The sequence below is a fragment of the Nesoenas mayeri genome, assembly GCF_963082525.1.
Source record: "Nesoenas mayeri genome assembly, chromosome: 29".
Classification (NCBI taxonomy): Eukaryota; Metazoa; Chordata; class Aves; order Columbiformes; family Columbidae; genus Nesoenas; species Nesoenas mayeri.
In genome coordinates, this window is record NC_137561.1 from 2,540,901 (window position 1) to 2,685,079 (window position 144,179).

The window sequence follows — 144,179 nt, forward strand, 5'->3', positions numbered from 1 at the left end:
GACAGTGCCCAGGGGGTGTTGTTACACATGCTGTCCAATGGTGTTTGTGACACACACCCTGTCCAGGGGAGTTTGTGACACAAGCGGTTTCCAGGGTTGTTTGTGACACACACACTGTCCAGTGGGGTCTGTGACACACAGGCTGTCCACTGGGGTTTGTGACACACACGCTGTCCAGGGGGGTTTGTGACACACAAGTTGTCCAATGGGTTTCGTGACACACATAGTTTCCAGGGGGGGTTGTGACAGACACTGTCCAATAGGGTTTGTGACACACACGCTGTCCAATGGGGTTTTGACACACACCGTCTCCAGGGGCCTTTGTACACAAACGTTTTCCAGGGGAGTTTGTGACACAAGCGGTTTCCAGGGGTGTTTGTGACACACACACTGTCCAGTGGGGTTTGTGACACACACGTTTTCCAATGGTGTTTGTGACACACACGCTCTCCATAGGGTTTGTGACACACACCCTGTCCAGGGGCGTTTGTGACAGAAACAGTGTCCAGGAGTGTTTGTGACACACACCCTGTCCAGGGGCGTTTGTGACAGAAACAGTGTCCAGGGGTGTTTGTGACACACACCCTGTCCAGGGGCGTTTGTGACAGAAACGGTGTCCAGTGGTGTTTGTGACACACACGCTGTCCAATGGCGTTTCTGACACACGCTGTCGAATGGGGTTTGTGACACACGCGCTGTCCAACAGGGTTTGTGACACAGACCCTGTCCAGGGGTGTTTCTGACACACATGCTATCCAATGCGGTTTGTGACACACTCACTGTTTAGGGTGGTTTGTAACACACACAGTGACCAGGGGGTGTTGTTACTCACTTTGTCCAATGGGGTTTGTGACACACGCTGTCCAATGGGGTGTGTGACACACACGCTGTCCAATGGGATTTGTGACACACACGCTGTCCAGGGGTGTTTATGAAAAACACGCTCTACAATGGGGTTTGTGACACACACCCTGTCCAGGGGCGTTTGTGACACAAAGGGTTTCCAGGGGTGTTTGTGACACGCACACTGTCCAATACAGTATGTGACACACACGATGTCCAATGGGGTCTGTGACACACACACTGTCCAGGGGAGTTTGTGACACAAGCGGTTTCCAGGGGTGTTTGTGACACAAACAATGTCCAATGGGATTTGTGACATACAATCTGTCCATTGGGGTTTGTGATACACACGCTGTCCAGGGAGGTTTGTGACACACAAGCTGTCCAATGGGGTTTGTGACGCACATAGTTTCCAGGGGGGGTTGTGACAGACACTATCCAATGGGGTTTGTGACACACACGCTGTCCAATGGGGTTTTGACACACACGTTTTCCAATGGGGTTTGTGACACACATGGTTTCCAGGGGGGGTTGTGACAGACACAGTCCAATGGGGTTTGTGACACACACCCTGTTAAGGGGCGTTTGTGACACAAACGGTGTCCAGGGGGGTTTGTGACACACACCCTGTGCAGGGACGTTTGTGACACAAATGGTGTACAGGGATGTTTGTGACACACACGCTGTCCAATGGCGTTTCTGACACACGATGTCAAATGGGGTTTTTGACACACACCTTGTCCAGGGGCGTTTTTGACACAAACGTTTTCCAGGGTTGTTTGTGACACACACACTGTCCAATACAGTCTGTGACACAAGCAGTTTCCAGGGATCTTTGTAACTCAAACAATGTCCAATGGGGTCTGTGACACACAGGCTGTCCAATGGGGTTTGTGACACACATAGTTTCCAGGGGAGGTTGTGACAGACACTGTCCAATGGGGTTTGTGACACTCACACTGTCCAACGGGGTTTGTGACACACACAATGTCCAATGGGGTTTGTGACACACACACTGTTTAGGGGGGTTTGTGACACACACAGTGTCCAGGACGTGTTGTTACACACACTGTCCAGGGTGTTTTTGACACACACTCTGTACAGGGGAGTTTGTGACACAAGCGGTTTCCAGGGTTGTTTCTGACACACACACTGTCAAAAGGGCTCTTTGACACACATGCTGTCCAATGGGGTTTGTGACACACATAGTTTCCAGGGGGGTTGTGGCAGACACTGCCCAATGGGGTTTGTGACACTCGCACTCTCCAACGGGGTTTGTGACACACACACTGTCCAATGAGGTTTGAGACACACACACTGTCCAATGGGGTTTTGACACACGCCATGTCCAGGGGAGTTTGTGACAGAAACGGTGTCCAGTGGTGTTTGTGATACACACGCTGTCCAGGGGTGTTTGTGACACACACGCTATCCAATACAGTATGTGACACACATGCTCTCCAATGGGGTCTGTGACACACACACTGTCCAGGGGAGTTTGTGACACTAGCGGTTTCCAGGGGCCTTTGTGACACAAACAATGTCCAGGGGTGTTTGTGACACAGACCCTGTCCAAAGGGGTTTGTGACACACACACTGTTTAGGGGGGTTTGTGACACAGACAGTGCCCAGGGGGTGTTGTTACACATGCTGTCCAATGGTGTTTGTGACACACCCTGTCCAGGGGAGTTTGTGACACAAGCGGTTTCCAGGGTTGTTTGTGACACACACACTGTCCAATGGGGTTTGTGACACACACACTGTCCAATGGGGTTTGTGACGCTCGCACTGTCCAACGGGGTTTGTGACGCACACCCTGTCCAATGGAGTTTGTGACACACACGCTGTTGAATGGGGATAGTGACACACACGCTGTCCAATGGGGTTTGTGACAAACACGCTCTCTAGGGGTGTTTGTGACACACACACTGTCCAGGCGAGCTTGTGACACAAGCGGTTTCCAGAGGTGTTTGTGACACACACACTGTCCAGTGGGGTCTGTGAACCAAGGCTGTCCAATGGGGTTTGTGACACACACTCTGTCCAGGGGGGTTTGTGACACACACGCTGTCCAATGGGGTTTGTGACACACATAGTTTCCAGGGAAGGTTTTGACAGACACTGTCAAATGGGGTTTGTGACACAGACACTGTCCAATGGGGTTTGTGACACACACGCTCTCCAATGAGGTTTGTAACATACACGATGTCCATAGGGTTTGTGACAAACACCCTGTCCAGAGGTGTTTGTGACACAAACGGTGTCCACAGGGGTTTGTGACACACACCGTGCCCAAAGGGTTTTGTGACATACACGCTGTCTAATGGGGGTTCTGTCACACGCTGTCGAATGGGGTTTGTTACACACGCGCTGTCCAACAGAGTTTGTGACACAGACCCTGTCCAGGGGTTTTTGTGACACACATGCTGTCCAATGGGGTTTGTGACACACACAGTGTTTAGTTTGGTTTGTGACACACACAGTGTCCAGGGGGTGTTGTTAAACACTCTGTCCAATGGGGTTTCTTACACACAACTCTCCAGGGGCGTTTGTGACAGAAACGGTATCCAGGGGTGTTTGTGACACACACAGTGTCCAATGCGGTCTGACACACACACGGTGTACAATGAGGTTTCTGACACAGACAGTTTCCAGGGGGGGTTATGACAAACGCTGTCCAATGAGGTTTGTGACACACACTCTGTCCAATGGAGTCTGTGAAACACACCCTGTCCAGTGACGTTTCTGACACACAGTGTCCAATGGAGTTTGTGAAACACACTGTTTAATGGGGATTGTGACACAAACACTGTTTCTGGAGGTTTGTGACACACACACTGTCCAATGGGGATTCTGAGACAGAGAGTTTAGAGGTGGGGTTGTGACACACGCTGTCCAATGGACTTTGTGACACACACACTGTCCAATGGGTTTTCTTACAGACACACTGTCCAATAAGGTTTGTGACACACACAGTGTTCAATGGGGTTTGTGACACACACCCTGTCCAGTGGTGTTTGTAAAACACACCCTGTCCAATGGGGTTTGTGACACCCTCGCTGTTAAATGGCGTTTTTGACACACACGCTTTCGAATGGGGTTTGTGACACACACGCTGTCCAGGAGGGTTTGTGACATACACGCTCTCCAATGAGGTTTGTGAAACACACATTGTTCAATGGGGTTTGTGACACACACCCTGTCCAATGGGGTCTGTGACACACACGTTGTTCAATGGGGTTCGTGACACACACGTTGTCCAATGGGGTGTATGTCACAGACGCTGTCCAAGGTAGTTTGTAACACACACACTGTCCAATGAGGTCTCCGAAACACACGCTGTCCAATGGGCTTTGTGACACACACCGTATTCAATGGGGACTGTGACAGACACACTGTCCAATGGGGTTTTTGACACACACGCTGTCCAGGGGTGTTTGTGACACACACACTGTCCAATGGGGTTTGTGACACACACACTGTCCAGGGGTGGTTGTGACACACACGCTGTCCAATGGGGATTTTGACACACGCGCTGTCAAATGGGGTTTGTGACATACACCCTCTCCAGGGGCGTTTGCGAGATAAATGTTTTCCAGGGGTGTTTTTCACACACACATTATCCAATGTGGTCTGTGACACACAGGCTGTCCGACAGGGGTTTTGACACACACGCTCTCCAACGGGGTTAGTTATACACACAATGTCCAATGGGGTTTGTGACACACACCCTGTCCAGGGCCGTTTGTGACACAAACCTTGTCCAGGGTTGTTTCTGAAACACGTGCTGTCCAATGGGGTTAGTGACTCATACGCTGTCCAATGGGGTGTTTGACACACACCCTGTCCAGGGGCGTTTGTGACACAAATGTTTTGCAGGGGTATTTGTGACACACACGCTGTCAAATGGGCGTTTTGACACACACACTGTCCAATAGGGATTGTGACACATACCCTGTCCAGGGGTGTTTGTGACACACACGCTGTCAAATGGGGTTTGTAACACACACCCTGTCCAGGACTGTTTGTGACACAAACAGTTTACAGGCGTGTTTGTGACTCACATACTGTCCAATGGAGTCTGTGACACACACGCTATCCAATGAGGTTTGTGACACACGCGCTGTCCAACAGGGTTTGTGAGACACAAAATGTCCAATGGGGTTTGTAACACACACAGCATTAAAATAGGGATTGTGACAGACAGACTGTCTAATGGGGTCTGTGACAGACACGTAGTCCAAAGGGGTTTGTGACACATACTCCGTTCAATGGGGTTTGTGACACACACAATGTCCAGGGTTCTTTGTGACACACACGCTGTCTAATGGGGTTTGTGACAGACACAGTTTCTAGGTGGGGTTGTGACACACGCTGTCCAATTGGTTTTCTGACACAAATGCTGTCCAATGGACTTTGTTACACACACATTCCAATGGAGTTTGTGACACACAGGCTGTCCAATGGGGTTTGTGACACACTCCCTCTCCAGGGGCGTTTGTGACAGAAACGGTGTCCAGGGGTGTTTGTTACATGCACACTGTCGAACGGGTTTGTGACACACACGCTGTCCAATGTAGTTTGTGACAAACATCCTGTCCAGTGGCATTTCTGACACACGTTGTCCAATGGTTTTTGTGACACACACTCTATCCAATGGAGTTTGTGACAAACACGCTGTCCAATGGGGATCTTGAAACACACATTTTTTAGGGAGGTTTGTGACACACACTTTGTCCAGGGGTGTTTGTGACACACCCAGTTTCCAGGGGGGGTTGTGACACACTCTGTCCAGTGTGGCTGTTGACACACACGCTGTCCAACAGGGTTTTTGACACACAAACTGTCCAATGGGGTTTGTGACACACACAGTATTCAATGGAGATTGTGAAATACAGAGTGTCCAATGGGGTTTGTGACACACACCCTGTCCAGGGGCTTTTGTGACACAAACGGAGTCCAGGGGGGGTTGTGAAAGACACACTGTCCAATGGTATTTGTGAAACACACGGTGTCCAATGGAGTTTGTGACACACACGCGGTCCAATGGGGTTTTGACACACACACTATCCAGGGATGTTTGTGACACAGACCCTGTCCAATGGGGTTTGTGACACACACACTGTCGAATGGGTTTTTTGACATACACACTGACCAATAGGGTTTCTTACACACACACTGTCCAATGGGCTTTAAGACACACACACTGCTTAGGGGAGTTTGTGACATACACACTATCCAGGGGGTCATGTTACACACTCTGTCCAATGCCGTTTTTGACACACACCCTGTCCAGGTGTGTTTGTGACACAAACGGTTTCCAGGGGTGTTTGTGACACACACATTGTTCAATGGGTTCTGTGACATACACGCTGTCCAATGGGTTTTGTGACACACACGATGTCCAATGGGTTTGTGACACAAGTGCTATCAAATGGGATTTGTGACAGACATCCTATTCAGGTGCGTTTGTGGCATAAACGGTTTCCAGGGGTGTTTGTGCCACACACACACTCCAGGGGTGTTTGTGACACAAACGGTGTCTAATGTTGTTTCAGACGCACGCACTGTCCAACTGGTTTTGAGATACACACGCTGTCTAATGGGGTTTTTGACACACTCACTGTCCAATGGGGTTTCTGAGACACAGGCTGTCCAATGGGGTTTGTGACACACACCCTGTCCGGGGTCGTTACCGACACAAACAGTGTCCAGGAGTGTTTGTGGCACACATGGTGTCCAATGGAGTTTCTGACATACACCCTGTCCAATGGGGTTCATAAACACAGACGCTGTTCAAGAGGGTATGTTACAAAACACCCTTTCCAAATCGTTCGTGACACAAACGGTTTCCAGGGGTGTTTGTGACACACACTCTGTCCAATGGAGTTTGAGAGACACACACTGTTTATTGAGGTTTGTGACACACACGCTGTCCAAGGGCAGTTTGTGAGACAGACAGTTTCCAGGGGGGGTTGTGACACACGCTGTCCAATGCAGTTTGTGAACCACACACACTGTCTAATGGCTTTTCTTATACACACGCTGTCCAATGTGGCTTTTGACACACGCACTGTCCAATGGGGTTCGTGACACAGACACTGACCAATGGGGTTTGTGACACACACCCTGTCCAGGGGTGTTTGTGACAGACATGCTGTCCAATGGGGTTTGTGACACACACGCTATCAAATGGGGTTTGTGACACACACCCCTTCCGGGGCGTTTGAGGCACAAATGGTTTCCAGGGGTGTTTGTGACACAAACACACTCCAGGGATGTTTGTGATACAAACGGTGACCAATGTTGTTTCTGACACACTCATGGGCTACAGGGTTTGTGACACACACCCTGTCCAGGGGCATTTGTGACACACACGCTGTCAAGTGGGGTTTTTGACACACACAGTTTTCAACACGGTTTGTGACACACACCCTGTCCAGGGCTGTTTGTGACACACACGCTGTTTAATGGGATTTGTGACATACACGCTTTCAAATGGGGTTTGTGACACACACCCTGTCCAGGGGCGTTTGTGAATCAAAGGGTTTTCAGTGGTGTATGTGACACACATACTGTCCAGGGGTGTTTGTGATACAGACGCTGTCCAATGCGGTTTGCAAAACACACAATGTCCAATGGGGTTTGTGACACACAGGCTATCCAATCGGGTTTGTGACAGACAACCTGTCCAGGGGCGTTTTTGACACAAGCGTTGTCCAGGGGGGTTTTTAACACACACACTGTCCAATGGGGTTTGTGACACATACGCTGTTTAATGGGGTTTCTGACAAACACTCTGCCTAATGGAGTTTGCGACACACACGCTGTACAATGGGGTTTGTGACACACGCGCTGTCCAACAGGGTTTGTGACACACACACTGTACAATGGGGTTTGTGAAACATACAGTATTCAATGGGGATTGTGACAGACACAATGTCCAATGGGGTTTGTGACACACACGCTGTCCAGGGCCGTTTGTGATACACACGGTGTACAATCGGGTTTGTGACACAGGTACTCTCCAACGGGGTTTGTGACACACAGACTGTCCAATGGGGTCTCTGTCACACAAGCTGTCCAATGGGGTTTGAGACACACACCCTGTCCAGGGGTATTGGGGAAACACATGGTATCCAATGAGGTTATTGACACACACGATGTTCAATGGAGTTTGTGATACACACCCTGTCCAGGGGTGTTTGTGAAACACACGCTGTCCAACAGGGTTTGTGACACACAGGCTGTCCAATGGGGTTTGTGAAACACACCCTGTCCAGGGACGTTTGTGACACAAACGCTGTCCAGGGGGCTTTGTGACACACACACTGCCCAATGGGGTTTGTGACACACACACTGTCCAATGGGTTTTATTACACACACGCTGTCCAATGAGCTTTGTGACACACACAGTGTTCAATGGGGTTTGTGACACACACGCTGACCAATAGGTTTTGTGACGCACAGGCTGTCCAATGGGGTTTGTGACACACACGCTCTCCAATAGGTTTTGTGACGCACAGGCTGTCCAATGGGGTTTGTGACACACACGCTGTACAATGGGGTTTGCGACGCACACAGTGTACAATAGGGTTTGTGACACACACCCTTTCCAGGGGTGTTTGTGACACACACGCTGTCCAGGGTTGTTTGTGACAGACACCCTGTCCAATGGGGTTTGTGACACACACGCTGTCAAATGGGGTTTGTGAACACACACCCACTCCAGGGGCGTTTGTGACAAAAACAGTTTCCAGTGGTGTTTGTAACACACAGTGTCCAATGGTATACAAGCTGTCCGATCGGGTTTGTGACACACACCATGTCCAGGGGCATTTGTGACACAAATATTCCAATGAGGATTGTGAAACACACACTGTTTAGGGAGGTTTGTGACACATACGCTGTCCAATGCGTTTTCTTACACAAACGCTGTCCAATGAGGTTTGTGACACACACAGTGTTCAATGGGGTTTGTGACTCACACCCTGTCCAATGGGGTTTGTGATACACACGAGTCCAATAGGGTTTGTGACACACACCCTGTCCAGGGGTGTTTGTGACACACACCCTGTTTAGGAGTATTTGTGGCACACACGCTATCAAATGCGGTTTGTGACACACACCCTTTTCTGGGACGTTTGTGGCACAAACGGTTTCCAGGAGCGTTTGTGACACACACACTGTCCAGGGCTTGTTGTTACACACACTGTACAATGGGGTTTGTCACACACACCCTGTCCAGGGGCGTTTGTGCCACAAACAGTGTCCAGGGGTGTTTGTGACACACACACTGTCCAATGGGGTCTGTGACACACACGCTGTACAATGTTTATTGTGACACACACGCTGCCCAGGGGTGTTTGTGACACACACGCTGTCCAGGGGTGTTTGTGACGCAGAAATTTTCACGGAGGGTTGTGACACATGCTGTCCAATGGCGTTTCTGACATACACCCTCTCCAATGCGTTTTCTTACACACATCCTAGCCAATGAGGTTTTTGACACACATGCTGCCAAATGGGGTTCGTGACACAAACCCTGTCTAGGGGTGTTTGTGACACTCACGCTGCCCAATGGGATTTGTGGCACACAACCTGTCCAGGGGCCTTTGTGAAGAACACTGTCCAATGAGGATTGTGACACACACACTGTTTAGGGAGATTTGTGACACACACGCTCTCCAATGGGCTTTGTGACACACATTGTGTCAAATGGGGTTTGTGACACACACCCTGTCCAGGGTCGTTTGTGACACAGAGAGTTTCCAGTGGTGTTTGTGACACACAGACTGTCCAATGGGGTCTCTGTCACACAAGCTGTCCAATGGGGTTTGTGACACACAAGCTGTCCAACGGGGTTTATGACACACACAGTGTCCAGGGACGTTTATGACTCAGACTGTGTCCAGGGAGATTTGTGAAACACACACTTTCCAAAGGGGTTTGTGACACACACGCTGTCCAGGGGTGTTTGTGACACACACGCTGCCCAATGGGATTTGTGACACACAACCTGTCCAGGGGCGTTTGTGAAGAACACTGTCCAATGAGGATTGTGACACACACACTGTTTAGGAAGGTTTGTGACACACACGCTCTCCAATGGGGTTTGTGACACACATGCTGTCAAATGGGGTTTGTGAGACACACCCTGTCCAGGGGTGTTTGTGATCCACAGGCTGTCCAATGGGTTTTTTTACACACACGCTATCAAATGGGGTTTGTGACACAGACCTTATCCGGGGACGTTTGTAACACAAACGGTTTCCAGGGGTGTTTTAACAAAGACACTGTCCAGGGGTGTTTGTGATCCACACTCTGTCCAACGGGGTTTTTGACACACGTTGTCCAATGGGGTTTGTGACACACATGCTGTCAAATGGGGTTTGTGAGACACACCCTGTCCAGGGGTGTTTGTGATCCACAGGCTGTCCAATGGGTTTTTTTACACACACGCTATCAAATGGGGTTTGTGACACAGACCTTATCCGGGGACGTTTGTAACACAAACGGTTTCCAGGGGTGTTTTAACAAAGACACTGTCCAGGGGTGTTTGTGATCCACACTCTGTCCAACGGGGTTTTTGACACACACATTGTCCAATGGGGTTTGTGACACACATGCTATCAAATGGGGTTTTTCACACACAAGCTGTCCAGGGACGTTTGTGTCACAAACGGTTTCCAGGGGTGTTTGTGACACACACCCCGTCCAGGGGTTTTTGTGACACACACGCTCTCCAATGAGGTTTGTAAAACAAACCACATGTAATCCAAAGAGGTCTGTGACACACACAGTGTTCAATGGGGTTTATGACAGAAACCCTGTCCAGAGGTGTTTGTGACATACATGATGTCCAATGGGGTTTGTGACACACGCGTTGTCCAATGGGGTTTGTGACAAAACCCTGTCCAGGGGCGTTTATTACACAAATGGTTTCCAGGGGTGTTTGTGACAAACACACTCTCCAATGGGCTCTGTGACACACACGCTGTCCAATGGGGTTTGTGACACACACCGTATTCAATGGGGACTGTGACATAAAGTCTGTCCAATGGGGTCTGTGACAGACACGCTGTCAAATAGGGTTTGTGACACACAGCCTGTCGAGGGGAGGTTGTGACAAAAATGGCTTCCAGGGGTGTTTGTGGTTACACACACTATCTATTGGGGTCTGTGACACACACCTGTCCAAGGGCATTTGTGGCACAATCGGTATCCAGGGGTGTTTGTGACAGACACGCTGTCAAATGGAGTTCCTGACACACGCTCTGTCAAATGGGGTTTGTGACACACACCCTGTCCAGGGGCGTTTGTGAATCAAAGGGTTTTCAGTGGTGTATGTGACACACATACTGTCCAGGGGTGTTTGTGATACAGACGCTGTCCAATGCGGTTTGCAAAACACACAATGTCCAATGGGGTTTGTGACACACAGGCTATCCAATCGGGTTTGTGACAGACAACCTGTCCAGGGGCGTTTTTGACACAAGCGTTGTCCAGGGGGGTTTTTAACACACACACTGTCCAATGGGGTTTGTGACACATACGCTGTTTAATGGGGTTTCTGACAAACACTCTGCCTAATGGAGTTTGCGACACACACGCTGTACAATGGGGTTTGTGACACACGCGCTGTCCAACAGGGTTTGTGACACACACACTGTACAATGGGGTTTGTGAAACATACAGTATTCAATGGGGATTGTGACAGACACAATGTCCAATGGGGTTTGTGACACACACGCTGTCCAGGGCCGTTTGTGATACACACGGTGTACAATCGGGTTTGTGACACAGGTACTCTCCAACGGGGTTTGTGACACACAGACTGTCCAATGGGGTCTCTGTCACACAAGCTGTCCAATGGGGTTTGAGACACACACCCTGTCCAGGGGTATTGGGGAAACACATGGTATCCAATGAGGTTATTGACACACACGATGTTCAATGGAGTTTGTGATACACACCCTGTCCAGGGGTGTTTGTGAAACACACGCTGTCCAACAGGGTTTGTGACACACAGGCTGTCCAATGGGGTTTGTGAAACACACCCTGTCCAGGGACGTTTGTGACACAAACGCTGTCCAGGGGGCTTTGTGACACACACACTGCCCAATGGGGTTTGTGACACACACACTGTCCAATGGGTTTTATTACACACACGCTGTCCAATGAGCTTTGTGACACACACAGTGTTCAATGGGGTTTGTGACACACACGCTGACCAATAGGTTTTGTGACGCACAGGCTGTCCAATGGGGTTTGTGACACACACGCTCTCCAATAGGTTTTGTGACGCACAGGCTGTCCAATGGGGTTTGTGACACACACGCTGTACAATGGGGTTTGCGACGCACACAGTGTACAATAGGGTTTGTGACACACACCCTTTCCAGGGGTGTTTGTGACACACACGCTGTCCAGGGTTGTTTGTGACAGACACCCTGTCCAATGGGGTTTGTGACACACACGCTGTCAAATGGGGTTTGTGAACACACACCCACTCCAGGGGCGTTTGTGACAAAAACAGTTTCCAGTGGTGTTTGTAACACACAGTGTCCAATGGTATACAAGCTGTCCGATCGGGTTTGTGACACACACCATGTCCAGGGGCATTTGTGACACAAATATTCCAATGAGGATTGTGAAACACACACTGTTTAGGGAGGTTTGTGACACATACACTGTCCAATGCGTTTTCTTACACAAACGCTGTCCAATGAGGTTTGTGACACACACAGTGTTCAATGGGGTTTGTGACTCACACCCTGTCCAATGGGGTTTGTGATACACACGAGTCCAATAGGGTTTGTGACACACACCCTGTCCAGGGGTGTTTGTGACACACACCCTGTTTAGGAGTATTTGTGGCACACACGCTATCAAATGCGGTTTGTGACACACACCCTTTTCTGGGACGTTTGTGGCACAAACGGTTTCCAGGAGCGTTTGTGACACACACACTGTCCAGGGCTTGTTGTTACACACACTGTACAATGGGGTTTGTCACACACACCCTGTCCAGGGGCGTTTGTGCCACAAACAGTGTCCAGGGGTGTTTGTGACACACACACTGTCCAATGGGGTCTGTGACACACACGCTGTACAATGTTTATTGTGACACACACGCTGCCCAGGGGTGTTTGTGACACACACGCTGTCCAGGGGTGTTTGTGACGCAGAAATTTTCACGGAGGGTTGTGACACATGCTGTCCAATGGCGTTTCTGACATACACCCTCTCCAATGCGTTTTCTTACACACATCCTAGCCAATGAGGTTTTTGACACACATGCTGCCAAATGGGGTTCGTGACACAAACCCTGTCTAGGGGTGTTTGTGACACTCACGCTGCCCAATGGGATTTGTGGCACACAACCTGTCCAGGGGCCTTTGTGAAGAACACTGTCCAATGAGGATTGTGACACACACACTGTTTAGGGAGATTTGTGACACACACGCTCTCCAATGGGCTTTGTGACACACATTGTGTCAAATGGGGTTTGTGACACACACCCTGTCCAGGGTCGTTTGTGACACAGAGAGTTTCCAGTGGTGTTTGTGACACACAGACTGTCCAATGGGGTCTCTGTCACACAAGCTGTCCAATGGGGTTTGTGACACACAAGCTGTCCAACGGGGTTTATGACACACACAGTGTCCAGGGACGTTTATGACTCAGACTGTGTCCAGGGAGATTTGTGAAACACACACTTTCCAAAGGGGTTTGTGACACACACGCTGTCCAGGGGTGTTTGTGACACACACGCTGCCCAATGGGATTTGTGACACACAACCTGTCCAGGGGCGTTTGTGAAGAACACTGTCCAATGAGGATTGTGACACACACACTGTTTAGGAAGGTTTGTGACACACACGCTCTCCAATGGGGTTTGTGACACACATGCTGTCAAATGGGGTTTGTGAGACACACCCTGTCCAGGGGTGTTTGTGATCCACAGGCTGTCCAATGGGTTTTTTTACACACACGCTATCAAATGGGGTTTGTGACACAGACCTTATCCGGGGACGTTTGTAACACAAACGGTTTCCAGGGGTGTTTTAACAAAGACACTGTCCAGGGGTGTTTGTGATCCACACTCTGTCCAACGGGGTTTTTGACACACGTTGTCCAATGGGGTTTGTGACACACATGCTGTCAAATGGGGTTTGTGAGACACACCCTGTCCAGGGGTGTTTGTGATCCACAGGCTGTCCAATGGGTTTTTTTACACACACGCTATCAAATGGGGTTTGTGACACAGACCTTATCCGGGGACGTTTGTAACACAAACGGTTTCCAGGGGTGTTTTAACAAAGACACTGTCCAGGGGTGTTTGTGATCCACACTCTGTCCAACGGGGTTTTTGACACACACATTGTCCAATGGGGTTTGTGACACACATGCTATCAAATGGGGTTTTTCACACACAAGCTGTCCAGGGACGTTTGTGTCACAAACGGTTTCCAGGGGTGTTTGTGACACACACCCCGTCCAGGGGTTTTTGTGACACACACGCTCTCCAATGAGGTTTGTAAAACAAACCACATGTAATCCAAAGAGGTCTGTGACACACACAGTGTTCAATGGGGTTTATGACAGAAACCCTGTCCAGAGGTGTTTGTGACATACATGATGTCCAATGGGGTTTGTGACACACGCGTTGTCCAATGGGGTTTGTGACAAAACCCTGTCCAGGGGCGTTTATTACACAAATGGTTTCCAGGGGTGTTTGTGACAAACACACTCTCCAATGGGCTCTGTGACACACACGCTGTCCAATGGGGTTTGTGACACACACCGTATTCAATGGGGACTGTGACATAAAGTCTGTCCAATGGGGTCTGTGACAGACACGCTGTCAAATAGGGTTTGTGACACACAGCCTGTCGAGGGGAGGTTGTGACAAAAATGGCTTCCAGGGGTGTTTGTGGTTACACACACTATCTATTGGGGTCTGTGACACACACCTGTCCAAGGGCATTTGTGGCACAATCGGTATCCAGGGGTGTTTGTGACAGACACGCTGTCAAATGGAGTTCCTGACACACGCTCTGTCAAATGGGGTTTGTGACACACACCCTGTCCAGGGGCGTTTGTGAATCAAAGGGTTTTCAGTGGTGTATGTGACACACATACTGTCCAGGGGTGTTTGTGATACAGACGCTGTCCAATGCGGTTTGCAAAACACACAATGTCCAATGGGGTTTGTGACACACAGGCTATCCAATCGGGTTTGTGACAGACAACCTGTCCAGGGGCGTTTTTGACACAAGCGTTGTCCAGGGGGGTTTTTAACACACACACTGTCCAATGGGGTTTGTGACACATACGCTGTTTAATGGGGTTTCTGACAAACACTCTGCCTAATGGAGTTTGCGACACACACGCTGTACAATGGGGTTTGTGACACACGCGCTGTCCAACAGGGTTTGTGACACACACACTGTACAATGGGGTTTGTGAAACATACAGTATTCAATGGGGATTGTGACAGACACAATGTCCAATGGGGTTTGTGACACACACGCTGTCCAGGGCCGTTTGTGATACACACGGTGTACAATCGGGTTTGTGACACAGGTACTCTCCAACGGGGTTTGTGACACACAGACTGTCCAATGGGGTCTCTGTCACACAAGCTGTCCAATGGGGTTTGAGACACACACCCTGTCCAGGGGTATTGGGGAAACACATGGTATCCAATGAGGTTATTGACACACACGATGTTCAATGGAGTTTGTGATACACACCCTGTCCAGGGGTGTTTGTGAAACACACGCTGTCCAACAGGGTTTGTGACACACAGGCTGTCCAATGGGGTTTGTGAAACACACCCTGTCCAGGGACGTTTGTGACACAAACGCTGTCCAGGGGGCTTTGTGACACACACACTGCCCAATGGGGTTTGTGACACACACACTGTCCAATGGGTTTTATTACACACACGCTGTCCAATGAGCTTTGTGACACACACAGTGTTCAATGGGGTTTGTGACACACACGCTGACCAATAGGTTTTGTGACGCACAGGCTGTCCAATGGGGTTTGTGACACACACGCTCTCCAATAGGTTTTGTGACGCACAGGCTGTCCAATGGGGTTTGTGACACACACGCTGTACAATGGGGTTTGCGACGCACACAGTGTACAATAGGGTTTGTGACACACACCCTTTCCAGGGGTGTTTGTGACACACACGCTGTCCAGGGTTGTTTGTGACAGACACCCTGTCCAATGGGGTTTGTGACACACACGCTGTCAAATGGGGTTTGTGAACACACACCCACTCCAGGGGCGTTTGTGACAAAAACAGTTTCCAGTGGTGTTTGTAACACACAGTGTCCAATGGTATACAAGCTGTCCGATCGGGTTTGTGACACACACCATGTCCAGGGGCATTTGTGACACAAATATTCCAATGAGGATTGTGAAACACACACTGTTTAGGGAGGTTTGTGACACATACGCTGTCCAATGCGTTTTCTTACACAAACGCTGTCCAATGAGGTTTGTGACACACACAGTGTTCAATGGAGTTTGTGACTCACACCCTGTCCAATGGGGTTTGTGATACACACGAGTCCAATAGGGTTTGTGACACACACCCTGTCCAGGGGTGTTTGTGACACACACCCTGTTTAGGAGTATTTGTGGCACACACGCTATCAAATGCGGTTTGTGACACACACCCTTTTCTGGGACGTTTGTGGCACAAACGGTTTCTAGGAGCGTTTGTGACACACACACTGTCCAGGGCTTGTTGTTACACACACTGTACAATGGGGTTTGTCACACACACCCTGTCCAGGGGCGTTTGTGCCACAAACAGTGTCCAGGGGTGTTTGTGACACACACACTGTCCAATGGGGTCTGTGACACACACGCTGTACAATGTTTATTGTGACACACACGCTGCCCAGGGGTGTTTGTGACACACACGCTGTCCAGGGGTGTTTGTGACGCAGAAATTTTCACGGAGGGTTGTGACACATGCTGTCCAATGGCGTTTCTGACATACACCCTCTCCAATGCGTTTTCTTACACACATCCTAGCCAATGAGGTTTTTGACACACATGCTGCCAAATGGGGTTCGTGACACAAACCCTGTCTAGGGGTGTTTGTGACACTCACGCTGCCCAATGGGATTTGTGGCACACAACCTGTCCAGGGGCCTTTGTGAAGAACACTGTCCAATGAGGATTGTGACACACACACTGTTTAGGGAGATTTGTGACACACACGCTCTCCAATGGGCTTTGTGACACACATTGTGTCAAATGGGGTTTGTGACACACACCCTGTCCAGGGTCGTTTGTGACACAGAGAGTTTCCAGTGGTGTTTGTGACACACAGACTGTCCAATGGGGTCTCTGTCACACAAGCTGTCCAATGGGGTTTGTGACACACAAGCTGTCCAACGGGGTTTATGACACACACAGTGTCCAGGGACGTTTATGACTCAGACTGTGTCCAGGGAGATTTGTGAAACACACACTTTCCAAAGGGGTTTGTGACACACACGCTGTCCAGGGGTGTTTGTGACACACACGCTGCCCAATGGGATTTGTGACACACAACCTGTCCAGGGGCGTTTGTGAAGAACACTGTCCAATGAGGATTGTGACACACACACTGTTTAGGAAGGTTTGTGACACACACGCTCTCCAATGGGGTTTGTGACACACATGCTGTCAAATGGGGTTTGTGAGACACACCCTGTCCAGGGGTGTTTGTGATCCACAGGCTGTCCAATGGGTTTTTTTACACACACGCTATCAAATGGGGTTTGTGACACAGACCTTATCCGGGGACGTTTGTAACACAAACGGTTTCCAGGGGTGTTTTAACAAAGACACTGTCCAGGGGTGTTTGTGATCCACACTCTGTCCAACGGGGTTTTTGACACACACGTTGTCCAATGGGGTTTGTGACACACATGCTATCAAATGGGGTTTTTCACACACAAGCTGTCCAGGGACGTTTGTGTCACAAACGGTTTCCAGGGGTGTTTGTGACACACACCCCGTCCAGAGGTTTTTGTGACACACACGCTCTCCAATGAGGTTTGTAAAACAAACCACATGTAATCCAAAGAGGTCTGTGACACACACAGTGTTCAATGGGGTTTATGACAGAAACCCTGTCCAGAGGTGTTTGTGACATACATGATGTCCAATGGGGTTTGTGACACACGCGTTGTCCAATGGGGTTTGTGACAAAACCCTGTCCAGGGGCTTTTATTACACAAATGGTTTCCAGGGGTGTTTGTGACAAACACACTCTCCAATGGGCTCTGTGACACACACGCTGTCCAATGGGGTTTGTGACACACACCGTATTCAATGGGGACTGTGACATAAAGTCTGTCCAATGGGGTCTGTGACAGACACGCTGTCAAATAGGGTTTGTGACACACAGCCTGTCGAGGGGAGGTTGTGACAAAAATGGCTTCCAGGGGTGTTTGTGGTTACACACACTATCTATTGGGGTCTGTGACACACACCTGTCCAAGGGCATTTGTGGCACAATCGGTATCCAGGGGTGTTTGTGACAGACACGCTGTCAAATGGAGTTCCTGACACACGCTCTGTCAAATGGGGTTTCTGACATACACCCTGTCCAGGGGTGTTGGTGACACAAACGGTTTCCAGGGGTGAATGTGACACACACACTCTCGAATAAAGCCTGTGACACACACGCTGTCCAATGGAGTTTGTGACACACACGCTGTCCAGTGGGGTTTGTAATACACGAGCTGTCCAATGGGGTTTCTGACACACACCCTGTCCAGGAGCGTTTGTGACAAAAACAGTGTCCAGGGGGGTTTGTGACACACACGCTGTCCAAAGTGGTTTGTGACACACACGCTGTCAAGGGGTGTTTGTGACACACAACCAGTCCACGAGTGTTTGTGACACACACACTGTCCAATGGGGTTTCTGACAGACACACTGTCCAATGGGGTTTGTGACACACACTCTGTTCATGGGCGTTTGTGACACAAACGGTTTCCAGGGGTGTTTGTGACACATACACCGTCCAATGGGGTCTGTGAAACACACTCTCCAATGGGGTTTGTGAGAAATACACTGTGCAATGGGCTTTTTGACACACACGCTGTCCAACGGGGTTTGTGACACACAAAGTATTCAATGGATATTGTGACAGACACATTGTTCATTGGGGTTTGTGACACACACCTTGTCCAGGGGTGTTTGTGAATACACATGGTGTCCAAAGGGTTTTGTGACAAACACACTGCCCAATGAGGTCTGTGACACACATGTTGTCCAAGGGGGTTTGTGAAACACACGCTGTCCAACAGGGTTTGTGACACACACGCTGTCCAATGGGTTTTGTGACACACACGCTGTCGAATGGGGTATGTGACACACACGCAGTCCAATGAGGTTTTTGACACACACCCTGTCCAGGGGTGTTTGTGACACACACGCTGTCCAATGGGGTTTGTGACACACGCCCTCCAATGGGATTTGTGACATACAACCTGTCCAGGCGTGTTGTGACAGACATGCTGTCCAATGGGATTTATGACACACACGCTGTCCAATGGGATTAGTGACACACACCCTGTCCAGGGCCGTTTGTGACACAAATGGTCTCCAGTCGTGTTTGTGACACACACACTGTCCAATGGGGTCTGTGACACACACTCTGTCCAGTGACGTTTCTGACACACATTGTCCAATGGGGTTTGTGACACACACTGTTTAATAGGAATTGTGACACACTCACTGTTTATGGAGGTTTGTGACACACACCCTGTCCAATGGGGTTTGTGAAACACACACTGTCGAATTGGGTTTGTGACACACACGTTGTCCAATAGGGTTTGTGAGACAGACCCTGTCAAGTGGTGTTTGTGACACACTCGCTGCCGAGGGGTGTTTTTCACACACACGCTCTCCAATGGGGCTTGTGACACACACCATGTCCAGGGGTGTTTGTGACACACACACTATACGATACAGTCTGTGACACACACGCTGTCCAATAGGGGTTGTGACACAAACACTGTCCAGGGGAGTTTGTGACACACACGTTTTCCAATGGGGTTTGTGACATTCTCACTGTCCAACTGGGTTTGTGATACACACACTGTCCAATGGGGTTTGTGACAGACACTCTGTTTAGGGGGGTTTGTGACGCACACCCTGTCCAGGGGAGTTTGTGACACAAGCGGTTTCCAGGGGTGTTTGTGACACACACATTGTCCAATGGGATTTGTGACACACACCCTGTCAAGGTCATGTTTGTGACATTTACACTGTCTAATGGGGTTTGTGAGACTCGCACTGTCCAACGAGATTTGTGACACACACACTGTCCAATGGGCTTTGTGACACACACACTGTTTAGGGGGGTTTGTGATACAAACAGTGTCCAGAGGTCGTTGTTAGAGACTCTGTCTAATGGGGTTTGTGACACACACCCTCTCCAGGGCCGTTTGTGACAGAAGCGTTTTCCATGGGAGTTCGTGACACACACACTGTCCAATGGGGTCTGTGACACACAGGCTGTCCAATGGGATTTGTGACACAAACGATGTCCAGGGGGGTTTGTGACACACACGCTGTCCAATGGGGTTTCTGACACACATAGTTTCCAGGGGGGATTGTGACAGACACTGTCCAATGGGGTTTGTGACATACACACTGTCCAATGGGGTTGTTGACCAACACGTGTTTCAATGGGGTTTATGACACTCGCACTGTCTCACGAGGTTTGTGCCACACACACTGTCCAATGAGGTTTGTTACACACACGCTGTCCAATGGGGTTTGTGACACACACCCTGTTCAAGGGCGTTTGTGACACAAACGGTGCGCAGGGGGGTTTGTGACACACACCCTGTCCAAAGGGGTTTGTGACACACACGCTGTCCAGGGGTGTTTGTGACACACACGCTGTCCAATGGCGTTTCTGACACACGCTGTCGAATGCGGTTTGTGACACACGCGCTGTCCATCAGAGTTTGTGACACAAACCCTGTCCAGGCGTGTTTGTGACACACACTCTGTCCAGGGGCGTTTGTGACACAAGCAGTTTCCAGGTGGGTTTGAGACACACACACTGTCAAATGGGATTTGTTACACACACACTGTCCAATGGGTTTTCTTACACTCACGCTGTCCAATGAGGTTTGTGAGACACACACTGTTCAATGCGGTTTGTGACACACATCCTGTCCAATGGAGTTTTTGACACAAACGCTGTCCAATGGGATTTCTGACACACTCGTTGTCCAATGGGGTTTGTTACTTACGAGCTGTCGAACGGGGTTTGTGACACACACAGTGTCCAATGGAGCCTGTGACACACACGCTGTCCAATGGGGTTGTGCAAGACACACTCTCCGAATAAGGTTTGTGACACACATCCTCTCCAGGGGTGCTTGTGACACAAACGGTGTCCAGGGGGGTTTGTGACACACACACTGTCCAATGGTGTTTGAGACATACAAACTGTCCATTGGGCTTTGTGACACATACACTGTTTAGCGGGGTTTATGACACACACAGTGTCCAGGGGGTGTTGTTACTCACTCTGTCCAATGGGGTTTATGACACACAACCTGTCCAGGGGCACTTGTGACACAAACGGATTCCAGGGGTGTTTGTGACATACACACTGTCCAATGGGGTCTGACACACACAAGCTGTACAATGGGGTCTGTGACACACACGCTCTCCAGGAGCGTTTGTGCCACACACACTGTCCAGTGGGGATTGTGACACACACGCTGTTCAATGGGGTTTGTGACAAACGCGCTGTCAAACAGTGTTTGTAACACACACGCTGTCCAACTGAGTTTGTGATACACACCATGTCCAGTGGCGTTTCTGACACACGCTGTGCAATGGGGTTTGTGACACACACGCTGTCCAATGGGGTTTGTGACACACACTCTGTCCAATGTCGTTTGTGACACACATGCTGTCCAATGGGGTTTGTGACACACACACTGTCCAATGGGGTTTGTGACAAATACACTGTCCAATGAGGTTTGTAAGACACACACTGTTCAATGTGGTTTGTGACACACACCCTTTCCAATGGGGTTTGTGACACACATATTTTCCAGGGGGAGGATGTGACAGAAACTGTCCCACGAGGTTTGTCACACACACACTGTCCAATGGGGCTTGTGACACACACGATCTACAATGGGTTTTGTGACACACATGCTATCCAATGGGGTTTGTGACACACACGCTGTCAAATGGGGTTTGTGACACACACCCTGTCCAGGGGCCTTTGTGACACAGACGGTTTCCAGGGGTGTTTGTGACACACACACTGCCCAATACAGTCTGTGACACACACGCTGTCCAATGGGGTTTGTGACACACACACTGTCCAGGGGAGTTTGTAACACAAGCGGTTTCCTGGGGTTTTTTTGAAACAAAGAATGTCCAATGGGGTCTGTGAAACACAGGTTGTCCAACGGGGTTTGTGACACACATAGTTTCCAGGTGGGGTTTAGAACAGACACCCTCCAATGGGGTTTGTGTCACACACGTTTCCCAATGGGGTTTGTGGCTCTTTCACTGTCCAACGGGGTTTGTGACACACACACTGTCCAATGGGGCTTGTGACACACACTCTCTACAATGGGGTCTGTGACACAAACAATGTCCAGGGGGGTTTGTGACACATACCCTGTCCAAATGGTTTTGTGACACACACGCTGTCCAATGGCGTTTCTGACACACGCTGTCGAATGGGGTTTATGACACACGTGCTGTCAAACAGGGTTTGTGACACAGACCCTGTGCAGGAGTTTCTGTGACGTACACCCTGTCCAGGTGTGTTTGTGACACACACCCTGTCCAGGGGCGTTTGTGAACACAAACGGTTTCCAGGGGTGTCTGTGACACACACAATGTCCAACGCGGTCTGACACACACACGCTGTACAATGGCGTTTGTGACACACGCTCTCCAATGGGGTTTGTGACACACACACTGTCCAATGGGGTTTTGACACACACCATGTCCAGGGGCCTTTGTGACACAAACGGTGTCCTGGGTGGTTTCTGACACACAACCTCTCCAAAGGGGTTTTTGACACACACGCTGTCCAATGGAGTTTGTGACACACACGCTGTCAAATGGGGTTTGTGACACACACCCTGTCCAGGGGTCTTTGTGACACAGACGGTTTCCAGGGGTGTTTATGACACACACACTGTCCAACACAGTCTGTGACACACACGCTGTCCAATGGGGTTTGTGACCCACACACTGTCCAGGGGAGTTTGTAACACAAGCGGTTTCCTGGGGTTTTTGTGACACAAACAATGTCCAATCGGGTCTTTGAAACACAGGCTGTCCAATGGGGTTTATGACACACAACCTGTCCAGGGGCACTTGTGACACAAACGGTTTCCAGGGGTGTTTGTGACACACACACTGTCCAATGGGGTCTGACACACACAAGCTGTACAATGGGGTCTGTGACACACACGCTGTCCAGGAGCGTTTGTGCCACACACACTGTCCAGTGGGGATTGTGACACACACGCTGTTCAATGGGGTTTGTGACAAACGCGCTGTCCAATGAGGTTTGTAAGACACACACTGTTCAATGTGGTTTGTGACACACACCCTGTCCAATGGGGTTTGTGACACACATATTTTCCAGGGGGAGGGTGTGACAGAAACTGTCCCACGAGGTTTGTGACACACACACTGTCCAATGGGGCTTGTGACACACACGCTCTACAATGGGTTTTGTGACACACATGCTATCCAATGGGGTTTGTGACACACACGCTCTACAATGGGGTCTGTGACACAAACGATGTCCAGGGGTGTTTGTTACACACACGCTGTCCAATGGGGTTTGTGACACACACACTGTCCAACGGGGTTTGTGCACACACACTGTCCAGGGGTGGTTGTTAAAAACACACAGTCCAATGGGGTTTGTGACACACAAGCTGTCCAATGGGGTTTTTGACACACACGCTGTCAAATGGGGTTTGTGACACACACCCTGTCCAGGGGCCTTTGTTACACAGACGGTTTCCAGGGGTGTTTGTGACACACACACTGCCCAATACAGTCTGTGACACACACGCTGTCCAATGGGGTTTGTGACACACACACTGTCCAGGGGAGTTTGTAACACAAGCGGTTTCCTGGGGTTTTTGTGAAACAAAGAATGTCCAATGGGGTCTGTGAAACACAGGCTGTCCAATGGGGTTTGTGACACACATAGTTTCCAGGTGGGGTTTAGAACAGACACCCTCCAATGGGGTTTGTGCCACACACGTTTCCCAATGAGGTTTGTGACACTTTCACTGTCCAACGGGGTTTGTGACACACACACTGTCCAATGGGGCTTGTGACACACACGCTCTACAATGGGGTCTGTGACACAAACGATGTCCAGGGGGGTTTGTGACCCATACGCTGTCCAAATGGTTATGTGACACACACGCTTTCCAGGGGTTTTTGTGACACACACGCTGTCCAATAGGGTTTTGACACACACCATGTCCAGGGGCCTTTGTGACACAAACGGTGTCCTGGGTGGTTTCTGACACACAACATCTCCAAAGGGGTTTTTGACACACACGCTGTCCAATGGAGTTTGTGACACACACGCTGTCCAGGGGTGTTTGTTAAAAACACACTGTCCAATGGGGTTTTTACACACACCATGTCCAGGGGCCTTTGTGACACAAACGGTGTCCTGGGTGGTTTCTGACACACAACCTCTCCAAAGGGGTTTGTGACACACACACTGTCCAACGGGGTTTGTGCACACACGCTGTTCAGGGGTGTTTGTTAAAAACACACAGTCCAATGGGGTTTGGGACACACGCTGTCGAATGGGGTTTGTGACACACAAGCTGTCCAATGGGGTTTGTGACACATACGCTGTCAAATGGGGTTTGTGACACACACCCTGTCCAGGGGTCTTTGTGACACAGACGGTTTCCAGGGGTGTTTGTGACACACACACTGCCCAACACAGTCTGTGACACACACGCTGTCCAATGGGGTTTGTGACCCACACGCTGTCCAGGGGAGTCTGTAACACAAGCGGTTTCCTGGGGTTTTTGTGACACAAACAATGTCCAATCGGTTCTGTGAAATACAGGCTGTCCAATGGGGTTTATGACACACACCCTGTCCAGGGGCACTTGTGACACAAACGGTTTCCAGGGGTGTTTGTGACACACACACTGTCCAATGGGGTCTGACACACACAAGCTGTACAATGGGGTCTGTGACACACACGCTCTCCAGGAGCGTTTGTGCCACACACAATGTTTAGGGGGAATTGTGACACACACGCTGTTCAATGGGGTTTGTGACAAACGCGCTGTCAAACAGTGTTTGTAACACACACGCTGTCCAACTGAGTTTGTGATACACGCCATGTCCAGTGGCGTTTCTGACACACGCTGTGCAATGGGGTTTGTGACACACACGCTGTCCAATGGGGTTTGTGACACACACTCTGTCCAATGTCGTTTGTGACACACATGCTGTCCAATGGGGTTTGTGACACACACGCTGTCCAATGGGGTTTGTGACATGCTGTCGAATGGCGTTCCTGACACACGCTGTCGAATGCGGATTGTGACACACGCGCTGTCCAACAGGGTTTGTGACACAAATCCTGTCCAGACGTGTTTGTGACACACACCCTGTCCAGGGGCGTTTGTGACACAAGCGGTGTCCAGGCGGGTCTGAGACACACACACTGTCCAATGGGGTTTGTGACAAACACACTGTCCAATGAGGTTTGTAAGACACACACTGTTCAATGTGGTTTGTGACACACACCCTGTCCAATGGGGTTTGTGACACACATATTTTCCAGGTGGGGAGTGTGACAGAAACTGTCCCACGAGGTTTGTGACACACACACTGTCCAATGGGGCTTGTGACACACACGATCTACAATGGGTTTTGTGACACACATGCTATCCAATGGGGCTTGTAACACACACACTCTACAATGGGGTATGTGACACAAACGATGTCCAGGGGGGTTTGTGACACATACCCTGTCCAAATGGGTTTGTGACACACACGCTTTCCAGGGGTGTTTGTGACACACACGCTGTCCAATGGCGTTTCTGACACACGCTGTCCAATGGGGTTTATGACACACGCGCTGTCAAACAGCGTTTGTGACACAGACCCTGTCCAGGGGTTTCTGTGACATACACCCTGTCCAGGTGTGTTTGTGACACACACCCTGTCCAGGGGCACTTGTGACACAAACGGTTTCCAGGGGTGTTTGTGACACACACACTGTCCAATGGGGTCTGACACACACAAGCTGTACAATGGGGTCTGTGACACACACGCTGTCCAGGAGCGTTTGTGCCACACACACTGTCCAGTGGGGATTGTGACACACACGCTGTTCAATGGGGTTTGTGACAAACGCGCTGTCAAACACTGTTTGTAACACACACGCTGTCCAACTGAGTTTGTGATACACACCATGTCCAGTGGCGTTTCTGACACACGCTGTGCAATGGGGTTTGTGACACACACGCTGTCCAATGGGGTTTGTGACACACACTCTGTCCAATGTCGTTTGTGATACACATACTGTCCAGGGGTGTTTGTGACACATACGCTGTCCAATGGGGTTTGTGACACACACACTGTCCAATGGGGTTTGTGACACACACACTGTCCAACAAGGTTTGTGCACACACGCTGTCCAGGGGTGTTTGTTAAAAACACACATTCCAATGGGGTTTGTGACACACGCTGTCGAATGGGTTTTGTGACACACAAGCTGTCCAATGGGGTTTTTGACACACACGCTGTCAAATGGGGTTTGTGACACACACCCTGTCCAGGGGCCTTTGTGACACAGACGGTTTCCAGGGGTGTTTGTGACACACACACTGCCCAATACAGTCTGTGACACACACGCTGTCCAATGGGGTTTGTGACACATACACTGTCCAGGGGAGTTTGTAACACAAGCGGTTTCCTGGGGTTTTTGTGACACAAAGAATGTCCAATGGGGTCTGTGAAACACAGGCTGTCCAATGGGGTTTGTGACACACATAGTTTCCAGGTGGGGTTTAGAACAGACACCCTCCAATGGGGTTTGTGCCACACACGTTTCTCAATGGGGTTTGTGACACTTTCACTGTCCAACGGGGTTTGTGACACACACACTGTCCAATGGGGTTTGTTACACACACGGTCTCCAATGAGGTTTGTGACACACACCCTGTCCAAAGGGAGGTTTTTGACAAACACGCTGTCCAGGCGTGTTTGTGACACACAAAATGTCCAATGGGGTCTGAGACACACACGCTGTATAATGGGTTTATGACACACGCTGTCCAAAGGGGTTTGTGACACACACACTGTTTAGGGGGGGTTGTGACACACACAGTGTACAGGGGGTGTTGTTACACATGCTGTCCAGTGGTGTTTGTGACACACACCCTGTCCAGGGGAGTTTGTGACACAAGCGGTTTCCAGGGGTGTTTGCGACTCACACACTGTCCAATATCGTCTGTGACACAAAGGGTGTCCAATGGGGTTTGTGACACACACACAGTCCAGGGGGGTTTTTCACAAACACGCTGTCCAATGGGGTTTGTGACACACATGCTGTCCAACGGGATTTGTGACACACACACGTTTTCCAATGGAGTTTGTAACACTCGCCCTGTCCCATAGGGTTTGTGACACACACGCTGTCCAATGGGGTTTGTGACACGCACACTGTCCAATGGGTTTTTGACACACACACCATGTCCAGGGGCCTTTGTGACACAAACGGTGTCCAGGGTGGTTCCTGACACACAAACTCTCCAAAGGGGTTTGTGACACACAGGCTCTCCAGGTGTGTTTGTGACACACACGCTGTCCAATGGGGTTTGTGACACACACTCTGTCCACGGGAGTTTGTAACGCAAGCGGTTTCTAGGGGTGTTTGTGACACACACACTGTCCAATGGGGTCTGTGACACACAGGATTTCCAATGGGTTTTGTGACACACACACTGTCGAATGCGGTTTGTGACACACACGCTGTCCAAAGGGGTTTGTGACACACACCTTGTCCAGGGGCCTTTGTGACACAAACGGTTTCCAGGGGTGTTTGTGACACACACACTGTCCAATACCATCTGTGACATACACGCTGTCCAATGGAGTTTGTGACACAAGCGCTTTCCAGGGGGGTTTGTGACACAAACAATGTCCAATGGGGTCTGTGACACACACGCTGTCCAATGGGGTTTGTGACACACATAGTTTCCAGGGGTGGTTGTGACAGACACTGTCCAATGGGGTTTGTGACACACACGTTTTCCAATGGGGTTTGTGACACTCGCACTGTCCAAAGGGGTTTTTGACACTCGCACTGTCCAATGGGCTTTGTGACACACACAATGTTTAGGGGGGTTTGTGACACACAGAGTGTCCAGGGGGTGTTGTTACACATGCTGTTCAGTGGTGTTTGTGACACACACCCTGTCCAGGTGAGTTTGTGACACAAGCGGTTTCCAGGGGTGTTTGTGACACACACACTGTCATGGAGGGTTTGTGACAGACACACTGTCCAGGGGTGTTTGTGACACACACGCTGTCCAATGGGGTTTATGACACACACGCTCTCAAGGGGTGTTTTTGACACACACTCTGTCCAATGGGGTTTGTCACACACACCCTGTCCAGGGGCCTTTGTGACACAAACGGTTTCCAGGGATGTTTGTCACACACACACTTTCCAATCCGTTCTGTGACAGACAGGCTGTCCAATGGAGTTTGTGACACACACACTCTTTAGGGGAGTTTGTAACACACACAGTGTCTAGGGAGTGTTGTTAGTCACTCTGTCCAATGGGGTTTGTGACACACATAGTTTCCAGGCGAGGTTGTGACAGACACTGTCCAATGGGGTTTGTGACCAACACGTGTTCCAATGGGGTTTATGACACTCGAACTGTCCCACGAGGTTTGTGACACACACAATGTCCAATGGGGTTTGTGACACACACACTCTCCAATGGGGTTTGTGACATATACGCTGTCCGTAGGGTTTCTGACACACACCCTGTCCAAAGGGGTTTGTGAAACACAGTCTGTCCAGGGGTGTTTGAGACAGATACGCTGTCCAATGACATTTCTGACACAAGCTGTCGAATGGGGTTTGTGACACACATGCTGTCAAATGGGGTTTGTAACATACACCCTGTCCAGGGTTATTTGTGAATCAAACGGTTTCCAGGGGTGTTTGTTACACACAAAGTGTCCAATAGGGTCTCTGAAACACGCGGTCCAATGGGGTTTCTGACACACACCCTGTCCAACGGGGTATGTGACACACACACTGTTTAGGGAGGTTTGTGACACACACGCTGTCCAGGGGTGTTTGTGACACAGACAGTTTACAAAGGCGGTTGTGTCATACGCTGTCCAATGGGGCCTGTGACACACATGCTGTCCAATGTTTTTTTTTACAAATACGCTGTCCACTGGAGTTTGTAACACACACACAGTTCAATGGGAATTATGACAGACAGACTGTCTAATGGAGTTTGTGACACACACAGTGTCCAATGGGGTTTGTGACACACGCACTCTCCATGGGGTCTGTGACACACACGCTGTCCATTGGGGTTTGTGACACACACACTGTCGAATGGGGTCTGTGACACACACCCTGTCCAGGGGCGTTTGTGACAGAAATGGGTTCCAGGCGTATTTGTGACACACACACTGTCCAATGGGGTTTGTGACACACACACTGTTGAATGCGGTTTGTGTCACACGCGCTGTCCAATAGGGTTTGTGACACACACCCTGTCCAGGCGTGTTTGTGACACACGTGCTGTCTAATAAGGTTTGTGACACATGCGCTGTCCAATGGGGTTTGTGACACACACCTTGTCCAGGGGCCTTTGTGACACAAACGGTTTCCAGGGGTGTTTGTGACACACACACTGTCCAATACCATCTGTGACATACACGCTGTCCAATGGAGTTTGTGACACAAGCGCTTTCCAGGGGGGTTTGTGACACAAACAATGTCCAATGGGGTCTGTGACACACACGCTGTCCAATGGGGTTTGTGACACACATAGTTTCCAGGGGTGGTTGTGACAGACACTGTCCAATGGGGTTTGTGACACACACGTTTTCCAATGGGGTTTGTGACACTCGCACTGTCCAAAGGGGTTTTTGACACTCGCACTGTCCAATGGGCTTTGTGACACACACAATGTTTAGGGGGGTTTGTGACACACAGAGTGTCCAGGGGGTGTTGTTACACATGCTGTTCAGTGGTGTTTGTGACACACACCCTGTCCAGGTGAGTTTGTGACACAAGCGGTTTCCAGGGGTGTTTGTGACACACACACTGTCATGGAGGGTTTGTGACAGACACACTGTCCAGGGGTGTTTGTGACACACACGCTGTCCAATGGGGTTTATGACACACACGCTCTCAAGGGGTGTTTTTGACACACACTCTGTCCAATGGGGTTTGTCACACACACCCTGTCCAGGGGCCTTTGTGACACAAACGGTTTCCAGGGATGTTTGTCACACACACACTTTCCAATCCGTTCTGTGACAGACAGGCTGTCCAATGGAGTTTGTGACACACACACTCTTTAGGGGAGTTTGTAACACACACAGTGTCTAGGGAGTGTTGTTAGTCACTCTGTCCAATGGGGTTTGTGACACACATAGTTTCCAGGCGAGGTTGTGACAGACACTGTCCAATGGGGTTTGTGACCAACACGTGTTCCAATGGGGTTTATGACACTCGAACTGTCCCACGAGGTTTGTGACACACACAATGTCCAATGGGGTTTGTGACACACACACTCTCCAATGGGGTTTGTGACATATACGCTGTCCGTAGGGTTTCTGACACACACCCTGTCCAAAGGGGTTTGTGAAACACAGTCTGTCCAGGGGTGTTTGAGACAGATACGCTGTCCAATGACATTTCTGACACAAGCTGTCGAATGGGGTTTGTGACACACATGCTGTCAAATGGGGTTTGTAACATACACCCTGTCCAGGGTTATTTGTGAATCAAACGGTTTCCAGGGGTGTTTGTTACACACAAAGTGTCCAATAGGGTCTCTGAAACACGCGGTCCAATGGGGTTTCTGACACACACCCTGTCCAACGGGGTATGTGACACACACACTGTTTAGGGAGGTTTGTGACACACACGCTGTCCAGGGGTGTTTGTGACACAGACAGTTTACAAAGGCGGTTGTGTCATACGCTGTCCAATGGGGCCTGTGACACACATGCTGTCCAATGTTTTTTTTTACAAATACGCTGTCCACTGGAGTTTGTAACACACACACAGTTCAATGGGAATTATGACAGACAGACTGTCTAATGGAGTTTGTGACACACACAGTGTCCAATGGGGTTTGTGACACACGCACTCTCCATGGGGTCTGTGACACACACGCTGTCCATTGGGGTTTGTGACACACACACTGTCGAATGGGGTCTGTGACACACACCCTGTCCAGGGGCGTTTGTGACAGAAATGGGTTCCAGGCGTATTTGTGACACACACACTGTCCAATGGGGTTTGTGACACACACACTGTTGAATGCGGTTTGTGTCACACGCGCTGTCCAATAGGGTTTGTGACACACACCCTGTCCAGGCGTGTTTGTGACACACGTGCTGTCTAATAAGGTTTGTGACACATGCGCTGTCCAATGGGGTTTGTGACACACACCCTGTTCAGGGGCAATTGTGGCACAAACATTTTGCAGGTGTGTTTTTGACACACACACTGCCCAATGGGGTTTGAGACACACACAGTATTCATTGGGGATTGTCACAGACAAACTGTTCAATGGGGTTTCTGACACACACTGTCCAAGGGGTTTGTGACACACATGTCCAACAGGGTTTCTTACACACACAATGTCCAGGGGTGTCTGTGACACAGACAGTTTCCGGAGGGGTTGTGACATACGCTGTCAAATGGGGTTTGTGACACACATGCTGTACAATAGGCTTTGTGACACACACCTTATCCAGGGCTGTTTGTGACACACACACTGTCAAATGAGGTTTGTGACACACACTCTGTCCAATTTAATTTGTGACACACACGCCGACCAATGGGGATTATGACACACACCCTGTCCAGGGGTGTTTGTGACACACACACCCTGTCCAGGGGTATTTGTGAAACACACGCTGTCCAATGCGGTCTGTGACACACACGCTGTCAAATGGGGTTTGTGACACACACCCTGTCCAGGGGCGTTTGTGACACAACTGGTGTCCAGTTGGGTTTTTGAAACACACGCTGTCCAATGAAGTTTGTGACACACACGCTGTCCAGGGGTGTTTGTGACACACACTGTCAAATGAGGATTGTGACACACACTCTGTCCAATTTAGTTTGTGACACACACGCTGACCCATGGGGATTATGACACACACCCTGTCCAGGGGTGTTTCTGATACACACGCTGTCCAATGGGGTTTGTGACACACACACTGTCCAATGGGGTTTGTGACACACACACTGTCCAGGTGCGTTTGTGACACAAACACTTTCCAGGGGTTTTTTTGACACACTCACTGTCCAATGGGGTTTGTGACACACACGCTGTCAAATGGGCTTTGTGTTTCACACCCTTTCCAGGGCCGTTTTTGACACAAGCGGTTTCCAGGGGTGTTTGTGACACACGCACTGTCCAGTGGGGATTCTGACACAGGCGCTGTCCAATGGGATTTGTTACACAAAGCCTGTCCAGGTGTGTTTGTGACACAAACGGTGTCCAGGGGGGGTTACTGACACACATGTTGTCCAGTGGCGCTTGTGAAACGCACGCTGTCCAATGGAGTTCGTGACACACACTCTGTCCAATGCAGTTTGTGACACACATGCTGACCAATGTGGATTGTGAGACACACACTGTTTAGGGAGGTTTGTGACACACACACTGTCCAGCGGTGTTTGTGAAACTCACGCTGTCAAATGGGGTTTGGGACACACACGCTGTCCAACGGAGTTTGTGACACACAGGCTGTCAAAGGGCGTTTGTGACACACACCCGGTCCAACGGGTTTTGTGACACGCAGGCTGTGCAATGGGGTTTGTGACACACACCATGTCCAATGGGGTTTGTGAAACAAACGGTGTCCAAAGGTGTTTGTGAAAAACACGCTGTCAAATAGGGTTTGTTAAACACACTGTGTCCAATGAGGTTTGTGACACACACGTTCTCCAATGGGGTTTGTGACACACACACTGTCCAATGGGGTTTGTGACAAACACGGTGTCCAATGGGGTTTGTGACATACGCGCTGTCCAATGGGTTTTGTGACACACACACTGTCCAGGGTCGTTTGTGACACAAACGGTTTGTAGGGCTATTCTTGACACACACGCTGTCTAATGGGGTTTGTGACACACACAGTATTCAATGGGGTTTTTCACACAGACGCTCTCAAATGGCATTTGTGACACACACGCTGTGCAATGGGGTTTGTGGCACACGTGCTGTCCATATGGGTTTTCTGACAAACACCTCTCCAAGGGAGTTTGTGACACAAACGCTTTCAAAATGTATTTGACACACATAAGCTCTCCAATTGTGTTTGTGACACACACCCTGTCCAGACGTGTTTGTGACATACACACTGTCAAATGGGTTTTCTGACATGCATCCTGTCCAGGGGCGTTTGTGTCAAAAACGGTGTCCAGGTCTGTTTGTGATACACACCCTGTCCAATGGGGTATTTGTGACACACACGCTGTCCAATGGGGTTCGTGACACGCATGCTGTCCAATGGGGGTTGTGACACGCACACTGTCCAATGGGGTTTGTGACACACACCCTGTCCAGGCGTTTTTGTGACACACATGCTGTCCAATGGGGTTTGTGACACACCTACTGTATAGGGTGGTTTGTGACACACACAGTGTCCAGGGGGTGTTGTTACTCACTTTGTCCAATCGGGTCTGACACAAACACTCTGTACAATGGGGTTTGTGACACACGCTGTCGAATGGAGATTGAGACACACACGCTGTCCAATGGGGTTTGTGACACACAGGCTGTCAAATGGGGTTTGTGACACACACTGTCTCCAGCGGCGTTTGTGACACAAACGGTGTCCAGGGGGGGTTGTGACACACACACTGTTTAGGGAGGTTTCTGACACACACGCTGTCCAACGGGGTTTTTGACACACACACTGTCAAATGGGTTTGTGACACATAGGATGTCCAATGGGGTTTGTGACACACACGCTGTCCAATGTGGTTTGCGACACACATGCTGTCCAATGGAATTTGTGATACACACCCTGTCCAGTGACATTTCTTACATACGCTGTCCAACGGGGTTTGAGACACACGCTCTGTCCAATGGAGTTTGTGACAGACACACTGTCCAATTGAGTTTGTGACACACAGGCTGTCCAATGGGGTTTGTGACACACATACTGTATAGGGTGGTTTGTGACACACACACTGTCCAGCGGTATTTCTGACACACAGGCTGTCCAATGCGGTTTGTCACACACACGCTCTCCGAGGGTGTTTGTGACACACACACTGTCCAATGGGCTTTGTGACACACACAGTATTCAATGGGAATTCTGACAGATACACTATTAACACACGCTGTCCAGGGCCATTTGTGACACAAACGGTTTTCAGGGGTGTTTCTGACACACACACTGTCCAATGGGGTCTGTGACACACACGCTTTCCAATGGGTTTTGTGATACACACGCTGTCCAATGAGGTTTGTGACACACAGGCTGTCTAATTGGGTGTGTGACACACACCCTGTCCAGAGGCGTTTGTGACACACACACTGTCCAAAGGGGTTTGTGACACACACACTGTCCAATGGGATTTGTGACACACACAGTATTCAATGAGGATTGTGACAGACGCACTGTCCAATGGGGTTTGGGACACACACCCTGTCCAGGGGCATTTCTGACACAAGCGGTGCCCAGGGGTGTTTGTGACACACAAGCTGTCCAATGGGTTTTGTGACACACACACTGTCCAATGGGTTTTGTGAAACACATCCTCTCCAGGGTCGTTTGTGACACAAACCGTTTCTTGGGGTATTTGTGACACACACGCTTTCCAATTGGGTTTTGTGAAGCACACACTGTCCAATGGGGTCTGTGACACACACCTTGTTTAGCGGTGTTTGTGACACACACGCTATCAAATGGGGTTTGTGACACACATGCTGTTCAATACGGTTTGTAACACACACCCTATCGAGGGGTGTTTGTGACACACACGCTGTCCAATGGGGTTTGTTACACACACGCTGTCCAGCGGTGTTTGTGACACACACCCGGTCCAGGAGTGTTTGTGACACACACGCTGTCCAATGGGATTTGTGACACACAGGCTGTCTAAAGGGGTGTGTGACACACACCCTATCCAGAGGCGTTTCTGACACAAAAGGTGTCCAGGGGCCTTTGTGACACATGCACTGTCCAATGGGGTTTGTGAAACAAACGCTGTCGAATGGGGTTTGTGACACTTGCTGTCCAACGGGGTTTGTGACACAGACAGTATTCAATGGGAATTGTGACAGACACAGTAGTGAATGGGGATTGTGACAGATACACTGTCCAGTGGGGTTTGTGACACACACCCTGTCCAGGGGGGTCTGTGACACAAACGGTGTCCAGGGGGATTTGTGACACATACACTGTCCAATGGGCTTTGTGACACAAATGCTGTCCGATGGGGTTTGTGACACAAACTATGTCCAATGGAGTTTGTGAAACAAACGCTGTCTAATGGTGACTGTGAGACACGATGTCCAATGGGGTTTGTGACACAGGCGCTGTCCGGGGGCCTTTGTGACACATAGGTTTTCCACGGGGGTTTGTGACACACACACTGTCCAATGTGGTCTGTGACACACACGATGTCCAGTGGGGTTTGTGACACATACAGTATTCAATGGGGATTGTGACATACACACTGTCCAATGGGTTTGTGACACACACCCTGCCAAATGGGGTGTGTGACACACACCCTGTACAGTGACGTTTGAGAATCAAATGGTGTCCAAGGGGGTTTGAGACACGCACGCTGTCCAATGAGGTTTGTGACACACACGCTGTCCAATGGGGTTTGTGACACGCACCCTTTCAAGGGACATTTGTGACACATACGTTGTCCAGGGGGGTTTGTGACATATACACTGTCCAATGGGATTTGTGACACACACGCTGTCCCATGGGGTTTGTGACACACGCGCTGTTTAACGGGGTTTGTGACACGCTGTCCAATGGGGTTTGTGACACACACAATATTCAATGGGGATTGTAACATACACACTGTCCAATGGGGTTTGTGACACACACCCTGTCGAGGGATGTTTGTGACACACACTCTGTCCCATGGGGTTAGTGACACATACGCTGTCTAATGGGCTTTGTGACACACACCCTCTCCAGGGGCGTTTGTGACACAAATGTTTTTCAGGGGTGTTTCTGACAAACACACTGTTCAGGGGTGTTTGTGACACACAGACTTTCCAATGAGGTTAGTGACACGCGCCGTCCAACGGGGTTTGTGACACACACACTTTCCAGGGGTATTTGTGACACACACGCTGTCCCATGTGGTTTTTGACACACACGCTGTCTAATGGGGTTTCTAACACACAGTATTCAATGGGGATTGTGACAGACACATTGTCTAATGGGGTTTGTGACACACACCCTCTCGAGGGGCGTTTGTGACACAAATGTTTTCCAGGGGTGTTTGTGACACACACACTGTCCAGGGGTGTTTGTGACACGCACGCTATCCAATGGGGTTTGTGACACACAGGCTGTCCAATAGTGTGTGTGACACACACCCTGTCCAATGTGTTTTCTTACACACACCCTGTCCAGGAGTGTTTGTGACACACACACTGTTCAATGACGTCTGTAACACACACGCTGTCCAATGCGGTTTATGACACAAATGCTATTCAATGGGGTTTGTGACACACGCTCTTTCAAACGGGGTTTGTGAAACACGCGCTGTCCAACGGGGTTTGTAACATGGACAGTATTAAATAGAGATTGTGACAGACACAGTATTGAATGGGGATTGTGACAGATACACTTTCCAGTGGGGTTTGTGACACACACTCTGTCCAGGGGTGTTTGTGAACACACACGTTGTACAATGGGGTTTGTGACACAAACGGTATCAAATGGGGTGTGTGACAAACACCCTGTCCAGGGGCTTTTGTGACACACACGTTTTCCAAAGGGGTTTGTGACACACACGCTGTCCAGGAGTGTTTGTGACACACACCCTGTCCAGGGGCGTTTGTGACACACGCTGTCCAATGGGGTTTGTGACACACACCAATTCCAGGGGTGTTTGTGACACAAACGGTTTCAAGGGGCGATTGTGACACACACACTGTCCATTGGGGTTTGTGACACTCACGCTCTCCAAGGGCGTTTTTGACACAAACGATTTCCATTGGGGTTTGTGACACACACGCTGTCCAATGGGGTTTGTGAAACACGTGATATCAAATGCGGTCTGTGAAACACAGGTTGTCTAACGGGGTGTGTGACACACACGCTGTCCAATGGGGTTAGTGACACACACGCTGTCAAATGGGGTTTGTGAAACATAACCTCTCCAGGGGCGTCTGTGTCACAATTGTTTTCCAGGGGTGTTTGTGACACAGTCACTGTCCAGGTGTGTTTGTGACACACACGTTGTCCAATGGGATTTGTGACACACGTGCTGTCCAATTGGGTTTGTGACACATGCGCTGTACAACGGGGTTTGTGACACACAGAATGTCCATTGGGGTTTGTGACTCGCACATTGTCCAATGGGGTTTGTTACACTCACGCTGTCCAATGGGATTTGTGAAACACAGAGTATTCAATGGGGATTGTGACATACACACTATCCAATTGGGTTTATGACACACACCCTGTCCAGAAGTGTCTGTGACACACACGCTGTCCAATGGTGTTAGTGACACACTCACTGTCAAATGGGGTTTGTGACACACACCCTCTCCAGGGGCGTTTGTGACACAAATGGTTTCCAGGGGTGTTTGTGACACGCACACTGTCCAGGGGTGTTTGTGACACACGCTGTCCAGTGGGGTTTGTGACACACGCGCTGTCCAACGGGGTTTGTGACACACACTCTGTCTACTGGGGATACTGACACACGCGCAGCCCAATGGGGTTTTTGACACACACCCTGTCCAGGGATGTTTGTGACACACACACTGTCCAATGGGGTTTGTGACACACACGCTGTCCAATGGAGTTTGTGACACACAACCTGTCCAGGGGTGTTTGTGACAGACACGCTGTCCAATGGGATTTGTGACACACACGCTGTCCAGTGGGGTTTGTGACACACACCCTGTCCAGGGGCATTTTGACACAAATGCTTTCCAGGGGTATTTGTGATACACACGCGATCCAATGGGGTTTGTGGTACACACGTTACCAAATGGGGTTTGTGACACACACCCTGTCAGGGGCGTTAGTGACACAAACGGTTTCCAGTCGTGTTTGTGACACACACACTGTCCAATGGAGTCTGTGACACACACGCTGTCCAATGGGGTTTGTGACACACACCCTGTCCAGTGACGTTTCTGACACACATTGTCCAATGGGGTTTGTGACACACTCACTGTTTATGGACGTTTGTGACACACACACTGTCCAGTGGGGATTCTGACACAGACAGTTTCGACGGGGGGTTGTGACACACGCTTTCCAATGGGGTTTGTGGCACACACGCTGTCGAATGGGTTTTCTTACACACACGCTGTCCAATGGGGTTTGTGACACAAACGCTGTCCAATGGGGTTTGGGATACACACCCTGTCTAAAGGCGTTTGTGAACACAAACGTTTTCCAGGGGTTTGATGCACACACTCTGTCCAATGGGTGTTGTGACACACACTCTGTCCAATGGGGATTGTGACACACATGCTGTCCAATGGGGATTATGACACACACGCTGGCTAATGGGGTTAGTGACACTCAGGCTGTCCAAGGGGATTTGTGACACACACACAGTACCCGATGAGGTTTGTGACACACACGCTGTCCATAAGGTTTGTGAAACACACCCTATCCATAGGGTTTGTGACACACACCCTGTCCAGGGGCGTTTGTCCCACACACGCTGTCCAATGGGGATTGTGACACACACACTCTTTAAGGAGGTTTGTGACACACACGCTGTCCAATAGGGTTTGTGACAGACACGCTGTCGAATGGGGTTTCTGACACACAGGCTGTCCAATGGGGTTTTTGATACACAACCTTTCCAGGGGCGTTTGTACACAAACGGTGTCCAGGGGTGTTTGTGACACACAAACTGTCCAGGGGGGTTTGTGACACACACGCCGTCCAGGGGTGTTTGTGAAACACATGCTTTCCAATGGGGTTTGTGACACACACACAGTTTAGGGTGGTTTGTGACACACACAGTGTCCAGGGGGTGTTGTTACTCACTCTGTCCAATGGGATTTGTGACACACACGCTGTCCAGGGTTGTTTGTGACACACACGCTGTCCAATGGGGTTTGTGATACACACCCTGTCCAGGGGGGTTTGTGACACAAACGGTTTCCAGGGGTGTTTGTGACTCGCACGCTGTCCAATGGGGTCTGTGACACACATGATGTCCAATGGGGTTTGTGACACACACGCTGTCCCGGGGGGGTTGTGACACACACGCTGTCCCGGGGGGGTTGTGACACACACACTGTCCAGGGGAGTTTGAGACACAAGCGGTTTCCAGGGGTGTTTGTGACACAAACACTGTCCACTGGGGTTTGTGACACGCACGCTGTCCAATGGGGTTTGTGGCACACACGCTGTCCAATGGGGTCTGTGACACACATAGTTTCCAGGGGGGGTTGTGACAGACACTGTCCAATCGGGTTTGTGACACACACACTGTTTTGGGGGGTTTGTGACACACATATTGGCCAGGGGGTGTTGTTACACATGCTGTTCAGTGGAGTTTGTGATACAAACCCTGTCCAGGGGAGTTTGTGACACAAGCGGTTACCAGGGGTGTTTGTGACACACACAAAGTCCAATGGGGTCTGACACACACAGGTGGTCCAATGGGGTTTGTGACACACATAGTTTCCAGGGGAGGTTGTGACACACACTGTCCAATGGGGTCTGTGACACACACGCTGCCCAATGGGGTTATTGAGACACACGCTGTCCAGGGAGGTTTGTGACACACACGCTGTCCAATGGAGTTTGAGACACCCATAGTTTACAGGAGGTGTTGTGACAGGCACTGTCCAATGGGGTTTGTGACACACATGCTGTCCATAGGGTTTGAAACAGACACACTGTCCAGGGGTGTTTGTGACACACACGCTGTCCAACAGGGTTTGTGACACAGACCCTGTCCAGGGGTGTTTGTGACACACACCCTGTAGAGGGGTGTTTTTGAAACACATACTGTCGAATGGGGTTTGTGACACGCACACTCTTTAGGATGGTTTGTGACACACACAATGTCCAGGGGGTGTTGTTACTCATTCTGTCCAATCGGGTCTGTGACACACACGCTGTCCAGGGTTGTTTGTGACACACACGCTGTCTAATTGGGTTTGTGACACACACCCTGTCCAGGGGAGTTTGAGACACAAGCGGTTTCCAGGGGTGTTTGTGACACACACACTGTCCACTGGGGTCTGTGACACACAGGCTGTCCAGTGGGGTTTGTGACACGCACACTGTCCAGCGGGGTTTGTGGCACACGTGCTGTCCAATGGGGTTAGTGACACACACACTGTTTAGGGGGGTTTGTGCCACACATATTGTCCAGAGGGTGTTGTTACACATGCTGTTCAGAGGGGTTTGTGACACACACCCTGGCCAGGGGCGTTTGTTACACAAACGGTGTCCAGGTTGGTTTCTTACACACACGCTGTCCTATGGGGTTTGCGACACACACGGTTTCCAGGTGTCTTTGTGACACACATGCTGTCCAATGGGATTTGTGACACACACGCTGTCAAATGGGGATTATGACACACACACTGTCAAGGTGTCTTTGTGACACACACAATGTCCAATGGGATTTGTGACACACACGCTGTACAATGGGGATTATTACACACACAGTGGCTAATGGGGTTAGTGACACACACACTTTCAAAAGGGGTTTTTGACACACACCCTGTCCAAGGGCGTTTGTGACGCGAGCGGTATCCAGGGGTGTTTGTGACACACACACTGTCCAATAAATCTGTGACACACACGCTGTCCAATGGGGTTTGTTGCACACACTCTGTCCAATGGGCGTTGTGACACACACTCTGTCCAATGGGGATTGTGACACACACGCTGTCCAATGGGTATTATGACACACACGCTGGCTAATGGGGTTAGTTACAAACACGCTGTCCAAGGGGATTTGTGACACACACAGACTACCCAATGGGGTTTGTGACACACACTGTCGAATGGGGTTTGTAACACAAGCACTGTCCAATCGAGTTTGTGACACACACCCTGTCCAGGGGCGTTTGTCTCACACACGCTGTCCAATGGGGATTGTGACACACACACTCTTTAAGGAGGTTTGTGACACACACGTCGTCCAATAGGATTTGTGACAGACAGGCTGTCGAATGGGGTTTCTGACATACAGGCTGTCCAATGGGGTTTGTGACACACACCCTCTCCAGGGGCGTTTGTAGACAAACGGTGTCCAGGGGTGTTTGTGACACTCAAACTGTCCAATGGGGTTTGTGACACACACACTGTCCATAGGGTTTGTAACACACACCCTGTCCAGGGGCGTTTGTGACACAAACAGTGTCCAGGGGGGTTTGTGACACACACGCTGTCCAGGGGTTTTTGTGACACACACGCTCTCCAATGGTGTTTCTGACACACGCTGTGAAATGGGGTTTGTGACACAGACCCTATCCAGGGGTGTTTGTGACACACACCCTGTACAGGGGTGTTTGTGAAACACATGCTGTCCAATGGGGTTTGTGACACGCACACTGTTTAGGGTGGTTTGTGACACACACAGTGTCCAGGGGGTGTTGTTACTCACTCTGTCCAATGGGATTTGTGACACACACACTGTCCAGGGTTGTTTGTGACACGCACGCTGTCCAATGGGTTTGAAACAGACACGCTGTCCAGGGGTGTTTGTGACACACACGCTGTCCAAGAGGGTTTGTAACACACACCCTGTCCAGGGACGTTTGTGACACACACGCTGTCCAAGAGGGTTTGTGACACACACGCTGTCCAAGAGGGTTTGTAACACACACCCTGTCCAGGGGCGTTTGTGACACAAACAGTGTCCAGAGGGGTTTGTGACACACACGATGTCCAGGGGTTTTTGTGACGCACACGCTCTCCAATGGCATTTCTGACACACGCTGTCAAATGGAGTTTGTGACACAGACCCTGTCCAGGGGTGTTTGTAAAACACACTCTGTACAGGGGTGTTTGTGAAACACATGCTGTCCAATGGGGTTTGTGACACGCACACTGTTTAGGGTGGTTTGTGACACACACAGTGTCCAGGGGGTGTTGTTACTCACTTTGTCCAATGGGATTTGTGACACACACACTGTCCAGGGTTGTTTGTGACACGCACGCTGTCCAATGGGATTTGTGACACACACACTGTCCAGGGTTGTTTGTGACAAGCACGCTGTCCAATGGGTTTGAAACAGACGCGTTGTCCAGGGGTGTTTGTGACACACACGCTGTCCAATTGCGTTTCTGACACATGCTGTCAAATGGGGTTTGTGACACACACGCTGTCCAAGAGGGTTTGTAACACACACCCTGTCCAGGGTTGTTTGTGACACACATGCTGTCCAATGGGGTTTGTGACACACACCCTGTCCAGGGCAGTTTGAGACACAAGCGGTTTCCAGGGGTGTTTGTGACACACACACTGTCCACTGGGGTCTGTGACACACAGGCTGTCCAGTGGGGTTTGTGACACACACACTGTTTAGGGGGGTTTGTGACACACATATTGTCCAGGAGTTGTTGTTACACATGCTGTTCAGATAGATTTGTGACACACATCCTGTCCAGGGGAGTTTGTGACACCAGCGGTTTCCAGGGGTGTTTGTGACACACACAAAGTCCAATGGGGTCTGACACACATACGCGGTCCAATGGGGTTTGTGACACACATAGTTTCCAGGGAGTGTTGTGACACACACTGTCCAATGGGGTCTGCGACACACACGCTGTCCAATGGGGTTTTGACAAACACCCTGTCTAGGGGCGTTTGTGACACAAACAGTGTCCCGGGTGGTTTCTTACACACACGCTGTAAAATGGGATTTGTGACATACACTCTGTCCAGGTGTCTTTGTGACACACACGCTGTCCAATGGGATTTGTGACACACAAGCTGTCAAATGGTGTATGTGACACACACGCTGTCCAATGGGGATTATGACACACACGCTGGCTAATGGAGTTAGTGAAACACACACTTTCAAATGAGGTTTTTGACACACACCCTGTCCAAGGGCGTTTGTGACACAAACGGTTTCCAGGGGTGTTTGTGACACACACACTGTCCAATAAACTCTGTGACACACACGCTGTCCAATGGGGTTTGTTGCACACACTCTGTCCAATGAGGATTGTGATACACATGCTGACTAATGGGGTTAGTGACACACACGCTGTCCAAGGGGATTTGTGACACACACACACAACCCAATGGAGTTTGTGACACACGGTGTCGAATGGGGTTTGTGAAACAAGCGCTGTCCAACGGAGTTTCTGACACACACCCTGTCCAAGGGCGTTTGTCCCACACATGTTGTCCAATGAGGATTGTGACACACACACTCTTTAGGTAGGTTTGTGACACACACACTGTCCAATAGGGTTTGTGACAGACACGCTGTCGAATGGGGTTTCTGACACCCTGGCTGTCCAATGGGGTTTTTGACACACACCCTTTCAAGGGGCATTTGTACACAAACGGTTTCCAGGGGTGTTTGTGATACACAAACGGTGTCCAGTGCGGTTTGTGACACACACGCTGTCCAGGGCTATTTGTGACACACACACTCTCCAATGGCATTTCTGACACACGCTGTCGAATGGGGTTTGTGACACACGCGCTGTCCAACAGGGTTTGTGACACAGACCCTGTCCAGGGGTGTTTGTGACACACACCCTGCACAGGGGTGTTTGTGACACACATGATGTCCAATGGGGTTTGTGAAACGCACACTGTTTAGGGTGGTTTGTGACACACACAGTGTCCAGGGGGTGTTGTTACTCACTCTCTCCAATGGGGTTTGTGACACACACGCTGTCCAGGGTTGTTTGTGACACACACGCTGTCCAATCGGGTTTGTGATACACACCCTGTCCAGGGGTCGTTTGTGACACAAACGGTTTCGAGGGGTGTTTGTGACAGACAGACTGTCCAATGGGGTCTGTGACATACGCTATCCAGTGGGGTTTGTGACACACACACTGTTTAGGGAGGTTTGTGACACACATATTGTCCAGGGGTTGTTGTTACACATGCTGTTCAGATGGGTTTGTGACACACATCCTGTCCAGGGGATTTTGTGACACCAGCGGTTTCCAGGGGTGTTTGTGACACACACAAAGTCCAATGGGGTCTGACACACATACGCGGTCCAATGGGGTTTGTGACACACATAGTTTCCAGGGGGTGTTGTGACACACACTGTCCAATGGGGTCTGCGACACACACGCTGTCCAATGGGGTTTTGACAAACACCCTGTCTAGGGGCGTTTGTGACACAAACAGTGTCCCGGGTGGTTTCTTACACACACGCTGTAAAATGGGGTTTGTGACACACACTCTGTTGAGGGGCGTTTGTGACACAAACGTTGTCCAGCGGGGTTTGTGACACACACAGTGTCCAATGAGGTTTGTGACACACAAGCTGTCCAATAGGGTTTGTGACACACACTCTGTCCAATGGAGTTTGTGAGACACACGCTGACCAATGGGGATTGTGAGACCAACACTGTTTAGGGAGGTTTGTGACAAACACCCTGTCCATTGGGGTTTGTTACACACACACTGTCAAATGGGGTTTGTGACACACACCCTGTCTAGGGATGTTTGTGACACAAACGGTTTCCAGGGGTGTTTGCAATAAACACACTATCCAATGAGGTCTATGACACACACGCTGACCAATGGGGTTTGTGACACACACGCTGTCCAGTTTGGTCTGTGACACACACGCTGGCCAATGGGGTTTGTGACACTCACGCTGTCCAGTGTAGTCTGTGACACACACACTGTCCAATGGGGTTTGTGACACAGACACTGTCCAATAGGGTTTGTGACACACACACTGTCCAATGGTGTTTTTGACACACACATTGTCCAATGGGGTTTGTGACACACACCCTCTCTAGGGGCGTTTTTGACACAAAGGTTGAACAGGGGGGTTTGTGACACACACACTGACCAATGGGGTTTGTGAAACACGCACTGTCCAACAGGGTTTGTGACACATAGGCTGTCCAAAGGGATTTGTGAACCACACACAGTCCAATGGGGTTTGGGAAACACGCGTTGCCAAACGCAGTTTATGACACACACGCTGTCCAGTGGCGGTTCTGACACACGCTGTCCAATGAGGTTTGTGATACAAACACTGTCCAATGGGGTTTGTGACACACACATTTCCAATGGGATTTGTGACACACATACTGTCCAATGGTGTCTATGACACACACGCTGTCCAACGTGGTTTTTGTTACATACGCTTTCCAATGGGTTTTGTGACACACACGTTGTCCAATGGGGTTTGTGACACACATGCTGTCCAATGGGTTTTCTGACACCCAGGCTTTCCAATGGCGTTTGTGACACACACTCTGTCCAAAGGGGTTTGTGACACACCTGCTGTCGAATGGGGTTTGTTACATACACGTTGTCCAATGGGGTTTGTGATACACACCCAAACCAGTGGTGTTTGTGACACAAACGGTTTCCAGGGGTGTTTGTGACACAAACAGTGTCCAGGGGGGTTTGTGACACGCACAGATTTTAGGGGGGGTTGTGACACACTCTGTCCAATGAGGTTTGTAACACACACGCCCTTCAATGGGGTTTGTGACACAAGCTCTGTCCAATGGGTTTTGTAGACACACACGCTGTTCAATCGGGTTTGCGATACACACCCTGTCCAGGGGTGTTTGTGACACACACTCTGTCCAAAGGGGTTTGTGACACACACCCTGCCCAGTGACGTTTCTGACACACATTGTCCAATTGGGTTAGTGACACAAACCCTGTCCAGGGATGTTTGTGACACACATGCTGTCCAATGAGGTTTTTGACAAACACGCCCTCCAATGAGGTTTGTGACACACACCCTGTCCAACAGGGTTTATGACACACAGGCTGTCCAATGGGGTTTGTGACACACACCCTGTCCAGGGGCACTTATGACACAAACTGATTCCAGGGGTATTTGTGACATACACGCTGTCCAAAGGGGTTTGTGGCACACACGCTGTCAGATGCCGTTTGTGACACACACCCTGCCCAGGAATGTTAGTGACATAAACAGTTTCCAGTGTAGTTTGTGAAAAACACACTGTCCAATGGGTTCTGTGACACACGCTCTGTCCAATGGAGTTTGTGACACACAAGTTGTCCAATGGGGATTCTGAGACACACACTGTTTTGGGGAGGTTTGTGACACACACGCTGTCCAGGGGTGTTTGTGACACACACGCTGTCCAATAGGGTTTGTGACACACACTCTGTCCAGCAATGTTTGAGACACAAACGGTTTCCAGGGCTGTTTGTGACACACATGCTGTCCAATGGGGTTTGTGACACAAATGTGTCCAGGGTCGTTTGTGACACAAAGTGTTTCCAGGGGTATTTGTGACACACACGCTGTCCAATGGGGTTTGTTACACACACGCTTTCCAATAGGGTTTGTGACACACACCCTCTCCAGGAGTGTCTGTGACACACACGCTGTCCAATGGGGTTTGTGACACACGCTGTCGAATGGGATTTTTGACACACAGGCTGTCCAATGGGGTTTGTGACACACACCCTATCCAGGGACGTTTGTGATACAAACGGTTTCCAGGGGTGTTTGTGACACACACACTGTCCAATGGGGTCTGTGAAGCACGCGGTCCAATAGGGTTTGTGACACACACCCTGTCCAGGGGCGTTTGTGACACAAACGTTTTCCAGTGGTCTTTGTGAAACATACACTGTCCAGGGGTGTTTGTGACACACACGCTGTACAATGGGGTTTGTGACACACACGCTGTCCAGGGACGTTTGTGACACAAACGGTGTCCAGTGCGGTTTGTGACACACATGCTTTCAAATGGGGATTGTCACACACACGCTGTGCAATTAGGTTTGTGACACACGCGCTGTCCAACGGGGTTTGTTAAACACGCGCTGTCCAATAGGGTTTGTGACACACAGTATTCAATGGGGATTGTGACAGACAGACTGTCCAATGGGGTTTGTGACACACACCCAGTCCAGGGGTGTTTGTGGAACAAGCAGTGTCCAGGAGTGTTTGTAATACACATACTGTCCAACGGGGTTTGTGACACATACGCTGTCCAATGTAGTTTGTGACACACACGGTGTCCAGGGCGTTTGTGACACAAACGGTCTCCAGGGGCGTTTGTGACACTCACGCTGTCTAATGGGGTTTGTGGCACACACTCTGTCCAATGGGGATTATGAACCACACACTGTTTAGGCATGTTTGTGACACACACCATTTCCAGGGGTGTTTGTGACACAAAAGGTTTCCAGTGGTGTTTTTGACACACACCCTGCCCAGGGGTGTTTGTGACACAAGAGGTGTCCAGGGGAGTTTGTGACACACACACTGTCTAATGAGGTTTGTGACACACAGGCTATCCACTGGGGTTTGTGACTGACAGCCTGTCTAATGGGATTTGTGACACGCACCATGTCCAGGGGCATTTGTGACACAAACGGTGTCCAGGGGGGTTTGTGAAAGACACAATGTCGAATGGGGTTTGTGACACACACACTGTCCAGCGGCGTTTCTGAAAGAAACGGTGTACAGGGGGGTTTGTGACACACACCCTGTCCAAAGGAATTTGTGACACACACGCTGTCCAGGGGTGTTTGAGACACACACACTGTCCAATGGAGTTTGTGACACACACCCTGTCCAGTGGCGTTTCTGACACACGCGCTGTCCAATGGAGTTTGTGATACACACGCTCTCCAGGGGTTTTCATGACACACGCAGTTTCCAGGGCGGGTAGTGACACACTCTGTCCAATGGGGTTGGTGATACACACCTCATCCAATGGGGTTTGTGACACACACATTGTCCAGGTGGATTGTGAAACAGACAGTGTCCAATGGGGTTTCTGACACAGACCCCGTTCAAGATGTTTGTGACCCAAACGCTGTGCAGGGGGGTTTGTGACACACACCCTGTCCGATCGGGTTTGTGACACACACGCTGTCCAATGGGGTTTGTGACACACACCTGTTCAAAGATGTTTGTGACACAAAGGCTGTCCAGAGGGTTTTGTGACACACACCCTGTCCAAGGACATTTGTGACACAAACTGTTTCCATTGGTATTTGTGACACACACGCTGTCCAATGGGGTTTGTGACACACACGCTGTCCAATAGGGTTTGTGACATACACCCTGTCCAGGGGTGTTTGTGACACACACGCTGTCCAATGGGGTTTATGACACACACACTGTCAAACGGGGTTTGTGACACACACCCTCTCCAGGGGCGTTTGTGACACAAACGATGTCCAGTTGGGTTTTTGAAAAACACGCTGTCCAAAGGGGTTTCTGACACACACTCTGTCCAACGGGATTATTGACACAGACTCTGTCCAATGGGGTTTGTGAAACATGCGCTATCCAACGGGGTTTGTGACACACACACTGTCCAATGGTATTTGTGACACACACATTATCCAATGAAGTTTGTGACACACAGCGTGTCCAGTGGCGTTTTTGACACACGCTGGCCAATGGATTTTGTGACACAAACACTGTACTATTGGGTTTGTGACACACACGCTTTCTGATAGGTTTTCTTACACACACGCTGTCCAATGAGTTGTATGACACACACATTGTCCCATGGGGTTTGTGACACACACACTGTCGAGTGGAGTTTGTCAGAAACACGCTGTCCAATATGCTTTGTGACACACACCTTGTACAGGTGTGCTTGTGATACACACTCTGTCCAATTGGGTTTGTGACACACATGCTGTCAAATGGGATTTGTAACACACTCCATGTCCTGGGGCGTTTGTGACGCAAACGGTTTACACGGTTGTTTGTGACACACACACTGTCCAATGAGGTCTGTGACACACGCACTGTCCAATAGGGTTTTTAACACACAGTGTGTCCAATGGGGTTTCTGACACACACCCTGTGCAGGGGCGTTTGTGACACAAACTGTGTCCACAGGGCTTTGTGAAAATCATGCCGTACAGTGGGTTTTGTGACACACACACTGTCCAATGGGGTTTGTGACACACACGCTGATGACTGGGGTTTGTGACACACACCCTGTCCAGGGGGGTTTGTGACACACACGCTGTCGAATGGGGTTTGTGACACATGCACTGTGCAACGGGGTTTCTGACACACACACGGTCCAATGGGGTTTGTAACACACACACAGTTCAATAGGGATTATGACAGACAGACTGTCTAATGGGGTTTGTGACACACACACTGTCCAATGGGATTTGTTAAACACACCCCGTAGAGGGGTGTTTGTGGTAAACACACTGTCCAATGGGGTTTGTGACACACACCCTCTCCAGGTGCGTTTGTGACACAAATGGTGTCCAGGGGGGTTTGTGACACACACACTCTCCAATGGGGTTTGTAACACACACGATGTCCAATAGGGCTTCTGACACTCAGTCTGTCCCATGGAGTTTGTGACACACACACGGACCAATGGGGATTGTGATACACACATTTTAGGGAGGTTTGTGACACACGTGCTCTCCACGGGTGTTTGTGACACACACAGTTTCCATGGGGGGTTGTGACAGACGCTGTCCAATGGGATTTGTGACACACACGCTGTCCAATGGGGTTTGTGACTAACACGTGTTCCAATGGGGTTTATGACACTCGCACTGTCCGTCGAGGTTTGTGACAAACACACTGTCCAATGGGGCTTGTGACACACACGCTCTCCAATAAGGTTTGTGACACACACGTTGTCCATAGGGTTTGTAACACACACCCTGTCTAGGGGCGTTTGTGACACAAACGGTGTCCAGGGGGGTTTGTGACACACACACTGTCCAAAGGGGTTTGTGACACAAACGCTGTCTAGAGGTGTTTGTGACACACACGCTGTCCAATGGCATATCTGACATACACTTTCGAATGGGGTTTGTGACACAGGCGCTGTCCAGCAGGGTTTGTGACACAGACCCTGTCCAGTCGTGTTTGTGACATACACCGTGTCCAGGGGTGTTTGTGACACACACACTGTCCAGGGGCGTTTGTGACACAAACGGTTTCCAGGGGTGTTTTTGACACACACACTGTCCGATGGGGTCTGTGACACACACGTTGTCCTATGGGGTTTGTGAAAAACGCGCTCTCCAACAGGGTTTCTGACACACACACTGTCCAATGTGGTTTGTGATACACAGGGTATTCAATGGGGTTTATGACAGACAGCCTGTCTGATGGGGTTTGTGACACACCCATTGTCCAATGAGGTTTGTGACACACACACTGTCTAATGGTTCTTGTGACACACACACTGTTTAATGGGGTTTGTGACACAAACGATGTTCAATGGGCTTTTTGACACACACGCTGCCCAAAGGGCTTTGTGACACGCAATGTCCAGGAGTGTTTGTAACACACACCCTGTCCAATGCGGTTTGTGACACACGCCCTGTCCAGGAGTGTTTGTGACACAAACAATGTCCAGGGGGGTTTGTGAAACATGCGCTGTTCAATGGGATTTGTGACACACATGCTGTCCAGGGGTGTTTGTGACATACAGCCTGTACAATGCGGTTTGTGACACACACGTTTTCCAATGGTGTTCGTGACACTAACACTGTCAAATGGGGTTTGTGACACACATGTTGTCCAAGGGTCTTGTGACACACATCCTGTCCACGTGTGTTTGTGTCACACACGCTGTCCAATGGGGTTTGTGGCACACATGTTGTCCAATGGGTCTTGTGACACACACCCTGTCCACGTGTGTTTGTGTCACACACGCTGTCCAATGGGGTTTGTGACACACACGCTCTCCAATGGGGTTTGTGACACACATCCTGTCCAGGGGTGTTTGTGACACACACGCTGTCCAATGGGGTTTGCAATACACGAGCTGGCCAATGGGGTTTGTGCCACACACCCTGTCCAATGGGGTTTGTAATACAAGAGCTGTCCAATGGGGTTTGTGACACACACCCTGTCCAGGGGCGTTTTTGACTCAAACGTTTTCCAGAGTTGTTTGTGACACACACACTGTCTAATGGGGTCTGTGACACACACGCTGTCCAATGGGGTTTGTGACGCACACCCTCTCCAATGAGATTTGTGACACACGCACTGTCCAACGGGGTTTGTGACACACACGCTGTCCAATGGGGTTTGTGAAACACTCGTTGTCCAATGGGGTTTGTGACACACGCGCTGTCCAACCGGGTTTGTGACACACATGCTGTCAAATGAGGTTTGTGAAACATACCCTGTTTAGGGGTGTTTGTGACACAAACGGTTTCCAGGGGTATTTGTTAAGCACACACTGTCCAATGGGGTTCGTGACACACACACTGTCCAAGAGGGGTTGTGACACACACTCTGTCCAAATCGTTTGTGATACAAACGGATTCCAGGGGTGTTTGTGACACACACATTGTACAATGGGGTTCGTGACACACACTCTGTCCAATGGAGTTTTAGACACACACACTCTTTAGTGAGGTTTGTTACACACACACTCTCCAATGGGGTTTGTGACACAGACATTTTCCAGGGGGGGTTGTGACTCACGCTGTCCAATGGGGTTTGTGATACACACGCTGTCCAATGGGTTTTCTTACACACATGCTGTCCAATGGGGTTTGTGACACATGCACTGTTCAACGGAGTTCATGACACACACATTGTCCAATGGGGTTTTTCACACACAACCCATCCAGGGGTATTTGTGACACACACCCTGTCCAGGGGTGTTTGTAAAACACACGCTGTCCAATGAGGTTTGTGACAAACACGCTGTCAAATGGGGTTTCTGACACATACCCTGTCCAGGGGCTTTTGTGGCACAAACGGTTTCCAGTGGTGTTTGTGACACATACACTGTCCACTTCGTTCTGTGAAACACACGGGGTACAATGGGGTTTGTGACAAAAACACTCTCCAGTAGGCTTTGTGACATACACTCTGTTTAGGGGTGTTTGTGACTCAGACACTGTCCAAGGGATGTTTTTATACACTCTGTACAATGAGTGTGTTTTTCACACACACTCTGCCCAGGGGCGTTTTTGAAATAAACGGTGTCCAGAGGTGTTTCTGAGAGACACCCCGTCTAATGGGGTTTGTGACACACACGCTGTGCAGGGGTGTTTGTGACACACACTCTGTCCAATGGGATTTGTGATAGGCATGCTGTCTAATGGGTTTTGTGAAACACACGCTGTCCAATAGGGTTTGTGACACACATCCTGTCCAGATTTGTTTGTGACACACACCCTGTCCAGGGATGTTTGTTACACACACGCTGTGCAATGGGGTTTGTGACACACAGCCTGTCCGGGGGTGTTTGTGACACAGACGCTGTCCTAAGGGGTTTGTGACACACACGCTGTCAAATGGGGTTTGTGACACACACCCTGTCCAGGGGCATTTGTGACACACACCCTGTCCACGGGTGTTTGTGACACACACGCTGTCCAATGGGTTTTGTGACACACACGCAGTCAAATGGGATTTGTGAACACAAACCCTGTCCAGGGGCCTTTGTGACACAAATGGTGTCCAGGGTGGTTTATGACACACAAACTGTCCAAAGGGGTTTGAGACACACCCGCTGTCCAGGGGTGTTTGTGACACACACGCTGTCCAATGGGGTTTGTGACACGCACGCTCTCCAGGGGTGTTTGTGACACACACGCTGACCAATGGGGTTTGTGACACACATGCTGTCCAGAGGGGTTTGTGACACACATGCTGTCCAATGGAGTTTGTGACACACATATTTTACAGGGGGGATTATGACAGACACTGTCCAACGGGGTTTTTGACACAGACACTCTCCAATGGGGTTTGTGACACACACATTTTCGAATGGGGTTTGTAATACGCGCACTGTCCAGGGGCATTTGTGACACACACGGTGTCCAGGGGGTTTGTGACACACACCCTGTCCAGGAGTGTTTCTGACACACACACTGTGCAACGGGGTTTTTAGCACACACGCTGTCGGATGGCGTTTGTGACACACAGGCTGTCCAACGGGGTTTGTGACACACACGTTGTCCAATGGGGTTTGTGACACACACTCTGTCCAATGGGGTTTGTGACACACGCTCTGTCCAATGGAGTTTGTGACACACGATGTCCAATGGGGTTTGTGACACACAGACTGTCCAATGGGATTTGTGCCACACACCCTCTCCAGGGGCCTCTGTGACACACACCATGTTCAGGGGCGCTTGTGACACAAACGGTGTCCACGGGGGTTTGTGACACACACACTGCCCAATGGGATTTTGACACAGGCACTGTCCAATGGGTTCTGTGACACACGCGCTGTCAAATGGGTTTTGTGACACACACTCTGTCCAATGGGGTTTGTGACACACAGGCAGTCTAATAGGATGTGTGACACAGACCTTGTCCAGGGGCGCTTGTGACACAAATGGTGTCCAGGGGAGTTTTTGACACACGCACTGTCCAATGGGGTCTGTGACAAACACGATGTCCAATGGAGTTTGTGACACACGTAATGTCCAACGAGGATTGTGACACACACACTGTCCAGGGATGTTTGTGACACACACGCTGTCTATGGATTTTGAGACACACATGCTATCCAGGGGTGTTTGTGACACACACTCTGTCCAATGGGGTTTGTGACACACACCCTGTCCAGGGGCGTTTGAGACACACACACTGTGAAATACAGTCTGTGACACAAACGCTGTCCAATGGGGTTTATGACACACACGTTGTCCAGGGGGGTTGTGACACACACGCGGTACAATGGGTTTGTAACACACTTAGTTTCCAGAGGGGGTTGTGACAAACACTGTCCAATGGGGTTTGTCACACACACGCTCTCCAATGGGTTTGTGACAAACATGCTGTCCATAGGGTTTGTGACACACATCCTGTCCAGGAATGTTTGTGACACACATGCTGTCCAATGGAGTTTGTGACACACAAACTGTTTAGGCTGGTTTGTGACACACACAGTGACCAGGGGTTTTGTTACTCACACTGTCCAATGGGGTTTCTGGCACACACGTTTTCCAATTTCGTAAGTGACACTCGCACTGTCAAACGGGGTTTGTTGTACACACACTGTTCAATAGGATTTGTGACACAGACACTATTTAGGGGGGTTTGTGTCACACACATTGTAAGGGGGTGTTGTTACACACGCTGTCCAGGGCTGTTTGTGACACACAATCTGTCCAATGGGGTTTGTGACACATACGCTTTCCATAGGGTTTGTGACCCACACCCTGTTCAGGGGCGTTTGTGACACAAACGGTGTCCAGGGGTGTTTGTGTCACACGCACTGTCCAATGTGGTTTGTGAAACACACACTGTCCAATGGAATTTGTGATACACGCCCTGTCCAGTGGCGTTTCTTACATACACTGTCCAACGGGTTTTGTGACACACACGCTGTGCAATGGGGTTTGTGACACACGCTCTGTCTAATGGAGTTTGTGACACACGCTGTCCAATGGAGTTTCTGACACACACGTTGTCCAATGAGGTTTGTGCAACACACACTGTCCAATGGGGTTTGTGACACACGCACTGTCCAATGGGGTCTGTGACATCACAAGCTGTCCGATGGGGTCTGTGACGAACACGCTGTCCAATGGAGTTTGTGACACACACCCTGTCAACTGGGATTTGTGACACACACCCTGTCCAGTGGGGTTTGTGACACACGCACTGTCGAACGGGGTTTGTGACACACGCAGTCCAATGGGGTTTGTGACACACACACTGTCCATGGGTTTTTGTGACACACACGCTGTCCAATGAGGTTTATAACACACAGAGTTTCCAGGGGGGGTTGTGACACATGCTGTCCAATGGGGTTTGTGATAAACTCACTGTCCAGTGAGGTCTGTTACAAACACGGTGTCCAATGGGGTTTGTAACACACACACTGTCCAACAGGGTTTGTGACACACAGGCTGTCCAATGGGGTTTGTGACACACACGCTGTCCAGGGCTATTTGTGACACACACCCTGTTCAATGGGGTTTGTGACATACACGCTGTACAATGCGGTTCGTGACACACACCCTGTCCAGGAGTGTTTGTGACACACACGCCGTCCAATGGGATTTGTGACACTCACACTCTCCAAAGGGGTTTCTGAAACACACTCTGTCCAAAGGGGTTTGTGACACACACGCTGTCGAACGGGGTTTGTGAGACATGCCCTGTCCAATGAGGTTTGTGACACACACTGTCCAATGCGGTCTGTGACACACACTCTGTCCAAAGGGGTTTGTGACACACACACTGTCCAGTGACGTTTCTGACACACATTGTCCAATTGGGTTAGTGACACAAACCCTGTCCAGGGGTGTTTGTGACACACACGCTGTCCAATGAGGTTTTTGACACTCACGCCCTCCAATGGGGTTTGTGACACACACCCTGTCCAACAGGGCTTAAGACACACAGGCTGTCCAATGGGGTTTGTGACACACACCCTGTCCAGGGGCGCTTGTGACACAAACGAATTCCAGGGGTATTTGCGACACACACGCTGTCCAATGGGGTTTGAGGCACACTCGCTGACAAATGGCGTTTGTGACACACAGCCTGTCCAGGGATGACACACACATTTTCCGGGGGGATTGTGACACACGGTGTCCAATGGTGTTTTTGACTCTCACGCTGCCCAATGGGTTTTCTTAGACACACTCTGTCCATGAGATTTGGGACACACACAGTGTTCAATGGGCTTTGTGGCACACACCCTGTCCACGAATGTTTGTGACACACATGCTATCCAATGGGGTTTGTGACACACATGCTGTCAAATGGGGTTTGTGACACACACCCTCTCCTGGGGTGTTTGCAACATAAACGGTTGCCAGGGGTGTTTGTAACACACACACTGTCCAAAGTGGTCTGTGACACACACGCTGTTAGACGGGGTTTGTGACACACACGCTGTCCAATAAGGTTTATGATACAAACAGTGTTCAATGGGGTTTGTGACACACACCCTGTCCTTCGGCGATTGTGACACAAACGGTTTCCAGGGGTGTTTCTGACATACACACTGTCCGATGGAGTCTCAGACACACATGTTGTCCAATGGGGTTTGTGACACACACGCTGTCCAGGGGTGGTTGTCACGCACACACTGTCCAATGGGGTTTGTGACACACACGCTGTCCAGGGGTGTTTGTGACACACACATTTTCCGGGGGGGTTGTGACACACGGTGTCCAATGGTGTTTGTGACTCACACGCTGTCCAATGGGTTTTCTTAGACACACTCTGTCCATGAGATTTGGGACACATACAGTGTTGAATGGGTTTTGTGACACACACCCTGTCCAGGAATTTTTGTGACACACACGTTGTCCAATGGGGTTTGTGACACACATGCTGTCAAATGGGATTTGTGACACACACCCTCTCCTGGGGCGTTTGCGACATAAACGGTTGCCAGGGGTGTTTGTCACACACACAATGTCCAATGTGGTCTGTGACACACACGCTGTTAGACGGGGTTTGTGACACACACGCTGTCCAACGGGGTTTGTTACACACACAATGTCCAATGGGGTTTGTGACACACACGCTGTCCAATGGGGTTTGTGACACACACACTGTCCAATGGGGTTTGTGACACGCAACCCTGTCCAATGGGGTTTGTGACACAGACAGTTTCCAGGGGAGGTTTTGCCAAACACTGTCCAATGAGGTTTGAGACACACGCTGTCCAATGGGCTTTGTGACACACACAGTATTCAATAGGGATTGTGACAGACAAACTGTCCAATGGAGTTTGTCACACACACGCTGTCCAGGGGTGTTTGTGACACACATCCTGTCCAATGGGTTTTGTGCACACACACACTCTCAAATGGTGTTTGTGACACATACCCTGTCCAAAGGCGATTGTTACACAAACGGTTTCCAGGGGTGTTTGTGCCACACACGTTGTCCAATGGGGTTTGTGACACACACCCTGTCAGGTGGCATTTCTGACACACAACGTCCAATGCGGTTTGTGACAACCACGCTGTTAAATGAGGTTCTTGACACACACGCTTTCAAATGGGGTTTGTGACACACACGCTGTCCAGGGGTGTTTGTGATACACATGCTGTCCAATGAGGTTTGTGATACAAACAGTGTTCAATGGGGTTTGTGACACACACCCTGTCCTTCGGCGATTGTGACACAAACAGTTTCCAGGGGTGTTTCTGACACACACACTGTCCAATAGGGTCTCAGACACACACGCTGTCCAATAGGGTTTGTGACACACACGCTGTCCAGGGGTGATTGTGACACACACATTTTCCGGGGGGGTTGTGACACACGGTGTGCAATGGTGTTTGTGACTCACACGCTGTCCAATGGGTTTTCTTAGACACACTCTGTCCATGAGATTTGGGACACACACAGTGTTCAATGGGTTTTGTGACACACATCCTGTCCAGGAATTTTTGTGACACACATGCTGTCCAATGGGGTTTGTGACACACATGCTGTCAAATGGGGTTTGTGACACACACCCTCTCCTGGGGCGTTTGCGACATAAACGGTTGTCAGGGGTGTTTGTCACACACACAATGTCCAATGTGGTCTGTGACACACACGCTGTTAGACGGGGTTTGTGACAAACACGCTGTCCAACGGGGTTTGTTACACACACAATGTCCAATGGGGTTTGTGACACACACCCTGTCCAATGGACTTTGTGACACAGACAGTTTCCAGGGGAGGTTGTGCCAAACATTGTCCAATGAGGTTTGAGACACATGATGTCCAATGGGCTTTGTGACACACACAGTATTCAATAGGGATTGTGACAGACACAATGTCCAATGGACTTTGTCACACACACGCTGTCCAGGGGTGTTTGTGACACACACCCTGTCGAATGGGGTTTCTGACACAGACAGTTTCCAGGAGGGGTTGTGACAAACGCTGTCCAATGAGATTTGTGATACACACTCTGTCCAATGGAGTCTGTGAAACACACCCTGTCCAGTGACGTTTCTGACACACAGTGTCCAATGGGGTTTGTGAAAAACACTGTTTAATGGGGATTGTGACACAAACACTGTTTAGGTGGGTTTGTGACACAAACACTGTCCAATGGGCATTCTGAGACAGACAGTTTACAGGTGGGGTCGTGACACATGCTGTCCAATGGGGTCTCTGTCATAGAAGCTGTCCAATGGGGTTTGTGACACACACACTGTCCAGGGGTGTTTATGACTCAGACTGTGTCCCGGATCTCTGTCACACAAGCTGTCCAATGGGGTTTCTGACACACAGGCTGTCCATTGGGGTTATTGACACACACACTGTCCAATGCGGTTTGTGACACACACGCTGTCCAATAGGTTTTGTGACGCACAGGCTGTCCAATGGGGTTTGTGACACACACGCTGTACAATACGGTTTGTGACACACACCCTGTCCAGGGTTTTTATGTTACAGACATGCTGTCCAATAGGATTTGTGATACTCATGCTGTCGAATGGGTTTTGTAAAACACACACTGTCGAATAGGGTTTGTGACACATACCCTGTCCAGAGGTGTTTGTGACACACACCTTGTCCAGAGGTGTTTGTGACACACACGCTGTCAAATGGGGTTTGTGACACACACACTGTCCAATGGGGTTTGTGACACACACGCTGTCTATAGGGTTTGTGACACTCATCCTGTCCAGGGGCATTTTTAACACAAACGGTGTCCAGGGGGGTTAGTGACACAAACGATGTCCAAACCGGTTTGTGACACACACGCTGTCCAGGGGTGTTTGTGACACACACGCTGTCCAATGGCGTTTCTGACACACGATGTCAAATGGGGTTTGTGACACACACGCTGTCTAATGTGGTATGTGACACACACACTGTCCAATAGGGTTTGTGACACAGACGCTGTGCAATGGGGTTTGTGACAAACACAGTCTTCAATGGGGATTGTGACAGACACCCTGTCCAATTCTGTTTGTGACACACACACCCTGACCAGGGGTGTTTGTAACACACACGATTTCCAATGGGGTATGTCACACACAGGCTGTCCAATGGGGTTTGTGACACACACGCTGTCCAGCTGTGTTTGTGACACAAACGCTGTCCAATGGGGTTTGTGAAACACACACTGTTCAATGGGGTTTGTGACACACACTCTGTCCAATGTGGTTTCTGATACACGCGCTGTCCAACGGGGTTTATGACTACACAGGCTGTCCAATGGGCTGTGTGACACACACCCTGTCCAGGGTCATTTGTGACACAAACGGTGTCCAGGGGGGTTTGTGACACACACGCTATCCAATGAGGTTTGTGACACACACTTTGTCCAATGGAGTTTTTGACACAAACGCTATCGCATGGGGTTTTTGTCACAGGCTTTTCAATGGGGTTTGTGACACACGCGCTGTCCAACGGGGTTTCTGACACACACACTGTCCAATGGGGTTTATGACTCGCATCCTGTCAAATGGGGTTTCGGACACACCCTGTCCAGGAGTGTTTTTGACACGCATGCTGTCCAATGGGGTTTGTGACACACACGCTGTCCGATGGGGTTTGTGACACACACCCTGTGTATGGGGGTTTGTGACAATAACGGTTTCCAGGGGTGTTTATGATACACACACTGTCCAATGGGGTCTGAGACACACACGCTTTCCAATGGGCTTTGTGACACAGAGGCTGTTTAATGGGGTGTGTGACACACACGCTAACCAGAGGCGTTTATGACACAAACGGTGTCCGGAGGGGTTTGTGACACACACGCTGTACAATGTGGTTTGTGACACACACGCGGTCAAATGGGGTTTGTGACACACACCCTGTCCAGGGGTGTTTGTGACACACACGCGGTCAAATGGGGTTTGTGACACACACGCGGTCAAATGGGGTGTGTGACACACACCCTGTCCAGGGGCGTTTTTGACACTAACTGTTTCCAGGCGTGTTTGTGTCACACACTCTGTCCAATGGATTTTGTGAGGCACACACTGTCCAATGGGGTTTGTGACTCACAGGTTGTCCAATGGGTTACGTGACACACATCATGTCCAGGGGCGTTTGTGACACAAACGGTTTCTTGGGTTTTTGTGACACACAGGTTGGCCAATGGGGTTTCTGACACACACGCAGTCTGATGGGGTTTGTGACACACCCCCTGTCCAGGGGGGTTTGTTACACAAAAGGTTTCCAGGGTTTTTTGTGAGACACACACTGTCCAATAGGGTCTGAGACACACACACTTTCCAATGTGGTTTGTGACACACTCGTTGTCCAATGGGGTTTGTGACACACGCGCTGTCCAACGGGGTTTTTGACACACACGCTGTCCAACGGTGTTTGTGACACACACGGTGTCAAATGCGGTTTGTGACACACAGGCTGTCTAATGTGGTATGTGACACACACACTGTCCAATAGGGTTTGTGACACACGCGCTGTCCAACGGGGTTTTTGACACACACGCTGTCCAGTGGGGTTTGTGACACAGACGCTGTGCAATGGGGTTTGTGACAAACACAGTCTTCAATGGGGATTGTGACAGACACCCTGTCCAATGCTGTTTGTGACACACACACACTGTCCATGGGTGTTTGTGACACACACGATCTCCAAAGGAGTTTGTCACACAGAGGCTGTCCAATGGGGTTTGTGACACACACGCTGTCCAGCTGTGTTTGTGACACAAACGCTGTCCAATGGGGTTTGTGAAACACACACTGTTCAATGGGGTTTGTGACACACACTCTGTCCAATGTGGTTTCTGACACACACGCTGTCCAACGGGGTTTATGACTACACAGGCAGTCCAATGGGCTGTGTGAGACACACCCTGTCCAGGGGCATTTGTGACACAAACGGTGTCCAGGGGGGTTTGTGACACATACACTATCCAATGGAATTTTTGACACAAACGCTATCGAATCGGGTTTGTGTCAGAGACTGTCCAATGGGGTTTGTGACACACACGCTGTCAAATGGGGTTTGTGACACACCCTGTCCACGAGTGTTTTTGACACACACGTTGACCAATGTGGTTTGTGACACACACGCTGTCCGATGGGGTTTGTGACACACACCCTGTCCACGGGAGTTTGTGACACATACGGTTTCCAGGAGTGTCTGTGAGACACACACTGTCCAATGGGGTCTGAGGCACACACGCTTTCCAATGGGGTTTGTGACACACAGGCTGTCTAATGGGGTGTGTGACACACACCCTATCCAGAGGCGTTTATGACACAAACGGTGTCCAGAGGGGTTTGTGACACACACGCTGTCCAATGGGATTTGTGAGGTACACACTGTCCAATGCGGTTTGTGACACACAGGCTGTCCAATGGGGTACGTGACACACACCCTGTCCAGGGACGTTTGTGACACAAACACTGTCCAGGGGTTTTTGTGACACACACACTGGCCAATGGGATCTGTGACACACACGCTGTCCAATGGGGTTTGTGACACACACCCTGTCCAGGGGGGTTTGTGACACACGCGCTGTCCAACGCCGTTTATGACACACAGACTGTCAAATGGGGTTTGTGACACACACCCTGTCCAGGGGGCTTTGTTACACAAAAGGTTTCCAGGGGTGTTTGTGAGACTCACACTGTCCAATGGGGATTGTGACACAAATGCTTTCCAATGGAGTTTGTGACACACAGGCTGTCTAATGGGGTTATTGACTCGCACCCTTTCAAACGGGGTTTGTGACACACACGCGGTCTAATGGGGTTTGTGACACACAGGCTCTCCAAAGGTGTTTGTGACACTCACCCTGTCCAGGGGAGTTGGTGACACAAACGGTGTCCAGGGGGGTTTCTGACACAAACCCTGTCCAAAGGGGTTTGTGACCACACGCTGTCCAGGGTGTTTGTGACACACACGCTCTCCAAGGGTGTTTGTGACACACACTCTGTCCAATGGGGTTTGTGACACACACATTTTTTAATGGGGTTTGTGACACTCGCACTGTCCAAAGGGGTTTGTGACACACACCCTGCCCAGGGGCATTTGTGACACAAAAGTTGTCCAGGGGGGTTTGTGACACAAATCCTGTCCAATGGGGTTTGTGACACACACGCTGTCCAGGGGTGTTTGTGACACAGACGCTGTCCCATGGATTTTGTGATACACACCCTGTCCAGTGGCGTTTCTTACATACGCTGGCCGATGGAGTTTGTGACATACAGGCTCTCCAATGATGTTTGTGCAGCACACACTGTCCAATGGGTTTTGTGACACACAGGCTGTTAAATGCGGTTTGTGACACACTCCCTCTCCAGGGGCGTTCGTGACACAGACGGTGTCCAATGGGGTTTGTGACACACACGCTGTACAATGTGGTTTGTGACACACACGCGGTGAAATGGGGTTTGTGACACACACCCTGTCCACGGCAGTTTGTGACACATACAGTTTCTAGGGGTGTCTGTGAGAAACACAGTGTCCAATGGGGTCTGAGACACACACGCTCTCCAATGGTGTTTGTGACACAGAGGCTGTCTAATGGGGTGTGTGACACACACTCTATCCAGAGGTGTTTGTGACACAAACGGTGTCCAATGGGGTTTGAGACACACACGCTGTCCAATGGGATTTGTGAAACACACACTGTTCAATGGGGTTTGTGACACACACCCTGTCCAGGGGTGTTTGTGACATACACGCTGTCCAATGGGGTTTGTGACACACATGTGGTAAAATGGGTTTTGTGACACACTCCCTGTCCAGGGGTGTTTGTGACACACACGATGTCCAATGGGGTCTGTGACACAAACGCAGTCAAATGGGGTTTGTGACACACACCCTGTCCAAGGACGTTTGTGACACTAAGAGTTTCCAGGCGTGTTTGTGACACACACACTCTCCAATGGATTTTGTGAGGCACACACTGTCCAATGGGGTTTGTGACACACACACTCTCCAATGGGGTCTGTAACACACAGGCTGTCCAATAGGGTTTGTGACACACACGCTCTCCAGGGGGGTTTCTGACACCAACGCTCTCCAATGGGGTTTGTGACACACATAGTTTCCAGGGGGTTTGTGACAGACACTGTCCAATGGGGTTTGTGTCACACACAATGTCCAATAGGGTTTGTGACCAACACGTTTTCCAATGGGGTTTGTGACACTCGCACTGTCCCACGAGGTTTGTGACACACACACTGTCCAATGGGGCTTGTGACACACTCGCTCTCCAATTGGGTTTGTGACACACACGCTGTCCATAAGGTTTGTGACACACACCCTTTCCAGGGGCGTTTGTGACACAAACGGTGTCCAGGGGGGTTTGTGAAACACACCCTGTACAAAGGGGTTTGTGACACACGCGCTGTCCAACAGGGTTTGTGACACAGACTCTGTCCAGGGGTGTTTGTGACATACGCCCTGTCCTGGGGTGTTTGTGACACACACGCTGTCCAGGAGCGTTTGTGACACAAACGGATTCCAGGGGTGTTTGTGACACACACAATGTCCAATGGGGTCTGACACAAATACGCTGTACAATGGCATTTATGACACTCACACTGTCCCATGAGGTTTGTGACACACACACTATCCAATGGGGCTTTTGACACACATGGGGTTTGTGCCCAACACGTGTTCCAATGGGGTTTAGGACACTCGCACTGTCCCACGAGGTTTGTGACACACACACTGTCCAATGGGGATTGTGACACACACGCTCTCCAATGGGGTTTGTGACACACACGCTGTTCATAGGGTTTGTGACACACACCCTGTCCAGGGGCGTTTGTGACACAGACGGTGTCCAGGGGGGTTTGTGACACACACGTTGTCCAATGGCGTTTCTGACACACACTGTCGAATGGGGTTTGTGACACATGCGCTGTCCAACAGGGTTTGTGATACAGACCCTGTCCAGGGGTGTTTGTGACATACACCCTGTCCAGGGGTGTTTTTGACACACACCCTGTCCAGGGGCGTTTGTGACACAAACGTTTTACAGGGGTGTTTGTGACACACACAATGACCAATGCGGTCTGACACACACACGCTGTACAATGGGGTTTGTGACACAGGCTATCCAATGAGGTTTGTGACAAAAACGTTGTCCAATGGTGTTTGTGACACACAACCTCCCTTGGGGCGTTTGTGCCACACATGCTGTCCAATGGGGATTGTGACGCACACAGTGTCCAAAGGGGTTTTAACACACACCATGTCCAGGGGCCTTTGTGACACAAACGGTGTCCAGGGTTGTTTCTGACACACAACCTCTCCAAAGGGGTTTGTGACACACACGCTGTCCAGGGGTGTTTGTGACACACACGCTGTCCAATGGGGATTGTGACACACACACTGTCCAATGGGGTTTGTGACCAAAACGTGTTCCAATGGGGTTTATGACACTCGCACTGTCCCACGAGGTTTGTGACACACACACTGTCCAATGGGTTTTGTGACACACACCCTGTCCAGGGGCGTTTGTGACACAAACGGTTTCCAGGGGTGTTTGTGACACACACAGTGTCCAATAGAGTCTGTAACACACACGCTGTCCAATGGGGATGTGACACACACCCTGTCCACGGGAGTCTGTAACACAAGCGGTTTCCATTGGTGTTTGTGACACACACACTGTCCAATGGGGATTCTGACCCACAGGCTGTCCAATGGGGTTTGTGATCCACACACTGTCCAATGGGGTTTTGACACACATCATGTCCAGGGGCCTTTGTGACACAAACGGTGTCCAGGATGGTTCCTGACACACAACCTGTCCAAAGGGGTTTGTGACACACACACTGTCCAATGGGGTCTGTGAAACATAGGCTGTCCAATGGGGTTTGTGACACACACGCTCTCCAGGGGGCTTTGTGACACACACGCTATCCAGGGGAGTTTGTGACACACACGCTGTCCAATGGCGTTTCTGACGCACGCTGTCGAATGGGGTCTGTGACACACGCGCTGTCCAACAGGGTTTGTGACACAGACCCTGTCCAGGGGGTTTTTTGACATACCACCTGTCCAGGGGTGTTTGTGACACACACACTGTCCAGGAGCGTTTGTGACACAAACGGTTTCCAGTGGTGTTTGTGACACACACAATGTCCAATGCAGTCTGACACACACACGCTGTACAATGGAGTTTGTGACAAAAATGCTGTCCAATGGTTTTTGTGACACACACCCTGACCTGGAGCTTTTGTGCCACACACGCTGTCCAATGGGGATTGTGACACACACACTGTCCAATGGGGATTTGACAAACACCATGTCCAGGGGCCTTTGTGACACAAACGGTGTCCAGGGTGGTTTCTGACACACACGCTCTCCAACGGAGTTTGTGACACACACGCTGTCCAGGGGTGTTTGTGACACACACGCTGTCTAATGGCGTTTCTAACACAGACTGTGGAATGGGTTTTTTGACCCACGCGATGTCCTACGGCATTTGTGACACAGACCCTATGCAGGGGTGTTTGTGACATACACCCTGTCCAGGGGTGTTTGTGACACACACGCTGTCCAGGGGTGTTTGTGACACACACAATGTCCAATGCGGTCTGAAACACACACGCTGTACAATGGGGTTTGTGACACACACCTTTTCTTGCGGCGTTTGTGCCACACAAGCTGTCCAATGGGGATTTTGACACACATAGTGTCCAATGAGGTTTTGACACACACCATGTCCAGGGGCCTTTGTGACACAAACGGTGTCCAGGGTGGTTTCTGACACACAACCTCTCCAATGGGGTTCGTGACACACACACTGTCCAGGGGCGTTTGTGACAAACATGCTGTCCAATGGGGTTTGTGACACACACCCTGTCCAGGGGTGTTTGTAACACACACCCTGTCCCGGGAGTTTGTAACACAAGCGGTTTCCATGGGTGTTTGTGACACACACACTGTCCAATGGGGTTTGTGAAACACACACTGTCCAATTGGGTTTGCGACCAACATGTGTTCCGATGGGGTTTATGACACTCGCACTGTCCCACGAGGTTTGTGACACACACACTGTTTAATGGGGCTTGTGACACACACGCTCTCCAATTGCGTTTGTGACACACACGCTGTTGATAGGGTTTGTGACACACACCCTGTCCCACGAGGTTTGTGACACACACACTGTTTAATGGGGCTTGTGACACACACGCTCTCCAATTGCGTTTGTGACACACACGCTGTTGATAGGGTTTGTGACACACACCCTGTCCAGGGGCGTTTGTGACACAAAAGGTGTCCAGGGGGGTTTGTGACACACACCCTATTCAAAGGGGTTTGTGACACACACGCTGTTCAGGGGTGCTTGTGACACACACGCTGTCTAACGGCGTTTCTGACACACGCGGTTGAATGGGGTTTGTGACACACACGCTGTCCAGGATCGTTTGTGACACAAACGGTTTCCAGGGGTGTTTGTGACATACATAATGTCCAATGCGGTCTGACACAAACACGCTGGACAATGGGATTTTTGACACATGCTGTCTAATGGGGTTTGTGACAAAAACGTTGTCCAATGGTGTTTGCGACACACACCCTCTCTTGGGGCGTTTCTGCCACAAACGCTGTGCAATGGGGATTGTGACACACAAACTGTTTAGGGAGGGTTCTGACACACACGCTGTTCCACGGGGTTTTTGACACACATGCTGTCGAATGGGGTTTGTGACACACAGGCTGCCCAATGGGGTTTGGGACACACACACTGTCCAATGGAATTTGTGATACACACCCTGTCCATTGGCGTTTCTTACATACGCTGTCCAACGGGGTTTGTGACACACAGGCTGTCCAATGGGGTTTGTGACACACGCTCTGTCCAATGGGATTTGTGACACCCACACTGTCTAATGGGGTTTGTGTAACACAAACTGTCCAACGGGGTTTGTGACACAGACAGTATTCAATAGAGATTTTGCAGACACAGTATTGAATGGAGATTGTGACAGATACACTATCCAGTGGGGCTTGTTACACACACCTGTCCAGGGGCGTTTGTGACACAAACGGTGTCCAATGGGGATTGTGACACACACGTTGTCCAATGGGGTTTCTGACACACTCACTGTCCAATGGGATTTGTGACACACACACTGTCCAATGGGGTTTGTGACACACACGCTGTCCAATGCGGTTTGTGATACAAACGCTGGCCAATGGGGTTTGTGACACACGTGCTGTCCAACGGGGTTTGTGACACACACGCTGCCCAACGGGGTTTGTGACACAGACAGTATTCAATGGGGATTGTGACAGACACAGTATTGAATGAGAATTGTGACAGATACACTGTCCAGTGGGGTTTGTGACACACACCTTGTCCAGGGGTGTTTGTGGCACACACGCTGTCCAATGGGGTTTGTGACACACAACCTATCCAGTGACGTTTCTGACACACAGTGTGCAATGGGGTTTGTGACACCCACACTTTTAAATGGGATTTTTGACACACACCCTGTCGAACGGGGTTTGTGACACACACACTGTTCAATGGGATTTCAGACAGACACCCTGTCCAGGGGCGTTTGTGACACAAAAGTTTTCCAGGGGTGTTTCTGAATCACACGCTGTCCAATGGGGTGTATGACACACACCCTGTCCAGGGGCGTTTGTGACACAAACGTTTTCCAGGGATATATGTGACACACACGCTGTTGAATGGGGTTTTTGACACACACGCTGACCAGGGGTGTTTGTGACACATACCCTGTCCAATGGGGTTTGTGACACACACCCTGTCCAGCGGTGTTTGTGGCACACACGATTTCGAATGGGGTTTGTGACACACACGCTGTCCAATGGGGTTTGTGACGCACGCGCTGTCCAATGGTGTTTGTGACACACACGCTGTCCAGGGGTGTTTGTCACACACACGCTGTCAAATGAGATTTGTGACACACACCCTGTCAAGGGGCGTTTGTGGTACAAACAGTGTCCAGGGGTGTTTGTGACACACACACTGTCCAGTGAGATCTGTGACAAACACGTCGTCCAAAGCTTTTTGTGACACAAACGCTGTCCAATGCGGTTTATGACACACGCGCTGTCCAACGGGGTTTGTGACACAGACAGTATTCAATAGAGATTTTGCAGACACAGTATTGAATGGAGATTGTGACAGATACACTATCCAGTGGGGCTTGTTACACACACCTCTCCAGGGGCGTTTGTGACACAAGCGGTGTCCAATGGGGATTGTGACACACACGTTGTCCAACGGGGTTTCTGACACACTCACTGTCCAATGGGATTTGTGACACACACGCTGTCCAATGGGGTTTGTGACACACACGCTGTCCAATGCGGTTTGTGATACAAACGCTGGCCAATGGGGTTTGTGACACACGTGCTGTCCAACGGGGTTTGTGACACACACGCTGCCCAACGGGCTTTGTGACACAGACAGTATTCAATGGGGATTGTGACAGACACAGTATTGAATGAGGATTGTGACAGATACACTGTCCAGTGGGGTTTGTGACACACACCTTGTCCAGGGGTGCACACCTTGTCCAGGGGTGTTTGTGGCACACACACTGTCCAATGGGGTTTGTGACACACAACCTATCCAGTGGCGTTTCTGACACACAGTGTGCAATGGGGTTTGTGACACCCACACTTTTAAATGGGATTTTTGACACACGCTGTCGAACGGGGTTTGTGACACACACACTGTTCAATGGGATTTCAGACAGACACCCTGTCCAGAGGTGTTTGTGACACAAAAGTTTTCCAGGGGTGTTTCTGAATCACACGCTGTCCAATGGGGTGTGTGACACACACCCTGTCCAGGGGCGTTTGTGACACAAACGTTTTCCAGGGATATATGTGACACACACGCTGTTGAATGGGGTTTTTGACACACACGCTGACCAGGGGTGTTTGTGACACATACCCTGTCCAATGGGGTTTGTGACACACACCCTGTCCAGCGGTGTTTGTGGCACACACGCTTTCGAATGGGGTTTGTGACACACACGCTGTCCAATGGGGTTTGTGACACACGCGCTGTCCAATGGTGTTTGTGACACACACGCTGTCCAGGGATGTTTGTCACACACACGCTGTCCAATGAGGTTTGTGACACAGACAATGTTCAATGGGGTTTGTGACACACACCCTGTCCAGGGGCGTTTGTGACACAAAAGGTGTCCAGGGGGGTTTGTGACACACACCCTGTCCAAAGCGGTTTGTGACACACACGCTGTCCAGGGGTGTTTGTGACACACACGCTGTCCAATGGCGTTTCTGACACACGCTGTTGAATGGGGTTTGTGACACACGCGCTGTCCAACAGGGTTTGTGACACAGACCCTGTCCAGGGGTGTTTGAGACATACACCCTGTCCAGGGGTGTTTGTGACACACACGCTGTCCAGGATCGTTTGTGACACAAACGGTTTCCAGGGGTGTTTGTGACACACATAATGTCCAATGCGGTCTGACACAAGCACGCTGGACAATGGGGTTTTTGACACACGCTGTCTAATGGGGTTTGTGACAAAAACGCTGTCCAATGGTGTTTGCGAAACACACCCTGTCTTGGGGCGTTTGTGCCACAAACGCTGTGTAATGGGGATTGTGACACACACACTGTTTAGGGAGGGTTCTGACACACACGCTGTCCAATGGGGTTTTTGACACACACGCTGTCGAATGGGGTTTGTGACACACGCTCTGTCCAATGGGATTTGTGACACCCACACTGTCTAATGGGGTTTGTGTAACACAAACTGTCCAATGGTGTTTGTGACACACAGGCTGTCCAATGGGGGTTGTGACACACACACTGTACAATGGTGTTTGTGACACACATACTTTCCAGGGGGGGTTTAGACAGACAGTGTCCAATGGGGTTTGTGACACACACACCGTCCAATGGGGTTTGTGACACACATGCTGTCCATAGGGTTAGTGACATACACCCTGTCCAGGGGCGTTTGTGACACAAACGGTGTCCAGGGGTGTTTGTGACACACCCCCTGTCCAAAGGGGTTTGTGACACACACGCTGGCCAACGGGGTTTTTGAAACACACACAGTTTAGGGTGGTTTGTGACACACACAGTGACCAGGGGGTGTTGTTACTCACTCTGTCTAATGGGGTTTGTTACACACACCCTCTCCAGGAGTGTTTGTGACACAAACGGTTTCCAGGGGTGTTTGTGACACACACAATGTGCAATGGGGTTGGACACACACACACTGTAGAATGGGGTTTGTGACACACACTGTACAATGTGGTTTGAGACACAAACGCTGTCCAATGGTGTTTGTGACACACACCCTGTCCAGGTTGCGTTTGTGCCACACACGCTGTCCAATGGGGATTGTGACACACACACTGTTTAGGGAGGTTTGTGACACAAACGGTTTCCAGGGCTGTTTGTGACACATACACTGTCCAATGGGGTCTGTGACACAAACACTGTCCACTGGGGTTTTGAAACACACCATGTCCAGGGTCCTTTGTGACACAAACGGTGTACAGGGTGGTTTCTGACACACAGCCTGTCCAAAGGGTTTTGTGACACAGACGCTGTCCAATGGGATTTGTGACACACACGCTGTCCAGGGGTGATTATGACACAAACGGTGTCCAGGGAGGTTTGTGACACACGCTGTAGAATTGGGTTTGTGACACACACGCTGTCCAATGGTGTCTGTGACATACGCTGTCAAATGGGGTTTGTGACACACACCCTGTCCAGGGGCGTTTGTGACACGAACGGTTTCTAGGGGTGTTTGTGACACAAACAATGTCCAATGGGGTCTGTGACACACACGGTGTCCAATGGGGTTTGTGACACACACACTGTCCAATGGGTTTTGTGACACACACTCTCTTTATGAGGGTTTGTGACACACACATTGTCCAGGGGGGGTTGTTACACACGCTGTCCAGTGCGGTATGTGACACAAACCCTGTCCAGGGGAGTTTGTGACACACACACTGTCCAATTTGGTGTGTGACACACACGCTGTCCAATGGGGTTTGTGACACACAGGCTGTCCATTCGAGTTTTTGAAACACATAGTTTACAGGGGGGGTTGTGACAGACACTGTCCAATGGGGTTTGCGACACACACACTGTCCAATGGGGTTTGTGAGACTCGCACTGTCCAACGGGGTTTGTGACACACACACTGTCCCATGGCGTTTGTCACACACACACTGTCCAATGGGGATGTGACACACACGCTCTCCAATGGGGTTTGTGACACACCCGCTGTCCATAGGGTTTGTGACACACACCCTGTCCAGGGGCCTTTGTGACACAAACGATGTCCAGGGTGGATTCTGACACACAACCTGTGCAAAGGGGTTTGTGTCACACACGCTGTCCATGGGACTTTGTGACACACAGGCTGTCCAATGGGGTTTGTGACACACGCGCTGTTCAACGGGGTTTGTGACACACACCCTGTCGAATGGGGTTTGTGACACACACAGTATTCAATGTGGATTATGAGATACACACTGTCCAATGGGGTTTGTGACACTCACCCTCTCCAGGGGTGTTTGTGACACACACCCTGTCCAATGGGGTTAGTGACACACACGCTTTCCAATGGGGTTTGTGACACTCACGCTGTCCAAGGGGGTTTCTGACACACACCCTGTCCAGGGGCGTTTGTGACACAAAAGTTTTCCAGGGGTGTTTGTCACACACGCTGTCCAATGGGATGTGTGACACACACCCTGTCCAGGGGCGTTTGTGACACAAAAGGTGTCCAGGGGGGTTTGTGACACACACCCTGTCCAAAGGGGTTTGTGACACACACGCTGTCCAGGGGTGTTTGTGACACACACGCTGTCCAATGGCGTTTCTGACACACACTGTTGAATGGGGTTTGTGACACACGCGCTGTCCAACAGGGTTTGTGACACAGACCCTGTCCAGGGGTGTTTGAGACATACACCCTGTCCAGGGGTGTTTGTGACACACACACTGTCCAGGATCGTTTGTGACACAAACGGTTTCCAGGGGTGTTTGTGACACACATAATGTCCAATGCGGTCTGACACAAACACGCTGGACAATGGGGTTTTTGACACACGCTGTCTAATGGGGTTTGTGACAAAAACGCTGTCCAATGGTGTTTGCGACACACACCCTGTCTTGGGGCGTTTGTGCCACAAACGCTGTGCAATGGGGATTGTGACACACACACTGTTTAGGGAGGGTTCTGACACATACGCTGTCCAACGGGGTTTTTGACACACACGCTGTCGAATGGGGTTTGTGACACACAGACTGTCCTATGGGGTTTGGGACACACACCCTGTCCAATGGAATGTGTGATACACACCCTGTCCATTGACGTTTCTTACATACGCTGTCCAACGGGGTTTGTGACACACAGGCTGTCCAATGGGGTTTGTGACACACGCTCTGTCCAATGGGATTTGTGACACCCACACTGTCTAATGGGGTTTGTGTAACACAAACTGTCCAATGGTGTTTGTGACACACAGGCTGTCCAATGGGGTTTGTGACACACACACTGTACAATGGTGTTTGTGACACACATACTTTCCAGGGGGGGTTTAGACAGACAGTGTCCAATGGGGTTTGTGACACACACACCATCCAATGGGGTTTGTGACACACATGCTGTCCATAGGGTTAGTGACATACACCCTGTCCAGGGGCGTTTGTGACACAAACGGTGTCCAGGGGTGTTTGTGACACACCCCCTGTCCAAAGGGGTTTGTGACACACACGCTGGCCAACGGGGTTTTTGAAACACACACAGTTTAGGGTGGTTTGTGACACACACAGTGACCAGGGGGTGTTGTTACTCACTCTGTCTAATGGGGTTTGTTACACACACCCTCTCCAGGAGTGTTTGTGACACAAACGGTTTCCAGGGGTGTTTGTGACACACACAATGTGCAATGGGGTTGGACACACACACACTGTAGAATGGGGTTTGTGACACACACTGTACAATGTGGTTTGAGACACAAACGCTGTCCAATGGTGTTTGTGACACACACCCTGTCCAGGTTGCGTTTGTGCCACACACGCTGTCCAATGGGGATTGTGACACACACACTGTTTAGGGAGGTTTGTGACACAAACGGTTTCCAGGGCTGTTTGTGACACATACACTATCCAATGGGGTCTGTGACACAAACACTGTCCACTGGGGTTTTGAAACACACCATGTCCAGGGTCCTTTGTGACACAAACGGTGTACAGGGTCGTTTCTGACACACAGCCTGTCCAAAGGGTTTTGTGACACAGACGCTGTCCAATGGGATTTGTGACACACACGCTGTCCAGGGGTGTTTATGACACAAACGGTGTCCAGGGAGGTTTGTGACACACGCTGTAGAATTGGGTTTGTGACACACACGCTGTCCAATGGTGTCTGTGACATACGCTGTCAAATGGGGTTTGTGACACACACCCTGTCCAGGGGAGTTTGTGATACAAGCGGTTTCCAGGGGTGTTTGTGACACACACACTGTCCAATGGTTTCTGTGACACACAGGCTGTCCAATGGGGTTTGTGACACACACACTGTCCAGGGGAGTTTGTGACACACGCGCTGTTCAACGGGGTTTGTGACACACACCCTGTCGAATGAGGTTTGTGACACACACAGTATTCAATGTGGATTATGAGATACACACTGTCCAATGGGGTTTGTGACACTCACCCTCTCCAGGGGTGTTTGTGACACACAGGCTGTCCAATGGGGTTAGTGACCCACACGCTTTCCAATGGGGTTTGTGACACTCACGCTGTCCAAGGGGGTTTCTGACACACACTCTGACCAGGGGCGTTTGTGACAAACGGTTTTCAGGGTTGTTTGTGACACACACCCTGTCCAATGGGGTTTGTGACACACACGCTGTTAAACGGGGTTTGTGACAAACAACCTGTCCAATGGGGTTTGTGACACAGACGCTGTCAAATGGGGTTTGTGACACACAACACTGTCCAATGGGGTTTGTGACACACACGCTGTCAAATGAGATTTGTGACACACACCCTGTCAAGGGGCGTTTGTGGCACAAACAGTGTCCAGGGGTGTTTGTGACACACACACTGTCCAGTGAGATCTGTGACAAACACGTCGTCCAAAATTTTTTGTGACACAAACGCTGTCCAATGCGGTTTATGACACACGCGCTGTCCAACGGGGTTTGTGACACAGACAGTATTCAATAGAGATTTTGCAGACACAGTATTGAATGGAGATTGTGACAGATACACTATCCAGTGGGGCTTGTTACACACACCTGTCCAGGGGCGTTTGTGACACAAACGGTGTCCAATGGGGATTGTGACACACACGTTGTCCAACGGGGTTTCTGACACACTCACTGTCCAATGAGATTTGTGACACACACGCTGTCCAATGGGGTTTGTGACACACACGCTGTCCAATGCGGTTTGTGATACAAACGCTGGCCAATGGGGTTTGTGACACACGCGCTGTCCAACGGGGTTTGTGACACACACGCTGCCCAACGGGCTTTGTGACACAGACAGTATTCAATGGGGATGGTGACAGACACAGTATTGAATGAGGATTGTGACAGATACACTGTCCAGTGGGGTTTGTGACACACACCTTGTCCAGGGGTGTTTGTGGCACACACGCTGTCCAATGGGGTTTGTGACACACAACCTATCCAGTGACGTTTCTGACACAGAGTGTGCAATGGGGTTTGTGACACCCACGCTTTTAAATGGGGTTTTTGACACACACGCTGTCGAACGGGGTTTGTGACACACACACTGTTCAATGGGATTTCAGACAGACACTCTGTCCAGAAGGGTTTGTGACACAAAAGTTTTCCAGGGGTGTTTCTGAATCACACGCTGTCCAATGGGGTGTGTGACACACACCCTTTCCAGGGGTGTTTGTGACACAAACGTTTTCCAGGGATATATGTGACACATACGCTGTTGAATGGGGTTTTTGACACACACGCTGACCAGGGGTGTTTGTGACACATACCCTGTCCAATGGGGTTTGTGACACACACCCTGTCCAGCGGTGTTTGTGGCACACACGCTTTCGAATGGGGTTTGTGACACACATGCTGTCCAATGGGGTTTGTGACGCACGCGCTGTCCAATGGTGTTTGTGACACACACGCTGTCCAGGGGTGTTTGTGACACACACACTGTTCAATGAGGTCTGTGAAACACATGCTGTCCAATGGGCTTTGTGACACACAGAGTATTCAATTGGGATTGTGACAGACACACTGTCCAATGGGGTTTGTGACACACACACTGTGCAATGGGGTTTGTGACACACACATTTTCCAATGGGGTTTGTGACACACACACTGTCCAAAGGGTTTTGTGAGGCACACTCTGGCAAATGGGGTTTGTGACACACACGCTGTCCAATGGGGTTTTTGAACACAAAGGCTGTGCAATTGGGATTGTGACACACACCCTGTCCAAAGTTGTTTGTGACACAAACGGTGTCCAGAGGACTTTGTGACACACGCTGTCCAATGAGATTTGTGTCACACACCTTGTCCAGGGGTGTTTGTGACACACAGGCTGTCAAATGGGGTTTGTGAAACACACGGTGTCCAGTAGGGTTTGTGACACATACGCTGCCCAATGGGGTTTTGACACATGTGCTGTTTAATGGGGTTTGTGACACACAGGCTGTCCAATGGGGTTTGTGACACACATAGTTTCCAGGTGAGGTTGTGAACAAACACTGTCCAATGGGGATTGTGACACACAAACTGTCAAATGGGGTTTGTTCCACATACGTTTCCCAATGGGGTTTGTGACACTTTCACTGTCCAACGGGGTTTGTGACACACACACTGTCCAATGGGGTTTTTGACAAATACATTGTCCAATGGGGTTTGTGACACAAACGTTTTCCAATGGGGTTTGTGACACTCGCACTGTCCAACGGGGTTTGTGACACACACACTGCCCAATGCGGTTTGTGACACAAACGCTGTCCAATGGGGTTTGTGACACATGCTGTCCAATGGGGTTTGTGACACACTCGTTGTCCAATGGGGTTTGTTGCACACACACTGTCCAATGGGGTTTCTCACCCGCACGCTGTCAAATGGGGTTAGTGAAACACACCCTGTCCAGGGGTGCTTGTGACACACACGCTGTCCAGGGGCCTTTGTGACACAAATGGTTTCCAGGTGTGTTTGTGACAAACATACTGTCCAATGGAGTCTGTGACACACACGGTGTCCAATGGGGTTTCTCAAACACATCCTGTCCAATGGGATTTGTTAGACACACGCTGTCCAACCATGTTTGTGACACACACACTCTCCCATGGGGTTTGTAACACACATGCCATCAAATCAGGTTTGTGACACACACCCTATCCAGGGGCGTTTGTGAGAGAAACCTTGTCCAGGGGTTTTTGTTAACACATACACTGTCCAATGGGGTTTGTGACACACACGCTGTCCAATGGGGTGTGTGACACACACATTGTCCAGGGGCGTTTGTGACACACACAGTGTACAATGGGGATGGTGACACACACGCTGTCTAATGGGATTTGTGACAGACACACACCCTGTCCAGAGACCTTTGAGACACAAACGGTTTCCAGGGGTGTTTGTGGCACACACGCTGTCCAATGAAGTTTGTGACACACCTTCTGTCCAATGGGGTTTGCGACAAAAAGGCTGTCCAATGGGGTTTGTGAAACACACCCTGTCCAGGGGCGTTTGTGACACAAACGTTGTTCAGGGGGGTTTGTGACACACACAATATCCAATGGGGTCTGTGACACACAAGCTGTAAAATAGGGTTTGTGACACAGACTCTGTCCAATGGAGTTTTTGATACACACGCTGACCAATGCGGATTGTGAGACACAAACTGTTTAGAGAGGATTGTGACACACACGCTGTCCAATGAGGTTTGTGACACACACGATGTCAAATGGGGTTTGTGACACACACTCTGTCCAATGGGGTTTGTAAGACACGCACTGTCCAATGGGGTTTGTGGTAAACACGCTGTCCAACAGGGTTTAACACACGCGCTGTCCAAGAGGGTTTAACACACGCACTGTCCAACGGGGTTTGTGACACTCACACTGTCCAATGGGGTTTGTGACTCTCATGCTGTCCAGGAGTGTTTGTGACACACACACTATACAATACAGTCTGTGACACAGTCGCTGTCCAATGGTGTTTGTGACACACACACTGTCCAGGGAAGTTTGTGAAACACACGTTTTCCAGTGGGTTTTGGGACACTCGCATCTTCCAACGGGGTTTGTGATACAAACACTGTCCAATGGGGTTTGTGACACTCACACTCTTTAGGGGTGTTTGTGACGCACACATTGTCCTATGGGGTCTGTGACACATACGCTGTCCAATGGGGTTTGTGACACACATAGTTTACAGGGGGGATTGTGACAGACACTGTCCAATGCGTTTTGTGACACACACATATTCCAATGGGGTTTGTGACACTCGCAGTGTCCAACAGAGTTTGTAACACACATGGTCTCCAATAGGGATTGTGACACACACGCTGTGCAGGGCTGTTTGTGACACTCACGCTGTCCAATGGAATTTGTGACACACATGCTGTCCAACGGGATTTGTGACACACACTCTGTCCAACCAATTTGTGACACACATGCTGTCCAATGGTGTTTGAGACACACACGTTTTCCAATGGGGTTTGTGACACTCGCATTGCCCAACGGGGTTTGTGACACACACACTCTTTAGGGGCGTTTGTGACACACACAGTGTCCAGGGGCTGTTGTTACACACGCTGTCCAGTGGTGTTTGTGACATACAACCTGTCCAGGGGAGTTTGTGACACAAGCAGTTTCCAGGGGTGTTTGTGACAAACACTGTCCAATGGGGTCTGTGACACACAGGCTGTCCAATGGGTTTTGTGACACACACACTGTCCAGGGGGGTTTATGACACACACGCTGTCCAATGGGGTTTGTGACACACATATTTTCCAGGGCGGGGGTTGTTACAGGCACTGTTCAATGGGGTTTGTGACACACACTCTGTCCAATGGGGTTTGTGACACACATGTTTTCCAATGGGGTTTGTGAAACTCGAACTGTCCCATGGGGTTTGTGACACACACGTTGTCCAATGAGGTTTGTGACACACACACTGTCCAATGGGGTTTTGACACACACACTGTCCAGGGGCCTTTGTGACACAAACGGTGTCCAGGGTGGTTTCTGACACACAACCTCTCCAAAGGGGTTTGTGACACACACGCTCTCCAGGGGTGTTTGTGACACACACGCTGTCCAATCGGGTTCGTGACACACACACTGTCCAGGGGTGTTTGTGACACACACGCTGTTCAATGCGGTTTGTCACAAACACGCTGTCCAGGGGCGTTTGTGACACAAACAGTTTCCAGGGGTGTTTGTGACACACACACTGTCCAATGGGGTCTGTGAAACACAGGCTGTCCAATGGGGTTTGTGACAAAAACACTGTCCAATGGTGTTTGTGACACACACCCTGTCCAGGGGCGTTTGTGCTGCCCACGCTGTCCAATGGGGATTGTGACACACACACTGCTTAGGGAGGTTTGTGACACACACACTGTCCAATGAGGGTATTGACACACTCGCTGTCGAATGGGGTTTGTGACACACACCCTCTCCAGGGGTGTTTCTGACACACACCTGTCCAATGGGGTTTGTGCAACACACTCTGTCCAATGGAGTTTGTGACACACACGCTGACCAATGGGGAATGTGCGACACACAATGTTTAGGGAGGTGTGTGACACACACGCTGTCCAGGGGTGTTTGTGACACACTGATTTTCCAGGGGGGCTGTGACACACAGGCTGTCCAATGCAGTTTGTGACACACACGCTGTCCAGGGGGGTTTGTGACACACACGCTGTCCAATGGGGTTTGTGACACACACACTGTCCAATAGGGTTTGTGACACACACGTTTTCCAATGGGGTTTGTGACACTCGCACTGTCCCACGATGTTTGTGACACACACACTGTCCAATGGGGTTAGTGACACACACAGTATCCAACGGGGTTTGTGACACACATATTCTCCAGGGGGAATTATGACAGACACTGTCCAATGGGTTTGTGACACTGGTACTGTCCCATGGGGTTTGTGACACACACGCTGTCCAATGGGGTTTGTGACACACACGCTGTCCAGAGGTGTTTGTGACACACACACTGTCCAATGGGGTTTGTGACAAGCACCCTGTCCAGGGGCGTTTGTGACACAAACGGTTTCCAGGGGTGTTTGTGACACACACACTGTCCAATACAGTCTGTGACACGCACGCTGTGCAATGGGGTTTGTGACACACACAGTATTCAATGGGGATTTTGACAGACACACTGTCCAATGGGGTTTGTGACACACACACTGTCCCTCAGGGTTTGTGACACACACGCTGTCCATAGGGTTTGTGACACAAACGCTGTCCAGGGGCGTTTATGACACAAACGCTGTCCAGGGATGTTTGTGACACACACGCTGTCCTATGGCATTTCTGACACACGCTGTCGAATGGGGTTTGTGACACACACGCTGTCCAACAGGGTTTTTGACACAGACCCTGTCCAGGAGTGGTTTTGACACACACACTGTTTAGGGAGGTTTTTGACACACAGAATGTCTAATGTGGTTTGTGACACACATGCTGTCGAATGGGGTTTGTGAAACACACGGTGTCCAGTGGGGTTTGTGACACATACGTTGCCCAGTGGGGTTTTGACACATGTGCTGTTTAATGGGGTTTGTAACAGACAGGCTGTCCAACGGGGTTTGTTCTACACACGTTTCCCAATGGGGTTTGTGACACTTTTACTGTCTAACGGGGTTTGTGTCACACACACTGTCCAATGGGGTTTTTGACAAATACAAAGTCCAAAGGGGTTTGTGACACAAACACTGTCTAATGGGGTTTGTGACACATGCGGTCCAATGGTGTTTGTGACACACTCGTTGTCCAATGGGCTTTGTTACATTCGAGCTGTCCAATGGGGTTTGTGACACACACCCTGTCCAGGGGCGTTTGTGATGCAAATGGTTTCCAGGGGTGTTTGTGACACACACACTCTCCAATACAGTCTGTGACACACACGCTGTCCAAAGGGGTTTTGACACACACGCTGTCGAATGGGGTATGTGAGACACGCGCTGTCCAACAGGGTTTTTGACACAGACCCTGTCCAGGGGTTTTTGAGACATACACCCTGTCCATGGGTGTTTGTGACACACACGCTGTCCAGGGGCGTTTGTGACACAAATGCTGTCCAGGGGCGTTTGTGACAAACAGAATGCCCAATGCGGTCTGACACACACACGCTGTACAATGGGGTTTGTGACACACACACTCTCCAACGGGGTTTGTGACTGTCACGGAATATTACCCCGAAGGACAACAGGGTCCAAAGCAGCCTTTATTAAACTGGTGAAACAGGGTTTTAATATTCCAGAGTGACTTAAATACAGATTCGAATATCAGCTGGAAACTTATTTAGGGGCGGCAACCACTACAGCAGGCGGTCCACAGAGTACATGCAGGTGGCTTCACTCAAAACAATGCCGGAGTCGCCCCTGAGTCCCGGAGAAGCACACACTTACCCAAGCCTATCCGTAATTATTTTAAGAGATAATTTAAAGTATGTGTGCAAACGTGCACAGAAAGTATGAATATACTCGCAATCCTGCGAGAAGTTTTACTCATGGTCGTGGCGGCGAGGCAAGCGGAGACTCCGTTCCGGGGAGCTGGGGGGGCCGTGGCTCCTGGCGGCAGTGACTAAGCTTGTTCTCTGAGAAAACTCCAACCAAACGGACGTTTTCGACGAGTGTCCCGTTTTAAGAGCTTGACCTGACTGCAGTCATTCCTCCTATTCCCGGAAGCCCCCCAAAAACATCCCCCACCCTGGGTGTGGGCGCCCAGCGGCTTTTGCCACTAACGACTCTGGTATGGGTGCTCTGGGGCCAGACAAAGAAGCTGTTAGGCCCACGGCAGCCAGGAGAGAGGGGGATGTGCCCACTCCTCCATACTAAAGGAGGGAGAGGGAGAGTGGGGGGAGAAGAGGGGGAGAGAGGCGAGGGGGGGTTGCATTCTGCCACAGTGACACAGACCTGTCCAGGGGTGTCTGAGAAATACACTCTGTCCAGGGGCGTTTGTGACACAAACGATTTCCAGGGGTGTTTGTGACACACACAATTTCCAATGCAGTCTGACACACACATGCTATATAATGGGGTTTGTGACACACGCTGTCCAATGGGGTTTGTGACAAAATCGCTGTCCAATGATGTTTGTGACACACACCCTGTCTTGGGGCGTTTGTGCCACACACGCTGTCCAATGGGGATTGTGACACACACAGTGTCCAATGGGGTTTTGACACACACCATATCCAGGGGCCTTTGTGACACAAACGGTGTCCAGGGTGGTTTCTGACACACAACCTCTCCAAGGGGGTTTGTGACACACACGCTGTCCAATGGGGTTTTTGACACACACGCTGTCCAATGGGGTTTGTGACAAACACCCTGTCCAGGGGCGTTTGTGACACAAACGGTTTCCGGGGTATTTCTGACACACACAGTGTCTAATACAGTCTGTGACACACACGCTCTCCAATGGGGTTTGTGACACACATGCTGACCAGGGGGCTTTGTGACACACACGTCGTCCAATGGGGATTGTGACACACACACTGGCCAATGGGGTTTTTGACCAACACGTGTTCCAATGGGGTTTATGACACTCACACTTTCCCACGAGGTTTGTGACACACACACTGTCCAATGGGGCTTGTGTCACACACGCTGTCCATAGGGTTTGTGTCACACACCCTGTCCAGGGGCGTTTGTGACACAAACGGTGTCCAGGGATGTTTGTGACACACACACTGTCCAGAGGTGTTTGTGACACACACGCTTTCCAATGGGGTTTGTGACACACACGCTGTCCAGGGGTGTTTGTGACACACACGCTGTCCAATGGGGTTTGTGGCAAACACCCTGTCCAGGGGCGTTTGTGATACAAACGGTTTCCAGTGGTGTTTGTGATACACACACTGTCCAATGGGGTTTGTGACACCCACGCTGTCCAGGGGGGGTTGTGACACACACGCTCTCCAATGGGGTTTGTGACACACACCCTGTCCAAAGGGGTTTTTGAGATACACCCTGTCCAGGGGTGTTTGTGACACACACGCTGTCCAGGGGCGATTGTGACACAAACGGTTTCCAGGGGTGTTTGTTACACACAAAATGTCCAATGCGGTCTGACACACACACGCTGTACAATGGGGTTTGTGACACACGCTGTCCAATGGGGTTTGTGACAAAATCACTGTCCAATGGTGTTTGTGGCACCCACCCTCTCCAAGGGTGTTTGTGCCACACACGCTGTCCAATGGGGATTGTGACACACACACTGTCTAATAGGGTTTTGCCACACACCATATCCAGGGGCCTTTGTGACACAAGCAGTGTCCAGGGTGGTTTCTGACACACAACCTCTCCAAGGGGGTTTCTGACACACGCCCTGTCCAATGGGGTTAGTGACAAACACCCTGTCCAGGAGCGTTTGTGACACAAATGGTTTCCAGGGGTGTTTGTGACACACACACTGTCCAATACAGTCTGTGACACACACGCTTTCCAATGGGTTTTTTGACACATACGCTGTCCAATAGGGTTTGTGACACGCAGGCTCTCTAATGAGGTGTGTGACACACACCCTTTCCAGAGGCGTTTGTGACACATACGTTGTCCAGGGGGGTTTGTGACATATACACTGTCCATTGGGGTTAGTGACACACACGCTGTCTAATGGGCTTTGTGACACACATCCTCTCCAGGGGCGTTTGTGACACAAATGGTTTCCAGGGGTGTTTGTGACACACACCCTGTCCAGGGGCGTTTGTGACACAAATGGTGTCCAAGGGGTTTGTGACACACACATTGTTCAATGCGGTTTTTGACACACACCCTGTCCAGGGGCGTTTGTGTCTCAAACGGTTTCCAGTGGTGATTGTGACACACACACTGTTCAATGTGGTCTTTGAAACAAGCGGTCCAATGGGGTTTGTGACAAATACCCTGTCCAATGGGGTTTGTGACACACACGCTGTCAAATGTTGTTTGTGACACACACCCTGTCCAGGGGAGTTTGTGACACACACACTGTCCAATGAGATCTGTGACACACACGCTGTCCAATGCTTTTTGTGACACAAACGCGGTCCAATGCGGTTTGTGACACACTGGCTGTCCAACGGGGTTTGTGACACAGACTGTATTCAATGGGGATTTTGCAGACACAGTATGGAATGAGGATTGTGACAGATACACTGTCCAGTGGGGTTTGTTACACACACCTCTCCAGGGGCGTTTGTGACACAAGCGGTGTCCAATGGGGATTGTGATACACATGCTGTCCAATGGGGTTTGTGACACACACCTGTCCAGGGGCATTTGTGACACACACGCTGTCCAATCGGGTTTGTGATACACACGCTGTCCATTGAGGTTTGTTACACACACCTGTCCAGGGGCGTTTGTGACACAAACGGTGTCCAATGGGAATTGTGACACACACACTGTCCAATGGGGTTTTTGACACACACTCTTTCTGATAGGGTTTGTGACACACACGCTGTCCATTGTTGTTTGTGACACACATGCTGTTCAATGGGGTTTGTGAGTCTCACGCTGTCCAATGGGGTTTGTGACACACGCGCTGTCCAATGGGCTTTGTAACATGGACAGTATTAAATGGGGATTGTGACAGACACAGTATTGAGTAGGGATTGTGACAGATACACTTTCCAGTGGGGTTTGTGACAAACACCCTTTCCAGGGACGTGTGTGACACAAACGGTTTCCAATGGGTTTTGTGACACACGCGCTGTCCAGTGGGGTTTGTACACACAGGCTGTCTAATGGGGTGTGTGACACACACCCTGTACAGGGGCGTTTGTGACATATACACTGTCCAAGGGGGTTTGTGACACACACACTGTCCAATGGGATTTGTGACACACGCGCTGTCTAATGGGGTTTGTGACACACACGCTGTCCAGGGGTGTTTGTGACACACACGCTGTCCACTGGGTTTTGAGACACATACGCTGTCCAATGGGATTTGTGAAACACACCCTGTCCAGGCTCGTTTGTGACACAAACAGTTTCTTGGGGTGTGTGTGACACACACGCTGTCCAAAGGGGTTTTTGACACACACACTGTCCAATAGGGTTTGTGACACACACAGTATTCAGTGAGGATTGTGACAGACACACTGTCCAATGGGGTTTGTGACACACACCCTGTCCAGGAGTGTTTGTGACCCAAGCGGTGTCCAGGGGGGTTTTGTGACACACACGCTGTCAAAAGGAGTTTGTGACACACATGCTGTCCAGGGGTGTTTCTGACACACACACTGTTCCATGGGGTTTTGACACACACCATTTCCAGTGTCCTTTGTAACACAAACAGTGTCCACGGTGGTTTCTGACACACAACCTGTCAAAAGGGCTTTGTGACACACACGCTGTCCAATGGGATTTGTGACAATCGTGCTATCCAACGGAGTTTCTAACACACACGCTGTCCAATGGCGTTTCTCACACACATGCTGTCGAATAGGGTTTTTGACACACACGCTGTCCAATGGTATTTGTGACACACACACTTTCCAGGGGTATTTGTGACACACACGCTGTCTCATGCGGTTTTTGACACACACGCTGTCTAGCGGGGTTTTTAACACACACAGTATTCAATGGGGATTGTGACAGACACACTGTCCATTGGGCTTTGTGAAACAGACCCTCTCGAGGGGTGTTTGTGACACAAATGTTTTCCAGGGGTGTTTATGACACACACACTGTCCAGGGGTGTTTGTGACACTCACGCTGTCCAATGGGGTTTGTGACACACGAGCTGTCCAATGAGGTTTGTGACACACAGGCTATCCAATAGTGTGTGTGACACACACCCTGTCCAATGTTTTTTCTTACACACACCCTGTCCAGGGGTGTTTGTGACACACACACTGTTCAATGACGTCTGTAACACACACGCTGTCCAATGCGGTTTATGACACAAATGCTGTCCAATGGAGTTTGTGACATACGCTCTTTCAAAAGGGGTTTGTGAAACACGCGCTGTCCAACGGGGTATGTAACATGGACAGTATTAAATGGGGATTGTGACAGACACAGTATTGAATGGGGATTGTGACAGATACACTTTCCAGTGGGGTTTGTGACACACACCCTGTCCAGGGGTGTTTGTGACACACACGTTGTACAATGGGTTTTGTGACACACACGCTGTCCAGGAGTGTTTGTGACACACATCCTGTCCAGGGTTGTTTGTGACACACACAATATTCAATGAGGATTGTGACAGACACACTATCCAATGGGGTTTGTGACACACACACTGTCCAATGGGGTTTGTGACACTCATGCTGTCCAAGGGCGTTTTTGACACAAAAGATTTCCACTGGGCTTTGTGACACACACACTGTCCAAAGGACTTTGGGAAACACGTGATATCCAATGCGGTTTGTGAAACACAGGCTGTCTAACCGGGTGTGTGACACACACGCTGTCCAATGGGGTTAGTGACACACACGCTGTCCAATGGGGTTTGTGACACACGCGCTGTCCAATTGCGTTTGTGACACATGCGCTGTACAACGGGGTTTGTGACACACAGAATGTCCATTGGGGTTTGTGACTCGCACGCTGTCAAATGGGGTTTGTGACACACAACCTGTCCAGGGGCGTTTGTGACACAAATGGTTTCCATGGGTTTTTGTGACACACACTTGCTGTCCAATGGGCTTTGTTACACACACGCTGTCCAATGGGGTTTGTGACACACACAGTATTCAATGGGGATTGTGACACACACACTATCCAATTGGGTTTATGAAACACACTCTGTTCAGAAGTGTCTGTGAGAGACACGCTGTCCAATGGTGTTAGTGACACACACGCTGTCAAATGGGGTGTATGACACACACCCTCTCCACGGGCGTTTGTGACACAAATGTTTTCCAGGGGTGTTTGTGACACGCACACTGTCCAGGGGTGTTTGTGACACACGCTGTCTAACGGAGTTTGTGACACACACGCTGTCTACTGGGGATTTTGACACACACGCTGTCCAATGGGGTTTTTAACACACAGGTTGTCTAATGGGGTTTGTGACACACACCCTGTCCAGAGGCGTTTCTGACACAAACGGTGCCTAGGGGGCTTTGTGACAAATACACTCTCCAATAGGGTTTTTGACACACAACCTGCCCGATGGGGTTTGTGACACACACTCTGTCCAATGGAGTTTGTGACAAAAATGCTGTCCCATGGGGTTTGTGACACACACGCTGTTAAATGGGGTTTGTGACACACACACTGTCCAGGGGCGTTTGTGACACACGCGCTGCACAACGGGGTTTGTGACACACACACTGTCCAATGGGCTTTGTGACTCGCGCGCTGTCAAATAGGGTTTGTGACACACACCCTGTCCAGGGGCGTTTGTCACACAAACGGTTTCCAGGGGTGTCTGTGACACACACACTGTCCAATGGGGTCTGTGACACACACGCTTTCCAATGGGGTTAGTGACACACAGGCTGTCTAATGAAGTTTGTGACACGCGCGCTGTCCAATGGGGTTGTTAACACACAGACTGTCTAATGGGATGTGTGACACACACCCTATCGAGAGACGTTTCTGACAAAAAAGGTGTCCAGGGGGCTTTGTGACACATGCACTGTCCAATGGGATTTGTGACACACAACATATCCAATGGGGTTTCTGACACACACTATGTCCAATGGAGTGTGTGACACACACTCTGTACAATGGAGTCTGTGACACAAACGCTGTCCAATGAGGTTTGTGACACACGCTGTCCAATGGGGTTTGTGATACACACGCCCTCCAATGGGGTTTCTGACACACATGCTGTCCAACGGAGTTTGTGACACACACACTGTCCAATGGGGTTTGTGACACACACCTTGTCCAGGGGCGTTTGTGACATAAACGGTTTCCAGGGGTGTTTGTGACACACACACTGTCCAGAGGACTTTGTGAAACACACGGTGTCCAATGGGGTTTGTAACACACACGCTGTCAAGTGGGTTTTATTCCACACACGCTGGCCAATGAGGTTTGTTACATAGACAGTGTTCAATGGAGTTTGTGACACACACCCTGTCCAGGGGTGTTTGTGACACACACCCTGTTCAATGGGGTTTGTGATACACATGCTGTCTAGGACTGTTTGTGACACACATCCTGTCCAATGGGGTTTGTGACACACACACTGTCCAGTGGGTTTTCTTACACAAACGCTGTCCAATTAGGTTTGTGAAAGACGAGGTGATCAATGGGGTTTGTCACACACACCCTGTCCAGGGGTGTTCGTGACAGAGACGCTGTCAAATGGGGTTTGTGACACACACGCTGTCCAGGGGGGGTTGTGACACACACGCTGTCCAGGGGTGTTTGTGACACACATCCTGTCCAATGGAGTTTGTGCCATACACGCTTTCCTCGAGTGTTTGTGACACACACGCTGTCCAATGGGGTTTGTAACACACACGCTGTCAAGTGAGTTTTATTCCACACACGTTGTCCAATGAGGTTTGTGACATAGACAGTGTTCAATGGAGTTTGTGACACACAGACTGTCCATTGATGTTTGTGAAACACACCCTGTCCAGGGGTGTTTGTGACACACACTGTCCAATGGGGACTGTGACACACACACTGTTTAGAGAGGTTTGTGAAACACACGCTGTCCAGGGGTGTTTGTGACGCAGACTGTTTCAAGGAGGGGTTGTGAGACACGCTGTCCAGTGGGGTTTGTGACGTACACACTGTCCAATGGGTTTTCTTACACACACCCTGTCCAATGAGGTTTGTGACACACACAGTGTTCAATGGGGTTTGTCACACACACGCTGTCCAATGGGGTTTGTGACACACAGGCTGTCCAATGGGTTTTGTGACAGACACGCTGTCCAGGGGTGTTTGTGACACACACACTGTCCAATGGGGTCTGTGAAACACATGTTGTCCAATGGGGTTGGTGACACACTCCCTTTCCAGTGCGTTTCTGACACACAGTGTCCAATGGGGTTTGTGACACACACACGCTGTCAAAAGTGGTTTGTGACAGAAAACCTGTCCAGGGGCGTTTGTGACACAAACAGTGTCCAGGAGGGTTTGTGAAACACACGCTGCCCAATGGGTTTCTGACACACACGCTGTCCAGGGGTGTTTGTGACACACATGCTGTCCAGAGCTGTTTGTGACATACACTCTATCCAATGTGGTTAGTGACACACACGCTGTCCAAAGGTGTTTGTGACACACGTGCCCTCCAATGGGGTTTGTGACACACACTCTGTCCACGGGTGTTTGTGACACAAACGGTTTCCAGGGGTATTTGTGATACACACTCTGCCCAAAGGGCTTTGTGACACGCACTGTCCAATGGGGTTTGTGACACACACGCAGACCAGTGGGGTTTGTGACACACAGGCTGTGAAATTGGGTTTGTGACACACATGGTGTACAATGGGGACGTTTTGTGACACACAGGCTGTCCAATGGTGTTTGTGACACACACACTGTCCAGGGGTGTTTGTGACACACACACTGTCCAATGGGGTTTGTGACACACACGCTGTCCAATGCTGTTTCTGACACACACGTCCTCCAATGGGGTTTTTGACACACACGCAGTCAAATGGGGTTTGTGACACACACGCCCTCCAATGGGGTTTGTGACACTCACTCTGTTCAGGGGCGTTAGTGACACAAACGGTTTCCAGGGGTATTTGTGACAAACACATTGTCCAATGGGGTCTGTGGCACACACACTGTCCAATGAGGTTTGTGACACACACTCTCTCCAATGGAGTTCGTGAAACAAACCCTGTCCAGTGAAGTTTCTGACACACAGTTTCCAATGGGTTTTTTTACAAACACTGTTTAATGGGGACTGTGACACACACACTGTTTAGGGAGGTTTGTGACACACACACTGTCCAATGGGGTTTGTGCCACACACACTGTCCAATGGGGTTCGTGACACACACACTGTCCAATGGGATTTGTGACCCACACGCTGTCAAATGGGGCTTGTGAGACACACCCTGTCCAATGGGGTTTGTGACACACACCCTGTCCAGGGGTGTTTGTGACACACATGCTGTCTAATGGGGTTTGTGACACATACACTGTCCAATGGTGTTTGTGACACACCCAGTTTTCAATGGAGTTAGTCACACACACACTTTCCAATGGGATTAGTGACACATGCACTGTCCAACGGGGTTTGTGAAACACACCCTGTCCAACGGGGTTTGTGACACACACGCTGTCCAATGGGGTTTGTGACTCACACGTTTTCCAATGGTGTTTCTGAAACACACACTCTCTTATGGGTCTTGTGACACACAGGCTTTCCAACGGGGCTTGTGACACACTCTCTGTCGAATGAGGTTTGTGACACACACACTTTCCAATCGGGTTTTTGACACACACACTGTCCAATCGGGTTTATGAAACACACCCTGTCCAGGGGTGTTTGTGACACACACGCTGTCAAATGGGTTTTGTGACACACACGCTGTCCAGGAGTGTTTGTGACACACATCCTGTCCAGGGTTGTTTGTGACACACACAATATTCAATGAGGATTGTGACAGACACACTATCCAATGGGGTTTGTGACACACACACTGTCCAATGGGGTTTGTGACACTCATGCTGTCCAAGGGCGTTTTTGACACAAAAGATTTCCACTGGGCTTTGTGACACACACGCTGTCCAAAGGACTTTGGGAAACACGTGATATCCAATGCGGTTTGTGAAACACAGGCTGTCTAACCGGGTGTGTGACACACACGCTGTCCAATGGGGTTAGTGACACACACGCTGTCCAATGGGGTTTGTGACACACGCGCTGTCCAATTGCGTTTGTGACACATGCGCTGTACAACGGGGTTTGTGACACACAGAATGTCCATTGGGGTTTGTGACTCGCACGCTGTCAAATGGGGTTTGTGACACACAACCTGTCCAGGGGCGTTTGTGACACAAATGGTTTCCATTGGTTTTTGTGACACACACTTGCTGTCCAATGGGCTTTGTTACACACACGCTGTCCAATGGGGTTTGTGACACACACAGTATTCAATGGGGATTGTGACACACACACTATCCAATTGGGTTTATGAAACACACTCTGTTCAGAAGTGTCTGTGAGAGACACGCTGTCCAATGGTGTTAGTGACACACACGCTGTCAAATGGGGTGTATGACACACACCCTCTCCACGGGCGTTTGTGACACAAATGTTTTCCAGGGGTGTTTGTGACACGCACACTGTCCAGGGGTGTTTGTGACACACGCTGTCTAACGGAGTTTGTGACACACACGCTGTCTACTGGGGATTTTGACACACACGCTGTCCAATGGGGTTTTTAACACACAGGTTGTCTAATGGGGTTTGTGACACACACCCTGTCCAGAGGCGTTTCTGACACAAACGGTGCCTAGGGGGCTTTGTGACAAATACACTCTCCAATAGGGTTTTTGACACACAACCTGCCCGATGGGGTTTGTGACACACACTCTGTCCAATGGAGTTTGTGACAAAAATGCTGTCCCATGGGGTTTGTGACACACACGCTGTTAAATGGGGTTTGTGACACACACACTGTCCAGGGGCGTTTGTGACACACGCGCTGCACAACGGGGTTTGTGACACACACACTGTCCAATGGGCTTTGTGACTCGCGCGCTGTCAAATAGGGTTTGTGACACACACCCTGTCCAGGGGCGTTTGTCACACAAACGGTTTCCAGGGGTGTCTGTGACACACACACTGTCCAATGGGGTCTGTGACACACACGCTTTCCAATGGGGTTAGTGACACACAGGCTGTCTAATGAAGTTTGTGACACGCGCGCTGTCCAATGGGGTTGTTAACACACAGACTGTCTAATGGGATGTGTGACACACACCCTATCGAGAGACGTTTCTGACAAAAAAGGTGTCCAGGGGGCTTTGTGACACATGCACTGTCCAATGGGATTTGTGACACACAACATATCCAATGGGGTTTCTGACACACACTATGTCCAATGGAGTGTGTGACACACACTCTGTACAATGGAGTCTGTGACACAAACGCTGTCCAATGAGGTTTGTGACACACGCTGTCCAATGGGGTTTGTGATACACACGCCCTCCAATGGGGTTTCTGACACACATGCTGTCCAACGGAGTTTGTGACACACACACTGTCCAATGGGGTTTGTGACACACACCTTGTCCAGGGGCGTTTGTGACATAAACGGTTTCCAGGGGTGTTTGTGACACACACACTGTCCAGAGGACTTTGTGAAACACACGGTGTCCAATGGGGTTTGTAACACACACGCTGTCAAGTGGGTTTTATTCCACACACGCTGGCCAATGAGGTTTGTTACATAGACAGTGTTCAATGGAGTTTGTGACACACACCCTGTCCAGGGGTGTTTGTGACACACACCCTGTTCAATGGGGTTTGTGATACACATGCTGTCTAGGACTGTTTGTGACACACATCCTGTCCAATGGGGTTTGTGACACACACACTGTCCAGTGGGTTTTCTTACACAAACGCTGTCCAATTAGGTTTGTGAAAGACGAGGTGATCAATGGGGTTTGTCACACACACCCTGTCCAGGGGTGTTCGTGACAGAGACGCTGTCAAATGGGGTTTGTGACACACACGCTGTCCAGGGGGGGTTGTGACACACACGCTGTCCAGGGGTGTTTGTGACACACATCCTGTCCAATGGAGTTTGTGCCATACACGCTTTCCTCGAGTGTTTGTGACACACACGCTGTCCAATGGGGTTTGTAACACACACGCTGTCAAGTGAGTTTTATTCCACACACGTTGTCCAATGAGGTTTGTGACATAGACAGTGTTCAATGGAGTTTGTGACACACAGACTGTCCATTGATGTTTGTGAAACACACCCTGTCCAGGGGTGTTTGTGACACACACTGTCCAATGGGGACTGTGACACACACACTGTTTAGAGAGGTTTGTGAAACACACGCTGTCCAGGGGTGTTTGTGACGCAGACTGTTTCAAGGAGGGGTTGTGAGACACGCTGTCCAGTGGGGTTTGTGACGTACACACTGTCCAATGGGTTTTCTTACACACACCCTGTCCAATGAGGTTTGTGACACACACAGTGTTCAATGGGGTTTGTCACACACACGCTGTCCAATGGGGTTTGTGACACACAGGCTGTCCAATGGGTTTTGTGACAGACACGCTGTCCAGGGGTGTTTGTGACACACACACTGTCCAATGGGGTCTGTGAAACACATGTTGTCCAATGGGGTTGGTGACACACTCCCTTTCCAGTGCGTTTCTGACACACAGTGTCCAATGGGGTTTGTGACACACACACGCTGTCAAAAGTGGTTTGTGACAGAAAACCTGTCCAGGGGCGTTTGTGACACAAACAGTGTCCAGGAGGGTTTGTGAAACACACGCTGCCCAATGGGTTTCTGACACACACGCTGTCCAGGGGTGTTTGTGACACACATGCTGTCCAGAGCTGTTTGTGACATACACTCTATCCAATGTGGTTAGTGACACACACGCTGTCCAAAGGTGTTTGTGACACACGTGCCCTCCAATGGGGTTTGTGACACACACTCTGTCCACGGGTGTTTGTGACACAAACGGTTTCCAGGGGTATTTGTGATACACACTCTGCCCAAAGGGCTTTGTGACACGCACTGTCCAATGGGGTTTGTGACACACACGCAGACCAGTGGGGTTTGTGACACACAGGCTGTGAAATTGGGTTTGTGACACACATGGTGTACAATGGGGACGTTTTGTGACACACAGGCTGTCCAATGGTGTTTGTGACACACACACTGTCCAGGGGTGTTTGTGACACACACACTGTCCAATGGGGTTTGTGACACACACGCTGTCCAATGCTGTTTCTGACACACACGTCCTCCAATGGGGTTTTTGACACACACGCAGTCAAATGGGGTTTGTGACACACACGCCCTCCAATGGGGTTTGTGACACTCACTCTGTTCAGGGGCGTTAGTGACACAAACGGTTTCCAGGGGTATTTGTGACAAACACATTGTCCAATGGGGTCTGTGGCACACACACTGTCCAATGAGGTTTGTGACACACACTCTCTCCAATGGAGTTCGTGAAACAAACCCTGTCCAGTGAAGTTTCTGACACACAGTTTCCAATGGGTTTTTTTACAAACACTGTTTAATGGGGACTGTGACACACACACTGTTTAGGGAGGTTTGTGACACACACACTGTCCAATGGGGTTTGTGCCACACACACTGTCCAATGGGGTTCGTGACACACACACTGTCCAATGGGATTTGTGACCCACACGCTGTCAAATGGGGCTTGTGAGACACACCCTGTCCAATGGGGTTTGTGACACACACCCTGTCCAGGGGTGTTTGTGACACACATGCTGTCTAATGGGGTTTGTGACACATACACTGTCCAATGGTGTTTGTGACACACCCAGTTTTCAATGGAGTTAGTCACACACACACTTTCCAATGGGATTAGTGACACATGCACTGTCCAACGGGGTTTGTGAAACACACCCTGTCCAACGGGGTTTGTGACACACACGCTGTCCAATGGGGTTTGTGACTCACACGTTTTCCAATGGTGTTTCTGAAACACACACTCTCTTATGGGTCTTGTGACACACAGGCTTTCCAACGGGGCTTGTGACACACTCTCTGTCGAATGAGGTTTGTGACACACACACTTTCCAATCGGGTTTTTGACACACACACTGTCCAATCGGGTTTATGAAACACACCCTGTCCAGGGGTGTTTGTGACACACACGCTGTCAAATGGGTTTTGTGACACACACGCTGTCCAGGAGTGTTTGTGACACACATCCTGTCCAGGGTTGTTTGTGACACACACAATATTCAATGAGGATTGTGACAGACACACTATCCAATGGGGTTTGTGACACACACACTGTCCAATGGGGTTTGTGACACTCATGCTGTCCAAGGGCGTTTTTGACACAAAAGATTTCCACTGGGCTTTGTGACACACACGCTGTCCAAAGGACTTTGGGAAACACGTGATATCCAATGCGGTTTGTGAAACACAGGCTGTCTAACCGGGTGTGTGACACACACGCTGTCCAATGGGGTTAGTGACACACACGCTGTCCAATGGGGTTTGTGACACACGCGCTGTCCAATTGCGTTTGTGACACATGCGCTGTACAACGGGGTTTGTGACACACAGAATGTCCATTGGGGTTTGTGACTCGCACGCTGTCAAATGGGGTTTGTGACACACAACCTGTCCAGGGGCGTTTGTGACACAAATGGTTTCCATTGGTTTTTGTGACACACACTTGCTGTCCAATGGGCTTTGTTACACACACGCTGTCCAATGGGGTTTGTGACACACACAGTATTCAATGGGGATTGTGACACACACACTATCCAATTGGGTTTATGAAACACACTCTGTTCAGAAGTGTCTGTGAGAGACACGCTGTCCAATGGTGTTAGTGACACACACGCTGTCAAGTGGGGTTTGTGACTCACACGTTGTGCAATGGGGTTTGTGACACACACCCAGATCAGGCGAATTTGTGACACACACGGTTTCCAGGGGTATTTGTGACACACACGCTAAATGGGTTTTGTGACACACAAGCTTTCCAATGGGGTTTGTGAAACACACACTGTCCAATGGTGTTTGTGACACACACGCTGGCCAGAGGCGTTTGTGACACAAACGGTTTCCAGCCGTATTTGTGACAAACACGCTGTAAAATAGAGTTTGTGAAAAACACCCTGTCCAGGGGCATTTGTGACACAAACGGTTTCCAGGGGTATTTGTGACACACACACTTTCCAATGAGGTTTTTGACACACACAGTGTTCAATGGGGTTTGTGACACACACATTGTCCAATGGAGTTTGTGACACAGACAGTTTCCAGGCGGGGCTGTGACATGCGCTGTCCAATGGGATTTGTGACACACACGCTGTCCAGGGGCGTTTGTGCCACACACACTGTCCAATGGGGATTCTGACACACACACTGTTTAGGGAGATTTGTGACACACTCACTGTCCAACGGGGTTTTTGACACACACTCTGTCAAACGGGGTTTGTGACACACACGCTCTCAAATGGGATTTGTGATACACACCCTGTCCAGTGGCGTTTCTTACATACGCTGTCCAATGGGGTTTGTGACACACACGCTGTCCAATGGGCTTTGTGACACACACTCAATCCAATAGAGTTTGTGACACACACGCTGTCCAATGGGGATTGTGACTCACACGCTGTCCAATGGGGTTTGTGACACACACTCTGTCCAATGGGGTTTGTGACACACACACTGTTCAAGGCTATTCGTGCCACACACTATGTTCAATGGGATTTGTGACACACACGCTGTCTAATGGAGTTCGTGACACACAGGTTGTCAAATGGGGTTTGTGACACAAATGCTCTGTCCAATGGGGTTTGTGACACACACTCTGTACAAGGGTGTTTGTGACACACACGCTGTCCAATGGGGTTTGTGACACACAGGCTGCTTAATGGGGTTTGTGACACACACCCTGTCCAGGGGCTTTTGTGACACAAATGGTTTCCTGTGCTATTCGTGACAGACAGGCTGTCCAATGGGGTTTCTGACACACACACTGTCCAATGGGGTTTCTGACACACATCATGTCCAGGGACGTTTTTGAAACAAACAGTGTCCAGGGGGGTTTGTGACACATACCATGTCCAAAGGCGTTTGTGACACACACGCTGTCCAGGGGTATTTGTGACACACACGCTGTCCAATGGCGTTTCTGACACATGATGTCAAATGGGGTTTGTGACACATGCTCTGTCCAACAGGGTTTGTGACACAGACCCTGTCCAGGGGTGTTTGTGACACACACCCTGTCCAGGGGTGTTTGTGACACACAGGCTGTCCATTGGGGTTTGTGACACACACACTGTTTAGGGTGGTTTATGACACACACACTGACCAGGGGGTGTTGTTACTCACTCTGTCTAATGGGGTTTGTGACACATACGGTGTCTAATGGGGTTTGTGAGTCACGCTGTACAATGGGTTTGTGACACAAATGCTGTCATATGATGTTTGTGACACACACCCTGTCCAGGGGCATTTGTGACAAACACACTGTCCAATGAGGATTATGACACATACACTGTGTAGGGAGGTTTGTGACACACACGCTGTCCAATGGGGTTTGGGACACACACATGTCCAACGGCGTTTGTGACACACATATTGTCTAATGGGGTTTGTGACACACACACTCTCTAGGGGCGTTTGTTACACAAACGGTGTCCAGGGGGGTTTGTGACACACCCGCTGTCCGATGGGGTTTGTGACAAACGTGCTGTCAAACGGGGTTTGTGACACACATGCTGTCCAATCGGGTTTGTGACACACACGCTGTCCAATGGGGTTTGTGACACACACGCTGTCCAACGCGATTTTGGACAGGCACACTGTCCAATGGGGTTTGTGACACACACGCTGTCCACTGGGGTTTGTGCAACACACACTGTCCAGTGGGGTTTGGGACACACACGCTGACCAATGGGGATTCTGAGACACACACTGTTTTGGCTAGGTTTGTGACACACACGCTGTCCAGGGGTGTTTGTGACACAAACGGATTACAGGGGTGTTTGTGACACACACCCTGTCCAATGGGGTTTGTGACACACACACTGTCCAGGGCTGTTCGTGCCACACGCCATGTTCAATGGCGTTTGTGACACACGCGCTGTCCAATGGGGTTCGTGACACACAGGCTGTCGAATGGGATTTGTGACACACACGCTGTCCAATGGGGTTTCTGACACACACGCTGTCCAATGGCGTTTGTGACACACAACCTGTCCAGGGTCTTTTGTGACTCAAATGGTTTCCTGTGCTATTTGTGACACACACGTTGTCCAAAGGGGTTTCTGACACACACGGTGTCGAATAGGGTTTGTGACACACACGGTGTCGAATAGGGTTTGTGACACACACGATTTCAAATAGGGTTTGTGACACACATGCTGTCAGATGGGATTTTTGACACACACCCTGTCCAGGGGCGTTTGTGTCAAAAACGGTTTTCAGGGGTGTTTCTGACACACACGTTGTCCAAAGGGTTGTGACAGACACATGCTGTACAATGGGGTTTGTGACACACATGCTCTCCTATGGTGTTTGTGACACAGAGCCTGTCCAGAGGTGTTTGTGCCACATACGCTGTCCAATGGGGATTGTGACACAAAAAGTGTTTACGGAGGTATGTGACACACATACGCTGTCCAATGGGGTTTGTGACACACACATGTCCAATGGGGTTTGTGACAAACACACTCTCCAGGGGCGTTTGTGACACAAACGTTGTCCAGGGGGGTTTGTGACACACACCCTGTCCAGGGGCTCTTGTGAAACAAATGGTTTCCTGGGCTATTTGTAACAGACACACTGTCCAATGGGATTTTTGACACACACGCTGTCCAACGGCGTTTGTGACACACACACTGTCCAATGAGTTTTGTGACACACAAGCTGTCCAAGGGATTTTGTGCAACATGCACTGTCCAATGGGATTTGGGACACACAGGCTGTCCAATTGGGTTTGTGACAAATACCGTCTCCAGGGGCGTTTATGACACAAACGGAGTCCAGGGGTGTTTGTGACACAGATACTGTCCAATGGGGTTTGTGCTACACTCACTGTCCAATGGGGTGTGTGACACACTCTGTCCAATGGAGTTTGTGACACACACGCTGACCAATGGGGATTCTGAGACACACACTGTTTAGTGAGGTTTGTGACACACACGCTGCACAGGGGTGTTTGTGACACAAACGGATTACAGGGGTGTTTGTGACACACATCCTGTCCAATGGGGTCTTTCACACACACCCTGTCCAGTGGGGTTTCTGACACACACACTGTCTAGGGCTGTTCGTGCCACACGCCATGTTCAATGTGGTTTGTGACACACACCCTGTCCAATGGGGTTTGTGACACAGACGAAGTCCAATGGGGTTTGTGACACACACCCTGTCCAAAGGGGTTTGTGACACATACAATATTCAATGGGTATTGTGACAGACAGATTTTCTAATGGGGTTTATGACACACACGCTGTCCAATGGGATTTGTTACACACACGCTGTGCAATGGTGCTTGTGACACACACAGTTTCCAGGGGGGCTTGTCACAGACACACTTTCCAGGGCGGTTTGTGACACACACATTATCCAAAGAGGTTTGTGACACACAGAGTTTCCAGGAGCGTTTTTCACACAAACGGTATCCAGGCGTGTTTGAGAAACACACATCGTCCAAAGGGATCTGTGACACACACTCTGTCCCATGGGATTTTTGACACATACTCTATCCAATGGGGTTTGTGACACACATGCTGTCCAATGGGGTTTGTTACACAGACCCTGTTTAATGGGGTTGTGACACACACGCTGTTCCATGGGGTTTGTGACACACACACTGTCCAATGGGGTTTGTGCAACACAGACCCTGTTTAATGGGCTTTGTGACACACACACTGTTAAATGGGATTTTGTGACACACATTCTGTCCAATGGAGTTTGTGACACACACGCTGACCAATGGGGATTGTGAGATACACAATGTTTAGGGAGGTTTGTGACACACACGCTCTCCAGGGGTGTTTGTGACACACTCATTTTCCAGGGGGGGTTGTGACACACGGTGTCCAATGAGGTTTGTGACACTCACTTCTGCAGGGTGTTTGTGTCACACAGGATTTCAAGGGATATCTGTTAAACACACGATATCCAATGGGGTTTGTAACATACACGCTGTCGAATGGGTTTTGCGACACACACACTGTTCAATAGGTTTTGTGACACACACCCAGTCCAGGGGTGTTTGTGACACACACACTGTCCTATGGGGCCTCTGACACACACTGTGTGTAATTGAGTTTGTGACACACACCCTGTCCAATGGAGTTTATGACACACACCCTGTCCAGGGGCGTTTGTGTGAAAAACGGTGTCCAGGACTGTTTGTGACACAAACCCTGTCCAATAGGGTTTGTGACACACACGCTGTCCAATGGGGTTTGTGACACACACCCTGTCAAGAGGCGCTTGTCACACACACTGTCCAATGAGGATTGTGACACACACACTGTTTAGGGAGGTTTATGACACACAAGCTGTCCAGTGGTGTTTTTGTTGCAGACAGTTTGCAGGGGGGCTTGTGACACACGCTGTCCAATGGGGTTTGTGATACACACGCTGTGCAATGGGTTTTCTTACACACACGCTCTCCAATGAGGTTTTTACACACTCACTGTACAACAGGGTTTGGGACACACACACTGTCCAAAGGGGATTTAGACATACACCCTCTCCAGGGGCGTTAGTGACACAAACGGTTTCCAGGGGTATTTGTGACACACATGCTGTCCAATGGGGTTTGTGACACACACATTTTCCAATGGGGTTTGTGACACACACGATGTCAAATGGGGATTGTGACACACACAGTGTCCAATGGGGTTTGCGCAACACACACTGTCCAATTTGGTTTGTGACATACAGGCTGTCCAATGGGGTTTTTGACAAATACACTGTCCAATGGGGTTTGTGACACACACATTTTCCAATGGGGTTTGTGACACTCGCACTGTCCAACGGGGTTTGTGACACACACACTGTCCAATGGGGTTTGTGAACAACACGCTCTCCAATGGAGTTTTTGACACACACGCTGTCCATAGGGTTTCTGACACACACCCTGTCCAGGGGCGTTTGTGACACAAACGGTGTCCAGGTGGGTTTGTGACACACACTCTGTCCAAAGGGGTTTGTGACACACATGCTGTCCAGGGGTGTTTGTGACACACAAAATGTCCAATGTGGTCTGACACACACAGACGCTGTATACTGGGTTTCTGACACACGCTGTCCAATGGGGTTTGTGACACACACGCTGTCCAATGGGGATTTAGACACACACCCTCTCCAGAGGCGTTTGTGACACAAACGGTTTCCAGGGGTATTTATGACACACACGCTGTCCAATGGGGTTTGTGACACACACGCTGTCCAGGAGCGTTTGTGCCACATACACTGTCCAATGGGAATTGTGACACACACTCGGTCCAGGAGTGTTTGTGACACACACACTGTTTAGGGGGTTTTGTGACACACACCCTGTCCAGGGGTTGTTGTTACTCACTCTGTCCAATGGGGTTTATGTCACATACCCTGTTCAGGGGCGCTTGTGACACAAACGGTTTCCAGGGGTGTTTATGACACACACACTGTCCAATGGGGTTTGTGCCACACACACTGTCCAATGGGGTTCGTGACACACACACTGTCCAATGGGGTTTGTGACCCACACGCTGTCAAATGGGGCTTGTGAGACACACCCTGTCCAATGGGGTTTGTGACACACACCCTGTCCAGGGGTGTTTCCAGGGGTGTTTATGACACAAACACTGTCCAATGGGGTCTGACACACACACGCTGTCCAATGGGGTTTGTGACACACACGCTGTCCAGGAGCGTTTGTGCCACATACACTGTCCAATGGGGATTGTGACACACACGGGTTCAATGGGGTTTGTGACAAACACGCTGTCAAACAGTGTTTGTAACACACACGTTGTCCAATGGAGTTTGTGATACACACCATGTCCAGTGGCGTTTCTGATACACGCTGTCCAATGGGGATTATGACTCACATAGTTTCCAGGTGGGGTTGTGAACAGACACTGTCCAACGGGGTTTGTGACACTCGCACTGTCCAACGGGGTTTGTGACACACACCCTTTCCAAAGGGGTTTGTGATACACACACTGTCAAATGGGGTTTGTTACATTCGAGCTGTCCAATGGGATTTGTGACACACACACTGTCCAATGAGGTTTGTGACACACACGCTGTCCAATAGGGTGTGTGACACACACATTGTCCAGGGGCGTTTGTGACACACACAGTGTACAATGGGGATGGTGACACACACGCTGTCCAATGGGATTTGTGACACACACCCTGTCCAGGGACCTTTGAGACACAAACGGTTTCCAGGGGTGTTTGTGGCACACACGCTATCCAATGGGGTTTGTGACACACACGCTGTCCAATGGGGTCTGTGAAAGTCACCCTGTCCAGGGGCGTTTGTGACACAAACGTTGTCCAGGGGGGTTTGTGACACACACAATATCCAATGGGGTCTGTGACACACAAGCTGTCCAAGAGGGTTTGTGACACACACGATGTCAAATGGGGTTTGTGACACACACTCTGTCCAACAGGGTTTAACACACGCACTGTCCAACGGGGTTTGTGACACTCACACTGTCCAATGGGGTTTGTGACTCTCATGCTGTCCAGGAGTGCTTGTGACACACCCACTATACAATACAGTCTGTGACACATCCGCTGTCCAATGGTGTTTGTGACACACACACTGTCCAGGGGTGTTTGTGACACAAACGGTTTGCAGGGGTGTTTGTGACAAACACACTCTCCAGTACAGTCTGTGACAGATACGCTGTCCAACGGGGTTTGTGACACACATACTTTCCAGGGGGGGTTGTGACACAAATGGTGTCGAGGGGGGTTTGTGACACACACCCTTTCCAAAGGGGTTTGTGACACACACGCTGTCCAGGGGTGTTTGTGACACACAAGCTGTCCAATGGCGTTTCTGACACACGTTGTCGAATGCGGTTTGTGACACACACGCTGTCCAATAGGGTGTGTGACACACACATTGTCCAGGGGCGTTTGTGACACACACAGTGTACAATGAGGATGGTGACACACACGCTGTCCAATGGGATTTGTGACACACACCCTGTCCAGGGACCTTTGAGACACAAACGGTTTCCAGGGGTGTTTGTGACACACACGCTATCCAATGGAGTTTGTGACACACACGCTGTCCAATGGGGTCTGTGAAAGTCACCCTCTCCAGGGGCGTTAGTGACACAAACGGTTTCCAGGGGTGTTTGTGACACACATGCTGTCCAATGGGGTTTGTGACACACACGTTTTCCAATGGGGTTTGTAACACACACGCTGTACAATAGGAATTGTGACACATACGCTGTCCAGGGCTGTTTGTGACACACACCCTGTCCAATGCGGTTTGTGCAACACAAACTGTCCAATGGGGTTTGTGACACACAAACTGTCCAATGGGCTTTGTGACACACACACTGTTTAAGGGGTTTGTGACACACAAAGTGTCCAGGAGGTGTTGTTACACATGCTGTCCAGTGGTGTTTGTGACATACACCCTGTCCGGGGGAGTTTGTGACAAAAGCGGTTTCCAGGGGTGTTTGTGACACACACACTGTTTAATGGGGTCTGTGACACACAGGCTGTCCAATGGGTTTTGTGACACACACAATGTCCAGGGGGGTTTATGACACACACGCTGTCCAACGGGGTATGTGACACACATATTTTCCAGGGGGGGTTGTGACAGACACTGTTCAATGGGGTTTGTGACACACACACAGTCCAATGGGGATTGTGACACACACGTTTTCCAATGGGGTTTGTGACACTTGCACTGTCCCATGGGTTTTGTGACACATACGCTCTCCAATGGTGTTTGTGCCACACACGCTGTCCAATGGGGATTGTGACACACACACTGTGCAATGGGTCTTTGACACACACCATATCCAGGGGCCTTTTTTGACACAAACGGTGTCCAGGGTGGTTCCTGACACACAACCTGTCCAAAGGGGTTTGTGACAGACACGCTGTCCAATGGGGTTTGTGACTCACACACGTCCAGGGACGTTTGTGACACAAATGATTTCCAGGCGTGTTTGTGACACACACACTGTCCAATGGGGTCTGTGACACACAGGCTGTCCAATGGAGTTTGTGACACACACGCTGACCAATGGGGTTTGTGACACACTTGCTGTCAAATGGGGTTTGTGACACACACCCTCTCCAGGGGCATTTGTTACACACACCCTGTCCAATGGTGTTTGTGCAACACTCTCTGTCCAATGGATTTTGTGACACACACACTGACCAATGGGGATTGTGAGACACACAATGTTTAGGGAGGTGTGTGACACAGACGCTGTCCAGGGGTGTTTGTGACACACTAATTTTCCAGGGGGGGTTGTGACACACGCTGTCCAGTGAGGTTGGTGACACACACACTGTCAAGTCAGGTTAGTGACACACACACTGTCTATTAGGGGTTTGTAACACACACAGTGTCCAATGGGATTTTGACACACACCATGTCCAGGGGCATTGGTGACACAAACGGTGTCCAGGGTGGTTTCTGACTCACAACCTCTCCAAAGGGGTTTGTGACACACACGCTGTCCAGGAGTGTTTGTGACACAAACACTGTCCAATGGGATTTGTGACACACATGCTGTCCAGGAGTGTTTGTGAAAAACACGCTGTCCAATGGGGTTTGTGACACACAACGTCGAAAGGGGTTTGTGACACACACGCTGTCCAATGGGGTTTGTGGCACACACCCTGTCTAGGGGAGTTTTTGACAGAAGATGTTTCCTGGGGTTTTTGTGACACAAACAATGTCCAATGGGGTCTGTGACACACAGACTGTCCAATGGGGTTTGTGACACACACACTGTCCAATGGGGTTTGTGCCACACACGTTTCCCAATGGGGTTTGTGACACTTTCACTGTCCAACGGGGTTTGTGACACACAAGCTGTCCAATGGGGTTTGTGACACACACGCTGTCCAATGGGGATTTAGACACACACCCTGTCCAGAGGCGTTTGTGACACAAACGGTTTCCAGGGGCATTTGTGACACACACGCTGTCCAATAGGGTTTGTGACACACACTCTGCCCAAAGGGCTTTGTGACACGCGCTGTCCAATGGGGTTTGTGACAGTCAGGCTGTCCAATGGGGTTTGTGACACACACCCTGTCCAGAGGTGTTTGTGACACAAACGGTGTCCAGGGTGGTTTGTGACACACACAATTTCCAATGGGGTTGGTGAGACACACGCTGTCCAATGGGATTTGTGGTACACACTCTGTCCAATGGAGTATGTGACACACACGCTGACCAATGGGTTTTGTGAGACACTCACTGTTTAGAGAGGTTTGTGGCACACACGCTGTCCAGGGCTGTTTGTGACACACACAGTTTCCAGGAGGGGTTGTGGCACACGCTGTCCAATGGTATTTGTGACACACACACGCTGTCCAATGGGTTTTCTTGCACACACTCTGTCCAATGAGGTTTGTTACACACAGAGTGGAGTTTGAGACACACACCCAGTCCGATGGGGTTTGTGACACACAGCCTGTCCAGAGGCGTTTGTGACAAAAAAGGTTTCCATGGGTGTTTGTGACACACACACTGTCCAATACGTTCTGTGACAGACAGGCTGTCCAGTGGAGTTTGTGACACACACAGTGTGCAGGGGGTGTTTTTAGTCACTCTGTCCAATGGGGTTTGTGACACACACGCTGTCCAATGGGTTTTGTGACTAACGCACTGTCCAATGGGTTTTGTGACACAAACGCTGTCGAATTGGGTTTGTGACACACACGTTGTCCAATAGGGTTTGTGATACAGACCCTGTCCAGGGGTGTTTGTGACACAAACGTTTTCCAGGGGTGATTGTGACACACACACTGTCCAATACAGTTGGTGACACACACCCTGTCCAAAGGGGTTTGTGACACACACGCTGTCCAATGGCGTTTCTGACACACGCTGTCGAATGGGGTTTGTGACACACGCGCTGTCCAACAGGGTTTGTGACACAGACCCTGTACAGGGGTGTTTTTGACATACACCCTGTCCAGAGGTGGTTGTGACACACACAATGTCCAAAGTGGTCTGACAAACACACACTGTACAATGGGGTTTGTGACACACACCCTGACCAGGGGTGTTTGTGACACAAACGGTTTCCAGGGGTTTTTGTGACACACACACTGTCCAATAGAGTCTGTGACACACACGCAGTCCAAAGGGGTTTGTGACACACACCCTGTCCACGGGAGTTTGTAACACAAGCCGTTTCCAGGGGTGTTTGTGACACACACACTGTCCAATTGGGTCTGTGACACACAGGCTGTCCAATGGGGTTTGTGACACACACGCTGTCCAGGGGGGTTTGTGACACACATAGTTTCCAGGGGGGGTTGTGACAGACACTGTCCAATGGGGTTTGTGATCAACACATGTTCCAATGCGGTTTGTGACACTCGCACTGTCTCAGGAGGTTTGTGACACGCATACTGTCCAATGGGGCTTGTGACACACACGCGCTCCAATGGAGTTTGTGACACACACACTGTCCATAGGGTTTGTGACACACACCCTGTCCAGGGGCGTTTGTGACACAAACGGTGTCCAGAAGTGTTTGTGACACACAGGCTGTCCAGTGCCGTTTCTGACACATGCTGTCGAATGGGGTTTGTGACACACACGCTGTCCAACATGGTTTCTGACACAGACCCTGTCTAGGGGTGTTTCTGACATATACTCTATCCAGGGCTGTTTGTGACACTAACGGTTTCCAGGGGTGTTTCTGACACACACAATGTCCAATGAGGTCTGACACACACACGCTGTACAACGGGGTTTGTGACACACGCTGTCCAATGGGGTTTGTGACAAAAACGCTGTCCAATGGGGTTTGTGACACACACCCTGTCTTGGGGCGTTTGTGCCACACACGCTGTCCAATGGGGATTGTAACACACACACTGTCCAATGGGGTTTTGACACACACCATGTCCAGGAGCCTTTGTGACACAAACGGTGTCCAGGGTGGATTCTGACACACAACCTCTCCATAGGGGTTTGTGACATACACGCTGTCCAGGGGTGTTTATGACACACATGCTGTCCAATGGGGTTTGTGACATACACCCTGTCCAGGGGTGTTTGTGACACAAACGGTTTGCAGGGGTGTTTGTGACAAACACACTCTCCAGTACAGTCTGTGACAGATACGCTGTCCAACGGGGTTTGTGACACACATACTTTCCAGGGGGATTTGTGACACAAATGGTGTCGAGGGGGGTTTGTGACACACACCCTTTCCAAAGGGGTTTGTGACACACACACTGTCCAATGGGGTTTGTGACACACACCCTGTACACGGGAGTTTGAAACACAAGCGATTTCCATGGGTGTTTTTGACACACACACTGTCTAATGGGGTCTGTGACACACAGGCTGTCCAATGGGGTTTGTGACATACACGCTGTCCAGGGGGGTTTGTGACACACACACTGTCCAATGGGGTTTTGATTCACACCATGTCCAGGGGCCTTTGTGACACAAACGGTGTCCAGGTTGGCTTCTGACACACAACCTCTCCAAAGGGGTTTGTGACACACACGCTGTCCAGGGGTGTTTGTGACACACACGCTGTCCAATGGGCTTTGTGACAAACACCCTGTCCAGGGAAGTTTGTGACACAAGCAGTTTCCAGGGTTGTTTGTGACACACACACTGTCCAATGGGGTTTGTGACACACACACTGTCCAATGGGGTTTGTGACACACACCCTGTACACGGGAGTTTGAAACACAAGCGATTTCCATGGGTGTTTTTGACACACACACTGTCTAATGGGGTCTGTGACACACAGGCTGTCCAATGGGGTTTGTGACACACATAGTTTCAAGGGGGTATGTGACAGACACTGTCCAGTGGCGTTTGTGACATACACACTGTCCAAAGGGGTTTGTGACCAACACGTGTTCCAATGGGGTGTATGACACTCACACTGTCCCACGAGGTTTTTGACACACACACTGTCCAATGGGGCTTGTGAAACACGCGCTCTCCGATGGGGTTTGTCACACACACGCTGTCCATAGGGTTTGTGACACACACCCTGTCCAGGGGCGTTTGTGACACAAACGGTGTCCAGGGGTGTTTGTGACACACACGCTGTCCAATGGGGTTTGTGACACACGCTGTACAATGGGGTTTGTGACACATGCGCTGTCCAGCAGGGTTTGTGACACAGATCCTGTCCAGTGGTGTTTGTGACATACATCCTGTCCAGGGGTGCTTGTGAAACACACGCTGTCCAGGGGCGTTTGTGACAGAAACAGTTTACAGGGATGTTTGTGACACACACAATGTCCAATGCGGTCTGACACACACACACTGTACAATGGGATTTGTGACACGCACCCTGTCCAGTGGGATTTGTGACCAACACGTATTCCAATGGGATTTATGACAGTCGCACTGTCTCATGAGGTTTGTGACAGACACACTGTACAATGGGGATTTTAGAGACACACGTTCTCCAATGGGGTTTGTGACACAAACGCTGTCGATAGGGTTTGTGACACATACCCTGTCCAGGAACGTTTGTGACACAAACGGTGTCCAGGGGGGTTTGTGACACACACCCTGTCCAGGGGCGTTTCTCAAACACATGCTGTCCAGGGGTATTTGTGACACATGCGCTGTCCAATGGCGTTTCTGACACATACTGTCGAATGGGGTTTGTGACACACGCGCTGTCCAACAGGGTTTGTGACACAGACCCTGTCGAGGGGTGTTTGAGACATACACCCTGTCCAGGGGTGTTTGTGACACACACGCTGTCCAGGGGCTTTTGTGACACAAACGGTTTCCAGGGGTGTTTGTGACACACACAATGTCCAATGGGGTCTAACACACACACACGCTGTCCAATGGGGTTTGTGACACACGCTGTCCAATGGGGTTTCTGACAAAAACGCTCTCCAATGATTTTTGTGAAACACACCTTGTCTTGGAGCGTTTGTGCCACACACGCTGTTTAATGGGGATTGTGACACACATACTGTCCAATGGGGTTTTGACACACACCATGTCCAGGGGCCTTTGTGACACAAACGGTGTCCTGGATGGTTTCTGACACACAACCTCTCCAAAGGGGTTTGTGACACACACGCTGTCCAGAGGTGTTTGTCACACACATGCTGTCCAATGGGGTTTCTGACACACACCCTGTCCAGGGGTATTTGTGACACACACCTTGTCCAGGTGTGTTTGTGACTCACACGCTGTCCAATGGGTTTTGTTACACACACGCTATCAATACGGGTTTGTGACACACACCCTGTCCAGGGGTGTTTGTGACACACACACTGTCCAGGGGTGTTTGTGATATACACATTATCCAATGGGGTTTGTGACACACGCACTGTCCAACGGGGTTTGTGACACACACCCTGTCCAGGGACGTTTGTGACACAAACGATGGCCAGGGGAGTTTCTGACACACATATTGTCCAATGGGGTTTTTGACACACACGCTGTCCAATGTGGTTTGTGGCACACACGCTTCCAAATGTGGTTTGTGATACACATCCTGTCTAAGGGCGTTAGTGACACAAACGGTATGCAGTGGTGTTTGTGACACACACACTGTCCAATGGGGTCTGTGACACACACGCTGTCCAATGCGGTTTGTGACACACACTCTGTCCAATGGAGTCTGTGAAACACACCCTGTCCAGTGACGTTTCTGACAAACAGTGTCCAATGGGGTTTTTGACACACACTGTTTAATGGGGATTGTGACAGACAAACTGTTTAGGGAGGTTTGTGACACATATACAGTCCAATGGGGACTGTGACACACATGCTCTCCAATGGGGTTGGTGGCACACACTCTATGCAATGGAGTTTGTGACACATACCCTGTCCAGTGGCGTTTCTGACACACAGTGTCCAATGGGCTTTGTGACACACACCCTGTCCAGGGGAGTTTGTTGCACAAACGGTTTCCAGGGGTATTTGTGCCACACACGCTGTCCAATGGGTTTTGTGACACACACGCTGTCCAGAGGCGTTTATGACACAAACGGGTTCCACGGGTATTTGTTACACACACATTGTCGAACGGGCTCTGTGACACACACGCTGTCCAATGGGTTTTGTGACACACATGCTGTCCAATGGGTTTGTGGCACAAGCGCTCTCCAACGGAGTTTTTGGTACACACGCGGTCTAATGGGGTTTGTGACACACACATAGTACAATGCATTTTGAGACACATGCGTTGTCCAATGGAGTTTGTGACACATAGAGTTTCCAGGGGTGTTTTTGACACACACACTGTCAAATAGGGTTTGTGACACACAAGCTGTCAAATGGGGTTTGTGACTCATATGCTTTCCAGGGACGTTTGTGACATAAACGATATACAGGGGGGTTTCTGACACACACCATGTGCAATGGGTTTGTGACACACGCGCTGTCCAATGGAGTTTGTGACACACACGCTGTCAAATGGGGTTTGTGAAACACACGCTTTCCAATACGGTTTGTGACACACAGACTGTCCAATGGGGTTTGTGACACACACGTTGTCCAATGGGTTTGTGACACACACCCTGTCTAATGGAGTTTGTGACACAAATTCTGTGCAATGGCGTTTTTGACACACACACTGTCCAGGATCGTTTGTGACACACACGCTGTCCAGTGGGGTTTGTGACACACACGCTTTCCAATGGGGTTTGTGAAACACACGCTTTCCAGTACGGTTTGTGACACACAGACTGTCCAATGGGGTTTGTGACACACACGTTGTCCAATGGGTTTGTGACACACACAGTGTTCAATGGAGTTTGTGACACAAATTCTGTGCAATGGCGTTTTTGACACACACACTGTCCAGGATCGTTTGTGACACACACGTTGTCCAGTGGGGTTTGGGACACACACGCTTTCCAATGGCGTTTGTGACACACAAAGTGTTCAATGAGGTTTGTGACACACACTCTGTCCAATGGGTTTTATTACACACACGCTGTCCAATGAGCTTTGTGACACACACAGTGTTCAATGGGGTTTGTGACACACACGTTCTCCAGGGGTGTTTGTGACACACACGCTGTCTAATGGGATTTGTGACACACACACTGTCCAGGGGAGTTTGTGAAGAACACTGTCCAATGAGTATTGTGACACACACACTGTTTAGGGAGGTTTGTGACACACACGCTCTCCAATGGGGTTTGTGACACACATGCTGTCAAATGGGGTTTGTGACACACATCCTGTCCAGGGACGTTTGTGACACAAAGAGTTTCCAGTGGTGTTTGTGACACACAGACTTTCCAATGGGGTCTCTGTCACACAAGCAGTCCAATGGAGTCTATGACACACGCACTCTTTAGAGCGGTTTGTGACACACACACTGTCCAGGGCTTGTTGTTACACACACTGTACAATGACGTTTGTCACACACACCCTGTACAGGGGCGTTTTTGACACAAACGGTTTCCAGGAGTGTTCGTGAAACACACACTGTCCAATGCGGTCTGTGACACACACGCTGTCCAATGGGTCTTGTGACACACACACTGTTTAGGGATGTTTGTGAGACACACGCTGTACAGGGGTGTTTTTGACACACACGCTGTCCAAAACCTTTTGTGAGACACACGCTGTCCAATGGGGTTTTTGACACACAGGCTGTCCAATAGGGTTTGTGACACATACCCTGTCCAATGGGGTTAGTGACACATGCACTGTCCAGCTGGGTTTGTGACACACACACTCTCCAATGGGGTTTGTGATACAGACAGTTTCAAGTGGGGATTGTGACAAAAACTGTCCAATGGGGTTTGTAAACATACACTGTCATATGCTTTTTGTGATACACATCCTGTCCAGGGGCATTTGTGACACAAACGGTTTCCTGGGCTGTTTTTGCCACACACACTGTCCAATGGGGTTTGTGACACACACGATGTCCAAAGGGGCTTGTGACACGCCCTGTTCAAAGGGGTTTGTGACAGACAGGTTTTCCAATGGGGTTTGTGACACACACCCTATCCAGGGACGTTTGTGACACAAACAGTGTCCAGGGGGGTTTCTGACACACACACTGTCCAATGGGGTTGGTGACACATACGCTGTACAGGGGTGTTTGTGACACACACAGTTTCCAGGGGGGTTTTTTACACACGCTGTCCAATGGTGTTTGTGACACACATGCTGTCCAATGGGTTTTCTTACAAACACGCTGTCCAATGAGATTTGTGAAACACACAGTGTTCCATGGGGTTTGTGACACACACCTCGCCCAGGGGTGTTTGCGACATACACGCTGTCCAATGGGGTTTGTGCCACACAGGCCCTCCAATGGGGTTTGTGACACACACACTGTCCAATGGGTTTTGTGACACACACGCTGTTCAATGGGTTTTGTGACACACATCCTGTCCAGGAATGTTTGTGACACACATACTGTCCAAAGGGGTTTGTGACACACACGCTGTCCAATGGGGTTTTTGACACACACGCTGTCCAATGGGCTTTGTGACACTCGTACTGTCCAATGGGGTTTGTGACACGCACCCTGTCCAGGGGCGTTTGTGACACAAACGGTGTCGAAGGGTGTTTGTGACACACACTCTATCCACTGGGGTTTGTGAGACGCACCCTGTCCAAGGGTGTTTGTTACACACACACTGCCCAATTGGGCTTGTGGCAAACACGCTCTCCAATGGGGTTTCTGACACACACCCTGTCCAGGGGCGTTTGTGACACAGACAGTTTCCAGGTGGGATTGTGACACAGGCTCTCCAAAGTTTTTTGTGACATACACGCTGTCCAATGGGTTTTCTTACACACACCCTGTCCAATGAGGTTTGTGACACACACAGTGTTCAATGGGGTTTTTGACACACACCCTGTCCAGGGCTTTTTGTGACACAAACAGTTTCCAGGGGTGTTTGTTACACACACACTGTCCAATGGGGTCTGTGACACACACGCTGTCCAATGGGGTTTGTGACGTACACACTGTCCAATGGGGTTTGTGACACACACGCTGTCCAATGGGTTTCCTTAAACACACACTGTCCAATGAGGTTTTTGACACACATCGTGTCCGGTGGGGTTTGTGACAGACATGCTTTCTAATGGGGCTTTTGACACACACTCTGTCCAATGGGGGTTGTGACACACATTATGTTCAAAAGGGGTTTGTGACAAACACGCTGTGCAGGGTTGTTTGTGACACACACGCTAACCAATGGGGTTTGTGACATAGGCCCTGTCCAGGGCTGTTTGTGGCACAAACGGTTTCCAGGGGTGTTATAGACACACACACTGTCCAATGGAGTCCGTGACACACACGCTGTACAATAGGGTTTCTGACACTCACTCTGTCCAATGGAGTTTGTGACACACAGACTTTCCAATGGTGTTTGTGACACACACTCTGTCCAAAGGGGTTTGTGACACACACGCTGTCCAATGGCATTTGTGACACACACACTGTCCAAAGGGGTTTGTGACACAAAAAATATAGGATGGGGTTTGTCACACACACAATTTCCATTGGGGTTTATGACACACACGCTGTCCAACGGGGTTTTTGACACATATGCTGTCCAATGGGTTTTGTGACACACACGTTGTCCAATGGGGTTTGTGACACACACGCTGTCCAATGGGTTTTGGGAAAACAGGCTTTCCAATGGCGTTTGTGACACACACTCTGTCCAAAGGGGTTTGTGACACACTTGCTCTCGAATGGGGTTTGTGACACACACATTGTCCAATGGGGTTTGTGACACACACCCTGTCCAGGGGTGTTTGTGACACACGCGCTGTCCAATGGGGTTTGTGATACACACCCTGTCCAGGGGTGTTTGTGACACAAACGGTTTCCAGGGATGTTTGTGACACACACACTGTCCAATGGGGTTAGTGACAGACGCACTGTCCCCCGGGGTTTGTGACACACACACTGTCCAAAAGGGATTGTGAAACACACTCTGTCCAATGGGGCTTGTGACACGTGCTGTCCAATGGGGTTTGTGACAGACAGGCTGTCGAATGGGGTTTGTGACACAAGCGCTGATCCAATGGAGTTTGTGACACACACCCTGTCCAGGGGCATTTGTCCCACACATGCTGTCCAATGGAGATTGTGACACACACACTCTTTAGGGAGGTTTGTGAAAGACACGCTGTCCAATAGGGTTTGTGACAGACACGCTGTCGAATGGGGTTTCTGACACACAGGCTGTCCAATGGGGTTTTTGACACACACACTTTCCAGGGGCGTTTGTACACAAACGGTGTTCAGGGGTATTTGTGACACACAAACTGTCCAATGGGGTTTGTGACACACACGATGTCCATAGGGTTTGTGACACACACCCTGCCCAGGGGCGTTTGTGACACAAACGGTGTCCAGGGGGGTTTGTGACACACATGATGTCCAGGGGTTTTTATGACACACGCACTGTCCAATGGGGTTAGTGACACACACACTGTCCAATGGGGTTTGAGACACACAGGCTGCCCAATAGAGTTTGTGACACACACCCTGTCCAGGGGTGTTTGTGACACACAGTCTGTCCAATGGGGTTTGTGACACACACGCTGTGCAATGGAGTTTTTGACACACGAGCTGTCTAACGGGGTGTGTGACACACACTCTGTCCATAGGTTTCGTGACACAGACCCTGTCCAGGGGTCTTTGTGACACACACCCTGTACAGGGGTGTTTGTGACACACATGCTGTCCAATGGGGTTTGTGACACGCACAATGTTTAGGGTGGTTTGTGACACACAGAGTGTCCAGGGGGTGTTAATACTCACTCTGTCCAATGGGGTTTGTGACACACACACTGTCCAGGGTTGTTTGTGACACACACGCTGTCCAATGGGGTTTGTGATACACACCCTGTCCAGGTGTGTTTGTGACAGACACGTTGTCTAATGGTGTTTGTGGTACACACCCTGTCCAGGGGTGTTTGTGACACACACACTGTCCAATGGGATCTGTGACACACATGCTGTCCAACGAGGTTTGTAACACACACACTGTCCAGGGGAGTTTGAGACACAAGCGGTTTCGATGGGTGTTTGTGATACACACACTGTCCACTGGGGTCTGTGACACACAGGCTGTCCAGAGGGGTTTTTGACACGCACGCTGTCCAGGGGTGTTTGTGACACACACGCTGTCCAATGGGGTTTCTGACACACACCTTGTCCAAGGGAGTTTGTGAAATTCGCGCTGTCCAATGGGGTTCATGAAAAATACGCTGTCCGGAGGTGTTTGTGACACGCACGCTGTCAAATGCGGTTTGTTACACACACGCTGTCAAATAGGGTTTGTGACACACACATTTTCCAATGAGGTCTCTGACACACACGCAGCCCAATGGGGATTCTGACACACAAGCTGTCCACGTGGGTTTTTGAGACACACTGTCCAATACAGTCTGTGACACACACGCTGTCCAATGGGGTTTGGGACACACACTCCCTCTAGGGGCGTTTGTGACACAAACGGTGTCCAGGGGGGTTTGTGACACACACACTGTCCAATGCGGTCTGTGAAACACCCGCTGTCAAACTCCGTTTGTGAAACACACGCTGTCAAATGCGGTTTGTATCACACACCCTGTCCAATGGGGTTTCTGAAAAACACACACTGTCCAATGGAGTTTTGACACACACCATTTCCAGGGACATTTGTGACACAAACGGTGTCCAGGGTGGTTTCTGACACACAGACTGTCCAAGGGGTTTGTGACACACACGCTGTCCAGGGGTGTTTGTGACACAGACGCTGTCCAATGGGATTTGTTACACACACGCTTTCCAGGGGTGTTTGTGACACACACACTGTCCAATGGGGTTTGAGACACACACGCTTTCAAATAGGGTTTGTGACACACACTCTGTCCAGGGGTGTTTGTGACACAAACGGTTTCCAAGGGTGTTTGTGACACACACACTGTCCAGTAAAGTCTGTGACACATACACTGTTCACTCGGGTTTGTGAAACACACACTGTTCAGGGGAGTTTTTGACACACACGCTGCCCAGGGCTGTTTGTGACACAAATGCTCTCCAGGGGAGTTTGTGACACACACACTGTACAATACAGTGTGTGACACACACGCTGTCCAATGGAGTTTGTGACACACGCACTGTCCAGGGGGGTTTGTGATACACATAATTTACAGGGCGGATTTGGACAGACACTGTCCAATGGGGTTTGTGAAACACACACTGTGCAATGAGGTTTGTGACACACACGCTCTCCAACGGGGTTTGTGACACACACCCTGTCCAATGGCATTTCTGACACACGCTGTCGAATGGGGTTTGTGACACATGCGCTTTCCAACAGGGTTTGTCACACAGACCCTGTCCAGGGGTGTTTGTGACACACACCCTGTCCAGGGGTTTTTGTGACACACGTGCTGTCTAATGGGGTTTGTGACACACATACTGTTTAGGGTGGTTTGTGACACACACAGTGTCCAGGGGGTGTTGTTACTCACTCTGTCCAATGGGGTTTGTGACACATACCCTGTCCAGGGTCGTTTGTGACACAAATGGCTTCCAGGGGTGTTTGTGACACACACAATGTCCAATGGGGTCTGAAACAAACACTCTGTACAATGGGGTTTGTGACACACGCTGTGCTATGGGGATTGTGACACACACGCTTTCCAATGGTGTTTATGACACACACCCTGTCCAGGGGCGTTTATGCCACACACGCTGTCAATGGGGACTGTGACATACACACTGTTTAGGGAGGTTTCTGACACAGACACTGTCCAACGGGGTTTTTGACACACACGCTGTCAAATGGTGTTTGTGACACAAAGGCTGTCCAATGGGGTTTGTGACACAGATGCTGTGCAATGGAGTTTTTGACACACGCGCTATCTAACGGGGTTTGTGACACACACGCTTTCTAATGGGGTTTGTGACACACACGTTTTCCAATGGGGTTTGTGACACTCGCACTGTCCAACAGGGTTTGTGAGACACACACTGTCCAATGGGGTTTGTGACAAACACGCTGTCCAATGGGCTTTATGACACACACACTATCAAATAGGGTTTTTGACACACACACTGTCCAGGGGGTGTTTTTACACACTCTGTACAATTAGGTTTTTTCACACACACACTGCCCAGGGGCGTTTGTGACACAAACGGTGTCCAGAGGTGTTTGTGACAGACACCCTGTTCAATGGGGTTTGTGACACACATGCTGTCCAATGGGATTTGTGATACGCACGCTGTCGAATGGGTTTTGTGAAACACACGCTGTCCAATAGGGTTTCTGACACATACCCTGTCCAGAAGTGTTTGTGACACACACTCTGTCCAGGGGTGTTTGTGACACACAATCCGTCAAATGGGGTTTGTGACACATACCCTGTCCAGAGGTGTTTGTGACACAGACGCTGTCCAATGGGGTTTGTGACACAGACGCTGCCCAATGGGGTTTGTGACTCACACGCTGTCAAATGCGGTTTGTGACACACACCGTGTCCAGGAGTGTTTGTCACACACCCTATCAAGCGATGTTTTTGACACACACGCTCTCCAATGGGGTTTGTGACACACACACTGTCAAATGGGGTTTGTGACACATACCCTGTCCAGGGGCTTTTGTGACACAAACGATTTCCAGGGGTGTTTGTGAACCATACACTGTCCAAGTGGTTCTGTGAAACACACGCTGTCCAATGGGGTTTGTGACAAACACACTGTCCAATGTGCTTTGTGACACACACACTATCAAATAGGGTTTGTGACACACACACAGTGTCCAGGGGGTGTTTTTACACACTCTGTTACAATTAGGTTTGTCACACATACACTGCCCAGGGGCATTTGTGACACAAACGGTGTCCGAAGGTGTTTGTGACAGACATGCTGTCCAATAGGATTTGTGATACGCACGCTTTCGAATGGGTTTTGTGAAACACACGCTGTCCAATTGGGTTTGTGACACACACATCCTGTCCAGAGGTGTTTGTGACACACACCTAGTCTAGGGGTTTTTGTTACACACACCCTGTCCAGGGGTGTTAGTGACACAGACGCTGTGCAATGGGGTTTGTGACACAAACGCTGTCCAATGGGGTTTGTGACACACACCCTGTCCAGGGGTGTTTGTCGTGCAAACGGTTTCCAGGGCTGTTTGTGACACATACACTGTCACATGGGGTCTTTGAAACACACGCTGTCCAATGGGGTTTGTGACAAACACACTGTCCAATGAGCTTTGTGACAAAAACTCTCTCTAGGGGGGTTTGTGAGACACACACTGTCCAATCGGGTCTGTGACACACGCGCTGTCCAAAGGGGTTTGTGACACACACACTTTCCAATGGGGTTTCTGACACACACAGTATTCAATGGGGATTGTCACAAACACACTGTCCATTGGGGTTTGTTACACACACGCTGTCAAATGGGGTTTGTGACACACACCCCGTCCAGGGCCGTTTCTGACACAAACGGTTTCCAGGGGTGTTTGTAACACACACTGTGTCCAGAACTATTTGTGAAATACACGGTGTCCAATGGGGTTTGTGACACACGTACTGTCCAATGAGGTTTGTGACACACACTCTGTCCAATAGGGTTTGTGACACACACGCTGTACAATAGGGTTTGTGACAAACAACCTTTCCAGGGGTGTTTGTGACACAGACCCTGTCCAGGGGTGTTTTTGACAGACACATTGTCCAATGGTATTTGTGATACGCACGCTCTCGAATGGGTTTTGTGAAACACACAAAGTATTCAATGGGGTTTGTGACACACACACTGTCCAACGGCGATTGTGACATACACACTGTGAAAAGGGGTTTGTGGCACACACCCTGTCCAGGGGTGTTTTTGACACACACACTGTCCAATGGGGATTGTGACACACACAATGTTTAGGGAGGTTTGTGAAACACACGCTGTCCAGGGGTGGCTGTGACATACACAATCTCCAATGGGTTTTCTTACAAACACCCTATCCAATGAGGTTTGTGAAACACACACTGTCCTATGGGCTTTGTGACACACACACTGTTTACGGGGGTTTGTGACACACACAGTGTCCAGGGGGTGTTGTTTCACACGCTGTCCAGTGATGTTTGTGACACACAACCTGTCAAGGGGACGTTGCGACACAAGCCATTTCCAGGGTTGTTTGTGACACACACACGCGGTCCAATGGGGTTTTGACACACACCATGTCCAGGGGCCTTTCTGACACAAACGGTGTCCACGGTGGTTTCTGACACACAGCCTGTCCAAAGGGGTCAGTGACACACACGCTGTCCATGGGTGTTTGTGACACACACGCTGTCCAATGGGGTTTGAGACACACACGCTGTCCAGGGATGTTTGTGACACACACGTTGTCCAATGGGGTTTGTTACACACACCCTGTACAGGGGCGTTTGTGACACAAATGTTTTCCAGGGGTGTTTGTGACACACACACTATCCAATACAGTCTGCATACACACGCTGTCCAATGCGGTTTGTTACACACACCCTGTCCAGGGGTGTTTGTGACACAAGCGGTTTCCAGGGGTGTTTGTGACGCACACACTGTCCAGTGGGGTCTGTGACACACACGCTGTCCAATGGGGTTTGTGACACACACGCTGTCCAGGGGCATTTGTGACACACAAGCTGTCCAATGGTGTTTGTCACACACATAGTTTCCGGGGAGGGTTGTGACACACACTCTCCAATGGGGTTTGTGACCCACACACTGTCCAATGGGGTTGGTGACACACACACTCTCCATTGGGGTTTGTGACACACACCCTGTCCAGGGGCGTTTGTGACACAAATGGTGTCCAAGGGTGTTTGTGACACACACCCTGTCCAGGGGTGTTTGTGACCCACACACTGTCCAATGGGGTTTGTGACAAACACCTTGTCCACGGGTGTTTGTGACACACATGCTATCCAATGCGGTTTGTGACACACACACTGTCCAATAGGGTTTGTGACACACACCCTGTACAGGGGCGTTTGTGACACAAACGTTTTCCAGGGGTGTTTGTGACACACACACTGTCCAATACAGTCTGTGACACAAACGCTGTCCAATGGGGTTTGTGACACACACACTGTCCAGGGGAGTTTGTGACACAAGCGGTTTCCAGGGGTGTTTGTGACACAAACAATGTACAATGGGGTCTGACACATACATGCGATCCAATGGCGTTTGAGACACACACACTGTCCAATGGGGTTATGACACACACCATGTCTAGGGGCCTTTGTGACACAAATGGTGTCCAGGGTGGTTTCTGACATACAGCCTGTCAAAAGGGGTTTGTGACACACACGATGTCCAGTGGTGTTTATTACACGCTGTCCAATGGGGTTTGTGACACACAAGATGTCCAGGGGTGTTTGTGACACACACGCTGTCCAATGGGGTTTGTGACACAAACCCTGTCCGGGGTGTTTGTGACACAAGCGGTTTCCAGGGGTGTTTGTGACACACACACTGTCCAGTGGGGTCTAGTGACACACAGGCTGTCCAATCGGGTTTTTGACACACACGCTATCCAGGGGGGTTTGTGACACACACACTGTCCAATGAGGTCTGTGACACACATAGTTTCCATGGGGGGTTGTGACAGACACTGTCCAATGGGGTTTGTGACACACACACTGTCCAATGAGGTTTGCGACACACACTTTTTCCAATTAGGTTTGTGACACACACGCTGTCCAGGGGTGTTTATGACACACACGCTGTCCAATGGGGTTTGTGACACAAACAATGTCCAGGGGTCTTTGTGACACACACGCTGTCCAATGGGGTTTGTGACAAACACCCTGTCCAGAGGCGTTTGAGAAAAAATCGGTTTCCAGGGATGTTTGTTACACACACACGGTCCAATAAAATCTGTGACACACACGCTGTCAAATCGGGTTTGTGACACACACGTTTTCCAATGGTGTTTGTGACACACACGCTGTCAAATAGGGTTTGTGACACACACCCTGTCCAGGGGCGTTTTTGACACAAACGGATTCTTAGGGTATTTGTGACACACACGCTGTCCAATGGGGTTTGTGACACACACACGCTCCAATGGGGTTTGTGAGACACACCCTGTCCAGGGGTGTTTCTGACACACATGCTCTCCAATTGGGTTAGTGACACACACGCTGTCCAATGGGGTTTGTCAAACACAGACTGTTGAATGGGGTTTGTGACACACACGCTGTCCAGGGGTGTTTGTGACACACACGCGGTCCAATGGGGTTTCTGACACACGTGCTGTCCAACGGGGTTTGTGACACACACACTGTGCAATGGGGTTTGTGACAAACACAGTATTCAATGGGGACTGTGACAGACACACTGTCCAATTGGGTTTGTGACACACACGCTGTCAAATGGGGTTTTTGACACACACTCTGTACAGGGGGGTTTGTGACACACACACTGTCCAATGGGGTTTGTGACACACACCCTGTCCAGGGGTGTTTCTGACACACACGATCTCCAATGGGCTTAGTGACATACATGCGGTCCAAAGGCGTTTGTGACACACACACTGTCCAATGGGGTTTGTGACACACACATGGTCCAATGGGGTTTGTGACACTCACCCTGTCCAGGGGTTTTTCTGACACACACGCTGTTCAATTGGGTTAGTGACACACACGCTGTCCAATGGGGTTTGTCAAACACAGGCAGTCCAATGGGGTTTGTGACACACACGCTGTCCAATGGGGTGTCTGACACACACCCTATCCAGGGTCGTTTGTGACACTAACGGTTTCCAGGGGTGTTTGTGAGACACACACTGTCCAATGGGGTTTTTGACACACACGCTTTCCATAGGGGTTTGTGACACACAGGCTATCTAATGGGGTTTGTGACACGCTTGCTGTCCAATGGGGTTTGTTACACACAGGCTGTCCAGAGGCGTTTGTGACAAAAACAGTGTCCAGGGGGGATTGTGACACACACACTGTCCAATGGATTTTGTGACACACGATGTCCAATGGGGTTTGTGACACACACAGTATTCAATGGGGATTGTGACAGACACACTGTCCAATGGGGTTTGTGACACAGTCATTGTCCAGTTGGGTTTCTGATATATGCACTTTCCAAGGGAGTACGTGACACACACACTGCCCAATGAGGATTGTGACATAGACACAGTCCAATGGGGTTTGTTACACACACCCTCTCTAGGGGCGTTTGTGACACAAACGGATTCTTGGGGTATTTGTGACACACACATCGTCCAAAGGGGTTTGTGACACAAAAACGCTCCAATGGGTTTTCTGACACATGCGCTGTCCAACGGGGTTTGTGACACACAGGTTGTCTAATGGGGTTTGTGACACACAGGCTGTCCAATGGGGTCTGTGACACACACTCTTTCCAATGGGGTTTGTAACACACGCGCTGTCCAACGGGGTTTGTGACACACACGCTGTCCAATGGTGTTTGTGACACACACGCTGTGCAGTGGGGTCTGTGACAAACACAGTATTCAATGGGGATTGTAAACAGACAAACTGTCCAATGGGGTTTGTGACACACACCCTGTCCAGGGCTGTTTCTGACACACATGATTTCCAATGGGTTTAGTGACACACACGCTGTCCAATGGGGTTTGTGACACATACGCGGTCCAATGGGGTTTGTGACACAGACGCTATCCAATATGGTTTGTGACACACACTCTGTCCAATGGAGTTTGTGACAAAAACGGTATCGAATGGGGATTGTGACAAACGTTGTCCAATGGGGTTTGTGACACACTCGTTGTTTAATGGGGTTTGTGACACGTGCTGTCCAGCGGGGTTTCAGACACACACCCTGTCCAGGGGCGTTTGTGACACACACGGTGTCCAATGGGATTTGTGACACACACGCTGTCCAATGGGGTGTCTGACACGCACCCTGTCCAGGGGCGTTTGTGACACAATCGTTTTCCAGCGGTGTCTGTGAGACACACACTGTCCAATGGGGTCTGTGACACACACGCTGACCAATGGGGTTTGTGACACACGCTGTCCAGTGCAGTTACTGACACACACAGTATTCAATGGGGATTGTGACAGACACACTGTCCAATGGGGTTTGTTACACACACTGTCAAGGGGTGTTTGTGACATACACCCTCTCCGGGGGCGTTTGTGATACAAATGATTTCCAGGCGTGTTTGTGACTCACACACTGTCTAGGGGCGTTTGTGACACAAACAGTTTCTTGGGGTATTTGTGTCACACGCGCTGTACAACGGAGTTTGTGACACACAAGGTATTAAATGGGGTTTGTGACACACACGCTGTCCAATGGTGTCTGTGACACACACGCTGTCCAATGGGGTGTCTTACACACACCCTATCCAGAGGCGTTTGTGACACAAACAGTGTCCAGGGGGCTTTCTGACACATACATTGTCCAATGGGATTTGTGACACACAACATATCCAATGGGGTGTGTGACACACACACTGTCCAGGGGCATTTGTGACACAAATGGTGTCCAGACGGGTTTGTTACAATGGGATGTCAAAACAATGGGATGTACAATACGCTGTCCAATGGGATTTCTGACACACGTCCTGTCCAGGGTCGTTTGTGACAGTAACGGTTTTCAGGGGTGTTTGTGAGACACACACTGTCCAATGGGGTCTGTGACACACACGCTTTCCAATGGGGTTTGTGACACACAGGCTGTCTAATGGGGTTTGTGACACACGCGCTATCCAATGGGATTTGTGACACACAGGCTGTCCAGGGGTGTTTGTGACACAAACGGTGTCCAGGGGGGTTTGTGACACATACACTGTCCAATGGGATTTGTGACACACACGCTGTCCAATGGTGTTTGTGACACACACTCTGTCCAATGGAGTCTTTGACACAAACGCCGTCCAATGTGGTTTGTGACACACGCTGTCCAATGGGGTTTGTCACACAGTCATTGTCCAATGGGTTTTCTGACACATGTGCTGTCCAAGGGAGTATGTGACACACACAATGTCCAATGGGGTTTGTGACACACACCCTGTCCAGGGGCGTTTGTGACACAAACGGTTTCTTGGGGTATTTGTGACTCACACGCTCTACAATGAGGTTTGTGACACACACAAGCTCCAATGGGGTTTCTGACACACACCCTGTCCAGGGTCGTTTGTGACACTAACAGTTTCCAGGGGTGTTTGTGAGACACACGCTGTCCAAAGGGGTTTGTGACCCACACGCTGTCCAATGGGGTTAGTGAAACACACCCTGTCCTATGGGGTTTGACACACACAGGCTGTCCAATGGGTTGTGTGACACAAGCACTGTCCACCGGGCTTTGTGACACACTCGGTGTCAAATGGGGTTTGTGACACACAGGCTGTCCAATGGGGTGTGTGACACACACCTTATCCAGGGTCGTTTGTGACACTAACAGTTTCCAGGGGTGTTTGCTGCACACACACTGTCCAATGGGGTTTGTGACAACACTCTGTCCAATGGAGTTTGTGACAAAACGGTATCGAATCGGGTTTGTGACACACGCTGTCCAATGGAGTTTGTGACACACACGCTGTCCAGCGGGGTTTGAGACACACACACTGTCCAGGGGTGTTTGTGACACACACGCTGTCCAAAGGGGTTTGTGACACGCACGCTGTCCAATGGGGTTTCTGACACGCACCCTGTCCACAGGTGTTTGTGACACAAACGTTTTCCAGGGGTGTCTGTGAGACACACACTGTCCAATGGGGTCTGTGACACACACGCTTTCCAATGGGGTTTCTGACACACAGGCTGTCTAATGGGGTTTGTTACCGGCGCGCTGTCAAAAGGGATTTGTGACAGACAGGCTGTCCAGGGGTGTTTGTGACACAAACAGTGTCCAGGGGGGTTTGTGACACATACACTGTCCAATGGGATTTGTGAACACACAAGATATCCAATGGTGTTAGTGACACACACTATGTCCAATGGTGTCTGTGACACAAACGCTGTCCAATGGGGTTTGTTACACACGCTGTCCAATGGGGTTTGTGACACAGTCATTGTTAAATGGGGTTTCTAACACAAGCGCTGTCCAAGGGAGTACGTGACACACACACTGTCCAATGAGGTTTGTGACACACACCCTGTCCAGGGGCGTTTGTGACACAAACGGTTTCTTGGGATATTTGTGACACACACGCTGTTCAATGGGGTTTGTGACACACACACGCTCCAATGGGGTTTGTGACACACACCCTGTCCAGGGGTGTTTCTGACACACACGCTCTCTAATGGGTTAGTGACACACACGCTCTCCAATGGGGTTTGTCAACCACAGGCTGTCCAATGGGGTTTGTGACACACACACTGTCCAAAGGGGTTTGATACACACACGCTGTTCAGGGGTGTTTGTGACACACACCTGTCCAGAGGCGTTTGTGACACACATGCTTTCCAATAGGGTTTGTGACACACACCCTGTCCAGGGGTGTTTATGACACACGATCTCCAATGGGGGTAGTGACACACACTCTGTCCAATGGGGTTTGTCACACACAGGCTGTCCAATGGTGTTTGTGACACACACACTGTCCAGCAGTGTTTGTGACACACACTTTCTCCAGGGGCGTTTGTAACACAAATGGTTTCCTGGAGTGTTTGTGACACACACACTGTCCAGGGTCGTTTGTAACACAAACGGTTTCCAGGGGTGTTTGTGAGACACACACTGTCCAATGGGGTCTGTGACTATACACGCTATCCAATGGGGTTTGTGACACATAGGCTGTCTAATGGGGTTTGTGACACGCTCGTTGTCCAATGGCATTTTTAAAACACAGGCTGTCCAGGAGTGTTTGTGACACACACCCTCTCCAGGGGCATTTGTGACACAAACGGTTTCCTTGGGTATTTGTGACACACACGCTGTCCAATGGGGTTTGTGACATACACACTGTCCAAAGGGCTTTGTGACACACACACTGTCCAATGGGGTTTGTGACACACACCCTGTCCACGGGCGTTTGTGACACAAATGGTCTCATGGGTTGTTTGTGACACACACACTGTCCATAACAGTCTGTGACACACACGCTGTCCGATGGGGTTTGTGACTACAAACCCTATCAAGGGGAGTTTGTGACACAAGATGTTTCCAGGGGTGTGTGTGACACACACACTGTCCAGTGGGGTCTGTGACACACAGACTGTCCAATGGGGTTTGTGATACACACGCTGTCCAGGGGGGTTTGTGATGCACAAGCTGTCCAATGGGGTTTGTGACACACATAGTTTCCAGGGGGGGTTGTGACAGACACTGTCCAATGGGAGTTGTGACACAAACACTGTCCATTGGGGTTTGTGACACACACGTTCTCCATAGGGTTTGTGACACACACCCTGTCCAGTGGTGTTTGTGACACACATGCTATCCAATGCGTTTTGTGGCACACACACTGTTTAGGGTGGTTTGTGACACACACAGTTACCAGGGGGTGTTGTTCCATACTTTTCCTATGGGGTTTGTGACACACGCTGTCAAATGGGGTTTGTGACACACACTCTGTCCAGGGACGTTTGTGACACAAACAGATTCCAGGGGTGTTTGTGACACACAGACTGTCCAATACAGTCTGTGACACACACGCTGTCCAATGCGGTCTGTGACACACAGACTGTCCAGGGGAGTTTGTGACACAAGCGGTTTCCAGGGGTGTTTGTGACACAAACAGTGTCCAATGGGGTCTGTGACACACATAGTTCCGAGGGGGGATTTTGACAGACACTGTCCAATTGGGTTTGTGACACACACACTGTCCAATGGGCTTTGTGACATACACGCTGTTTAGGGAAGTTTGTGCCACACAGAGTGTCGAAATGGGTTTCTGACACACATAGATTCCAGGGGGGGTTGTGACAGACACTGTCCAATGGGGTTTGTGACACACACACTGTCAAATGGGGTTCTGTGACACACACGTTTTCCAATGGAGTTTGTGACACACACACTGTCCAATGGGGTTTGTGACACACACACTCTCCAATGGGGTTTTGACAGACACCATGTCCAGGGGACTTAGAGACACAAATGATGTTCAGGGTGGTTTCTGACACACACGCTGTCCAAAGGGGTTTGTGACACACACGCTGTCCAGGGGTGTTTCTGACACACACGCTGTCCAATGGGGTTTGTGACACACACGCTGTCAAATGGGGTTTGTGACACACACCCTGTCCAGGTGCATTTGTGACACAAACGGTTTCCAGGGGTGTGTGTGACACACACACTGTCCAGTGGGGTCTGTGATACACAGGCTGTCCAATGGGGTTTGTGACACACACGCTGTCCAGGAGGGTTTGTGACAAACACCTTGTCCAGGGGTCTTTGTGACACACATGATGTCCAATGGGGTTTGTGACACACACATTGTTTAGGGTGGTTTGTGACACACACAGTGACCAGGGGGTGTTGTTACTCACTCTGTCCAATGGGATTTGTGACAAACACCCTGTCCTACGGGGTTTGTGACACACACACTGTCCAGGGGTTTTTGTGACACACATGTTGTCCAGTGGTGTTTGTAACACACACACTGTCTAGGGGATTTTGTGACACAAGCGGTTTCCAGGGGTGTTGGTGAAACAAATAATGTCCAATACAGTCTGTGACACACACGCTGTCCAATGGGGTGTGTGACACACACACTGTCTAGGGGAGTTTGTGACACAAGCGTTTTCCAGGGGTGTTTGTGACATAAACAAAGTTCAATGGGTTCTGTGACACACAGGCTGTCCAATGGGGTTTGTGACACACATAGTTTCCAGGGGGAGTTGTGACAGACACTGTCCAATCGGGTTTGTGACACACACACTGTCTAATAGGGTTTGTGAAACACACCCTGTCCAGGGGCATTTGTGAAACAAACGGTTTCCAGGGGTGTTTGTGACACACACACTGTCCAATAGAGTCTGTGTCACACACGCTGTCCAATGGAGTTTGTGACACATACCCTGTACAGGAGCGTTTGTGTCACAAGCAGTTTCCAGCGGTGTTTGTGACACACACACTGTCCAATACAGTCTGTGACACACACGCTGTCCAACGGGGATTCTGACGCATACCCTGTCCTGGGGCGTTTGTAATACAAACGGTTTCCAGGGGTGTTTGTGACACACACAATGTCCAATACAGTCTGTGACACACACGCTGTCCAATGGGGTTTGTGACACACACTCAGTCCAGGAGTTTTTGTGACACACACCCTGTCCAGGGGTGTTTGTGACACATATGCTGTCCAAAGGGGTTTGTGACATACACACTGTTTAGGGTGGTTTGTGACACACACAGTGACCAGGGGGTGTTATTACTCACTCTGTCCAATGGGGTTTGTGAAAAACACCCTGTCCTATGGGTTTGCAACACACACACTGTCCAGGGGTGTTTATGACACACAGGCTGTCCAATGGGGTTTGTGACACACATAGTTTCCAGGGGAGGTTGTGACAGACACTGTGCAATGGAGTTTGTGACACTCACACTGTCCAACGGGGTTTGTGACACACACACTGTCCAATGGGGTTTGTGACACACACGCTGTCCAATGGAGTTTGTGACACACACAATGTCCAGGGGTGTTTGTGACACACACACTGTCCAGGGGAGATTGGGACACAAACGGTTTCCAGGGGTGTTTGTGACACACACACTGTCCAATGGGTTCTGTGACACACAGACTGTCCAATGGGGTTTTTGACACACATAGTTTCCAGGGGGAGTTGTGACAGACACTGTCCAATGGGGTTTGTGACACACACAGTGTCCAATAGGGTTTTGACACACACCATGTTCATTGGCCTTTGTGACACAAACGGTGTCCAGGGTGGTTTCTGACACACAGCCTGTCCAAAGGGGTTTGTGACACACACGTTGTCCAAAGGGGTTTGTGACACACACGTTGTCCAGAGGTGTTTGTGACACACACGCTGTCCACTGGGTTTTGTGACACACACCCTGTCCAGATGTGTTTTTGACACAAACGGTTTTCAGGGGTGTTTGTGACAAACACACTGTCCAATACAGTTTGTGACACACACGCTGTCTAATGGGGTTTCTGACACACACCCTGTCCAAGGGCGTTTAGAGAAATAAACAGTTTCCAGGGGTGTTTGTGACACACACACTGTCCAATACAGTCTGTGACATACACGCTGTCCAATGGGGTTTATGACACACACCCTGTCCAGGGGCGTTTGTGACACAGACACTTTACAATGGGCTTTGTGACACACACACTGTTTAGGGGGGTTTGTGACACACAGAGTGTCGAATTGGGTTTGTGACACACAGAGTTTCCAGGAAGGGTTGTGATAGACACTGTCCAATGGGGTTTGTGACACACACTGTCAAATGGAATTTGTGACACACACGTTTTCCAATAGGGTTTGTGACACACACACTGTCCAATGGGGTTTGTGACACGCACCCTGTCCAGGGGGGTTTGTTACACACACGCTGTCCAATGGGGTTTGTTACACACACCGTGTCCAGGGGAGTTTGTGACACAAACGGTTTCCAGAGGTGTTTGTGACACACACACTGTCCAATACAGTCTGTGACACACACGCTGTCCAAAGGGGATTCTGACACACAGCCTGTCTAGGGGCGTTTGTGATACAAACGGTTTCCAGGGGTGTTTGTGACACACACAATGTCCAATACAGTCTGTGACACACACGCTGTCCAATGGGGTTTGTGATACACACCCTGTACAGGGGTTTTTGTGACACACACCCTGTCCAGGGGTTTTTGTGACACACATGCTGTCCAATGGGGTTTGTGACACACACACTGTTTAGGGTGGTTTTTGACACACACAGTGATCAGGGGGTGTTGTTACTTACTCTGTCCAATGGGATTTGTGACGAACACCCTGTTCTATGGGGTTTGTGACACACACACTGTCCAGGGGAGTTTGTGACACAAGCGGTTTCCAAGGTTGTTTGTGAAACAAACAATGTCCAATACAGTCTGTGAGACACACGCTGTCCAATGGGGTTTTTGACGCACATAGTTTCCAGGGGGAGTTGTGACAGACACAGTCTAATGGGGTTTGAGACACACACACTGTCCAATGGGGTTTTGACACACACCATGTCCAGGTGCCTTTGTGACACAAACGGTGTCCAAGGGTGGTTTCTGGCACACAGCCTGTCCAAAGGGGTTTGTGACACACACGCTGTCCAATGGGGTTTGTGACACACACGCTGTCCAGGGGGGTTTGTGAAACACACGCTGTCCAATGGGATTTGTGAAACACAGCCTGTCCAGAGGCGTTTGTGACACACACGGTTTCCAGAGGTGTTTTTGACACGCACACTGTCCAATAGAGTCTGTGACACACACGCTGTCCAGGGATGTTTGTGACACACACGCTGTCCAATGGGTTTTGTGACACACACCCTGTCCAGATGCGATTGTGATACAAACGGTTTCCAGGAGTGTTTGTGACAAACACACTGTCCAATACAGTTTGTTACACACACACTGTCCAGGGGTGTTTGTGACACACACGCTGTCCAGTGGGGTTTGTGACACACATAGTTTCCAGGGGAGGTTGTGACAGACACTGTCCAATGGAGTTTGTGACACACACATTGTCCAATGGGATTTGTGACACACATACTAAGGGGCCTTTTGACACACACACTGTTTAGGGGGGTTTGTTACACACACAGTGTCCAGGGGGTATTGTTACACATGCTGTCCAGTGGTGTTTGTGACACACACACTGTCCAGGGGAGTTTGTGACACAAGCGGTTTCCAGCGGGGTTTGTGACACACACACTGTCCAATGGGGTCTGTGACACACAAGCTGTCCAATGGGGTTTGTGACACATACAATGTCCAGGGGGTTTTGTGACACGCACACTGTATAATAGGGGTTTATGATACACATAGTTTCCAGGGGGGGTTGTTACAGACACTGTCCAATGGGGTATGTGACACACACACTGTCCAATGGCGTTTGTGACACACATGTTCCCCTATGGGGTTTGTGACACACACGCTGTCCATAGGGTTTGTGACACACACTCTGTCCAGGGTCATTTCTGACACAAACAGTGTCCAAGGTGGTTTCTGACACACAACATCTCCAAAGGGGTTTGTGATACAAACGCTGTCAAGGGGTGTTTGTGACACACACGCTGTCCAATAGGGTTTGTGACACAAACGCTGTCTAGGGGTGTTTGTGACACAGACGCTGTCCAATACAGTCTGTGACACACACGCTGTCCAATGGGGTTTGTGACACACAGCCCGTCCACGGGAGTTTGTAACTCAAACACTTCCCATGGGTGTTTGTGACACACACAATGTCCAATTTGGTCTGTGACACAGAGGCTGTCCAATGGGGTTTTTGACACAAACACTGTCCAGAAGGTTTTGTGACACACATAGTTTCCAGGGGGAGTTGTGACAGACACTGTCCAATGGGGTTTGTGACACACACACTGGCCAATGGGCTATGTGAACAACACGAGTTCCAATGGGGTTTATGACACTCGCACTGTCCCACGAGGTTTGTGACACACCTGCTCTCCAATGGGTGTAGTGACACACACGGTGTTTACAGGGGTTGTGACACACACTCTGTCCAGGGGCGTTTGTAACACAAGCTGTTTCCCTGGGTGTTTGTTACACACACACTGTCCAATGGGGTTTGTGACACACACACTGTCCAATGGGGTTTGTGACACACACGCTGTCAATAGGGTTTGTGACACACACCCTGTCCAGGGTTGTTTGTGACACAGACGGTTTCCAGGGGTTTTTTTTGACACACACACTGTCCAATACATTATATGACACACACGCTGTCCAATGGGGAATGTGACACACACTCTGTCCACGGGAGTTTGTAACACAAGCGGATTCCCTGGGTGTTTGTGACACACACACTGTCCAATGGAGTCTGTGACACACAGGCTGACCAATGGGGTTTGTTACACACACACTCTCCAATGGAGTCTGTGACACACAGGCTGTCCAATGGGGTTTTTGACACACACGCTGTCCAATGGAGTTTGTGACACAAACGGTGTCCAGGGTGATTTCTGACACACAACCTCTCCAAAAGGGTTTGTGACACACACGCTGTCCAATGAGGTTTGTGATACACGCACTGTCCAATGGGGTTTGTGACATACACGCTGTCCAGGGGAGTGTGTGACACAAGCTGTTTCCAGGGGTGTTTGTGACACACACGCTGTACAATGGGGTTTGTGACACACGCTGTCCTATGGTGTTTGTGAAACACACGCTGTCCAATGGTGTTTGTGACACACACCCTGTTCAGGAACGTTTGTGCAACACACGATGTCCAATGGGGATTGTGACACACACACTGTTTAGGGAGGTTTGTGACCCACACGCTGTTCAACGGGGTTTTTGACACACACGCTGTCGAATAGACTTTGTGAACACACACGCTGTCCAATGGGGTTTGCGACACAAACCCCATCCAGGGGCATTTGTGACACAAACGGTGTCCAGGGGGGTTTGTGGCACACACACTGTCCAATGGGGTTTGTGACGAACGCACTCTCCAATGGGGTCTGTGACACGCACGCTGTCCTATGGGGTCTGTGACACTCGCGCTTCCCAATGGGGTTTGTGACACACACGCTGTCCAATGGGGTCTGTGCCACAAAGGTTGTCTAATAGGGTGTGTGACACACACCCTCTCCAGGGACGCTTGTGGCACAAATGGTGTCCAGGGGAGTTTGTAACACACACACTGTCCAATGGGTTTGTGACACACACAGTATTCAATGAGGATTGTGACAGACACACTGTCCAATGGGGTTTGTGACACACACCATGTCCATGGGCGTTTGTGACCCAAGCGGTGTCCAGGGGGGCTTGTGACACACACACTGTCCAGGGCTGTTTGTGACACAAACCGTTTCTTGGGGTATTTGTGACACACACGCTGTCCAATGGGGTTTGTGACACACACCCTGTCCAGCGGTGTTTGTGACACACACGCTATCAAATGGGGTTTGTGAAACACATGCTGTTCAATAGGGTTTGTAACACACACCCTGTCCAGGGATGTTTGTGACAAACACCCTGTCTAATGAGGTTTTTTACACACACGCTGTCCAGCGGTATTTGTGATACACACCCTGTCCAGGAGTGTTTGTGACACATACACTGTCCAATGGGTTTTGTGAAACACACGCTGTCCAATGGGATTTGTGACACACAGGCGGTCTAATGGGGTGTGTGACACACACCCTATCCAGAGGCGTTTCTGACACAAAAGGTGTCCAGGTGCCTTTGTGACACATGCACTGGCCAATGGGGTTTGTGAAACAAACGCTGTCCAATGGGGTTTGTGACACACAGGCTGTACAATGGGGTCTGTGACACAGGCGCTGTCAAACGGGGTTTGAGACAGACCCACTGTCCAGGGGCGTTTGTTACACAAACGCTTTCCAGGAGTATTTGTTAAACACACACTGTCCAATGGGGTTTGTGACACACACGCTGTCAAATGGGGTTTGTTACACACACACTGTCCTGGGGCGTTTGTGACACAAACGTTGTCAAGGGGTGTTTGTGTCACACACAATGTCCAATGAGATCTGTGACACACACACTGTCCAATGCGGTTTGTGACAGAAACGTTGTCCAATGGGGTTTCTGACACACACGCTATGCAACGGGGTTTGTGACACACACGCTGTCCAATGGGGTTTGTGACACAGACAGAATTCAGTGGGGATTGTGACAGACGCAGTACTGAATGGGGATTGTGACAGATACACTGTCCAGTGGGGTTTGTGACACACACTCTGTCCAGGGCGGTCTGTGACACTAACGGTGTCCAGGGGGATTTGTGACACATACACTGTCCAATGGGCTTTGTGACACAAATGCTGTCCGATGGGGTTTGTGACACAAACTCTGTCCAATGGAGTTTGTGAAAGAAACGCTGTCTAATGGTGACTGTGAGACACGATGTCCAATGGGGTTTGTGACACAGGCGCTGTCCAACGGGGTTTGTGACACACACACTGTCCAATGTGGTCTGTAATACACACGATGTCCATAGAGTTTGTGACACACACAGTATTCAATGGGGATTGTGACATACACACTGTCCAATGGGATTTGTGACACACACCCTGTCAAATGGGGTGTGTGACACACACCCTGTACAGTGGCGTTTGTGAAACAAACGGTGTCCAGTGGGGTTTGAGACACACACGCTGTCCAATGAGGTTTTTTACACACACGCTGTCCATAGAGTTTGTGACACACACAGTATTAAGTGGGGTTTGTGACATACATTCTATCCAATGGAGTTTGTGACACAAACGCTGTCCAATGGGGTTTGTGACACACACACAGTCCAATGGGGTTTGAGACTCGCACGATGTCCAATGGGGTCTGTGACACACACCGTATTCAATGGGGATTGTGACAGACACACTGTCCAATGGGGTTTGTGACACAGTCATTGATCAATTGGGTTTCTGTCATATGCACTGTCCAAGGGAATACGTGACACACACACTGTCCAATGGGGTTTGTGACACCCACCCTCTCCAGGGACGTTTGTGACACAAACGGATTTTTGGGGGATTTGTGACACACACGCTGTCCAATGGGGTTTGTGACACACACACGCTCCAATGGGGTTTGTGACGCACACCCTGTCCAGGGGTGTTTCTGACACACACGCGGTCCAATGGGGTTTGTGACACACACGCTGTCCAAAGGGGTTTGTGACACACAAGGTGTCAAATGGGGTTTGTGACACACAGGCTCTCCAATGGGGTGTGTGACACACACACTATCCAATGGGGTTTGTGACACACGCGCTGTCCAACGGGGTTTGTGACACACACGCTATGCAATAGGGTTTGTGACAAATACAGTATTCAATGGGGATTGTTACAGACACACTGTCCAATGGGGTTTGTGAGACACACACTGTCAAATGGGGTTTGTGACACACACTCTGTCCAGGGATGTTTGTGACACACACCCTGTCCAGAGGTGTTTGTGACACAAACGGTGTCCAGGGGGGTTTTTGACACATACACTGTCCAATGGGGTTTGTGACACGGACGCTATTCAATGGTGTTTGTGATACACACTCTGTCCAATGGAGTTTGTGAGAAAAATGATATCGAATGGGGTTTGTGACACACGCTGTCCAATGGGTTTTGTGACACACTCGTTTTCCAATGGGGTTTGTGACAAATGCGCTTTCCAGCAGTGTCTGACACAGGCACCCTGTCCAGGGGCGTTTGTGACACACACGCTGTCCAATGCGGTTTGTGACACACACAGTGTCCAATGGGGTTTCTGACACGCACCTTGTCCAGAGGCGTTTGTTTCACAAACGGATTCTTGGGGTATTTGTGACACACACACTGTCCAATGGGGTCTGTGACACACACGCTTTCCAATGGGGTTTGTGACACACAGGCTGTCTAATGGGGTTTGTGACACATGCGCTGTCCAATGGGATTTGTGACACAGTCATTGTCCAATGGGGTTTCTGACACACGCGCTGTCCAAGGGAGTATGTGACACACACACTGTCCAATGGGGTTTGTGACACACACCCTGTCCAGGGGCGTTTGTGACACAAACGGATTCTTAGAGTATTTGTGACACACACGCTGTTCAGTGGGGTTTGTGACACACACACGCTCCAATGGGATTTGTGACACAAACCTTGTCCAGGGGTGTTTCTGACACACACGCTCTCCAATTGGGTTAGTGACACACACGCTGTCCAATGGGGTTTGTCAAACACAGGCTGTCCAATGGGGTTTGTGATACACACGCTGTCCAGGCGTGTTTGTGACACACACGCAGTCCAATTGGGTTTGTGACACACGAGCTGTCCAACGGGGTTTGTGACACACAAGTTTTCAAATAAGGTTTGTGAGACACACGCTGTCCAAGGAAGTATGTGACACACACACTGTCCAATGGGGTTTGTGACACACAACATGTCCAGGGGCGTTTGTGACACAAACGGATTCTTAGGGTATTTGTGACACACACGCTGTCCAATGGGGTTTGTGACACACACACGCTCTAAAGGGCTTTGTGACACACACACTGTCCAGGGGTTTTTCTGACACAAACGCTCTCCAATTGGGTTAGTGACACACACGCTGTCCAATGGGGTTTGTCAAACACAGGCTGTCCGATGGGGTTTGTGACACACGCGCTGTCCAACGGGGTTTGTGACACACAAGGTGTCAAATGGGGTTTGTGACACACAGGCTGTCCAATGGGTTGTGTGACACACACACTGTCCAATAGAGTTTGTGACACATGCGCTGTCCAAAGGGGTTTGTGACACACAAGCTGTGCAATGGGGTTTGTGACAAACAGAGTAATCAATGGGGATTGTGACAGACACACTGTCCAATTGAGTTTGTGACACACGCTGTCAAATGGGGTTTGTGACACACTCCCTCTCCAGGGGCGTTTGTGAGACAAGCAGTGTCCAGGGGGGTCTGTGACACACACACTGTCGAAAGGGGTTTGATACACACACGCTGTCCAGGGGTGTTTGTGAACACACAAACTGTCCAATGGGATTTGTGACACACACCCTGTCCAGGGGTGTTTCTGACACACACGATCTCCAATGGGCATAGTGACACACACGCTGTCCAGGGGAGTTTGTCACACACAGGCTGTGCAATGGGGTTTGTGACACACACGCGGTCCAATGGGGTTTGTGACACAGACGCTATCCAATGGGGTTTGTGACACACATTCTGTCCAATGGAGTTTGTGGCAAAAATGGTATCGAATGGGGTTTGTGACACACGTTGTCCAATGGGGTTTGTGACACACTCGTTGTTTAATGGAGTTTGTGACACGCGCTGTCCAGCGGGGTTTCAGACACACACCCTGTCCAGGGGCGTTTGTGACACATATGGTGTCTATTGGGATGTGAGACACATACGCTGTCCAATGGGGTGTCTGACACGCACTCTGTCCAGGGACGTTTGTGACACAAACGTTTTCCAGGGGTTTCTGTGAGACACACACTGTCCAATGGGGTCTGTGACACACAGGCTGTCCAACGGGGTTTATGACACGCTCCCTGTCCAGGGACGTTTGTGACACAAGAGTTTTCCAGGGATGTTTGTGAGACACACACTGTGCAATGGGGTCTGTGACACAAACGCTGTCCATTGGGGTTTGTGGCACACGCTGTCAAATGCGGTTTGTGACACACACAGTATTCAATGGGGATTGTGACAGACACACTGTCCAATGGGGTTTGTGACACACACACTCTCCAGGTGTGTTTGTGATACAAATGATGTCCAGGGGTGTTTTTGACACACACACTGTCTAGGGGCGTTTGTGACACAAACGGTTTGTTGGGGTATTTGTGACACACGCGCTGTCCAACGGGGTTTGTGACACACAAGGTGTTAAAAGGGGTTTGTGACACAAACGCTGTCTAATGGGGTGTGTGACACACACCCTATCCAGAGGCGTTTGTGACACAAACGATGTCTAGTGGTGTTTGTGACACACACACTGTTCAATGGTTTTTCTGACAAAAAAGGTATCGAATCGGGTTTGTGACACACTCTGTCAAATGGAGTTTGTGACAAAAACGGTATCGAATGGGTTTTGTGACACGCGCTGTCCAGCAGGGTTTATGACACACACCCTGTCCAGAAGCGTTTGTGACACACATGGTGTCCAATGGCATTTGTGACACACATGCTGTCCAATGGGGTGTCTGACACGCACCCTGTCCAGGGGCGTTTGTGACACAAACGTTTTCCAGTGGTGTCTGTGAGACACGCACTGTCCAATGGGGTCTGTGACACACACGCTGTCCAACGGGGTTTATGACACGCGCCCTGTCCAGGGACGTTTGTGACACAAAAGTTTTCCAGGGGTGTTTGTGAGACACACACTGTGCAATGGGGTCTTTGACACATACACTTTCCAATAGGGTTTGTGACACACAGGCTGTCCAGGGTCGTTTGTGATCAAGTAGTGTCCAGGGGGGTTTGTGACACACACACTGTCCAAAGGGGTTTGATACACACACGCTGTACAGGGGTGTTTGTGACACAAACGGTGTCCAGGGGGGTTTGTGACACATACACTGTCCAATGGGGTTTGTGACACAGACATTAAGCAATGGGGTTTGTGACACACACTCTGTCCAATGGAGCTTGTGAGAAAAACGGTATCGAATGGAGTTTGTAACACACGCTGTCGAATGTGGTTTGTGACACACTCGTTGTCCAATGGGGTTTGTGACACATACACTGTCCAATGGGATTTGTGACACAGAAGATATCCAATGGTGTTTGTGACACAAGCTGTCCAATGGGGTTTCTGACACACGCGCTGTCCAAGGGAGAATGTGACACACACACTGTCTAATGGGGTTTGTGACACACACCCTGTCAAGGGGCGTTTGTGACACCAGCAGTGTCCAGGGGGGTTTGTGACACACACACTGTCGAAAGGAGTTTGATACACACACGCTGTCCAGGGGTGTTTGTGACACACACCCTGTCCAGGGGTGTTTGTGACCCACACACTGTCTAATGGGGTTTATGACACGCACCCTGTCCAGGGGTGTTTCTGACACACACGATCTCCAATGGGCTTAGTGACACACACGGTGTCCAATGGGGTTTGTCACACACAGGTTGTCCAATGTGGTTTGTGACACACACGCTGTCCAACGGTGTTTGTGACACACACGGTGTCAAGTGGGGTTTGTGACACACAGGTTCTCCAATGGGGTGTGTGACACACAACCTATTCAGAGGCGTTTGTGACACACACGGTGTCCAGGGGGCTTTGTGACACATACATTGTCCAATGGAATATTTGACACACAAGAGACCCAATGGAGTGTGTGACACACATCCTGTCCAGGGGAGTTTGTGAGACAAACGGTGTCCAGGGGGGTTTGTGACACATACACTGTCCAATGGGGTTTGTGACACAGACACTATCCAATGAGGTTTGTGATACACACCTTCTCCAGGGCCGTTTGTGACACAAACGGTTTCCAGGGGTGTTTGTAACAAACAGACTGTCCAATGCACTCTGTCACACACACGCTGTCCAAGGGGGTTTGTGACACACACATTGTCGAGGAGATTTTGTGACACAAGAGTTTTCCAGCGGTGCTTGTGACAAACACATTGGCCACAGGAGTCTGTGGCACACAGGCTGTCCAATGGAGTTTGTGGCACACACGCTGTCCAGGGGGATTTGTGACACACACGCTGCCTAATGAGGTTTGTGACACATACAGTTTCGAGGGGGGGTTGTGACAGACACTGTCCAATGGGATTTGTGACACACACACTGTACAATGGGGTTTGTAGCACACACGTTTTCCAATGGGAGTTGTGACACTCGCACTGTCAAACGAGGTTTGTGATACACAAACTGTCCAAAGGGGTTAGTGACACACACATTATCCAGGGGGGGTTGTTACACACGCTGTCCAGTGGGGTTTGTGACACACACCCTGTCCAGTGGAGTTTGTGACACAAGTGGTTTCCAGGGCTGTTTGTGACACACACACTGTCCAATGGGGACTGTGACACACACGCTGTGCAATGGGGTTTGTGACACACATAGTTTACAGGAGGGGTTGTGACAGACACTGTCCAATAGGGTTTGTGACACAGACACTGTCCAATGGGGTTTGTGACACTCATACTGTAACGCGGTTTGTGAAAAACACACTGTCCAATGGGGTTTGTGACACAGTGGCTCTCCAATAGTGTTTGTGACACACACACTGTCCATAGGGTTTGTGACACTCACCCTGTCCAGGGGCATTTCTGACATAAACGGTGTCCAGGGGGGTTTGTGACACAAACCTTGTCCAAAGGGGTTTGTGACACACACGCTGTCCAGGGGTGTTTGTGACACGTACACTGTCCAATGGGTTTTGTGACACACTGGCTGTCCAATGGGGTTTGTGACACAACACTGTCCAATGCTTTCTGTGACACACACACTGTACAATGGGGTTTGTGACACACACAGTGTCCAGGTATGTTTTTTTCACACACAGTATTCAATGGGGACTGTGACAGACAGACTGTCTAATGGGGTTTGTGACACACATGCTGTCCAATGGGGTTTGTGACACACATAGTATTCAATGGGGATTGTGAAAGACAGACTGTCTAATGGGGTTTGTGACACACACCCTGTCCAGGCGTGCTTGTGACACAAACGGTGTCCAGGGGTGTTTGTGACACACACACTGTCCTATGGGGTTTGTGACACACGCTGTCCAATGGGGTTTGTGACACAGTCATTGTCCAATGGGGTTTCTGACGCACAAACTGTTCAATACAGTATGTGACACACACACTGTCCAATGGGGTTTGTGACACACTCCCTGTCGAGGGGCATTTGTGACACAAACGGTTTCATGGGGTATTTGTGAAACACACGCTGTCCAATGGCATTTCTGACAAACACTGTCGAATGGGGTTTGTGACACACGTGCTGTCCAACACGATTTGTGACACAGACCCTGTCCAGGGGTGTTTGTGACACACACCCTGTCCAGGGGAGTTTGTGACACAAACGGTGTCCAGGGGGGTTTGTGACACACACCCTGTCCAGGGACGTTTGTGACACAAAAGATGTCCAGGGGGGTTTGTGACACACTCCCTGTCCAGGGGTGTTTGTGACACAAACGGTGTCCAGGGATGTTTGTGACAAACGCGCTGTACAATGGCATTTCTGACAAACACTGTCGAATGGGGTTTGTGACACACGAGCTGTCCAACACGGTTTGTGACACAGACCCTGTCCAGGGGTGTTTGTGACTCACACCCTGTCCAGGGGTGTTTGTGACACACATGCTGTCCAATGCGGTGTGTGACACACACACTGTTTAGGGTGGTTTGCGACACACACAGTGACCAGGGGGTGTTGTTACTCACTCTGTCCAATGGGTTTTGTGACACACGCTGTCCAATGGGGTGTGTGCCACACACGCTGTCCAATGAAATTTGTGACACATACGCTGTCCAGGGGTGTTTGTGAAAAACACGCTGTCCAATGGGGTTTGTGACACACACCCTGTCCAATGGGGTTTGTGACACACACGCTGTCAAATGGGGTTTGTGACACACACCCTGTCCAGGGGCGTTTGTGACACAAACGGTTTCCAGAAGTGTTTGCGACACACACACTGTCCAATACAGTCTGTGACACACACGCTGTCCAATGGGGTCTGTGACACACACTGTCAAGGGGAGTTTATGACACAAGCGTTTTCAAGGGTTGTTTGTGACACAAACAATGTCCAATGCGGTCTGTGACACACAGGCTGTCCAATGGTGTTTGTGACACACACAATGTCCAATGGGGTTTGTGACATACACACTGTCATAAGGGCTTTGTGACACACACACTGTTTCAGGGGGTACGTGACACACACAGTGTCCAGGGGAGTTTATGACACAAGCGGTTTCCAGGGTTGTTTGTGACACACACACTGTTTAATGGGGTCTGTAACACAGAGGCTGTCCAATGGGGTTTGTGACACACACGCTGTCCATGGGGGTTTGTGACACACATGCTGTGAAATGGGGTTTGTGACACACATAGTTTCCAGGAGGGGTTGTGATAGACACTGTGCAATGGGGTTTGTGACACTCACACTGTCCAACGGGGTTTGTGACACACACACTGTCCAATGGGGTTTGTGACACACACGTTTTCCAATGGGATTTGTGACACACACGCTGTCCAAAGGGGCTTTGACACACACCATGTCCAGGGGCCTTTCCGACACAAACGGTGTCCAGGGTGGTTTCTGACACACAGCCTGTCCAAAGGGGTTTGTGACACACACGATGTCCAGGGGTGTTCATGACACACACACTGTCCAATGGTGTTTGTGGCACACACGATGTCCAATGGGGTTTGTGACACACAGGCTGTCCAATGGGGTTTGTGACACACACGTTGTTCATGGGGGTTTGTGACACACACGCTGTCCAATGGGATTTGTGACACACATAGTTTCCAGGGGGGGGTTATGACAGACACTGTCCAACGGGGTTTGTGACACTCGCATTGTCCATCGGGGTTTGTGATACACACACTGTCCAATGGGGATTGAGACACACACACACTGTCCAAAGGCGTTTTTGACACACACCCTGTCCACGGGCATTTGTGACACAAATGTTCTCATGGGTTGTTTGTGACACACACACTGTCCATAACAGTCTGTGACACACACGCTGTCCAAAGGGGTTTGTGACTACAAACCCTGTCAAGGTGAGTTTGTGACACAAGATGTTTCCAGGGGTGTTTGTGACACACACACTGTCCAGTGGGGTCTGTGACACACAGACTGTCCAATGGGGTTTGTGACACACACGTTGTCCAGGGGGGGTTTGTGACGCATAAACTGTCCAATGGGCTTTGTGACACACATAGTTTCCAGGGGGGGTTGTGACAGACACTGTCCAATGGGATTTGAGATACACACACTGTCTAATGGGGTTTGTGACACACACACTGTTTAGGGGGGTTTGTGACACACACATTGTCCAGGGGGTGTTGTTACACACGCTGTTCAGTGGGGTTTGTGACACACACCCTGTCCAGGGGAGTTTGTGACACAAGCGGTTTCCAGGGGTGTTTGTGACACACACATTGTCTAATGGGGTCTGTGACACATACGCTGTCCAAGGTGGTTTGTGACACACAGGCTCTCTAATAGAGTTTGTGACACTCACCCTGTCCAGGGGCGTTTCTGACACAAACGGTGTCCAGGGGGGTTTGTGACACAAACCCTGTACAAAGGAGTTTGTGACACACACACTGTCCAGGGGTGTTTGTGACACACATGCTGTCCAACGAGGTACGTGACACACACCCTGTCCAGGGGCGTTTGTAACACAAGTGGTTTCCAGGGGTGTTTTTGACACACATTCTCCAATGGGGTCTGTGACACACACTCTGTACAGGGGGGTTTGTGACACACACGCTGTACAATGGGGTTTTTGACACACATAGTTTCAGCGGGGGTTGTGACAGACACTGTCCATAGGGTTTGTAACACACACTCTGTCCAGGGGCATTTGTTACACACACAGTGCTCAAATGGGTTTGTGATACATACACTGTCCAATGGGGTTTCTGTCACACGCTGTCGAATGGACTTTGTGAAAAACACGCTATCCATAGGGTTTGTGACACAGACCCTGTCCAGGGGTGTTTGTGACACACACAATGGCCAATCGGGTCTGACAGACACACGTTGTCCAATTGGGTTTGTGACACACACCCTCTCCAGGGGCGTTTGTGACACAAACCGTTTCCGGGGGTGTTTGTGACACACACACTGTCCAATGGGATTGTGGCACACACGTTTTCCAATGGGGTTTCTGACACTCGCACAGTCAAACGGGATTTGTGATACACACACTGTCCAATGGGGTTTGTGACACACACACTGTTTAGGGGGGTTTATGACACACACCTTGTCAGGGGAATTTGCGACACACACGATGTCCAATGTGGTTTGTGACACACACGCTCTCCAGGGGTGTTTGTGACACACACTCTGTCCAATGGGGTTTGTGACACACACGTTTTCCAATGGGGTTTGTGACACACAGGGTCTCCAATTGGGTTTGTGACACACACGCTGTCCATAGGGTTTGTGACACACACCCTGTCCAGGGGCATTTGTGACACAAACCTTGACCAGAGGGATTTGTGACACACGCGCTGTCCGAGGGTGTTTGTGACACACACGCTGTCTAATGGTGTTTGTGACACACACCCTGTCCAGGGGCCTTTGTGAAACAAACGGTGTCCAGGGGTGTTTGTGACACACACTCTGTCCCATGGGGTTTATGACACACACCCTGTCCAGGGGCGTTTGTGACACAAGCAGTTTCCAGGGATGTTTGTGACACACACGCTGTCCAATAGTGTTTATGACACACATCCTGTCCCCGGGAGTTTCTGACAAAAGCGTTTTCCAGGGGTGTTTGTGACACAAACAATGTCCAGTGGGGTCTGTGACAAACAGACTGTCCAATGGGGTTTGTGATACAAATAGTTTCCAGTGACTGTTGTGACAGACACTGTCCACTGAGGTTTGTGACACACACACTGTCCAATGGGGTTTGTGACACACACGTTTTCCAATGGGGTTTATGACACTCGCACTGTCCAATAGGGTTTGTGACACACACGTTTTCCAATGGGGTTTGTGACACTCGCACTGTCCGAAGGGGTTTGTGACACACACACTGTAAGGGGGGTTTGTGACACACACAGTGTCCAGGGAGTGTTGTTACACATGCTGTCCAGTGGTGTTTGTGACACACACTCTTTCCAGGGGAGTTTGTGACACAAGCGGTTTCCAAGGGCGTTTGTGACACACACACTCTCCAATGCAGTTTGTGACACACAGGGTGTCCAATGGGGTTTGTGACACACACGCTGTCCATGGGGGTTTGTGACACACAGGCTGTCTAACGGGGCTTGTGACACACACCCCTTCCAGGGGCGCTTGTGACACAAATGGTGTCCAGGGGAGTTTGTGACACACACACTGTCCAATGGGGTTTGTTTCACAAATGTTTTCCAATGGGGTTTGTAACACTCGCACTCTCCAATGGGGTTTGTGAAACACACACTGTCCAATGGGGTTTGTGACACACACACTGTCCAATCGCGTTTTGACACAT